At 40.1% G+C, this 106,337-nt stretch overlaps 4 protein-coding genes and 1 non-coding gene across 9 annotated transcripts; 2 read left to right on the top strand and 3 right to left on the bottom strand.

The window, feature by feature from the left end:
- Positions 1-8,573: 8,573 nt before the first annotated feature.
- On the bottom strand, positions 8,574-18,154 carry LOC105044929 (RGS1-HXK1-interacting protein 1). The gene is made up of 8 exons (XM_073257577.1): positions 17,865-18,154; positions 13,015-13,081; positions 12,762-12,839; positions 12,143-12,195; positions 9,382-9,518; positions 9,182-9,246; positions 8,955-9,017; positions 8,574-8,865 (listed from the first exon to the last, which is right to left on the bottom strand). The coding sequence occupies exons 1-8, from the start codon at positions 18,066-18,068 to the stop codon at positions 8,780-8,782; spliced, it is 753 nt and encodes a 250-aa protein (XP_073113678.1). The 5' UTR covers positions 18,069-18,154; the 3' UTR covers positions 8,574-8,779.
- Positions 18,155-20,083: 1,929 nt separating this feature from the next.
- Positions 20,084-27,226, top strand: LOC105044928 (uncharacterized). Its single transcript, XR_012141378.1, has 5 exons — positions 20,084-20,387; positions 20,911-21,104; positions 21,822-22,142; positions 22,323-22,421; positions 26,320-27,226. It is a non-coding gene; the product is annotated as an uncharacterized protein (transcript).
- Positions 27,227-37,136: 9,910 nt separating this feature from the next.
- LOC105044927 (probable complex I intermediate-associated protein 30) lies at positions 37,137-42,578 on the top strand. Its single transcript, XM_010923030.3, has 7 exons — positions 37,137-37,379; positions 38,658-38,771; positions 39,282-39,338; positions 39,942-40,033; positions 41,809-41,889; positions 42,022-42,120; positions 42,264-42,578. The coding sequence occupies exons 1-7, from the start codon at positions 37,328-37,330 to the stop codon at positions 42,450-42,452; spliced, it is 684 nt and encodes a 227-aa protein (XP_010921332.1). The 5' UTR covers positions 37,137-37,327; the 3' UTR covers positions 42,453-42,578.
- Positions 42,579-61,781: 19,203 nt separating this feature from the next.
- On the bottom strand, positions 61,782-65,440 carry LOC105044926 (pyruvate kinase, cytosolic isozyme). Its single transcript, XM_010923029.4, is given in 4 exon segments — positions 61,782-62,939; positions 63,035-63,496; positions 65,077-65,252; positions 65,255-65,440. Coding segments are annotated over 4 exon segments (1,494 nt in total). The 5' UTR covers positions 65,298-65,440; the 3' UTR covers positions 61,782-62,126.
- Positions 65,441-67,933: 2,493 nt separating this feature from the next.
- Positions 67,934-81,681, bottom strand: LOC105044925 (glucosidase 2 subunit beta). 5 transcript variants are annotated; one of them, XM_010923025.4, is made up of 17 exons: positions 81,388-81,681; positions 81,176-81,289; positions 80,881-80,976; positions 77,388-77,627; positions 76,191-76,366; positions 74,421-74,501; positions 74,226-74,318; positions 74,038-74,130; positions 71,732-72,035; positions 71,500-71,604; positions 71,325-71,426; positions 69,514-69,571; positions 69,331-69,399; positions 68,665-68,752; positions 68,526-68,587; positions 68,397-68,448; positions 67,934-68,311 (listed from the first exon to the last, which is right to left on the bottom strand). In XM_010923025.4, exons 1-17 carry the CDS (start codon positions 81,494-81,496, stop codon positions 68,249-68,251), a joined length of 1,905 nt encoding a protein of 634 aa, XP_010921327.1. In that variant the 5' UTR covers positions 81,497-81,681; the 3' UTR covers positions 67,934-68,248. The 5 variants fall into 5 exon arrangements, with proteins under 5 accessions (XP_010921327.1, XP_010921324.1, XP_073113677.1 ...); XM_010923022.4 differs by having other exon boundaries at positions 68,064-68,311; positions 74,409-74,501; XM_073257576.1 differs by having other exon boundaries at positions 68,064-68,299; positions 74,409-74,501.
- Positions 81,682-106,337: the final 24,656 nt, after the last annotated feature.

Here is a 106,337-nt window from a genome sequence, read left to right as displayed (position 1 = left end):
GAATTGGTTTACTGGATATCTCAGTCTAACATTGAGATTCTTGGCTCAAGGTTATCCATGCATTGGTTCAATTGGTTGGTTTGCTTGCATTTAATCATTTTTTCTATGTGTATGCTTGCATACGCACAAACATTCCTGGTCAAATTCTGATGGTGAACAAATATACAATTACAAAAGTGGCCTCGTATAATCGTATCCTTGTTCACTATCAGAATTTGACCAGGAACGTTTGTGCGCACCCAAGCATACCGTGTTTTTTTCTCTATGGTTCTATGCTTGCTTGGTTATGGCATGTTTCTGTATGCTTGCTAGACTATCTGCTTTGCTTCCTCAATTTTGTTTCAGACTACTGTACTGTGTACCTCAGATCTAATCACTTCAACTGTTCCCATTTTCATACCGTCCATTCTTCTTATGGCTGCTCATACTGCTTGGATGGCAATCTGAATACCATTTCACAAGCTATACAAATTCCTTTCACATATACTATAACAAGTTACAGTTATCTCCAGTTGCTGACTACATTCCTTCATGAAACTATATTCACAAATCAGGAAATCACAAGAGGTCTGGACAATGCTTTACACTTGAATTCTGCCAAGGGGATGTTTTTTGGTGTATCCATACAGGTGCAGTGCTCTATCATACTTGCCTTCATATCAACATCTACAAAGCACTGGCCCATAATATTTCCGCTTTCCCCTGCTCTTACTGTTGTTGGGGGACATATCTTTTTATGGTATTGCTACTACAACTTGGGTCATGGAAGGCTGTGCACAATGCTATTTTCATTCTTCATGGACATCTTCAAAAACTGATACTCTAATACAGGATGCTTGTTACATCATAACCTACATATTTCATTAGCTATACGATACAGGTGTTGGTTTCCATATTCTCAGATACATCAGTTTACATTTTCCCAGTTACATCCTCATTATTCCAGGATATGTCTACTTCGCTTATGGCTTCAATTGAATAGTCTTTCTTGATTCTTGCAGTGTTTCAATTGGTCCAACTGTCTTTTACTGCCAGCTTTATATCAACAGGGTTCAAACAGGATGTTGTTTGATGTGCAATGTTACTCGTACATGTTCCATATCCCAAACCACTACTGTTGCAATCTCTTCGATCTATATCTTGTGTTACTCCAAATTTCTGCTGCTATTTGATATCTGTATTCAGCTTTGAAGACTACAGGATCTACATTGGGTTACCAAGTTCTTATACACTAAAGTGCTGTTATCAACAACTACAAGCTGCTGCATCTTTACTTGTTTGGTGCTTTATGTCTCTTGTATATATGTCATTACTTTGATGTTCTTTTTTGTTCATAGTGCTTTTTTCTTTTCTGTTACTTCTACATGACCTTGCTCCTGCTTGTGTTTTGATTGCAGGAGGTTTTGGTTTCTTTTGATTCTCATATTATGTAATTAGCTACGCTCAGCTGTACTCTTCTCAGTTTTTATTAACACACAGCCACAGGCTCCACAGTTTTACCGCAAAAAAAAAAGTGGCCTCCTATAACGCTTTTCCTGTTCTGTTAATGCTCCATCTCCGGTTCTGTTGGTTATGGGTGATATTGGTTCTTTCTAACTTTTCTATACATGCTGCTGGTTGGGTTTCCTATCATCTTTTGGTTTTAGGGAATTTTTTGTCGTCTTCTTATGTATTCAGCTCATCTGTATGACGCTTTGCTGTCAGGATTCCTATGTTGAATGGGATGTGTTGATGAGAGGATACTCCACTTTGTCATGTATGTATGCCTGTGTACTGTATAACTCTGTTATAATATGTGAAAGTGTTCTGCTTCTTCACCCCCGCGCGCGCAAAAGTGGCTTCCTAATTAAGGGTTAATTACCTAAAAAATCTTATATTATTTTAAGATTTTTAATTTTAATATGATCTTTTAATTTTTTAAATTAAATATGTGTATCATATAATTTGTTGTAATGTTGGTCTGCCGTCAATCGATATTGAAGTTTGCTGTTAAGATGTTGATGTAGAATTTATGGTGTCAAACTTGATTAAATTATTCAAAATAAGTTGAAATCGGAGTAGGAAGGATAAAGATGGAAAAAGGGTTAGTTTAGGGTTTATTTTGTTCGTGATTGGTGAGAAGTCAAGGTTAGGGTTTTTGGAAGACATCCAATAGATGATGTTGGAAGATTGGATGTGGTCGAGGAAATAACTATCTCAATAAGTTCAATGGTGTCTGGAGATGAAGTCCAATGCCATCATCAAGTAAAAGTTACATTGTACATTTCGTGGAGTAAGAGGAATTCAGGAAGGAGGTTTCTGCGATGCCGATCTTGGAAGGTATTCATCTTTTAAATGATTAGTTGAAATTTGAAGTTAGTATTTGTTGATTAAGTTGTTTTTTTTTGCAGGATAATGATTGTGATTTTTTTCGATGAATTGACTTTGAAATTGTGGGAAGGAGGTGGCTTTCACATTGAGTAACTAAAAGGAGAGGTTTAAAGAGAAGCTTCGACTGGTGGAGGAGATGAAAGAAATAGTCAGGGAAAAAATGAAAATGTTGGAGGAGAAGGTTGTCAAACTGAAAATTTTGAAGGCAAAAATAGAGGATGAGCTTGAAAAAATAAAAGTTGAGTATGTAAAATTACAAAAGGAGAACAAATACTTAAGGCTCTAGATTTCAAGACAAAGAAAGGGACAAAATATATATTAGGATCTTTATATTCTTATGGATAGCAATGCTACTATTGTTCTGGCTATTGCTGGGGGTGGATTGGAAATAGTCTCGGCATTATGTCTTAGTTTGTGATTTTTTATGTAAGACAGTGATTAAAGTAAATATTTCATGTTTTGATCTTTATCTGTATTATGTTTCATGTAAGGACAATGATAAATTATATTATATTATCTCAATATATATATATATCACAGTGTCATGTTTTAAGTCATTTAAGATTATTTTAGCAATTTATATTGTCATGTGTTCCACTAACTTTAATTATTCCAAACTAGCACAGCAATATATTTTCAGTTGTGTTATGGATGGGTTGATCATATTGCAACTTTAAATATTTATGATAAACCAATTTCAGACTGTCTAGAGGTTGAAATTGAGGAACTAATTTGCAGTGTAAGAAAGGTATCCTTTGGCTCCCCTTTTGATGTTTCTGACTAAGGCATTGAATATTCTACTTGAGTATTCTGTTAAGAAAGGTGGAAATTGTTTTGAAATATATGGTAGTAGAGGAACCTTTTAATACATTGGCTGTTGAGTATTCTGCAACTAAATCACATCAATTACAGAGCATTGACAATGAAGAGAAGGCTTTGGCTGTGAATAGGGAGGTAGGATCCAAGAAAGAACAACGTTACCTCAAAAATTAGAAAACTAGCAAGAGGAGGTCTTCTTTTTTTGAACACATCAAATTGGCACATCAAAATAGCATTACTGGCACATCAAATTTGAAGAGAGGATGAGGTGCCATGTATCCATTACAAGTGGGGGATTAAAGAGGGATCAAATTTTATGTCCATTGCAAGCAAATTGGCTCAAAGTATGCACCCTACACAATAACATGATACATTAAATTTGCAAATCAAAAAATTTGCCTATACAACTTTAAATCAAGTGAAAGTAGCACAAACAATTAGTCCCTGTTCAAGATAGGACAAGACATAATGATTTTGAAACTAAACCACTGCAACAATGAAATATTAAATTTACAAACTCAAATAAATTCGTAATGAACAGAATTTCATTTCATTCATGCTTGAAAAGCCACCGTAAAAAATAGCATAACTTACATATTCTCAAAAAAAAAAGTACAATATTGTACAGATCAGCTAAAACAGCCTGTTACCAAATCAAACTATTCCAAAATAATACAACTTCATTCCTTTTCTTTCTACAAAAAGTTTAAAACAGTACAACTTCATTCTTATTCTTTCTGGCTTCGCTGAGTCTGAGTTAATGAAGAGCTTTGGCTCCCTTTAAAGCTTTCTATGATTGAAGCAACTCCAGCTATAGGTCTAGAGCCTTCGAAACCTCCAAGAGTTTCAATAGTGAGGAGCTGTAGGTTTAGAGCCTTCGAAACCTCCAAGAGTTTGAATGGTGGTACTTCCAGGCATCTTTAAAATATAAACATTTGCAATGATTAAAATTAATGTTGATATATAGACTAAGTATATAGTAATGATGAATGACATTATCCTAAGATAATTTAATCCAATCTTTGGAGATTGATAGATACCATAACCTTGCATGGCCTATATGAAAACATCATATTTTAGCATTATAGTGTATGGAATTCAAATTAAAAAAAAAAGCAACATTTATACTGGACTAAACTCAAACAATGTTATCCTTCGTCTATCAATTACAATTACAATTAGATTTTGCCCTCCTTGCCTTTGCAAGACTTTTGGCCTCCTTGTATGCATTGGTGTTTGAGAAGTGGCTCAAATAGCTTAGTCTTTTCGTGGTCTTCCTCTTCTTCGAACCTACAAGTAGCACAAAGAAGTTGGCATAATCATTCTGATTTATATAAGAATATAAGTCATCTTAGATTATATATTTTACACATGCTGGGAGCTTCGAAGGTCTAGATCCTTCAGAGTGGTCTTTTTGCTTACATGTTCTCTTGTTATGATTATATTAGCCATATGCCTTGCATTTCATTTGCAGTCCAGTTCTAGTTAGCTTGTTGCTATTATTGGTAGATTCATTCTTGTTCTTTCTATTCTTCTTAGGCCTCTTAGGCATTTTCTTGATAGGAGGGCAAGATAGTCTCAATGTTTATTATGAAAAGTTTTTACGATAAATGTTTTCTCGATTTGCATCCAGTTTGCATATATCTTCCAAGGGCACTTGTCCATCCATTTGGCCTCCATCTTTTTCTCACCACTTCTTTTTCATCTAATATTGTATCCATTAACTATAACATATCTCTGAACAGCATCTTTAAATTTTTTAGGATCCTCAAACTTCATTCTTACTTCACACTTTACATCCTTACTGTCACATCTTGGATTGTAGCAAGTATGCCTTACCATCCTCTCACTTTTAGATTCAAACTGATTATCCTTACTATTATCTGGAGTTAAAACTTCAGCATTCAAAGCTTCTTAGTCTCTATGGTAATCATAAATTTGTGCAGAATGGGAGGCTTTATTTTTCTCTGCTATTCCAAAATTTGGCTGCAGTACATCTGGTCCTTGTTCATCGGTACACTTGCATCTAGTCTAACAGCATCTGGTTGAAGTACATTTGTTCCAATGGCATCTGAACCAACATCATCAGTTCTACTTTCAATTTCACCTACAGCAAATCCAAGATCATGAAATCTAGTATTATCCTTTTGCCTCACATCATTCTTCTTATTCTTAGCTTGAACATACTCTTCATCATCTGTTATGAGCTCATCGTCATTCAAAGTCTCGTCAGATTCGCTTGACTCTATTGGCATGTACTCAGAAAATAAAATCTGGATCATAATTATCCCATGTATCAACTTTCCCTCCTACATATGTCACTTTCGGATTTGTTTGCAAAGTACCCCCATGATGCATCTGTATGTTGGACCTATCTCCCATTCTGTAATATAAAATCATACTGTTACAAATTATTAGTAAATATAATATTATGATATTTATTTAAATAATATGTTATTCATTAAAATAATCAAGAATTTCAAACAGCATATGTGACAGATGTTTGTAATGTATGTAACATTGGGCATTAACTTAATTTCTACTTGTTTGTCATCCAAATCCAGTACAAAACTATAATTCATTAATGAAATGGATAGTCAACTAAATATAATATCAAACTCACCCTTATCTTTTGTTGCAAAAAATTTTTTAGATTTTTTTTCAAACAGCTTGACGAGGGACCACAGATGGAGGGGTAAATGAGAGACCACCGAGGGAGAGACTCGATAAAGGATCATCGAGATAGAGGCTCGATGAGGGACCACTGAAGGAGAAAGAAATCAGTGCTCTATTGCTGAGATAGTTGCCTACATCATTATATCAAAGCTTCTATGGCCCTCAAACCTGCGATTTTTCAATTTCACATCCAAACTTAGCCTCTTCAACCCTTCTCCTCAAAACCTCTTTTTCCATCTCCGTCTCTCTGTCTTCTTTTTACCCTAAATTACCACGTTATTCTCCCGTGCTTAATGATGTAGATAACACATCATCCTTTTAACATAACACATCGGGTAGGAGGCTGACACCCTGCTAATATTGCAACAAATTATATAGTACATATACTTGATTGAAAAAATTAAAAAGTTATACTAAAATTAAAATTTTAAAAATATATAAGATTTTTTAGGTAATTAACCCCTTAATTAATCTGCATTCTAAATAATATTCGCCAAGGTGATCAAATACTAATAATTTGTTCAAAGAAGTATATAATAAGAATGCACCAAATCTAAGGGTTTGTTTTGTTTGCAAGAAGAGGAGGAAAGTGAGGTCAGCAAGCAAATAAAAAAGTCTTTCTTGTTTGGTTAGAATTTTCAAAGGAGGGAGATTGAAAAATGACATTCTCATAAAAATAAAATTTTCATATTTTAAATGAAAGAAAAGTTTGTGAGATATAGGTTTTTAGCTTTCCCATAGATTAGAAATTTGAGTCAATCTCTCTCTCTCTCTTTTGATATATATATATATATATTTTTTTTTTTTTTTTTTTTTTTTTTTTTTTTTTTATATTATATATATATATATCTTTTTTGTTACTTCAAAATACTTTAAAGTCATAAATAGGATAGGATAAGATTTTTTTTTTTAATGAAGGATATAATAGATATTTTATGTAATTTTCTTAGGAAAATAGGTATTTAATTAAATATAAGCCACTATGTAATATGTTATTTTCTTATGGTTAACCAAATATATGAAAATTATTTTTCTATATACTATATTTTCAAAAATTAGCTTCATAGAAAAAATATTTCACTGAAGAAAAATACTTCTTGCAAACTAAACAAGCTCTAGGTTTCTTACAGGCTCCAGCAAAGCTTTTGGAATCTACCTTCCTGCCTTTCATATTGCAGGCACTTATAACATGTGGCCCAAAACAATTTGCAACTGTTGTTGACAAAAAATCGACCATCTGAACTTTTGAATCTTTCAAGTCGGATCATATACCAATATCCCCCGTTAAAACTTGTGGTACTAAAACATTGTTCACCTGCAAATATCATGACAATATTTTGTCCAGCGTCATTCCACCAAAGATAGGAGGGGCTAGAACAAGAGGCAGACCTGAGTCCATACAAGACTTAATTCAAAACAAAAACGTGCAATAGGATTGCAATTAGTTTGTAAATTCCAAATATTTTAACCATGGTATTCCAATTATCGAATTACAGAGGTGATGAAGAAAACGACCAACCAAATTCACATAACAATTGTGTATATAGAAAAAGAAACATCTTCTGTAACAGAATTATGCCAACTCAGCCTCTATTTCAATTATGTAGATACTTCTCTGACTCCTTTTTTGGCCCAAAATTCTTAGTACTTTCCATTCCAACATATAACAAGCAAATTATGTAGTGTTAAAGAATAAATGAAACAGCCATCTAATAGCTTTATAATTCCATTGAGAACAACTATCAAGTAGCCAGATAAGATTCAGAAGCTATAATTTTGCTTCATACAGCCAGTCAAGTATCTGCAGCATGAAGAATGTTTCAACCACCAAGCCAATTGGCAGACAAAAGCTAACCATGCTGTTTCCAGTAATTATAATTTGCCAAAATTATATAATGAGTTGAGCTTGAACATAGCCTACTACAGTCAACTACCAACATTCTAGCCTACTATAGTTAACCATCAGCATTCTTCTACGCCTCAACACCATAAACCTATCCTCAACATTAAATATTAAGCCTCCGACTTGGACTGAACCAAACTTATTTCTCGATAACAAGCACCATATGATTTTAGGGGCAGCAAAACTTAAAACAGAGCCGCTAAAGCAGCTCTGAAAAAATTCAGGTTCAGTTGACATCCTGATGACCCAACAAAGTTCAGGTAACCCTAACCCAACCAGGCCAAACATGGAGCAGAGTGGTTTTACTCAAATGTAAGCCCCGAAGCATGCAACGAAGACTAATTCGTCGTTGCCAAGACACCAGTAGCAAGAAATCCTACCCCAGATCATACCTTAGATGTCCAACTGGGTTTTGCTCGCTTGCAGATGATGAAGTTGTTTAGCTCTTCTTGCCATTTACTACCAATATTAGCATTTTTTTTTTGACAAATAGAAATTGTTTTATTACATCAAATTTAATTGTTGTTATTATTAGCATTTTCAGTAAATAGAAATTATTTTATTACTTCAGATTTAATTAGTGCATTTTTCAATACAAATTTTGGTTCAACTGAGCCAAATGGAGGCTCGGTTTGGGTAAGCTGTTCTCCAACCCAATCAAATCCGGTTAGTTTTGGGTTGAGCACATCTTAACTCGAATCTAACAAAATATGAACCTTACCTGACTCAACCGAATTGCCAAGCTAATAGTTTGATGTTTCGTTTCTGTCCCAATCAGTTGCATTTTTTCAGTAAGAAGAAGAAATCTCACAAGATTTTTTTTGTTTCAATAATAAAAGAGACTAGTGTCATAGTGCTTTTCAGCAACAATATTGTGCAGATTAAACTGCACTTGTTGCAGCAAGAGATACAAGCATCCAATACTTCTGAACAAGGAATTCTTTTCTTTTTATTCCTTAGGAGGCACGATCTCAGAAAAACTCCATCAAAAGAGTATAAGGGATTATTTCATCAAACACGGATGCCAAGTTCTGATATTTTCATGATTCTTTCATTGAGTTCACGCCTCTGGTTTTTCAAATCTGATGCCATGGAAGCTACCTACACCACATATAAGTCAAAATGAATCACAGACTTCAAAGCCATGTATACGCAAGAAGAAATGGTTGATGGGAGAGGTATAGACTTGCCTCTGCTCGAAGCTGCAGAGCAGTTCTGCCAGGAAGTGCTCTAAGTCCATCCATCAAATCTAGATATTCAGTTATTTGTCAGTATCAAATGAGAATGGCAAATCAACAATTTGATAATTATGGAAACCAGAAATTTAAAGAGAGACTCAATTGATTATACATTGCAAGTGGCAATATATAGGATTAACATAATCATCTGAAAAATAAAAAAAAGGTCATATACCTGTTGCTTCAGATTCTATCTTATAAATGGATTTGGCAAGCCTTTGGATTTCCCGTCCAGCAGCCCTGCAACTTATACTAAAACAATCATCGCCTATAAAAGGAAGCCTAGTAAAAGATAATATTGGCTATAGTGTACTAAAGAAACGAAAGCTAGTTGAACATGCAAACTAAAAGTAGGGCAAGCTATATAACAAAGACCTGATTTTGGCGTGTCCACGCTGCAAGTCCTGTTCACCCCAACTTGCTTTTAGAAGCATATTTTTACTATCTTTCTTCAGTTTCTCAACAGATTGACTGAGCTCTTTTAAGCATAATTCAGCCTTAGCAGATCGGTCCTAATGAAAGTAAATAAGCAATGCAAAAGTAGTTAACGAAATGCAGCCAAGAATAAAATTAACATCCGATGCAGATCACCTTTTAGACAAATTCCATCCAATAAGTTGGAAGTAAACAAGACCTGAAAACAAGTAGTTTACGGAGAAAAAATAGAAGAAAATAAAGATACAGTAGAAAAGAGGATGAAGAAACTTGTGGAATCACCAAATAAATAAACCAATAAACTATTCATTATTTTTCCGAAACTTAGTGCGTAAGCTCTGGACCTTATGACATGTGTAAAGAGTCATGCAGAGAAAGTGTACATCAAGAAAATTTTGCATATACAATTCTGAGTCATCCAACATAAAAGAAAGTAATCTCAACATTAAGGTGGCTAAACTAATCTTCTGGACTCATACTACTTCCGGAACAACATAACCAAGACCAAACAAGTGAAATAATCATCATGATTATTTAGCGTATGTATGGTCTCTGTTCCCAGCATCTGGACTCCAATTTACATTTTCCAGGCTCATAAGAAAGCTTAACACTGAGTTCTATAGCATTGGTCTTTAGATCAGATTTTTCATGAGTTTCAATTGATGAGGCAACTTTCACCTCTTGATTGATATCTGCTTTTACATTTCAATGCTTCTGCAATGTATACATGTACTATATAAATACACATGACTTTAAAATAATTTCCTAAAGATATTCACATAACATAAATATTAAGTTGACTTTCACAAATGAAGGACTTTGTCCATATTATTTAAAATGTTTTCTTGATAATGATATACCAGAGGTCCTGAGGAGGATGTAAAGTCAATCCCTGAAATAAGAGGGCCTTGAATGGAAAATAGAATCACAAAATAGAATGTTGCTAAGCAGCAAAGACAAATGTCAGAATTATAGAATAAGAGAATTAATCTTGGTTCCCAAATGAATTTAAATAATTAAATCATGTGACTGATCTTTGTTCTTCTATTCGGAGAGACTGATTTGGTGACTCTCAATTCGTAGTGGTAAACTACACAATATTATCATCCTCTCAGAAGTCAAAATGTCAACCAACACAGGAAATGCCATTGTGCATGCCAATGCTTGTTCATAGCAATAACCTACATAACATATTCAACGATAATTTGGAGCATTGCACAATGGTCACTTGCCTCATCTGAAAATGGTCATTGACATAGTCAAGAAAAGCAATCTGAGCGTCCAAAGTGGTTATTAAAAGACAAGTATCATGCACATAATATGCTGCCACTATAACAGTAATCTTAATGATGCAGGACCATCTAGGATGGCCAACGTATGTGTGGGAGGTCCTAAAAATGAACCTGCTTTCAAAGATTTAGCTTATTGTCCATTTGTTCAGAAATAGGACAGAAAGGAGAAGTTTTGGTTATTATAATCAAATGGGGAACCAAATAAATCTGCCGCGTTTTTTACACAATGGGTGAAAGATGCTAGGAAAGACATTCTAAGGGTTTTAGGGTTTAACTCATTGGCTTAATATTGACTTCAATTGAAATTCAGGTCACGACATGTCAAATTTGAGATAAAATGAAACTAACAGCAGCACAACGGTAAGTTTCCAGAGCAATATACCAATTGTACTGTAATAGAAATAGAGAGAGATCACAGGTTGAGTGAATAATACATAAAAAGGAAGAGGATCAGATTTAAAGAGGAGGGGCAAACCTGGCCTGATCTTTTTGTTATTCCGGAGGGGGAGAAAAAACACATACATCACGTTTGGAGTTGGGATGCCTAAATAGTTCACATATAAACCTAGCCAATCACCTATCCTCCCTACTTTTGAGTCTTACACTACTACAGTTGCAGGACTCAACCAAAAACCAATATTCAATTTGAAACCTAGACAACTTAAAACCCAACAAAGAGACAAACTAGGAATCTACCAATAAGGAAAATAAGGAAGGAGACTTAGTCAGAACTAACTGTTTGTCGTTATGTAAGATGCACAATTTCAAAGAGTAAATTCCCTTAATAGACAAACAATTTATAAAATACGGCCAATTGATTAAACCTGAAATTGACTTGAAATAATGTACCACTATTGACAAAACTGCCAAATTGCTTCTAATTTAGCTTTATGGCTTAGATATGAGCCCAAGGAATGTTTTTGCAGCAATAAACACAATTGTATTCAGCATTTTGCAATTTAAAAATTCTATAGTTACAATACCATCATTTTTAGTTTATATATATTTATTGTTGAACTTTATTACTTTTTAATATATCTCCTTATTCATTTTTTTATTTCAATTAAAAGTAACTAAAATTCGCCATGATTGTAACAGAAACAATCCACAACCAAAACCTTTCATACTATCAGAGTACGACTAAGCATAGATTGTAAATCAAAATAGTCACCCTTTAGTTGAAGACTTGAAGCTAAATGGTTGACTATGGGATGATGGTAATCCAAGAGATTACATATAAAGCATTTTGACATGATAATCAACCAACATAATGAGTCACGAAATCAAAGTGTTAAATATAAGAGTGATATGACAATAAGATAACAAAACATCTGCATAGAAGAAACCAAGCATTATATGAATAACTTAGAACAAAATTTACATGAAAGAATTTCCATGATAAAGATTACCTGCTCGCTCACAAGACGCCCAAAAGTGTTACGAAGCAAAAACCTTCTAGGGCCTGCAGATACAAATTCCCTTAAAATCTATTAAATAACACATGCACACACATAAACAAGCAGACATATACATTACATATGTAGAAGTGGGGAAGAGGAAGGGAGGGAGGGAGAGGAGGGGAGGGGGGCAGGGGTGTGAAAGTTCTATCAACGGAATTTGAGCCAAAATTCTTGTCTAAATTACATTATCTGCCATCAAAGATTCAAAATTGGCAACCTAGTATTGTCAATCATGATTTACAGCATTTAGAATGCCTAGAAACGGCAAACTCAAATGTTTTGAAGATTTCTTCCCATGAAAACAATGGTCACAGAATTAATAGGAAAAATAGAATAACTAAATCTTACATGAGGCTCAGAAGTATTCAGACAGGCTAAGCAGTATTATACCCAAGACCTAGGGTAGGACTCTAATGTGTCTGCATGTATCTTCACGCAAGTATGTGTGGAAACATAGAAGGGAAAAATGTGGTAATAATGCTTGGATTAGCAAAAAAGCCTAATGGTGAAATTCATGACTCAATCGAAAGTAAACATTTTATGATTTTCGATGCAACGTAACATGTACCTTGCATGAGGACCAATCCTGCAGCAACAACAATTCCAAATGTCTCAGTTGGGTGCTCTCGTGCAATCATCAACTGATCTAAAGAACAGCAATAGTCACAAATTTATAAAAGTTTTTTATGTTAGAAGCATGCCTCATGTTGAAGCCTTTAATGACATATTCACAGAAATCGACAGTAGAATATTACTTTAACGAAGTGATTACATGAATATATAGAGATACTCTGCATTTAGCTTAACTGAAAAGATCTGACCTTTAACTTTCTGGACAAAAGCATCTTCATGAACTTTATACTGTGCCTGAACCCTTGTCATATAATCCTGCAATTGGTAAGAACAACATCAGCAAAAAAAATTTGCATGAAAAATTAAGAAAGTTTTCATCATTCCAACAACTTATTGGCAAATGGTATAAGAACATATAAGGTTCCATGATTCTAAAGAAAGTCGTTAATGAGGGAAATCAATATGCTTGGAAAATCAATTCGGTGGAAGACTGATTTAATTTATGGCGATTATCAAGATAGAAGAGGTTTCCATGCAACATGTAATCACATCTAGTAATGTTATCTCCAGGTTGGTGGTGATAAAGAAAGAATAGCCATGAGGATGAACAAAAAGTGGTAGTTATTTCTGAAATCCAAGTTTATTTCCTAAGAAAATACTTCTCATCAAGGGTTCAAATTCTCATTCTGGGACCCATCCTGGTCAGGATGCAATCAAGATAGTCCTATCCCGGTACTCAAGAAGAAATGACATCCTGGTAGAACATGAGGTCATCTATTTTTTGTTCTTTTTATTGTTTAAAAAAATTAGGAGTTGTTTGTCAAAATTTAGGGTTGAGGATAGGTTTTCTGAGACAATATTTGCTTTACGGTGCCATCAACACCAGTTAATTGAAAAAGCTTTAAAAAGTAATAATAAATTTAAATAAAGCAACGGTTATCAATCATATCATGAACAAAAATGTCATGAATTTAAATAAAATAACTAGAAAGTTGCTAAACAACTAATGAAAACAAGAAAGAAGTGGGAAAATTTTTTTTAAAAAAAATTGAAAATTACCTTCCTAGTGAATTATCAGAAGCCAGCCCAACCCAAGTGCCAGGGTGAATCTTGCACCAGAGAGATAGAGGATCCCACCCTCGTTTGAGGACCTAGTCTCTCTAGTCCATTTTGGGATGGCCATGACAAATTGGGTTTGACCGGGTCCTCAAACCTTACTTCTCATGCATTGGATTTGTTAGCAAGTTGCCATCTTCAATTTCAATATAAATTAATGATCTAGAGATGAATTGGTCACCTAGATGTGCATTTAATTTTCACTCCCACCAATCAGATTTTGTCAATTGTAATCATTTTTTCAAAGCATTATAATGCTCATTCTAATTGTTCTTGTTTATGTTATAATAGCAAGATGTCTATTACATATTTGTTATGACACATGACCAAATAATGTCTATAAAGTCTAATGCTTGGTCTTGTCAACAAACATTTTTATTTAAATTTAAGATCATAGTTAGAGAACAAGTGTTTGATTCATAGTGAAAAGATCGGGCAACATTGTCATTTTGATGTCATTGTCCATTATCTCTACTATTACAACGACAAAAGGTTTGTAACAAGATCCGCAGAGATGGTATTGGGACCCATGCCGGCCGGCCATATGAGTCGGTATGGATCAATACTAGACCGGACCAACGGGAACTGACACAAAATAAAGAACAGAACTGGGGAGAAGGAAAAGAGAGAAAGAGGAGGGGAGGAGGGAGGGAGGGAACGGGTGGCTAGAGGAGATGCTGGCAATGGCCACGGTGGATCGTGAGAGCGATCGAGGGCTTCCAAGGCCTCCACTTCTTCCGCCGAATCACAATCGAGAGAGAGAGGGAGAGAGAAAGAAAGCTGATGGAGAGGCCGTCAGAGGATCTTCGATTGGCTGCCGTGGCCGCCGAATGGCAGAATTGTAGCCCGCAACTCCGCGGGTGTGAAACAAGAGCGATCGCCCATGTTTCACAGGATTTTTTTAAAAAACCCCGACCATTCATTGTCGTTTTCAAAAAAATATAATGAACAAGGAGGGTCGCCCTTGTTCCGTAGTCGCAGCTCCACCTGTACCTTTTCCGTCGTTCGATGGCCACGGAGGCCACCTACCACCCTCTGGCGGCCTTTTCGCCAGTTGCACCTCCCTCCGGTACCCTCACTCCTCTTTCTCTATCTCTCATGATAAAATGCCCTATCGGACGATATGGAGCAACGAATGCCTCCACAGCCTTCTAGCAGTCTCAACGGGTGACCACGTCCCTCCGACGGCAACATCCCCTCTTTCCCTCCCCTCCTCTCTCTCTCTTCCTCTCTTTTCCTCTCTCTCCCTCTCCCCGGTCTGATGTTTCAGTTTGGAAGGCCGAACCATCCCGATTTGTGGTCGGTATGGCTCAAAATGCCTTGAATCGTCCGGTTCGGAACGGTTTAACAAACGTTGGTTTGTAACCATACTTGAGTTGGACTTGAGTTTGCAATCGGATTCCTTCCCATAGCTGGATTCTAAGAATATATACATTTTAACAGCTACCCATCTTTCTCTTGGGCAGCATAATTAAAGAACCACAAAAGACAATTAATTAATATATGGACCTTTATTAGGAGAATCAAGAAAACCAACAGCCAGCTCACTCTCCAAATAGTAATCAATAAAGTTTAATGACCAATGCCTTCACCAAACCTATGTACCTTCACTCTCTTTTCCTCTCAATTTTTATTTATCTTGAAGACTTCCAACGTAGAAGCGAAGCGAGAAGCTTAAATCCAATCATGTGCATAGCAAGTGCCAAATACTAGCTCACTATAATGGTAGGTAATGGTCATTTAAACTTCGTAAAGAAATATAATTCTATGATGTTCACTTAACTCGGTAAAGATATTTAATTCTATGATAAGTATTTACAAATTTTAACCAAAAAAGAATGTTCCATTACAACATTACAGAAACTTATCACAATTTTGGGCCATGGCCGTTATATACCTACACCAGCATTAACAAAACTATGAGTAGATCTACAAACACTAGCCATGCTAGAAAACCAAAGCATGTCAAATTAATGAAAACTTTTGGAAAATCCAAAACCATATGGGTAGATGTGCATCTGCCAATATAAAACAATTACATCTGAGCCAAAACATTTAAAATCATGACCAGTGATTGCATTACAAAGATGGATGCTTAATTTCTTATCAAAATCCAAACCTAGGTTTCTTCCCTGTCCATCTAAACTCTTCGAGGCCTCAAGGAACCCCAAAGATTGCTCCATGACTGCATAAGTTTCAACTATTTTAAGAAGTCATAGATTACCAACCAGCCATGCAAGTTTCATAACAACAATATCATTCTTGCCCAAATTTGCCCTATACAAGACATTACCGCCTAGTCATAGAGGGGTGGTACTAGGTTAAAAACAAGTCATAGAACATAATCAAACTTTAGCAAACTTTATCCTGATGTATATACTATATAGTTGAGAAGCAACAAGGCCAGTTATTAAAATCCCTAGTATGCAACTCGTTGGATTATTAAAAAAACACACTTCTACATGTTCTCATCAAATATTTCTAATTGGAGGTGTCAATAAGCTAATTTTGTTATGCTTGCCACAACCTAAACATGTTGCAAGCCAATTCCAAGCTTGGATTTTGGGTTCAATCCATGCCTAGGCAGAAAATTGTGCTTGGTTATTAGTTAAGACTAGTCAAACTAGGGTGTCTTTCCAGCATATTTAAATTATGGACTCGCTTGGTTCATGAGAAGAATTTTTCTTGACTAGAATGTTTATACTGAGAAGCTGATACTTGAGTATATGATGTTTGGAAAAATGGTTTTTGCATGTGGTTGGCCATGAAAAATGATGCATTGTAGAGTAGCTTATATTTGATTGAGCATTTACTTTCCTAGAAAAGTTGTCTAAAACATCTATTATACCCTTAATAAAGAACAAAAACTTACCCACTCTATCTAAAAGCTTAAGGGCACTTTTAAGGGAAAAAAAAAATTACCCCCATTCCCCTCTGATAGGAAAGTGACTTTCTCATATCTCATATGGATTTTTCTTTCCCATGAAATATGAGAATCTTATTCCCATGGGAAAGCTATTTTTTCATCTCTCCCCTTTGAAAACTCCAACCAAACATGAGGTTTTTTTTTTCCTGTTGACCACATCCCCCCTCCCTTCCTACGAATCAAACAAGTCCTATATATAAAATTATAAATTTCATGGTGCAATTTGTGTTGTACAGTACTCAAGGAGTAAACTCATTGATGTACAAGTCTTTACACTTAATCTACATATAAAAAATCAAGTTACATTGTTTTCTTTGTCAAATCAGATGATAAGTCTTGTAAACTAGGTAAGCATGAATGAAGGCTTAATTATCAAGTAGGCCAGTGCTATGAGTATAAAAGAGCCAATATTTCTTTTTAGAAAAATAACACAACCAAAATTAAGTTGAAATTCTAAAGAGTAAAGTCTAAGGCAATAGTTCTATGTTTCTTAGACATATTAGCACTTAGTTCTAATCTGACAAGAAAATATTATTCTCTCGCATCTGCCATGTGCATATCAATTTTGTTAAAGTATCGGCCTCCATTTTCCTTTTCTCCAAGAAATAAATTCACTTTACAACACCTAATTATACTTTCTCTTTTATTGTTCTTCATCGTCAAAATACAGAAGCGATGACAAGTGGCTGAGTAAACAATCAAACGGTATCAAAGCCACATCAATTACAATAGCACAGATTATAATCTCTTCTGATTTAAAGAAAGTGTCTTCTTTTCTCCACAAAACTTCTATTGCAATGTATAAAACTCCAGAACTTTTTCCCCAACCAATAGATGACACCACTTCTTTCCACATCTCTACACTACTCCATGTGCCTTAATCCTTTCTTTGCCAATCAAGAAAAACTTACAAAAAGGGTGCCCAGATATCTCAAATAATCAAAGAATGAATAAACTCAAAACCGAAATCAAACACAAGTATAGCAGACAATGAACAAATTTCAAATCAATAGTACAAAAAGAATGAATTTTGATGGTGGACTCGGGTCCACAAACCTGCAAGCTTCGAAGGGACCAAGAGGAATTCTCCTGTGGAGATGGAGCGAATCGGAGAACGGAGCCGTTGGAACCAGAGGCGAAGGGGTTCGCCTCCGACGACGACTGGGCAGTCCGTAGATCGTGGATGCCTTCTGGATTGGCCCCCGCCGACGGCGATGGCGACGGCGGCGGAGGGCGAGGAGCGGATGCGTCCGCCGTCATTGCTGGGATGTTCTTGACGGCGGCTGAAACCAGGCCCTGCGGAAGAGCGAAGCTCCTGGACTTCGGTACCAACAAATAAAAATAATAAAGGAGCGGTCCTTGTCTAATTTAGCAAGCTAAGCGGAGGGTCTCATTACTCGCAAGGCTCCTTGCCCTACCGGGCAAGTTGGGTCGGCAGTTGCGAACCTCCTGGCTAGGAAGTCTTTGTTGGGTTCGCTTTAGCATAGGTCATTAGATCCACACAGTCTTAAGCATTTAATTATGAATTTTTTATCACACTACAGAGGAGCAAAGCATGGCTTGATATTTCATTAATTTTTTAAAAAAATATTGTTCCAAATAGAGTAGAAAAAAAAAAAAAATTTATGCAACCGTACGAATTAGTTTGGGATCCAGACTTAGTTGAGTTTTTCTATATATATAAATTAGAAAATGAGGTCTTGTTTGATTCATAGAAATAGAAAAAAAGTGGAGTCAATAAGAAGTACAAAATTTTTTTTATTTTATTAAAATTTTTAGATAAAAAAATTAGAAAAAAGTATTCTTATAGAGAGTACAATTTTCATATTTTATGAGAAAAAAAAATTCACATAGGACATAACTTTTCAATTTTTTTATTTGATAAAAATTAAAATTTTTTTTAAATATTTTTTTATACTATCAAAAAAAAATTACAGTTGGAATGAACGTTCTCTCTGTCACAATATCCTGGATCATCCTTCATCATGATCTATGATAAAAAATATCATTAATTATAATAATTTTTTTAATTATAAATAGTGGTAATGTATAGAATAGGATAAATTTTTTTTTATAAAAAATATAAAAATATTTATATAATTTTTTTGAAAAAATAGATGCTCAATCAAATACAAGATAGTTTTCAATAATCAACTAAATATATTAAAATTTAAATATTTTTTTAAGCATTATTTTTTAAAAAATAATTTTACAAAAATAATATTTTATGAAAGAATTTTTTTTTTTTTTTTATGAATCGAAAGAGAATTTCAAATGTACTATGGGTATAAACCCACGTTAACTAATGACAAAAATAATAAAGTGTCGCACTGCAGAGGATGGAAGTATTTTTCCCACTCATGCTCGAGCACGCTTCAAAGCTTATTCATCGTGCAAAAGTTATTTCCTCTGGTCTTTGAGCTCAACAAGATTGCAGAAAACAATCCAACTACAATGATGATGAAAATTTTGATGTCACCAATTATTGACAAATGTTGCCACTCAATATAAGTCAACTCTCACATACCTGCTTGCCATGCAGATAGAATTGTAGGCGGCTTTTGCATTGTCCACGTAGGTCGCTTAGCCTCATATAAGAGGCTTCTTGTTTGATATGGACAAAGGAGGCTGTAGAAGAGTAGAATGCATACAGGGGGTTGAGAGGATCAACAAGACATTATTCTATCCAGCACATTCTTTCCCACAAGGGAGCTTATAATTTATAAAAATTTGGTACTTCATAATTAACTGAAAAGGCATTTGAATAGTTGCACAGTCATTCTTCACTTGACTGGTAGTTGTAGACAATATGCCATGTTGGCAGAGCATCCTTGCATGAAATCCACATCATCTAGTCAAATTACGCGCACAGCTACCAGTCCACCCCTCCATCTAAAATATTTAAGCAGAATCAGAATCAACATAAGCCAAGTCGCCGCTGCTGCACAATTTACTTGTTGAGCTTTGAGATGCGAGACACCCACACAAGACCTATGCATCTTACGAATCTTGATGCATGAGTTATTATAATATAATGCTGCTATATGAAACCATGAAATGCTAAATGGCTCCCCCTGCTCAACATGTGCCATTCTGACATGGAGGCAGCAGGGTCCCACCTTTCACACCCAAAGGGGCCCCACTGCCAACTCAGACCAACTCCCCCTCAATGGGGAACCACTAACTACTAACCACCAGTTAATCAAGAAAAAAAAAAAAAAAAGACTAACCACAATTATCTGACCTGTAATATGTCATAATCAAGGAAGGAAAGAACACCAGGAAAGGGAAGGAAAAATAGACAACAGGAGAAAGGAAATGCTGTTCCTCTCCCTCCTAAACAAGCATCTCTTGCTGTGCGCCAACAAACCTTCCTCCAATGTAGAGGAGAGCGAGTCCTTCTCCTCCTCCTCCTCCTCCCATCACTCCACCTCTCCCTCCCCATTCCGTCGGTTCTTGTGCCGATTGGGATCGCTGATAATGCCCTGTTCCCCTTCGTCACCATGCTCGCTGATTCGGTCATGGCTTCGGGATTACGATAGGATCCAGGCGGTGGCTGTCGTTCTCATCTACATCCAAGTGAGAGGATCCGGTGTTCCCTCGATCTCGGAATTTCTAGGGTTTTCTCAATCTATAGCTCCTTCCCCTCCCTTTCCAACCGTCTCGGACTTCTTTCTTCTTGCTCTTTTCGTCGCCGAATTCTACGTTCGATTGCATGTTTTCTTGTCCAGGTTCGAACCATTTTCGGACATTAGGTTTATTTCGCATGCAAGATGTGTTTCTTTTTTCTTTTCTTTTCTTTTTTTTTTTTAAAATAAAATTTTACTTCTATCAATAGAAGTATCGAATTGATTTTTGTTCCGTGTGATTCATAACGTTTTGATTTTTAATGTGTATTGATGGTTTCAGTTTTCTTTTTGTTTATTAATTCAATGCTAAAACTTAGGTTGTTCTGAAATCTTTGCCTGTATGCAGGCAATTAACTGCTAATTTAATTTCCGATCGGGCGATTATTTTCTTTTGGTGCGGTAAAGTTGAATTTGTTCAATTGCATTGAGATTTGTTGCACTTGTGTTGACTTTTTGTGTTTATAAACTTTCAGATTGGTTGTGCTTTGATTGGATCCCTCGGTGCATTGTTTAATGGTGTGTTGCTGATCAATCTCGTGGTTGCGCTCTTTGCACTTGTTGCGATCGAGAGCAGTAGCCAGAGCCTTGGCCGGGCTTATGCTGTACTTCTTTTCTGTTCGGTTATGCTTGATATTGCATGGTTCATACTCTTCTCCCATACAATTTGGTATGTTACTCAAGCCTTTATGAGTCAAGCTTGTTGGTAGATACATTGCACAATTTGGATATCTCAGAGAATCTATGATTCTTTTGGAAGATCTAGTGGGCCTATATTGGGTACAGACAAGAGAACTAGATGAGTATTTCAGTGTTATATACTGGATTTGGACCCGGGACCTCCCCTGTGGAGAGGGATCAGTGTTATAGCACTTTCTGTCACTAGTTGATTGATATGGATGTATAATATTTGTTATGTGCTTTGCTGCAATAATATACTGGATTTGGACCCGGGACCTCCCTTATGGTGGAGAGGGATCAGTGTTATAACACTTTGTGTCACTAGTTGATTGATATGGTTGTATAACATTTGTTATCTACTTTGCTGCAAATATGATTAATAGTACAAATTGTACATAATATTTAAGATTCGTTGATGTTAGTTCAGCCTGATAATGTGCAGCATGCATTTACGTGTGCCAATGCAGATTGGATGGGCTGGAAGTGACATCTAAGTGTCAGAGCAATCCATGTCCCTTAAGAACTTGATGTGAACATGTTGGTTCTGCGTTGTTGTCATCCTGTCATACATTTTACTATTTTTCATTTAAGAAGAAGAGAATTTATGATCCTATCATCTGCTCTCGTGGCATGTTATTTTCATTTTCTCTATCAACTGGTTACATGGAGAACTAATTTGTTGCTTGATGCCTATATTTCTACGCAGGGAGTATGATCCTGAGAAATATGGGCAATTCTTTGTCTTCTCAATCAGAGTTGCCTTTTTAATGCAAATTGTGGGTTTTACCATAAGGCTATTGTCCTCGTTTCTGTGGATTCAGATATACAGACTGGGAGTTTCATGTGTCAATAGTACAACCTCTCGTGAAGCAGATTTTGATGTGAGGAATAGTTTTTTTAATCCTCCAATTCAAGAAATAACCATAGAGAACTCCAATGCTGATGACTCATCGGTGGCTCTATCTATGATCCAGCTTACTACTCTTCTCTTTTTCAAGCTACTCAGGATAAGGGCTGTGTCCATGAGGTATCATTGTTTTCCACTTTCTTCCAAAGGAAAATTAAAGATGAAAGAACAATTAGAAGATGATGAGGAATGAAAAGTAAACTAACAATCAATGATGCTTGCGTTTAGCACATGCCCTGTTTCCTAAAACATGTTGCCCAATTAGAGAAGGTGAAGTTACCATATTGTATCTTTTTGCAGGGTGATAATCAAATTATTGGTCGTAACAGTGGATTGGCATCAGTTGCTGAAACTTCACAACTTCAATTAGGCCATAGCAGGTCGTACCAGGTCATTGATGTAAGTTGGTTATCTTGGAGTTTTTATTTTTTTGTGTTTCTTTCTTGATTTATTTTTTCAATCCATCTGCTCAGTAAAGCGATTCAACTTATCCGACTCTCATCTTTTGGGTTTTACTTGCCTGTCATTGTTAGAATAAGATCTGTATTAACCATAATTTTTCTGGAAGCCTATCTCCATTTCTGGTATTTGTAGCTAGTCTATGACTATTTGGATAAGATACAAAATCAAGCTTCAATAGAAGGAATTGCTCATACAAACATGTTCATTGCTAGATGGCTAATTTGATTTTTCTCCACTTGGTCATGTGTGTCTTCTGAACCAGAAGATTGCATGAGCTGATCATATTAAGCCCTGCAATGCATGGAACCAGTCTTACACATGTGCCGAGCACGTTTATGCCTTTTTTGGGTGTTTGGTTCTCTGAAATGGTCTGGGAGTTTAGGGGCTTGTTATTCTGGTTAATACAAGTTGCTGGTTCTTAAACCCTACATACCTCGCAAATATGCAACTTCCCCTAACTTTGCTGGAAAAATGATTTCTTAATAACTGCAAGCATGGCAGGAGTAATCACATATGATATTCTATGCATCTTGGAGAATCTACACTAGCACTGTGAATATTAGAGATGAAAATGCAGATTTCTTTGTGCATTTAATATCATGAAATAAGAAATTCCATTCTTTCCCATGAGGCAGTCATCTGTAAGTTTGGCATGTCCAAAGAATACTGACCATAACAGCTGGATTGTAAGACTGTATCTCTTATGTACAGTATGGTTAACTATGAGAAAATCTTCTCTATATTATTGACATTCTGGAATAGTTACAGACAACCTATTTATGTCTGTTCAAACACTCTAGAATCGGATTAAGGTCTTTTAACTGATCTGCGAGGTAAAGCCTGATTATCGCCTTGTTATAATAGACATCTTAACAAGAATCTATGGCAAGTAGAATTCATTAACACTTCTCATAGTACAATGTACTTTCTCTATGGCTTTCTCTATGATTGCTCTAGAAGGGTAAGTAGCCATTTACCAATACGTTCTCTACCAAGGCAGTGCTCTCCTTGCATTGTATATAATTATATATAATGTTTGAAGCAATGCTTAATAAGGTGACATATTAAATGATGCTTGCACGGGATGTATCTTAAAGTTATATTATATTATAACATATTCTTTATTTTCCAATTTCCTAGAAGGGACAAAAGAAACATCTTGTTTTTTCTTCAAAAATTTCTGCTTTGTAGTGGACCTCTTAGTAGGATTTGAACCCAGATGAAGTTTTGACAATCTGTCAAAGAAAATTCAATGAATTGATCTTGTAGTATTCCCAATAAGTTCTTCAATTTCTTCTAGAAGCAAAAATTTATTCATCTACTTTCATGTTCCTTGAAGCACTAGGTATATATGTATATATGTATATATGTATGATATATATGTATACATATATGTTTGCAGGAATTCTTTTAATGCGATGCCATATTGTCTGAGTTATTGTATGTAATGTATCTTAAAGTTATATTAATTAATTATAGATGGGCATTTGTGCCATGTGCAATCATATAAAATTAGGTGGATCAGATTATACCTTCTTAAATTAAGATTTCTAAATCTTAGCACCGGAATCAGGAGAGGGTAGAGGTGTGTATGTGGGATGCGGATATCCTAAAAACACTTCAAGTAAGAAAGTGCTTAGGAAGCAGGTTGAGTTCTAGTTTTTGGGAAGTGTCTGAAGTGAGTACACTACCCTTGATATAAGTTTCTTGCTACTAAGATTTTAATATAGACATGATTTTAATTGAGGTCCCCATACAATCAGTATAACAAGGAAGTTGCTTTGAGGGGGCAAAGGTGCTATTTACATAAAAGTAAAATGAAAGAGTAAATGTGGGTCCTTCTCTGTGAAATTAAAGAATCCCTGATCAATAAGGAGCAAAAAAACCCAAAGTACTTGGAAACTTATCAGTTTTAGCAAAAACCTCCAAACAAGAAAAAAGCATCATGTGGCAAATCCAAGGGTGGATAGAAGAATAGGAAAATGATGAAGACACTTTTGTTATATTTAGATTAGAGTGAGGAAAACTGATATTTTTTCTATAGTGTTGTAATCAAAGCATGTTGGTCACACATGGAAAGTCATTAAAAATTGCAAGATGACTGACGGTAAATATAGATCAGAGTGTTAGGAAGTCGCAAATGGACTAACATTGGGATGGTATGGAGGCTGAGTGATGTGAAAATTCATACATCATAGTACATTAGAGGAAAGTCAGTGTTTCCAATATTAGAAGAATTGAGACCTAGGTGCAACCACTTGACAGATTTCGAGGGTAGTTTGAAGACAAATGTGAAAGGTATGCATTGGCTAACTTTTTGATCCATGCAATCAAATATTAACAAAGGATATAGAAATGTAGTACTAATTATATATGACATGGTTTATTGGGTATGATGGCAAGTCGAAATGCTATAATTGTATACTGCCTAGATAACAACTGGTCTACCATACAACTTATTGCATTGAAAAAACAAGCTTCTGGCAAATTGTCTTTAGAAACAGACATGTTCTTCAAACTGAGGTAAGATTCTTTCTCCAATCTCCAATGGTATATTAAGTTCATCAAAGATATAACTGAATAATTTAATGAACAAAGTTGATTTATGGTTTTAGCTAAAATCTACATACTAATCTTTCAAAAAGGTTATATGATAAAGTGCAGTAGCAAGTAATCTGACTTTGATTAATTATATTAGGGATTTAAGAATTTGAGTGTTTTATTAACTGCACCTTGATCATATGTAAGACTATCAGGACAACCTTTTTACCTGTAATGAGTTTGCTTCTTTTCTCCCCTGATATAACAGCATATATAGAACAAGCAGGTCTCCATTTCCTGGGCAATAGACAGCACTCTGTATTGTCATGGTTTGTGAGATTATTGATTACCACTCAAGTTTGCACTGAAAGAGGTAAAGCCAGTGGATGGAATGGATGAGGTTTGTGGGGGTGGGGGGACATGCTTCCATTTGAGCATTCCATCATCATGGATTTACTGGTCGAGGTGTGATCACAATGGATTTTCTTCATAGTTTTTCATCAGAGATCTGCCCATGGAAGGGATCATCAATTTGAGAATATTTGATCTGAGTTTTGATTATGATTAAAATTTTCATATTGAGGGATGATCTAATGGAGGATGAACATTGATGCAGAAAAAGCTCCAGATAGAGAGCAATGGAGCCTGAAGAACTTCTCAACAGTGGTTAGATACATCAAATGGAAAGTGCGCATCTTTAGGTATACCTTTGAAAGGGCAGCAGGGCCAGGAAACCTTATTACCATAGATTTCGTTTCATTTGGTTTTCTCATCATCCTTTGACCTACTTTTTGAGTGTCCATTCCTGGTTCAACTTTATCACATTAGAATGAAATCAATTTTTGAATACTTTATGCTGTACAGTTTGAACCCCCAGAAAAGAACATAAACTGCAAACTTCTCATTTCCTGCATTCTACTTTCTGAACTATGGACTTGTTGAATCAGCTAACTTTGAATCTTCTGTTTTTCGAACTAGGGAGCAAAATTACTGGACATGCATGGATGCTACATATTAGATTAGTTTTTAGTTTGTCATTGTCTCCATTATTTCCAAATTCGTTGCAGCAACACAGCTATAACTTCAGTGTGTTTAATACCGTCTATAAATTCCAATGTTGAAGGATCCTGTTTTTATTTTTAATCTAAGGAACATACATGGAAAATTAGAAGGAAGAAATTAATCTATGCCAGGTGACAGTGGAGTATTAGGCCTCTAACTTTTAAATGCATGGTGTAGTGATATTATTGCCGCCATTTCACATGTATATCTAACTGTTCTTTCTCCTGTGCAGGTTGATAGGAGATTGAGAAAACCATTGATTCAATGAATTACTCTCTACTGAGCATATAACTCTGTTCAGCATCTGTCCCATGCGTTCTCCTTTATTTTTTTGTTTCCTCAATCTGGGTCATGCTGTATACTGAACTCAGCTTTGTATAGTTAGCCATTTTTAGCTATTTTCGGCCCAGAATATACAGGGGTTCAATAGAAAGAGAACCACAGTTTTTGCTTGCCATTATGTGCTATTGGAACGGTGAATGTCGCTTCTGAAACTGGAACGCGAGGATGGGAGGAGATCAGTTAGAAATATGGAAGCCTTGTTCTTTCGGGTATGTCCTCGTCTGGTGAGATCACTTAAACTTGGTTTTCAGCATCAACTATAGGAGGGCGAAAATGGGATGATCGTTTCTGGTTATCAATTTCTTTGCAGTTAATATCTAATGAATGGACTTTGTGAAGAAATATAAGTACGTACAGGTTCCTTTGGAGTTAAAAGTCAACTTTGAGAAGCATTAGTCATTTGCTTGACTTGTGTGTATAAAAGGCCTTGGGAAAGTGATGACAGAGAACTCCTGCAGAAGGTTTTCTTCAACCTTAATGCTATGCTAACTTCTGGTCACGCCACTCAAAGCCTTCTCATATTTCTATTTTCTGATACTCTACAAGTATCTTGCGTCAATGGCAAGTGCCTAAACATTATTGATTTCATTTGCAATAAATTATAGGTATAAACATGCAATCACAAGCTACTAAGGCTAAACCTAAGGGTTGGCTTGGGTTCCCAGATTATGGACCATCTGAAGCCTATGGGATCAGGATAAATTTTGGGGATTTTGTAACCATCTTATGAAATAATTTCTGTTATCTAGGAAAGAAAGAAAAATTATGAAGCTGAGCAGACCAGCCTTCTGTGGAGATGGGTAATGCCTCATGCGGGAATCAAAATTGTGTATATGGTACGCCAAACATGACCAATCTTACCATCGTCATCCTGACACCAAGAACATTTCCACCTTTTATTATTAGGAATCAATGTGTCATCATATCTTGTGTTTGAGAATGTTAGTGTTGTGAGTCCATTAGTGTTTTTGGATTTGAGGAAAACTGCACGTAAAACTGTTGCCTTTTTGTGACATGATGGACCCTACTTTGTGGTCATGGAACTATTTGAGTTGGTTGAGTGCCCTCCAAGAGCTACAGAGCCTGGTTTATGGGTTCAAAAACCAACAAAATGGGATTGTACGACCTGTACCATAGTATTGTTGTGTGATCGGGTGTCAGGATGAGGAAATAGTTGTATTGATACGTATTGAACATGCCTTTTGTAACCGTCATGCCCTGTGCCTACCAATGTATCGTGTCATTTATATTGATTGGTACAAATGGTTTTAAATTATTGGAAGATGTCAGTTTCTTTACGGACTATCAACATGCGTTCAACACAATTCTGGAAAAAAAAATGATAAGGGGTTTAATACCAATTTTTAAAACCTTGGCCTTGTTACTAAAAGGCTAGAAGACTTCTCCTCCAGCCAGCAAGGTATAATGAAGAAAAATTTCCCAATGTACATAATTAAGTTAACCTTGCATAAATGTAAAATCTATTTTAGGTTCCATAATATAAGTCTCATATTTACAAATAATACATGTGAACGGAAAACATGGATGGCTTTTAGTCTGTTTCAAATTTCTTTTTCATAAATCATGTAACTTAAGAAATAATTTTTTATTTCTTTCTTTTTTGGCTAGTATAATTTTTCTCTAAATAGACGTGGCAGCAACCAAATCAGATAATCTACCACCAACAAAGCTTGTTCGTACTCTTGGCAAGATATGTGATTTCAAAATATATTAGTCCTCGTTTCAACTATGGTATCTTGAATTTTTATTTTCAGCTTGTCTGTGTTGGGGTTTTGTGATAGCCCAGCCAGCCCAAACAAACCAAAAAAAAAAAATATATATATGATGAAGACTCCGCAGGGAGTCTTCTTCTCCCGACTGGCTCCTAATCGGAGTCGGAAACCTCACCGGAGAGGAGTCAAACTCCTCTCCTTTGGTTCTATTTAAAGGGGAGACCCTTCTCCCTTCTTCCTACCAAAAAATCTCGGGGCAAAACGGCGGCAATCGTCGGAAATTTCTCACGGAGACCCGTCGCTGTGCCGTCCAATTTCTCGCCGGAAAAGCTTCCCGGCGACGGAGGTAAGCCTCCTCCTCTTCCTCTCTTCTCTCCCTTTCTTCTCGTGCCGATGTGCACGCTCGCCGGCGACCGGAGTCGTCGGATTTTATTGCGGAAGAATCTTCTTTTTTGCCATTTTTCCGTCGTCGGTGGTCACCGTCGATCACCGGTTTGGCCTCTTCTTGCCGCGGATCGTCTCTCCTCTTGCCGACGGCCGTCCCACGCCGGCTCGCACCGACCGGCCACCCAACGAGGAGACCTCAAGGTCCCCTGTTTCACCCAAAACATGCCCACGGGAAGAAGAAAAGAAAAAGAAGAAGAAGAAGGAAAAGAAAAAGAAAAGAAGAAGAAGGAAAAGAAAAGAAAAAGAAAGAAAAAGAAAAAGAAAAGAAAAAGGAAAAGGAAAAAAAAAAAGAGAGAAAGAAGAAAAAAAATAAAATAATAATAATATAATAATATAATAAATAGGATTTTCTCTCCTCTCTCTTCCATGAAGAAAAAAAAAGAAAAAATAAAAAAGAAAAGAAAAGAAAAGAAAAATTATTAAATTAATTAATAAATAATGATATAAATAATAAAATATGAGAAAGAGAGTTTCTCTCTCTTTCCTCTCTCTCTTCAGCCTGAACTAGTATTTTTTCTCTCTAGAATTGGACTTTCTCTCTCTACTTTCTCTCTCTAAAATCCTCTCTCTAGATTATTTTCTCTCCTAAGATTTTTAGAATTTTGAAAAGAATGACGATGAATTTAAATGATTCTCGTAATGATTTTTGATCTGTGATCGTCGGACGATACACCGACATCCACTTTGATCAGATCAGGTATTTTTAGATTTTATTTCTCATGATCTTATTTAATTATCCACATGATAATTTTAGTATGATTTGATCTGATCGATTCAGAATTTGTTGAATCATATTGTCTGAAGAATTCAAGATGATTTTCTCTCTCTAAAATTTTCTCTCTAAAATTTTCTCTCTCTAAAATATTCTCTCTCTTGATTGATTCTCTCTTTAAAAAAAAGGTTAGTGAATGAAGAAATTTCTTTTAATAAGTCTGATTGATTTTAATGAAGAACCCTGATCCATGATTGTCAGACAGCGTACTGGCACCTACCTTAATCAGACCATGAATCTTTAGATTTGATCATCCATGATTCCGATCTAGCCATGACTTGATTTGATCATGTTGATTTCACCAATTGAGATATTGGATCAATCGTAATGTTGGATTGTGTCACTGATCAATTCGAATTGTACCTCATGAATTCTCTCTCCTCTGATTTTCTCTCTCCACTTGATTTTATGAAATAGATGAAGAAACCTCGGTCCTATCACTTTGAATCCGATTTGATCTGATAGTCAAACTTTGGATCGTTTAGGTCCTAATTAGATTTTGATTAGATGAAATTAGATGATCGGACCCAATCTAAACCGTTGAAATATGGTATTCATATTCTTTCTAATTATTGAAATTGATTCTGTATAGGATTGTGGATGTTTGATCATGGGATAAAGCGATATGATCTACGAATAGAATTTTTGGAAGAAAATTTATAGAATTTTATGGATTTATTGGAATGCGTTCAAGGTAAGTAATGTTTCACTTTTTTAGATTTATCGACAAATTATAATGTATTCTTCTGACATGATTTGTGAAACGATGCATGAATTGGATGAGTGGTATTTTGTTATGAAAATATCTTATTTGAAATGTTATGATGAAGCATGATTGAATATATTGATTTCATGATGCATTATATTGATTGATTTCGATACTACATGATTATATGTTTTATTATCGAAATTAGAATATGAAACATGATTTATGAAGAATTATGATATAAGAAACAATAAGAATTGACAACCTGACTATGTAAAGGACCCTGCCAATGGGGGCATGTACGTTGGCAATTGATTGTCCTGAGGGTTTATGTCGCCAGCGAGACCAGCGACATGTCGCCAGAGAGACCAGCGACAAACCGCCAGTGAGACCAGCGGTTCCAAAGACATGGCTGCCAGATGATTCGCAGCCTACCGCAAGCAGATACGCGGTATTATGACCCTGCCACAGGAAAAATGTGGTCATAGCTCATGGTTGACGAAAAAAATTGAAGAACAAAAGAAATTGAAATTTGGAAAGAAACTTGAATTTTGAAAAAGAAATGAATTTGGCATGAATTATGTTGCATAATTGAAATTGATTTCGAATTGATGAACTCTATATGCTTATTTTTTTATAAATGATGATTTACTTAAATACCTGATGAAATCTGTTGAAAAGTGATCATTGCTTACTGGGCTGTCTAGCTCATTACCTCTTATTTTACTATTTTTACAGATGTTGAGGAATTAAGATGATACAAGATATGAATAGAAGAGTGATCAGAAGCAGAATCTTCATACTTTTATTTTAGGTTGAAAGGCTTATTGAATTTGATGCAAAGCCTTTGAATTGTTGTTGAATTTATTGAGATATTAAAGAAAAAAAATTTAGTCGTTATATTTTAGATTTAAATTGTTGACTAATTATTCCGCTGTTGTTTTAGGATAGTATGATAAGATGCCTTGCATGCTTATGGAAAAGTTTTCTATGAGTATGCGGCGGTTGCCATGACCCTCGATTCAAAATCTCGGATCGGGGGCGTGACAATTAATATGCTATCAGAGCATAAGTGGATGAATTATGAAACATAGAATCAGATATAGAATGGGTGTTAGTGGATAGACACCAGGGACATTATAGTGTAGATCTTTGATGATTGTAGTGGGAGAAATATTTAAAAAATGTTGGTTAAACATTGAGATTATGTATAAAAAGATCGCAAGAGATTATGACATATGGAGTTTGAAATATGATGGATGATATATTGATCATGATATAATTAGTTAGATCTTGATCGAAAGTAATCACAAAAGGATTGACATAAAATTTTATTATGCATTGTGGTTATTAATTGATCATTGGTTATTCAAGTGAATCGTAAGTTCAAATTCGATATGAAAATAATACTATGATATTACTTCTAGTTGAGAAGTTGACTATTATTGGCAAGATAAAGATTTGATAATAAAATGTTGTTCCAGAATGGGCTAAGAAAGTTTTTTTTATGATGCTTGATTGGAATATTTATCGAAATTGAATTTGGTATGTGGATTATATATAAAGTGGCATATTATGATGAATACATATTTGAGAATATTGCAAAGAAACCTATGTCTTATTGATGAAATTGATTTTTGAGATTATAGGATATTCATCATACTGGAAGCTTTAATCATCATCCTTAGATCTAAATAATGGATCTTATTATGTCTCTTGGAGACTACATGATGTGTATGAAATTTTAATTTAAAGACTTCATATCTAAGTTGATCAAGAGATTTTCTGATATTATTGTTGAGGTTGTTAATGAAAAATTGATATCTTCAGATTAAGATAAAGATCTGATTTATATTTATTTCAGACTAAGGGATCCATGTGAATTTTATAATTTAGAAATTTTGATTTAGAATTGATATGGAGTTTCTTTGCTTTTGTTAACGAGGTCCTTAATTGAATCTACTATTAATGAAGATTTGATTTTTGAAGCTTGTATGATTGTTATGAAAGGATATTTAATAGATATTGAAGATCCTGATGATAGAAATTTTAGAAAAAAAAATAATGATTTGAAATCCATATATATTCTGATTATGTCCAAATTTAGTGGAGCATCGAAGGATTTTCTCGTTGATTTGACTTATAAAGATTTTTGGTTTGAAAATTATCGAATTAAGTGATATGAGAATTAAGATTTGATTCATATTGATTATAGTAAATCTATATGATGGTTTAAATATGATATTGGATCAAGGGTTAATCAAGATTATTGTACACCAGTAAAAGTATGAATGAGAATCGAAAGTTAATCTTTGACTTCAATTGAAATTTAAAATTTTAGATCTTTTCTATTGATAAGATAAAGAAATAATTTGATCAAATTTTTTTTTGGTGAACCTAAGAAATTTTGATTGTTAGATCAGAGTGCGCAGCGGAAGCATGGTAATCTGGACTACTTTGAGTAAGTCAGGAATGTTGACCCTTTGAGTTAAAGAATTATGATAGATGATATGGTTTGATACAAAAAATTTATTGATATTAGAAAGAATAATATTTTAAAATTTTAAATTATTTTAGATATCCTAATGTGATTTTTTTAAAAGTAGTGCTTCCATCTACTATGCTACAAAAATAATTAGCATCCTAATTCTAGATGAGTGGACCTTTGATTTTAGATTTAGAATATTTAGAGATAAATTTTTTCTATCCTAGAATTAAATTTTATAATTCTCTAATTACTAGGAAGAACTTGAGATTGTTTATCGAATGATGATTTTGATCTTAGATTATTATACTCAAATATTTATCTCCAGGGTATAATGAAATTTGAAGTTAGAATTCTTTTGATCATTATTATTTTTCTGACTGAATGGAAAAGATTGAGGTTATCTATTGATATTGACGATTGTTCTACAAAAGATGGATTGGAGTTATTTATAATTTAATTTGATAATGAATCGATTAATTAAGAGTTGTTAATGTTTAGATAAAGAAAATTGATATACTTACTTAGAATAGAGATATTGAAAAATATAGTTTTGATTTAGATCAAATTTTGAGTTATTAATTTTTATTATGGAATGACTTAATGATAAAATTTGCTTCAAGAATTAGAATATTTAAGAGTTTGAGGGTTTGAGTAAGAAAATTTTGATGATTAGAAATAGTGATATTGATTCAATCAACAATGGTGATATTGATCTTTATGAAATGACTTAATGATGAAGTTGTATCGAGAATTAAAATATCAAAAGTTCGAGAATGAGATTGAAATGATAAATCTTCAACCTTTGAAAGTATGAATAAGAGAAAATATTTTTTTAAATTTTGATTGATTGAGATGTCATCATATGATTCATAGAAGTATATTTTTCTATCTTATGATGGGTTAAAATTAAGGGTGGTTAATATTTTGAAATAAATAAATAAATGAATGAATGATGATGAATGAAGCTCTTATGCAAGAATAGAGACATTGACCTTTTTCTATTCACAAGAGATAGATTTGATTTTAATTTGAGTCATGAGATATTGAATATTAATTTTTACAGGAAATAAGATCATAATTTTGAAATCTTGAAACATTGAAAATCTTTGAGACGTGGATCTTGATAAATAAAAAATGAAGGTTCCGTTTCAGATAGATATTTGATGTACCAATTTTTTCTTATGAAATGATTTAAGAATGAATTTATATCAAGAATTAGAATATTTGTGGATGAGATTCAAGTAAGAAACTATGAAGACTCAGCAAGAAAAATTTTGAGGACGAAATTTCTTTTAGAGGGAAGAATGTGATAGCCCAGCCAGCCCAAACAAACCAAAAAAAAAAAAATATGATGAAGACTCCCGCAGGGAGTCTTCTTCTCCCGACTGGCTCCTAATCGGAGTCGGAAACCTCACCGGAGAGGAGTCAAACTCCTCTCCTTTGGTTCTATTTAAAGGGGAGACCCTTCTCCCTTCTTCCTACCAAAAAATCCCGGGGCAAAACGGCGGCAATCGTCGGAAATTTCTCACGGAGACCCGTCGTTGTGCCGTCCAATTTCTCGCCGGAAAAGCTTCGCCGGCGACGGAGGTAAGCCTCCTCCTCTTCCTCTCTTCTCCCCTTTCTTTCCGTGCCGATGTGCACGCTCGCCGGGACCGGAGTCGCCGGATTTTATTGCGGAAGAATCTTCTTTTTTGCCATTTTTCTCTATGAGTTTCACCATCGACCACCGGTTTGGCCTCTTCTTGCTGCGGATCGTCTCTCCTCTTGCCGACGGCCGCCCACGCCGGCTACGCCGCCGCCGGCCACCCAACGAGGGGACCTCAAGGTCCCCTGTTTCAGCCCAAAACATGCCCACGGGAAGAAGAAAAGAAAAAGAAGAAGAAGAAGAAGGAAAAGAAAAAGAAAAGAAGAAGAAGGAAAGAAAAGAAAAAGAAAAGAAAAAGAAGAAAAAGAAAAGAAAAAGGAAAAGGAAAAAAAAAAAGAGAAAGAAGAAAAAAAATAAAATAATAATAATATAATAATATAATAAATAGGATTTTCTCTCCTCTCTCTTCCATGAAGGAAAAAAAAAAAAAAAAAAGAAAAGAAAAAAAAATTATTAAATTAATTAATAAATAATGATATAAATAATAAAATATGAGAAAGAGAGTTTCTCTCTCTTCCTCTCTCTCTTCAGCCTGAACTAGTATTTTCTCTCTCTAGAATTGGACTTTCTCTCTCTAAAATCCTCTCTCTAGATTATTTTCTCTCCTAAGATTTTTAGAATTTTGAAAAGAATGACGATGAATTTAAATGATTCTCGTAATGGATTTTTGATCTGTGATCGTCGGACGATACACCGACATCCACTTTGATCAGATCAGGTATTTTTAGATTTTATTTCTCATGATCTTATTTAATTATCCACATGATAATTTTAGCATGATTTGATCTGATCGATCAGAATTTGTTGAATCATATTGTCTGAAGAATTCAAGATGAGTTTTCTCTCTCTAGAATTTTCTCTCTCTAAAATTTTCTCTCTCTAAAATATTCTCTCTCTTGATTGATTCTCTCTTTAAAAAAAAGGTTAGTGAATGAAGAAATTTTTTTAATAAGTCTGATATGATTTTAATGAAAAACCTGATCCATGATTGTCAGACACGTACTGGCATCCACCTTAATCAGACCATGAATCTTTAGATTTGATCATCCATGATTCCGATCTAGCCATGACTTGATTTGATCATGTTGATTTCACCAATTGAGATATTGGATCAATCGTAATGTTGGATTGTGTCACCTGATCAATTCGAATTGTACCTCATAAATTCTCTCTCCTCTGATTTTCTCTCTCCACTTGATTTTATGAAATCGATGAAGAAACTCGGTCCTATCACTTCGAATCCGATTTGATCTGATAGTCAAACTTTGGATCGTTTAGGTCCTAATTAGATTTTGATTAGATGAAATTAGATGATCGGACCCAATCTAAACCGTTGAAATATGGTATTCATATTCTTTCTAATTATTAAAATTGATTCTGTATAGGATTGTGGATGTTTGATCATGGGATAAAGCGATATGATCTACGAATAAAATTTTTGAAAGAAAATTTATAGAATTTTATGAATTTATTGGAATGCGTTCAAGGTAAGTAATGTTTCACTTTTTCTAGATTTATCGGCAAATTATAATGTATTCTTCTGACATGATTTGTGAAACGATGCATGAATTGGATGAGTGGTATTTTGTTATGAAAATATCTTATTTGAAATGTTATGATGAAGCATGATTGAATATATTGATTTCATGATGCATTATATTGATTGATTTCGATACTACATGATTATATGTTTTATTATCGAAATTAGAATATGAAACATGATTTATGAAGAATTATGATATAAGAAACAATAAAAATTGACAACCTAACTATGTAAAGGACCCTGCCAATGGGGGCATGTACGTTGGCAATTGATTGTCCTGAGGGTTTATGTCGCCAGCGAGACCAGCGACATGTCGCCAGAGAGACCAGCGACAAACCGCCAGTGAGACCAGCGGTTCCAAAGGACATGGCTGCCAGATGATTCGCAGCCTACCGCAAGCAGATACGCGGTATTATGACCCTGCCAAGGAAAAATGTGGTCATAGCTCATGGTTGACGAAAAAAAATTGAAGAACAAAAGAAATTGAAATTTGGAAAGAAACTTGAATTTTCGAAAAAGAAATGAATTTGGCATGAATTATGTTGCATAATTGAAATTGATTTCGAATTGATGAACTCTATATGCTTATTTTTTTATAAATGATGATTTACTTAAATGCCTGATGAAATCTGTTGAAAAGTGATCATTGCTTACTGGGCTGTCTAGCTCATTACCTCTTATTTTACTGTTTTTACAGATGTTGAGAATTAAGATGATACAAGATATGAATAGAAGAGTGATCAGAAGCAGAATCTTCATACTTTTATTTTAGGTTGAAAGACTTATTGAATTTGATGCAAAGCCTTTGAATTGTTGTTGAATTTATTGAGATATTAAAGAAAAAAAAATTTAGGTCGTTATATTTTAGATTTAAATTGTTGACTAATTATTCCGCTGTTTTTTAGGATAGTATGATAAGATGCCTTGCATGCTTATGGGAAGAATTTCCTATGAATATGCGGTGGTTGCCATGACCCTCGATTCAAAATCTCATGTCAGAGGCGCGACAGGTTTAGACCCTGGTATCGGTGGCAGTATAATGGGATACAAGTTGGGATGAGTGGGATAAAGAGTTGGCACAACAATAGCATAAAATTTGTTCCCACTCATCAGGATTGTCTCGTAATATGCTAGTTGATAAGGGTCTATGAGTGATAACACAGAATTCCCATGAGTACGTACTAATCAAAGTTGGTAGGGTCTTTTTTGAAATTATCGTCGAAATTGTTATGGGAAATTATCTACAAATATTACTTAGTTAAGAGGTTAATTGTAAACCTTTGTGGAACGGTTCTTTTCATACGTTCCTACAATAGTGTTGGAAACTTGGCATCACATTTAAACCCCTTGGATTAGATCTTTTTCGCACACCACCCCACACCCCGCAGCACAAAACACAGTCGACTCCTTCGCTATTCCACCGCCCAGAGGCGGCCGCCGTTGATCCCCACCACTCCAGCAGCCCCCGCCCCGACGCCCTGTCGCTATTATCTTCTATCTCTTTGGATATCTTGATTTCACCTTCGTCAGCGCTGGGTGGAATTCCTTCCCTGTGGTCGAAGTCATGTCCAGGTTTCGATCTCTATGGCAAGCTTCGGTGAATGCTACGAAGAGAGGTAATCTAATTAACACTAGAGGAATCCAGATTATTTTTATCTGCAAGGAAGGAATTAGCTTGAGATGTTGATATTATAGGGTTTCTCTCGATCTTTAATTTTTATGTTGGTCTTTCGATAGCGGAAACGATGTAGTATTGTGGTGTCGAGTCCTAATTTCTTGTTCTTGATCAACTGATCATGGAGAGCATGATAGAAACTCTGTGATTTGAGAAATTCAAAGTAAGGTTCGAGTGTATCGGGTCACTCTAATGTTGGGGAATTAAAGTAATCTTTATTGCATTTGCTGGTTTCATCCTTCTGCTTGTTTCAATTGATTAAAAAATCGTAAGTGGGTCCGGAATATGATGTATAAAATTAAAGAAAGGCATCTTTTTTGATTACTCGTTATGGTTATGACAGCAGATTTTGGAGATATAATGGAGTGGATATAGGAAAGTTAGGATTAAGAGGGTGGTTTAAAGTCCAAATGGGACCTTCTGCCAACTTGTTCGATGATTTATCAGGAAATCTTTACCTCTACATTTCTCCTAAGATAGACACCAGATCATGTCATGTTTTTGAGGCTTTATGTTACGTTTCTGTTGTTGTCAATATCTGCAGTCCTTTCAGTAAAGGATATAAACTGGCATATGACATGTCTATTCCACAAAGTTATCACTTTATAGATGTTGAAGATTTTGCTGGAAAAATAGTTCATTAGGAGATATCTTATTGGGTAATTTCATTACCACATGAGATGAAAATTGAGAGCTAAAACTCTTTTTCTTTCTGTAGAAAAAATGCTCAGTGAAAAATCTAACAAAAACCATTTACTTTATTGCATCATTTATATTGTGTGCGAATTCTATGTCAGGTCTAGTAAGAGAGTATTTTTGCATGCGTAGAGTCCTCGATCACAACAAATTTCTTGCCTTCACAGAATAATGCCTTTGCACTCATTTGGGTAAATTGTTCTTCATTGAAACCAGCAGCTGTATCTTGAGGGTTCTAAATCTCTTGATTGCTAGATAACCTGCCCATAACCTACTTCAGAACTGAACATTCCATGAATCATTCCCATAAAATCTGTCATGCAACAAAGCTTGTTGCATTATGTTTGGTTTCAGTTCTGACCTACCTTCTTTGCACTATTGCATGCTTCAGTTATTCCTCTCAGATCTCAATCCAAATGCAATTGAAGTACACAAGAATTTGCTGTACAAGAAGCCAAATGATTCCTTTGTGTGAAGGCCTATGCTTATACTTACTAATTTGTCTATCCACAATAATTTGCAGCCCTTGCATGGAATGTAGAAGATTTAATGCCACCAAGTGAAAAATATGTATTCAATTTCAATGCAAATGAGGAGCTGAAAAGGTGGCATTTGTACTCTGATTCAGAATATGGAGGTAATAATCCCTGCATTTCATTTCTTTCACAATTCATTGATACTATTGGATTTTTCTATGGACTTAACAAGTTGTAATTAAGTGCTAAAGTTTGATACTAGTATAATCATGTAGGCTCCTCTTCTTAAGATGACTGGGGCTTTTTTTTGGTTAGTATTCTCAACACAGGATAAAGAAGTTCCATCAGTTGTACATGGTAGCCGATATGCTTATTAATATAATGCATTCAATACTACTTAGTGAAGCTGCATATTCCTGTTGTTATTCAACTATCTCTACAATTAACCACCTTTTGTAGACTGTAAAATTGCACTGCAGCTACCTCAAATGATAATTGGCCAATGATTGTTAGTATATTCATAAGGACTTGTCATAGGGCTTATGTTATTGTTGACTTTTGCCAAGGTGCAGATTCATTGAGTATCTTGTTTCTATATGTCACCAATAAAACATTGCTTAATTTTATGTTGCCTAAACATCATCATGACTTTAACAGACTTCATTTTCCAGGTTTGTCATCAGCGTCCTTGGAAATCACTGATGCTGGTTCTGGTGCTGGATTGAGTGGTATGCTGGTGTGCTTTGTTCTGTCTCCTAATATCATACATGATGTTTTCAGCAAAATTGAGTGTTCTTTGCAAGGACAATGAGATTTAGTATTACATTCATCAGGAAACTTTGAACTATGTTTTAATGGGATATATTCTAGTGGCAGATTCTCCATTCTTTTTAAAAGTTTTTGGAATTTTCATCAAAATTTTCTATTCCAATGTGAAAAAAAGCTTTTCTGATATTTTTTCTTATCTATGAACAGTTTCTAATTTTTTGTGGCATTTCACATGATTTTGTAATCTTTCATTGTGATGTTTCCTCATAATGGACATTTGTATACATGTGTAGTTGGAAATTTTGTAGGTTACATACACACGCATGTTTGTATATGTGTATATGGCAAGCTACATACTTTTTCCCAAGATTACTTTCTCCATGGTTAGATCATCTTAATCTATGCTATTTTTGTCACATGGAGACTGTGCGTGAAAGTTTTTTCTGGTATCTAAATTATGTTTGGTGATGCTGTGTTGCATTTTCTCCATGATATTTTATTTTCCATGTAAGTCTGCAGACTTCTAGTTTGCAATCATTCTTATGTCCTGTGCTGTATGATAGGGATTTTCTCTGGCAACCTTTCTGTCGATGTAACTGAGGGTTCCACATGGAGAATGAACCGGAGTGGTTTCTGCGGAATGCGGTCAAAGAAGGTAAAAATGTATCTCCAACATCCTTAAACTTGATATATGATAATTCAAGAAAAGCTGCCTTTCTGGTATTTAATATGTTAATTCTACCTTAACATGTACATCTTTGCATTATTAGCGAGTGTCCATCTAACTGTAGCATTCTCATTAGAACTGACAACTATTAAAAAATCTGTTAAGATTATTTTTAGGTGCAGGCATTAGATAGCATATCGTTCCTTCCCCTTGAAAACATGAGTCCACACACTTTGAGTTAGTCATTTGGGATGGCTGGCTGCTTTTTCTAGTCTTTAATCCCTTCACTAATTCTGAGAAGACTGTGTGCTTCCCTTATCCTCACATCTCATGTCATCATTCTGCTCCATTGTTAGCACTAGTGGCTGTCCTTCCCCTTCTCTGATCTATCCACCTGCGATGCCTCCCCATGCCCTAAACCGTAATTTGAGCAGGTTGAGCCTGGCCCAGGTATTACCCTTTTTCCCATGCCTAACCATTTCTTTTCAAAAATTGGGCCCAACTTTGGGGTGGCTTATCTAGAGCTCAATCCATCATCCATATTCCATACCTTGAGTACTTTTTCTGACTCTTGCAAGAAAATGGTAGGAAAGTCTAAATCCAGAACAGCCATATAAGAAATGGAACTTGAACTAACAAGAAATCAATGGAGGTGTGGGTCTTAAGATGATTATACAAGGTTATGGGGCTTTGATCTGGTCATCTAGTAGGAGATACACGACTCATTAAGAAACTGTGTTTATCATCTAAAGCTCGATTGGCCTCAACTTGTAAGCTTATTCCATATGTTGTGAATTAAAATTATGGATCAGACTGCTATCCACTGAATTACAAGAACTTTCTGCGACTGGCACTAGACATCATGTCAGCCCTTTTCATATTTGTTCTGAGTACTTGGCTGTGGTAGCACTATGTGAAAGAGGGACAAAAACAAAACCTTTAAAATTATTTGGTTATATGGGAACCTGTTTTACTAGTTAAGTAATTAAAGAGAGACAAGATGAGGGTAGATAGAGATAAATCTGGCAAGGACTTGTACTAGGAACCTTATCGATCTCTAAAATGCCAATCATAAAACAAAATGTCAAATTGAATTGTGATACACTTTATTACTAAGAGTAAGGAATCAAGTCATCACTTCAAGATCTCTTTAAATTATGAATTCCAAATTTCTTAATCGCCCACATTCTCTGAGTATCAGCAAAGTCTTACTTGGTGGTTACCCCAGAAATTGATCTATCCCTCTTTCGAATGAAAGCCAACTACTATCAAAATGCAACCTTATAAAATGGATGCTTTCCAAATGTTAATCACAGCTTCTAGTCCCAAACATTACCAAAGACACATCTAGCAACACAAATGTTGATGCTGGAGGATTCCACTCCATTTGAGTGCAAAATATTCTGTCTCATAGTCTAATTTTTGACCATATGTTCAGAAGTTAGATGCTTCTCCAAAGAAAAGACCTAGTTAGTACAATTTGATCATCCACCACTATTTAAAGGATGCTGCTGGACATGGAAAATGGTGAAAGAAATGAAGCTCTATGTTCTATGCAAAACGGATTTTTGAGAGCATCCACTGAAAAAATCATCTAACATGATATAAAATGTTTACAAGAATGAAATGAGGAAAGTTATGACATTTTAAAAATTACCTCAATTCTGAACTTTCTTATGATTATAATTGGATGCATTTAAACTATCTGGGTGCTTCCTTCATCTATTTACGCTTTGCATTCCAACTGTCCTCTCTGATTGCAGTTTGATGGCTTCATTGACTTGGATGCATATGACACAATAGCCATGAGACTGAGAGGGGATGGAAGGTGCTATATATCTACAGTAAGTTACTATAAACTGAACTGGAAAAAAAAGATCTGAATATGTATTTTTATTTTTTCTGATCAGAGCTTTAATCAATTTTAGGGCAGGAAATTGTACTAAATCTTTAAGGGACAATTGTTTCCGATGCAGATATACACGGATAACTGGGTAAATTCACCTGGGCAACAGGAAGACAACTCATGGCAAGCCTTTATTTTTGTACCCAAGGACAAATGGCATATTGCAAAGGCAAGTTCACTGCCCATTTAGATCTCAGCTCTTGTTTTGACGTTGTTAGTGATGATATTTGATATTAACTAATTTATCTTTTGGTGCATCTATTCTATTTCTGGAAGTTGTGAGCTGTGTGGTTGCTTGACATGTGATTTCAGATCCCTCTACATCGATATTTACCAACATGGAGGGGAAACATTATTAGTGCGAAGTTGGAAATGAACCCATCGCGGATAGTGGGAATGTCTCTCTCTGTTAATGCTGAAGGTGGTGTACCTGGTGCTAAATCTGGACCTGGCGATTTCAGAGTGGAAATTGATTGGATTAAAGCATTGAGAACATTATAAGCTAAGGCAAGCATCATTTGTTTTAAAAAATATTTGTCATTCCATAAAGCTATGGCAAGCATCATTCCATATGGTATTTGGTCCTCGTGCCAATCGTCAATACAAACTACTGGAGGGCCTTGGAGATTTTATTTGTGCATTAAAATTGTATCATAGTTGGGTTGCAGATGAGGATACCAATACTTTGCCAAGCCTTGACCTTCTTGACTCAGAACTTGTTTGTCTTTTGAGTGACTTTTGTAATTAATTGTGATGTTATTGTAATGGCTATGCCACATGGTCATGTCACTGCCTAAATTTCAAAAACTCTCCAGACAATGGGAAGCAAATAATTAATTTTTTAATCGGTAGACCTGACATCTTAGTCTTGGAACCTATCTCAAGTTACCCTATGTAGATCTTCAACTACATGAGCTTCACATGAAAATGAGTTTAGATGTTAATCCTGATCAATACAAATAAGCTTGGATTCTGTGGGATCGCAATTGTGAGTAGATTGCAACAAATTGGCTTTAATCCTGTTAAAGATGGTTCTATAATCTGTTTTAACTTGTGATGGCAATTAACTTGGTGCCTAGTTTATTGAATGTCATTATTTCATCAGCCCATTGCCTATGCTATTTCAACTATTGTAGACCTTGGGCTGTCATGTCACAGTTTATCAACAAGAGCTACACGTATTTTAAGTAGCACATTCATGAAAATCCTGTATGCGAATTAAGAGTTACGCATATCGAGATTCAAGGTTTATGTGGAAGTTTTGAGTGGTAATGGCTCGATTAAATGAGGCTTACAACAGGTGCAGTTCGATTACCGCAACAAGGCTTCCTGATACCTAAAAACTATTGTCGACAAAATTGGTGGCAGATCATATCCTTTTTGATATACGGAGTGTCTTCACTTAACTACCAGGACATTGCATCATTCCTATCATTGTTATTTTATGTTTTTTAGACTAACCAAGGTGCATCTCATGTGAGCAACATCTAAGTTGAGGATAGCAGCATTATAAAGACAATAATGTGTATTTTTCTTTTCTTTTCTTTTCTTTCTTTGAATTAGGATTAAGACTTGGTTGAGTTGAATAGTTCTCGCATGGACCATGAATTAGTCTCAGAGTGCATGGCTATTAACGGTTTTTTAGGTCTTTGAGGCTTTTATAGAAGGCATTACGGTACGATAGGCATGTGGTGCAGGGCTCATACTGTTGGTTGTGATACACTAGTTCCTCAACAGTCAGAGCAGTCATATTAGAGGCACCTTTCTCTTATTCCTATTCAAGAACTTGGCCTTGTTGTTTGGTTCTCTTGGTTGGGAGAGTTTAAAAAGGTCTCCAACACTGGTCCCACTTTTGAGTTGGATTGCCTGGAGCCACGAAGCCCCACTAGTTAACACCGAGGGGAATCCATGCACGTACACCACAAGATGCCTTCCACTTGCCTTCATCTCTTGGCCGTGATTATCGTAGCTCTGATTGCATAATTAGTTTAGTTGCGTCACTATCATGGCGCCACCTTTCTTTTCCACCTCCGACGTCTGGGATCCTGAATTGTTGCCCAAAAGCATTCGGTCTTTCCCCTTTTAAGGGAATATTATGCAAGATTTGTAAAGTTTTTTTTATTGCTGAATGATCCATTTCTTTGTTAATTTAATTTTTCTGATTATAATGTCACGCCTCCGAATTGGGGTTTAAATATCAGAAACATGAGCAGTCGCCACATATTTATAAAGAACCGCCTCTATATTCATGCAAATATCCTGTCAATGGATCAATATAATCTGTAGTTTACACCATTCACATATAGAAGAGTAAATATTAAAGTACTCAAACTATGAATGCAAATGATTACAGATGACATTACACCATCACACATCACATCCTGGAATTCTACTTCTAACTCTTACAATTTAAAAAATTTTAGTAGATAAGTTAATTATACAACTCAAAAAAAAATACTATAATATGCATAAACTTAAGCAAAACCAGTTTTATTAACTATAAGAGTGGCCTTGTCTCTCACAAATCTCCAAAAAGCACCGGTCCAACTAACCTCTGAACTTTGGATATGAAAACAGTAAAAGAAGATTATGAGCTTCATGGCTCAGTAAGTAATATATATATATATATATATATAATTGATTTAAACCATATTGACATGCAACTTAAATGCATCATACAAAATGTGATACCAATCTGACCAGTATCAAAATTATGCAATTAATAATATTCAAGATACAGTCTTAGGTCAATTTTTCTATAATATGGAATCAATAAATTGTTAGGATTTGACGTCTCGAGATTCAACCCACATTGAGCCCACAGCGAGGTTCGCGGTGAAAAACGGAGTCCAACGAGACCAAGATCACCTGAAATGGAGCTCGGATGGAGGAGATACGAGCTTTTGAAGTCGGCACGAGATTCGAGGCGGCGGAGGACCGCCGGCGACCGGCGGTGGGCGGCAGCGGCGCGGCCGCAGGCGGCGGCGCGCGGGACGCGCGACCCAGGTCCACGTGGGATGCACGACCCATGCGGGCGGGCGGCCCAGGCGTGCGTGCGGCCCAGGCGCGCGCGGGAGTGGGCCGGCCCAGGCGGCCTGCTGGCCCTGTTCTCCGGTCCACCGTGGACCGGGCGGTCCACGGTTGGGCCTGTGGACCGCATGGGCATTTCCCATGCGTTTCACGTGGTCTACGATACTATTCCATGGACCGATCGCGATCGGACGGCCCAGGGAGTTTTCAGTGACGATCCGACGGTTCAGGAGGTTGATTTGGCTTGTTTAGGACTCTTAAACCTAATCTAATTAGGTTTAAACCCTGTTTTAACCCTTTAAAAGGCCTGTGGACGAACAGTAAAGGGTGTGGATCGATTTTTCGCGCCGTACGAAGCCCGTACGGAACCCAAGAGAAGAGAGAGGCGAGACCGCTGAGAGAGGAGCAGGAGGCTCCTGGACAGCGGTCGCCAGGCACTTCAGGGGTTCAGGAGGGTCTTCCAAGAGAGAGAGAGCTTTTGTGAGGGGAACTTCTAGTGAGAGAGAATTGGGTGTACAAGGGTTGAGGGTGAGGTCTCCTCTTGTAAAATTTTTTTTTCATAGTGAAGTTTGCATGCCCCGTGGAGGCGAGTCCTTTTGTGGCTGATCCACGTATTTTGATTGTTTTTCTTTTATTTTGTTTCTTCTTTCTTCCTGCTGCATCGTGTGGTACTAAAAAGATCTTGGGAGGTGGTGTCCTGGCCAGACATCCACCCAACAGGTGGTATCAGAGCAAGGTGGTACAAGAACGCAGATTGCAGTGGTGGTGAGCAAGACTGAAGATGGAGAGACAGGAACAATCAAGATGGAGATCAACAAGTTCGATGGTAAGAGCAATTTCCCCTTGTGGCAGGCAAGGGTGAAAGATGTGCTCATCCAACAGGGGTTGATCGATGCTCTCTTGTGCGATGAGAAGCCGACCACCATAGAGGTCCGGGATTGGAAATGGCTACAGATGCAGACGGTGAGTACCATCCGCATGTACCTGACGGATGAGATGGTGATCCATGTGCTGAGCGAGACTTCCCCGACGGTGCTGTGGTCGAAGCTCGAGGAGTTGTACATAGCGAAGTCTCTCACCAACACTCTTTTCCTCTGGAGGCAGTTTTACCAACTACGGATGACTGAGGGACAGAGCGTGCAGGAGCATCTAAGCCACTTCTAGAAGATCCTCACTGACCTCCTCAGCGTTGGCGAGAACGTTGAGGAGAAGACCAGGGTGCTGGTTTTGTTGGCGTCGCTTCCCCCTTCGTACGAGTCCTTGGTGACTGCTCTTCTAGTGAGGAAGAGCACTATCAAGATGGACGAGGTTACCGCGGCGATACTCCAGAACGAGGTTCTCAGGAGGGAGAACCCAGCTTCGAGCTCAGATGGCGGTAGCTCAGCTTTGGTGGCTTCTGGAAGAGTAGGAGGCGGTAGACGGAGCGACAGGAGATCGCAACGAGGGCGGTCCAAGTCCAGGAGGGACTTGAGCAAAACCAGGTGTTACCGGTGTGAGGAGTTGGGGCATCTAGCCAGAGATTGCCCTCAACTGAAAAATCGGACGGTGGCTGCTGTAGCGACGGCCGACAGCGATTTAGATGGAGATGTCCTGGAGATATCTGACGAGGTATCTACTTCTTCCCAGCAGTGGATATTAGATTCTACATGCCCCTATCATGTGTGTTGCAGAGAGGAGCAGTTTGACTTTTTGGAGAACAGTGAGGGCACTGTATATCTGCCGGATGGATCGAGCTGTGCGATCAGAGGCATTGGGACGGTCAGCTGGAGGACACATGACAGTGCAGTGAGGAGATTGGGAGAGGTCCGATACATATCCGATTTCAGGCGGAATCTTATCTCACTTAGCAGACTGGATTCAAGAGGCTACAGGATGGTAGCTGGTGGAGGAATCCTGAGGGTGTTACGCGGCGATAGGATTGTGCTGGAGGGGAAGAAGGGGAGTAGAGGATATTATTACCTGGCAGAGAGCCTAGTGCAAGGTGGAGCTTCGGGAGCCAGGTGGAGCCCAGAGTGAGGTGGAGCTCCAGGAGGTGGATCGGGCACGAGACAGGAGACTCGGGAGGACGAGAGGCGACGTCGCAAGGTGAGATTCCTATTGCCGCAGGATGATGCCCCGAGCAAGTCTCAGGTCAGGAGGAGCACAGCATACGACGGAGATGGGATCGAGCAGCCTGGCTCGACTCCCATGTTTGTCCATCCATGATCAGCAGGCGATTGCCCCAGGGCATGGAGGCGAGGAGATCCAGAAGCTCTCAGAGTTTGGAGGAGGTCGAATATCGAGTCAAGGTGGAAATTGTTAAGATTTGACACTTCGAGATTCAGCCCACAGTGAGGTTCGCAGCGAAAAAATGGAGTCCAACGAGACCAAGATCATCTGAAACGGAGCTCGGATGGAGGAGATATGAGCTTTTGAAGTCAGCACGAGATTCGAGGCGGTGGAGGACCGCCGACGACCGGCGACGGGCGGCAGCGGTGTGGCCGCAGGCGGCGGCGTGCGGGACGTGTGACCCAGGCCTGCACGGGATGCACGACCCACGCGGGCGGGCGGCCCAGGCGCGCCAGGCCTACGCGCGGGAGCGGGCCGGCCCAGGCGGCCTGCTGGCCCTGTTCTCCGATCCACCATGGACCGGGCGGTCCACGGCTGGGCCTGTGGACCGCGTGGGCGTTTTCCATGCGTTTCATGCGGTCCACGGCACTATTCCGTGGATCGATCGCGATCGGACGGCCCAGGGAGTTTCCGGTGACGATCCGACGGTTCAGGAGGTTGATTTGGCTTGTTTAGGACTCTTAAACCTAATCTAATTATGTTTAAACCCTGTTTTAACCCTTTAAAAGGCCTGTGGACGAACAGTAAAGGGTGTGGATCGATTTTTCGCACCGTACGAAGCCCGTACGGAACCCAAGAGAAGAGAGAGGCAAAAGCGCTGAGAGAGAAGGAGCAGGAGGCTCCTGGATAGCGGTCGCCAGGCACTTCAGGGGTTCAGGAGGGTCTTCCAAGAGAGAGAGAGCTTTTGTGAGGGGAACTTCTAATGAGAGAGAATTGGATGTACAAGGGTTGAGGGTGAGGTCTCCTCTTGTAAAATTTCTTTTTCATAGTGAAGTTTGCATGCCCCGTGGAGGCGAGCCCTTTTATGGCTGATCCACGTATTTTGATTGTTTTTCTTTTATTTTGTTTCTTCTTTCTTCCTGCTGCATCGCGTTGTACTGAAAAGATCTTGGGAGGTGGTGTTCTGGCCAGACATCCACCCAACATAAATAATATAAGTTCAGTATATACTCTATTTCATAATACTATAATTAAACATGGGTATCCAATTGTATTAGCTCGACAACCCTTACTTTGACACCATGATTCCCCCTCTCCCATGGTGAGAGATCTCAAGTCCACATTTATTCCTAGTGGCGAGGATCTCAAGTCCATATTTTTCTTCATGGTGGGGATTAGGTCCAGGTTTACCCTCACCAAGTCCAAGTTTACCCCCACGGTGGGGATCTTTAGTCTACGATTATCGCCCGTGGTGGGGATCTCAAGTTCGAACATCAATACAGTAGAGCTGAAAGTCAAATAATATACATATCAATATATATAATGTATATTTTTTTTTCTTTTCAAAATAACTTTAATACAGCTTTGATAATGCTTGATACAACTTTGATATAGCTATGATATATACATATACATATATACATACATATATATATATACACACACATACATACATACATACATACATATACATACATATATATATATATACATACATACATATATATGGAGGGGGGGGAGAGAGAGAGAGAGAAATCTCTTTTTTTTTTTCTTTTTTCTTTCTTTGTTTTTGCTATTTCTTCTTCTGAAAAATTATCTATAGATCCCTAGATGGATCTGAAATTATTTTTAAATCCCTGGACTTTTCAAGTTCAATAAAAAGTTTCTAAAATGCTAAGAGTTATTTTTGTGTAACCAAAGTACATACCTGTGTAATCTGAATATGAACGTGTATAACCAGATATTGAAACTAGATAATCTGTATAATCTGCACATAAACCTATATAACTTGAAAATAAATCTGTGTAACCTGAATATGAACCTATGTAACCAATCTGTGTGGATGGCAGGGACCTAGAAGTAACTCCTTATCATTTCAGAAATTTTTTATTGAACTTAAAAAGTTCAGAGATTTAAAAGTAATTTTGAATCAATTTAGGGACCTATAAATAATTTTTTCTTCTTTTTTCTCTCTCTCTTCTATTCTTTTTCCCAAGCCACTCATACATACACATGAAGGAAATATGCGGTAGTGTAGTACATGCAATTTTAAAATTTTATACAGCAGAAATAATAGATTAAATGATTTAATCCTAATCACATGTATAAAATTCTATCTTAGACTACCACATCATGATCTTTGATATGAAAATATGCACTTTAGATCTGAAAATAAAAATTGCATCATCTCATCGATGCTGAAATTCTAGATCTAACTGTTAGATCTACCATAGGAATCAAAACAAGTTAGAAAATGTCATCAAACAAATTTGATCTTGATCTTCTCTAGTACAACGGTTGGAGAAGGTGTTCTTCAGGTTGCTCACAGCCACACGGAGTCATCTGACTTCTATAGAAAGATCCACGCGAAGATAGACACAGATCAGGAATTTGGAGATGCTAGCCAGCAAGCAACTTTGACAGTTGATTTATTCCTCTTTCTTCAAGTATCTTGACACTCCAAAGCAAGAGAGGATCAAGAGGAGGAATAGAGGAGGAGGAGAAGAGGTGCTGGAAACAAAAAACACCAAGGGATAGATCATTGGACATCCAAGAGAGAGGACCCCTTTTTAAATACTAGGAATTAGGATTTTTCAAGGAAGGGCACCAAGAGTCAATGCCAAAACCTCCTTTTGGCATCCCAAAAAATTTTAGAAAAGTTATTAGGACATAGAGAAGGATTCTAGAGTCTCACACGCCAAAGGATTCTCTAATAAAAATAAAAAAAATTAATATAGTACCAACAATATTTATATATGAAAAATCTTTTTCCTAGTTTACCTCTTATCTCTAATTCGGATCGCATTCGAATTAGGCAAGAGATAATATTATGACTCATCAGCTATTGCCGCCCACTCTTATTGGACCTTCTATCATGATGCCAAAAATCACAGCCCAAATCCAATTAGGCATGGAGAAATTGGCATGGGTTCAGGAGTGGCGCAGGAGATAAGGATAGAATCCTAGTTTGACTTGGACTCTTTATTTCTAATTCAATTCTAATCCAAATCAAATTTGAATTGAACCCACTACTAGAAATGAACCTAATCTAATTAGAAACTCAAATATCTCATCAAATTTCTAACCCAATTATGAATTAGCCGAGTCAAAATCCTGATCGAATCAGGATCAAATTTTTTTCGTAATCGGGTTCGATCATATCAAATCCAATCAGAGTTGAACTGAATCTAATTCAATTAGATTGATCCAAAGCTCTTTGCTCAATCAAATTGAGTCAATTAGTAATCTAATTATAATTAATTTTTTAAAAATAGTAGAGTCTCAGTCCCAGTAGGACTCTCCCCCAGAGTCCTAATCCGAGTAGGACTCTTCACCAGAGTCACAATCCAATTGGACTCTTTAGCCATCAAATCTGATCAAATCTTCTAATACGTGTGACCCCATAGGTTCGAACTTAAGTCGGTAGTATAGAAACAACTTTCTATACCAATCGATGTAACCATCTAGCAATGATGACCTGACGATCGGATAGGTCGAAGTATTGCAAAGTAACCTTCTAGAACTTACTGACGTATGGTTACCGTATAATTATTCTTTGATCCAAATACTCAAGATGACCTAGGTTTAACTATCAACCCTAATTTAGTTGACCACATTGTATTTCAACTTTTCAAATCCATCTCATGGATTATCCTGATCAAGATTTTACTGAATTGAAATACACTGATGCATATCTCCTACTAATTCAGAGGGATCAATTCATCTTGACTCATACACCGACTTGATAAGTACTTGACTGCATCCAGTATTCTTTCATCACTGAGTTAGAAACTCAGATGGTTCTGTACTAAAGTACAGTAAGTTGCTTACAAGTTACCGTGGTGGTCTCAGGTTGGAAGGATACTTATACCCATATAATTCACGAGCTACTCTTGACAGTAGAGTGCTCGACATATGGTCACGTTCGATGTGAATATATTCTTACATTCCATCTACATGCCATAACAGTGTCTCCACACTCCTTAGTTAAAAGGACAACCAACTCATATAGCACACAACGACCTACACTTGATATCGCTATCATCTTAGTAATAGCATATCATTTGGTCGCAAATATTTTTAAAGATTTAATAATAAATCCTCCTTTGTCGATTAATTATAGTCCTACAGACTTCATTACAACACAGGAGTTAAAGATGGATAATTTGTAATAAAAATATCAAATAATTTTTATTAATAAAAATTCATATATAATTTACAAAATAAGCACAATCATTTAACGATTGATTTTGGGACACATTATCCAACAACCCCACTTGGACTAAAGCCAACCGATACAGTATCGAATACCATCTTCGATTATGGTCATCGAACTCCTTGATTCCAAGAGCTTTAGTAAATAGATCATCAGGTTCTCCTTTCCGTCGATCTTCTGAAGGTCGACATCACCTCGATCCATGATCTCTCGGATAAGGTAATAGCGGGCAAATATGTTTGGTGCGTTGATGTGATCTTGGCTCCTTAGCTTGAGCAATGGCTCCAGTATTGTCGCAGTATAACAAGACAGGGCCATCAATGGAGGGTGCCATTCCGAGCTCGTCGATGAATTTTTGCAACCATATAGCTTCTTTCGCAGTATCGGATGCTGCGATATACTTCACTTCGCAAACAGAATCTACCACAATGTGCTGTTTGAAATTTTTTCAGCAGATCACTCCACTATTTGGATAAAAATATAATCGATATACTTTTCTATCATCATGGTCTGACTGAAAGCTAGAGTCGATAAACCCCATCAGTTTTCAGTTAGTTTCACCATACACAAACCACTGGTCCTTAGTATTTCTCATTCTAAGACGTCATTATGCTATGGTGTCCCTGGAGAGGTCCATTGGGAGAGAATCTCATTCTCTCCTAGATATGTCTGAAATTCACTAGAGAGTATTACCTCTTCGGTCAGATTGAAAAATTTTAATACTTTTTTCAGTTTGTTTCTCTACTTCATTACAGAACCGTTTGAACATTTCAAATGATTCGGACTTGTATTTCATCAAATAGACGTACCCATACCTAGATAGGTCATCTGTGAATATAATGAAATAGCTATACCCTCCTCTGGTATATGTACTCATGGGTCCATATATATCAGTATGTATCATCCCAGCATATCACTAGCTCGTTCATCTTTTCCAGTAAAAGATGACTTGGTTATCTTTCCAAGCAAACAAGACTCGTAGGTAGTTAAGGATTCATAATCATCTTTATCAAGAATTCTTTCTTGAGCTAATTTGTTCATCCTGTTCTTGTTGATATGACCTAGCCTACAATACCAAAGGTAGGCATCCATGACATCATCTATTCTAGAGTATTTATTTGAAGTGTACATTACATTAGGCCTAGATACAACATAGATATCATTGTTCAACTGTCCACGCAAAATTATAACACCATTCAAAATGATATCATAAAAATTTTTCTTTATTGATATTTTATAATTAGAATTGGCCAAAAGACCTACAGAAATAATATTTAAAAAAAATAGGACGTAATGACACTCATCAAGACAATGTACTAAGACTGAATACAAGCTTGATGATTCCTAAAGCTAGAACTGAAACTGATCTTTTATTTCCAACATTCAAGAATTTCTCACCATCTTCAAATCTCTTAGTGACCTAAAGACCCTGCAATGAATTACAAATGTGAATAGAACTACCGGTATCAATACCCAGGTCATTGTATCAAAAAGAGAGAAGTTACAAGGTGTTATCACATAAGAACTTTGTCCAGCAACTGATTGCTTCTTCTTCTTTGGTTTGTTCGGATCAAGAGAAGTGATATACTGAGATAATTCCTCTTCAAGTGATCCTGCTTCTTGCAAAAGAACCACTTTGCCTGACTTTGATCATCCTTGAACTTAGATTTTTGGGACTGACTCCCAACACCAGGCACCTTCTTATTCTTCTTTTTTTCTTTCTTAAAGGGACAATGACTACCCGAAGAAGATCCTCCTACTAGATTCACCATTTTCTTGTAGAGCTGGTAATCTTTCTCAAAAGTCTGTAGCAACCCCAACAGATCATGGTAATTGACTACAAACTTCATCATTCTGAAATAACTGAGGAACGACAGGTAGGACTTGGATAGGAAGTTCAGGATCGATCCTTCCCAGCTGTTCGTGCAAGGAAAATCGAGTTTGCTCAGTTTTTCAATCTGATCGATCATATACAATACATGATTGGTAACAATGCATCCTCCCTCATCCAAGCATTAAAAATGGCGCAACTATTTTGTGCCGCTCAATATCGTCAGGAGTACTAAAAGAATCTCTCAACACTTGAAGTATTTTCTCTAGTTGAGCCTTTTCAAATTTTCATTGAACTCATCGTTCATAGAGGCCCGCATAATACAATGAACCGTAGTGCGGTCGTTGAGCCACTTCAAATAAGTATCTCGGACTGTACCTCGGACGTTGGGAGTAGGCTCCTCAGGTATCGGATCCGTTATCAATAAAGGATCTTCTTATGCTCCAGAACTATCTTTAATTTTCGATACCAATTATCAAAATTAGTTTGATAAGCTTCTCACTGTCTAACAGTGATTGGAGCGGCAAGTTTGAGGCCATATCTGCACATACAAAGAAAATAAAAATCTAATTAGTATATAATTTGTTGATCCTAAAGACATAAACTTTAGTTTAAAAGTTCTCTCACTATTTTATGCGAATTGATAGTCTCTACCTCCAATTCGAGAAATTACTTTAATTCTTTAACGAGTACTAGAATCCACACAGACTATATATAGGCCCGAGGATAGTTCGGTCAACCCATATGCATCTATGGATAGGTTCTCAACCATTGTTTCTCCAAATAACTTCTAATATTTAATTTAGCCCATATTTCATTTCAGTAGGTGATGGGCCTCCATTGAAAGTTTCAGTTAGGTTAAACCATTAATATGAACCTACTCATGATTCTAACTAGTGAGTGATTAAATCCAAGATGGCTCGATCAATCCAACCATCATCAGATAGTTCAATAGAGTCATCATATGATGAATGATAATTTCATCGTTCAGAATGAACACCAGACGATAGTGCCTGCAATGTCAATCATAAATAATAGACCCATTACCATTCACCTTAATAAGAGGCTATGATTTAATTATTACCATAACTAGTTCATTTTAGAGATCTAATAATTTAGAGAACTTAATCAGTTTAGAGAAGAAGAGAGAAGAAAAGATCAATCAGTAGACCACAATCCTCCCACTGACTTATCGAGTCACTGAATTGGATTAGGTCATGCTGATTGAACTAGTACCTAGATCAGTCACACTGATCAACCTTAATGCATGGGCTAACTCGAATCACTTAGTGATCTAATCAAAATTTAGTTCATCAAATTGGTCAGATAAGTGAGATCGATGGGAGGGTCTGCTAAGCTTGCCTTAGACACCATCGAAATGGTCAGATAATCCGCTCCCAATTAAAAACTATCAGTTGAAATGCCAAACTTACCTTAGACACAATTGGTTAACTAGTTTTGATTTGACCAACCTAATTATTCGGATTCAGCCACTGAGCCACAATAAAAGTCCATTTGGTCAATCAAAGATATGGACTTGACAATCTACAACTATTGTACTAGAGAAATCTTGATTAATCTAATTCAACATTTGGTTAGACTTAATCAATTTCTCTACATGGTCAATCAATTCTTTGATTCTAATCTTAGGTCTAATCCAATTAAAGAGAAGGACCTGATTTGAGCTAATTCATGCCCATATTTTATGCAATGTCATTAGATCTAAATCATAATTCTAGATCTATGGAGTTTAACACTTAATTTTAATTAAGTTTTGCATGAACATGGTTAAAATTTTGAAAATAATTTTTCATATAAATTTTTTACATCAAATCATAAAAATTTTTAGATCAAATCTAAATTTTTATGATTTTAAATTAAAATAATTTTGATTAATCAATATTAGATGTAACTAGTTTCTTCGCAACTTGCATCACAAACAACAACACCTAGGATTTCAAGATTTAGGATTTTGCAAGAAAGTAAGTTTTCTCTTTTCACTTTTTTTTCATGAACCTCATAATGGCACTCCTACACCCATGAAAAGCACCCCATTGAATGGGAGGAGAGGGTCATAAAACCCTACTTGCTCCTATGATCGATGGCCTGGTGATTACCCAATCCGAGTATTTTCTACTCAGAATATCTAATCTAAACAGATGATTATCAGATCTAAAAATAAACTAATTTAGATTAATCTAAATCATAAATCATAAATAATCAAATCAAAACCAGTTGAAGAAAATATGCGGTTGTCAGTACATGTAATTTTAAATTTTATGCAGTAAAAATAATAGATTAAATAATTTAATCCTAATCACATATATAAATTTATCTTAGACTACACATCATAATTTTTAATATGAAAATATGCACATTAGATCTGAAAATAAAAATCACATCGATTTATCGATGCTGAAATTCTAGATCTAACTATTAGATTTACTATAGGAATCAAAATAAGTTAGAGATCGTTACAAATAAATTTGATCTTGATCTCCTTTGGTCCAATGATTGGAGAAGGTGTTCTTCAGATCGCTCACAGCCACACGAAGTCGTCTAGCCTCTACAGGAAGATCCACATAGAGACAGGTGTAGATCAGGGACTTGGAGGTGCTAGCCTGCAAGCAACTTCGATAGCTGATTTGTTTCTTCTTCTTCAAGTATCTTAGACACTCCAAAGTAAGAGAAGATCAAGAGGAATAGAGAAGGAGAAGAGGCTCTGAAAATCAAAAACACCAAGGGATAGATCATTGGACGTCCAAGAGAGAGGACTCTTTTTTATAGACTAGGAATTAGGGTTTTCCAAGGAAGGGCACCAAGTGTCAATGCCAAAACCTTCATTTGGCACCCTAAAAAATTCTAAAAAAATCATTAAGATGTAGAGAAGGATTCTAGAGTCTCACATGTCAAAAATTCTCCAAGAAAAATTAAAAAAAAATTAATATGATGCCTATAATATTTCATATGCGAAATTTTTTTTCTTAGTTTACCTCTTATCTCTAATTCAGATCGCATTCGAATTAGGCAAGAGATAATATTATGACTCATCAGCTATTACTGCCCACTCTTATTGAACCCTCTATTGTGATGCCAAAAATCACAACCTAAATCCAATTAGGCATAGAAAAATTGGCATGGGTTCAGAAGTGGTGCAGGAGATAAGGATAGAGTCCTAGTTTGACTTGGACTCTTTATTTCTAATTCAATTCTAATCCAAATCAAATTTAGATTGAACCTACTAATACAAATGAACATAATACAATTAAGAACTCAAATATCTCATCAAATTTCTAACTCAATTAGAAATTAGCCAAGTCAAAATCTTGATCGAATCAGGATCAAATTTTTTTCGTAATCGGATTCGATCATATCAAACTCAATCAGAGTCAAACTGAATCTAATTCAATTAGACTTGATCCAAAGCTCTTTGCTCAATCAAATTGAGATAATTAGTAATCTAATTACTAATTAATTTTTTAAAAATAGTAGAGTCCCAGTCCCAATAGGACTCTCCTCTAGAGTCCTAGTCCGAGTAGGACTCTTCACCAGAGTCACAATCCAATTGAACTCTTCAGCCATCAGATCTGATCAAATCTTCTAATACGTGTGACCCATAGATTTGAACCTAAGTCAGTAGCATAAGAACAACTTTCTATACCAATCGATATAACATCTAGAATGATGACCTGACGATCGGATAGGTCGAAGTATTGCAAAGCAACCTTCTAGAACCTACTGATGTATGGTTACCGTATAATTTATCTCTTTGACCCAAATGCTCAAGATGACCTAGGGTTTAACTGTCAACCTTAATTTAATCGATCACATTATATTTCAACCTTTCAAATTTATCTCATGGATTACCTAGATCAAGATTTTACTGAATTGAAATACACTGATGCATATCTCCTACTAATTCAGAGGGATCAATTTCATTTTAACTCACACACTGACTTGATAAGTACTTGACTGCACTCAGTAACCTTCCGTTACTGAGTTAGAAACTCAGATGGTTCGATACTAAAGTACAGTGAGTTGCTTACAAGTCACCGTGGTGGTCTCAGGTCGGAGAGAATTTATACCCATACACTTCACGAGCTATTCTTGACAACAGAGTACCTGACATATGATCACGTTCAATGCGAATGTACTTCTACATTTTATCTACATGTCATAACAGTATCTCCACACTCCTTGGTTAAGAGGATAACCAACTCATATGGTACACAACGACCTGCACTTGATATCGCTATCGTCCTAGTAATAGCATATCATTTGATCGTGAATATTTTTAAAGATTTAACGATAAATCCTCTTTTGTCGATTAATTATAGTCCTAAGGACTTCATTACAATATAGGAGTTCAAAGATGGACAATTTATAATAAAAATATCAAATAATTTTATTAATAAAAATTCATATACAATTTACAAGATGAGTACAATCATCTAACGATTGGCTTTGGCATACATTTTCCAACAACACATACACAAAATGCACATGGTAAGAGGGAGGAAGAAATAGAGGGTCTCTCCTCTCTGCCTTTCGTTCTCTCTTTTTTCTTCTTTCCTTAATAAAAGAGACGTAGAACTAGGAGCAGGAGAAGGAGAGAAGAAGAAGGTGAAGAAGAGGAGGAGGAGAAGAAGAGCAAGGGAGGAGAAGCACGTGGAAGAGAGGGAGAGGTGTTAGAGAGGAAAGAATCCAAGGAAGAGGCTGTGAGGGAGAGACGAAGAGGGCTATAGTGAAATATGAGAGGTGCCAGGACAGTGAGAGGAGCTCGATGAGTAGGAGAGGCGAGAAAGAGGCGATGGGGATTTAGGCTTAGGAAGGATTAGGAGAACAGGAGAAATTCCCCCCACCCCGATTTCTCAATTTAAGGATTATAGGGCACTACTTAAGGGCAGGCTCGATCGAATTGGGGGTCTCACACATACATACATAATATCCCCTTCTATGGAAATGAGATTGGGACAGGGTTGGAATTTTGAAATTTATCCATATGAGGAGAAAAGAAGGAAGAGAAGGAAAGATAAAGAAAAAAATAAAAAAAAAAAGAAAATGAAAGAAAGAAGGGGGAAGAAAAGAGAGGAAAGAAAATGAAGAAAATGAAGGAAGAAAGAAAGGCAATAATAAGAAACAGAAAGAAAAATGGAAGAAAAGAAATGAAGATAAAAAAAAAAAAAAAAAAAAAGGAAAGAAAAAGAAAACAAGAAAAAAAAAAGAACAAAAGAGAAATAAAGGATATCTATCGGTTACATGATCTAAATCGACATCACAATAGGACGGGACAGTGAGACATCTCATTCTATAGGCAAACCAAAACACCGTTATCCTATGGTATTTAAAACCTATATGTGTAGATGTTGACTAACTCCAAAAAAATAGTATAGCAACTTGTACATCTATGCAAGCGCAGGAATAAGATATCAAATCTAGAGTCATACTTATAGATTTGATGGCCATATACCAGATCTACTCACAATCTAAAAACTTCAGCTATTGGTTGGAGGATCTATTCAGGCTTGTAAACTTATATGGCACCTCTTTTATTAATCGATGTGAGATGCTGATACTTGGTAACTAAATAGTACAGATGTGGTTCTTCATATTTGGGGACATGTTTATTATCTATGGCTAAGAAATAGTCAGCCTATCAGGATTATGCATCATATGAACTTAAAGTTTTGGAGTTAAAAATATATTAGTTCTGTAGCATGAGCTAGCCCCTTGAATGGTGAAAGGTATATTATGATGACGAGGACAGAGCAGAACCCAGGGATATAGCAAATGCCGAATTGTTCGTTAGTTTCCATCTAGTTCAAGTCCATCTTATCTTTCTTTCACCAACTTTTCGTGTAGAGGCATTGAACACTTGATGTAGGTGTGTAAAAATTAATCATGAATTGCATAGATTCTGTTCCAAGGAACTATTCCTGATTAATAACACCCATAATCCATAGCTTTCAAATATCAAATAACCTTTTAATGTAGCATATCATCTGATTATTTACCGTCATTTACCCCCGTTTGGTATCAAGAATGGATAGAAGGAATGATGGATAGAAAATAAAGGATAGATGGAAAAAAGATAGGTGGATTTTCCATCCATCTCCTTATATGTTTGATGAAATATAGAAGGATGGTGGAAATGATTCCCTCCTCTATTTGATATAGGAAGAATGAGAGAAAAGATGGATAATATTTGTATAATATTTTATTAAACTATCTTTTGATAAAAATATTATTATTATCAATTAATAATATTTATTTATAGTAAAAAAATAAACAATCTATAAACTTATATTCTTTATAATATATAATTATATTAAAATTATATAAATATTTAATTTATAAAATAACTAACTAATTTATAATTTAATTTAAATAGTTAATTAATATTATATATATAGTTAATTAAAAATAGTAAATATGAAAAGAGAAATAGAAGATAATCTAATTTTTAATTATAATTATGAGAATTATATATGAAAATTAAAATAATAATCGATAAAATTTAATAATATATGATTAATAATATATATATATATATATATATATATTAATGAAAAATAAAGCATCAATATATTTTTATCAAAAAAATTAATAAGAGATAATTTTGTTAATGTTCAAGTCCATCCTTCAATATTCCATCTTTCTTTTATCCTCCTAATTTGGGAGGATGTAAAATAGTGGGATAGGATTGATGGATAATCCATCTTTTTCATCCATCTTTTCTATAACTTTTTGAACTAAATGATGGATGAAGGCCATCTATCTTTTCAATTTCATTCATCCATCCTCTCATGACCTCAATCAAATATAGCATTGGTCAAATAAGCTATTACGTATCCAAAAGATAGGCTGGAGCATATAAACATCTTTATTTTATTCCTGCTGAAAATTTGCCTGCTAGATGATATACTTCTTTTGGTGGTTGTGGCATCAATTTTTCAAAACGTCCGGAGTTATCGCCTTTGCGATTGCAAAACATGATTTGATGATTTGGTTCAGACTTTTGACATGTTTAATGGCGGTTAGCAGTTGGCTGAGAGCAATGTTTAACAAGCCAAAAGCTCACTGGCTCCACATGCCATCCATTTGATCATGAGGCAACTCCAAAAAACACTCATCCAAGTACAGTTGAATCATGAAAATGCTATTTGGTATATCACCAATGATGTAATAACTATAATGATATGATCACTGAGATGATATAAACACTGGGATAATATACATACTGAGATGATATATGATCATCATATTTGATATATCACTAAATATTACTAGAAATAAAATTTTACTATGTTTGATGTATCACCAAATAGTAATAGTTATAATATATAAAATATCATAAACAGCCTTATATATTAGTACATAATAATTACTCTATAAATTGATTAAATATTCTTCATTTATAACTCCTCATGAAAATATGTAGCAGTAGTAATAATAATAATATTTATTTATTTATTATTATTATAAATATTTATTTTGATGAAATTATTAAAATAATATTACGATAATATTATATATAATCATGTTTGATTAGACTCAACAATAACCATCATATCAAGGGCCCATTAGGAATGATTTAACCCATCCAAATAAATTTAAAAAAAAAAAAAATTTAACATAATTCATGGATACCAATTAATCATATCTATCTATAAAAATAAAATCGATATCTAATAAATAAATAAAAAATATCCACATCATTTAACTAAATCTATCAATAAAAATAAAAAATACATCTAATAGATAGACATATATAAAAAAAATAAAAAAAAAATATTTTCTTATCAATTTAGTGACTAAAGATATTTTTATTCCAAAATAATTTTGGCACATCACTTAGATCCAATGATGTACCATCACTTGAAATATATGTGATATATATCAACTGCATTGTGCAATGATACTATCATCAATATGATAATACTATCATTAAATCCTTCGACACTTAATGAAATTTTACAATATCAAATAAGATGATCACATCACTAAAATTTTACAATACAAATAAGATGATCACATCACTAAATAATATAAAATATCATCCTCTATCACATAGCACCTAAAACTTGATTGGATCCAAAATTTCATAAGACTTGTAAATTGGATCAATGAAATCATATTTTCCCCCGATACAATTCACGTCAATCTACTCAACAAACAACCAAAACGCTTATAAATATAGATATAGCTCAGGCTATAATACCTTTCAACGGCTGGACCATAAATCCCATCCAAAAATAATCCGCACTTGGTGGAGCCATCGCTCCCATGGCCTATACTGGTCATGCTTAAAAAAAAAAATATTTACTACGTGAAGAAATAATTCTGCCTTGAAAGTATCGCTCACTGAAATGGCCGGTCCAGAACCAGCAGAATACAACTATAAAATCCAACAGGCGCAAGAATTAATTGAAGCTCCTTGTAATCAATATCTTGACTTGAGCTGCTCAACAATTCAACAGCAGTATACCAAAACAAAAATAAGGGGTGTTCTCAATAATTTAAATGAAAAAGATCAACAAACTCAACAACTGTCACGAAACATATAAACTTAAACCATCGAGGCAGCAAAAATTTGCGAGAACATTCTCGCAATAGCACCTCAACTAAATCAAAATTCTCAAAAAGTTCATATCACCTTTGGGGAGAAAATCTGTATCTTAGCTAAAGCAACAAAATTTGTACTGCCACATCCCTTACAGCACATCATCTGCATCTCCATAGAATAACAGCAAAATCAAAACAAAAGTAGGGACGCGTAGAACCTGCAGCAAAAGTGCCCTTGGAAAAGCTGCTTCTCAACCATCATTTACTAATTGGCTGTCAAGATCTTAATCACCGATGCAACTCCAATCCGATGCAATGCCACAACAGAATCTCCTGCCTTGCAGAGACCCATGTTCTTAGCATGCTGAATGGCAAATTCCAGAGCTTCCTCAGTGGACTCTGTATCAGAGGCCTTCGCAGTTGCAGCACTCAATACCGGAATCAATCCTCTAAAGATCAAGCTGTGCCTTGCAGGAGCTTCGTCGCTGCAGGACCAATCAAAAGAATCAGTCTTCAACTCAGGAACCACAACTGATAATATCGGCATCGCAGGCCTGTACTTGGCAACCAGCTTTGCGGTGCTTCCTCCCCTGGTCAGGACCAGGATTAGTGATGCTCTAGCAGAGTTCGCTGTTCGAACTGCGGAGGATGCAAGGCTCTCTAATGGGCTCATGGGTACTGGTGCTGCTGCCATGATGCCTTTGAAAACAGCCTCATGATCCAAGTATGATTCTGCTTCCAAGCAAATCTTGGCCATGGTCTGAACTGCCAACTCTGGGTAAGCCCCAGCAGCTGTCTCTCCGCTGAGCATCACACAGTCGGTGCCGTCCAGAACTGCATTAGCCACATCGGTAGCTTCAGCTCGGGTGGGCCGAGGAGACTTGATCATGGATTCCAACATCTGGGTCGCCGTCACAACAGGCTTACCTTTCATGTTGCACTTGAAAATCATCACCTTTTGAGCATAGAAGATCTTCTCGATTGGAATTTCCATCCCCAAATCTCCTCGTGCCACCATGAAAGCATCTGAATTTGCGAGTATATCATCAAAGTTTGCCACCCCTTCTTGATTCTCAACCTGCGAGTATTCATAATGAATTTAAAAAACTCCAGGTTGTGTATGTAATTGTATAATTTGCAAAACCGCACAAGAATTCAGACAGTTTAACAAACCTTCGACATCAGCATGATTGTCTTCGCATGCTCTCCGAGCACCTTTCTGACCTCCACAAGGTCAGAACCCTTGCGTACAAAGGATAAAGCGATCATGTCGATCTTGTTAGGGATTCCCCACTTCAGGATATCTTCCTTATCCTTCTCCGTTAGTGTCGGAAGATCCACGATGACTCCTGGAAGATTGACGTTTTTCCTTTCACCAAGAGCAGCTGAATTCTCGCAGCGGCAGCGAACCAAGCCTGCTACCTTATCACAAGAAAGCACCGTAAGTGTGATTGTCCCATCAGAACAGAGTATGACACTGCCTGGATTCAGATCCTCTGCTAACTTTTTGTAGCTCATAGATATCATATTCTCGTCGCCCTTTATGCTGTAATCTGTGGAGATCGTGATTTCCTGACCCTTTTGAAGACGAATGGGCTTTCCATCCTTCAAAAATCCAGTTCGGATCTCCGGACCCTGCAGCATATAGATTGGAATCTTATAAGCAGTGATATGCATTTTCTCAAGCAACAAGATGTCACAATTAAAAATCTGGTAGTTACAACATCAATGAACTCTCTACATCTTCACTTATGAAGTGGTTCCAAGCTAATACTTCAACCCTGTTCAACTATAGGAATTATATGCTCCTTTTTCAGACATTCATAAATCTCAGTCGCTAATTCGATAATAATATTTTTCAACTGTAATTTTTCTCTTTCAGTTCCAACTAGAGTTACATCTTCCTTCGTAAGCGAAGTTCCTCAAAATTATCGTTGCTACTGCCATCAACTTCTTCCCTCATTTTACATCTAATCCTACTACAGAAGCCAAAACCACAACAACTTCTAGCTAGATTATGTCAACCTGTAAATAGCCAACACAAAACATAGACTCAACAACTACTTAATACATATGAAATTATCTTAACACCTTCGCCTAATTTAGATCTATCAGTTGCGACGTAACCATGCTATCTACTTGCAAAAACAAGCAGCATAGTCTAAACACCCACATCTGATCAGAAAATTGAAACACAACCCTCAGTAAGCTATCTGGCCGATATCAGTAACAGTGAACCTGAGCAAGTTCTTCCCCCCTTGAGTTAAATATATGTGAACAAACGAAAATAAAAAATAAAGAAATGAACCGAATTTTTGACAATTCTGTCTAGAATCTAAAGGAAATTAAAGATAGAGCAATCAGATCATCCAGTGCAAGTTAAATGAGATGTAGTCTGGTAAGGAGATGGTGAGTAAAAGAGTATCCAATAGGTCCAATATCCTAATGAAATATAAACCTCCAAAAATCATCTCCTAAAATCAAATACAGCATGCAAATGGTTGATGATGATGAGACATCCAATGCCAATCAGACATTTGTTATGCAGGGGATCCGGCACCCCGGAAGGATCAGGTAAAACCGATATTTGCATGAAAATTAGCAGTTGAGAAATCCAAGTCTTCCACAGTTCATCAACTTAAGCACATGCAACGGAGCACCCTTAACTCCACTGTCCACCCAAAAATAAAAATGACAAAATAATGGCAGCAAGATAACAAGATATCAAAATAAATGCAAGAAATACATTAACACAAGAACAATGGTTGTTATATCTTGGCATGAAAATAAATAACCATGGCTGAAAACCAGCAACCAGAGTAGATGAGGGTTGATGATGAGAGAAAACCCGAAATATAACAATCTATAGCATTCCTAGAGTGATAAAAATTAAATTTTGGAATCATAATAAGCTTCATATCAATCAGACTATTAAATTAACCATAGATAAATCAATAAATAGTAAAATGGAAAAAACGAATAAGAATATGATTTAAAAAAACGACAAAAAATTAAACAGAAAGATCGTTAGAACAGTAATAAATAAAAATCGAAATTATAACTCGATCAGATCTATAATCAGAAAACAAAAAGACGCCAAGGAGAATTTAAAGAAGGAATAAATACACAAAAATCCAAAACATAAACAGACAAATTCGAAGATCCCGCCCCCATGTCGACATCCCGGCACAAGAGGGAAGGGACAAAGGTCTTACCTTGGTGTCGAGCATGACGGCGCAGAGGATCCCGGTGTTGTCCATCGCCGTCCGGAGGTTATCTAGGGTTTCCTGGTGGTACTCGTGGGATCCATGCGAGAAGTTGAACCGTGCCACGTTCATCCCCGCCCTCAAAAGCTTCTCGACCATCGGCACCGACCTGGACGCCGGCCCAGCGTGCACACGATCTTGGTCTTCGGCCTCCTCCTCACCTCCGCCATTCCTTCCGCCTTAGATCAACACAGAACCAGCGAAGCAGATCAAAAAGAAGAGAATTTGGAGCTAGAAAAAAAAAATCCAAGAAAAGCCGATCGATCGGAGAAGAAGAGAGAAAGCGGACGAAGGCGTCTCTCTTCCCCTCTTTTCCTAGGGGTCGATGATGAGAAATGAAGCCGCGGGCGTGTCAAAGATACATGAGGCGGCCTTCCATTTTATATTGGGGGACCGGGGTTATGGTGATCCGGCGGAACAGCGAGTGGTTTTGGGTGTCTCGCCCCCTTGGGGGTGTGAATCCATGGGTGATTCGGGTGGGGTTTTGGGGCAGTAAAAACGATGGGAGCCGTCGGTTTTGGGGGAAACGGTGGATCAGGGGAGTAATGATGCTGTACGAAGATGGCAGGAGAGTGGTGGGCCGATGGAACGCTCTGTGGACTTGGACCTGGGTGATGTTCTTGGAAGCAGTGGTTTTAGACGGTGGATGCTTTTTTTGGGGAATTTTTTCGTGCTTTGCAAGTCTTGATTATTGTTACGGTTCTGGTCTGGCGTCCGGAAGGCGCTGGAAAAAGAATTCCGCATTTTGAAATCTAGAAGGTTGCTACCATATCATTTTTTTTCTCAAAATAAATTTTTGCGTACAAATTATTATATTTTTTTCAGAAAGTTCATGCAGATGCCACCATTGCAAATTGAATCTCAGTCTCACCAGACATCAAATAAAATATAGTTAAATTTATTAATTCAATTAAACATATTTGTATTCCCACTAGTAAATTGTTTTTCCGAGAGATACAATTGCACTCGCCGTTAATCGGCAAGCTAAACCCATCCATCAAAATAATGCAATGCTCCAACGTGTGTGGAAGTCCATGAAACTAGGCTTTGGGTGTTGTGAAAGCCATGCAATGCTACGTTGATGCCAGAGATGATCTGGATGCATGATGCATGCATGATGCTGTACATCACATGTACTATAGCCATCCATGCCCCGACAATGGGACATGCACTTATGGCGATTCTGATGGCATGATGCACATCCATGGAGCTTCAGGCCTTTGCATAGACAAAATTTGGCCGAGGTCTAAAACGGGAGATCACTCTTACCCATAGAATTCTTTTCCTCCAAGGCAATCGGTCCTCAGTTTTGAAAAGCGACCCTCGGTATTAATTGTTTGAAATTTGAACGTCTTCATTTCTTGGGAATCCCAAGTAAAAAGATTCTTGTTTATTTGACCCGATGCTTCCTTTGAGGGGCCGTTCCTTCTCAGGACATTTATTCGCGGAGCGCATACCCTGTTAATTTTGCGCGGTCGAAGGCAACGTACGTGGAGGATCACCACCAACTAGGCACATGCCCTGTTTTTCAATCTTCCCGTCACCGCTGGATCTCCTTTGACTCGCTTTTCTAAAATTTTTATATTCTCATTTTCCTGTATTTATATTATTCTTCCTGAAATATGCTCCATAGGTTAAGTTAGCCGAATAACAATGAAATATTCTGTATTCTTCCGATCATGTTACTTGATTATCTTTTAAATATTTTGCCTCGATCGACAAAGTCTTGAGTGAGAAGAGGATGAAGAGAATGAAGAAAGATGGGTTCTGAAAACACGTCAAGGACATTTTTATCTTCTAGCAACCTAGCAGAAAGTTTGATTTGTACAAAATCTCGATATACTTGTAAAAAACAGTGATTAGCATACAAATATGAATAATTTTAGAGACTGATTTGCAATAAATCTTTAAAATAATGGTTAACGTAACAGATTTGGACTTTCCCCTTATGTTACATACAGTAATTGAAAGAGAGATAACAACAACTGCTGCTTCACAAATAAAGGTTACCTGGCGCTTGCATTGCATTTTGACAACATAATATTTCCAAAACCTATATTTTTCAAAAGTTTTACTTCAACGGAACAAAAAATAAACGCTGATCTGGATATAATACTATTACTTTCTCATATTTTATGTTTATTGTTGGTGATTTTTAATTAATTCCATTATAACAGTAATATCTATTGATTTGACAAAAAAAAATTCTTTATTTGATATTAATTTCCATTTTTCATCTCAAATGCTGAAATACAACAATCATTATAATAATGAATATTTGAATATTAAATAATTCCGAACTGTACGTGAATCGTGATGCGCCCAATAATGGCTATTATAATTGTTATAAGCAATAATAATTTCAATGAAGATATAAACTATTAGCTTAAGAACCCCACCATAAACTCCAACAGAAGCACGGAAAAAGAAACCAACTAAATCATAACAGCAAAAGAGAAATAACCACAACAATCACATTCCCGCGGCCGATTCACCTGAAAAGCCGTAAACATCAAAAACAAGATTACCTTGTAATCTCGATGGTAGATAAAATACATCCTCTTAGTTTAACAATTCTTTTCATTACTTGCCAACCTCGACCAGTTTTAAATTTGTATTTTCTACAGGGGTTTCTTGAGATCTTTCGAACAATTCCAGGTTCCAATGATGACCAAATCGAGCCACAGTTTTGCCTCTGATACATCAAACGACGGATGTCAGGCTACGATGAACTAGTCTACCAACATGAGTTCATATTATCAAGACAGACCAAATACTATGCCGTAATCGCTGGTAAGAACTCAGATTGATGAGCACTACATGTGCATCAGGACCATCTAAATAAATTAAAAAACGAGTTGATTTGTTACTCTTATCTATTCTCAATCAGCACTTATGATGAAGGGAAACAAAAGAATTACAACAGCTGCATGAAGTGAGCTCGAAAATTTTTAAATATCGGAGGTCGCTTCATGACATCCAATCATCGTCTGGCCTACATGGGGTTGTCTCAAATTTCTCTAGTTTCAACAGAGAAGGCTTCTCATGAACCTCCTGAGCTGAAATGAGCGTGACTAGAAACTCTTTTGCATGTTTCATTCTCTGCAAATTGTGCAGAACTTCATAGCTCATCATGAGCCGATGGTTGACCTGTGTTCATATCTTCAAGTTTCTGTTGCAGTTCCTATCACGGTTACCAGGATTTCCCTGTAAGATTCAAGTCACGAGAAAGAGGCATATCATAATAATTAAAAAGATCAAGCGAGTACCTTTATCTTCTCTTCTAGACATAGGGCTGGAGTTGATAGTATAGCTACATACCTGATATAGGCAACATTAAACATGAGAAAAAAGATTCTTATGACAAGAAAGGCTAGTGAGATTGAAGATATGCATACTCGCATCGGCTTGGTTCATCAATGTCCACAAGCTCATTTTTCAATCCACACCTAAGTCTCACCTGTATAAAACTTGAGCAATCAGAATCACTGCCATAAGAAAGCTCAGACAAGGTTGGTAAGGGAATTCAAACAATACCTTTAGACTTCTATCGGGGCCATTCCAACACCTATCTCCATTGGAAAATAACATGACTCTGTATGACTCGTCAAATTTATCCCAGTGCCTGCTCAAATAAAATGAGATAACATCCAACCACATTGACTAGGCTATGCTTTCATCTTGCTAGAATGTGGCATGAGTGCTACTGTGCCATACTGTAATATGACCCTGGAGATTCTAGCAACATTATATTTCTTAAAACATATAAAGATCCTAGAAAAGACCCATGAAGGACCCAAGATATTCAAACACAGGTTTGGTTAGGCCTAGTTATGCAGGTTAATACCCTACCCTCAGTGACATTTCTACATATTCTCTTTTGATGTGATTAAAGCATTCTAAAGTTCTTATAATCATCAAAGAAGACTTCATTTCAAAGACATAAAAGGTCCCCAATTAAGAAACCAAAAAGTGCTTGGTATAACAATCAATAGACATGACTTCTATATCATTATTTTTGATGCTTCGATGTACACAAATGAATGGTGAAATATCAGAAAACATGAAGGCCCTTGGGCTAGTATACTGCTGGTAGGTAATGTGAAACTTTCTTATTAAGTGCTGAGAGCCCATTTGTCAAGGAAGAGGAGTTATCAATGATATATAATTTTTTAATATAAACAAAGAATCTCAAGAATTTACCCCAATTGGGTGCTACTGTGCCCTTCAACCTGGGAGGCTTTCTTGAATGGACAGACCTTATAGGTGTACCTACCAACAAGAATTTCCATAAGCCACAATTATAGGATGAAAAAGAAAAAAAGAACAGCAATGCAAGTTCATCATCAGCACAACTAAAAAGAATGATGTGTATGATATACATACTTGTTCTGCTTGCTCTCAAAGCAACGATCATAGAATGAATAAAATTCTCTATCCTTGCCTGGCAAGAAAATACCAAACTTCAGAAAACTGTTGTCGCCGGTCTAACTCACGCCATGAACAAGACCATTTTCTTGCATAAGCAATCAAAGGAATATAACAGAGCAAAGTATTTTACGAACTACTTATTCTGCATTTACAAATTAATATAAACATAATAAGAACCATATGATCTATCACCTTATAGACAACCATATGATGACAACATAGAGGTTTTGTACTTGCACCATCATCAAGCATCAACAAAGTTGTGCATTCGATCTAGTGCCGTAAAAGTCAGTTTACCGCAATATTACAAGCAACTTAAAAAGCCAGCCTACCTGCTAATGGACAACTAAAAAGGTACCTCTGCTCATCCTAGCCTCCTTAGACATATACAACCTTTTAGTCAAAACTATGCTTGCAACCATATGATGTTTTTGAAGAGCAACAATGCACATGGCATTGACAAAATCTCTGCAATTTCACAAATCACAATAGTTTTGTCTCACAATTAACAAAGGGTGGTACCATATCAGGCATGCCGATACTGTAATAGGATGGTACTAGTACAGACTCCGATACCGAAACAGTGAATCTTGGTTTGGAGTATGTCGCTTCTATCCTTAATTTTTTTTTCCCTCATGTTTTCTTTTATTCTTGTAATATTCTTAAACCCAGAAGAAAACTGTACATAATTAAAAGATGGAGCTCAGTATGGAAGCACCTAATCAAAGGGAAACTGTATACATCAGCTGCATGGCTAAAGCCCATGGACTAATTTGATCACATCATGATCGATCAAAATCAGCCAGCAATTTACTCTTAGTCATCGATTATTATATGCTTTGATGAAGATTATGGAGCATAGAAGGGTGCCTGTAAGAACAAAAAATTTAAAAGGTTTCACTTCTCTGCAACTATCGACTTTACCTAGCTCACTCTCAGTTTCTTCATCACTGCATGGTATCAGGCTATGATATGATCTTGTGTATGCTGTATATATGCACTTTATGTATGTCTTGTTAGTCATTTCGGTGTTAACAGCGGACTGTTTACCACCTTACCGTTTATATCATAGATTGGACAAAAGATCTGCATTATACAGACCTTGCATATCTTGCAAGGACATGTAGTTGTGGGCTGCAATTTTACATCTTCAATATTAAACTGCTGCTCCAACCACTGCCGAGTCAAACAAAACATATCATATGAAGTGATCTTGGTGTAGAATTTCATAATGGTGGAGGATGGTGAAATGGATGAGCCTCAAAAATGGGATCTCCACACGGATCTCAAATTCTCTGAGCCAGAACCTTGGATAAAGCCACAACTCCGCATACACAACCTCTCAACAACGAAAGGCAAAAGCCCTCCTCAACATTGCCCCAAGGTTGATCATGTAGAAGAGAGCATTGAAAAGGTAGGAAACTATGACCTTACATTGCAACCATACATAATATGCATACGAGAGCACAGGCAAGATATTGAAAAGTATAGTCTGATCGGAAAAATCAGAACAAAAACCTCTAGGAAACATAAGACTGCATGATAATTATCAAAACCTAACATCCCCGCCCCCACCCCCCCCCCCCCCACCCCAAACCCAACCCACCACTTTTGGTGGTAAACAATTATGACACAAAAAAAATCTTATTATATTCACACTGACTTCACAAACATGCGAACATGAATGTACCAATAAGACATGAGCAACATAAATGTACCAATAAGACATATGCTCATGACTAAATCAACTTCTCAATACAACTTACCAAAATCATATTTCAGCTTTTCGTTCAGACGGGATATTCTTGACTGAATTTTGGACAACTCTGAGCTAAAGTCATCATATTCCTTTCGGACAGTAGCAGCTTCTGGATAAATTAAAACACAAGATTGCATGATTCTCATTGTCATTTCTATGATTTTGCAAAGAAAAAAGAATACCTGAAATGTTCACTGGACGTCTAAAAAAGTTGAAAGCTTGAAGAACATTATTCACGGTCTGTTGAATCTTGTCCAGCCATGATGAGCTACCAGAGACAGTTAAATCTAAAAGGAAATGGAAAACAATTAGCACACACATAAACACCTAGGATGATTTCTAAGCACTAAACAGGGAAGTGTCAGTGTGATGGAAAATAATGGTTGCTCTCATAGGAAAACTAGAAAGAAAAACCTGAATAGTCAGTTTTGTCATCTTCATCAGAACTGTAGGCACCAGTAGGCTCTTCATGATCCTCTCCAAATTCTGCATCTTGGTCATCTTCCAAATCATCATCCTCAAACTTATGATCCTCATCACTATCTGAAATATAGCCATCATGATTTTCTTCTCGAATATCTTCATCATGTTCAAGTCCTTCTTTTGCCATGTTAACTTCATCATTTCCTTCAGCAGCATTTTCCCGTGTCCAGCGAGAAGCTACGAGACGACCCAACTCTTCTCTTGACAATCCTTCAGTACTGTCAGAAACTTGTCCCTGCAAGTTTAGAACATAGATGGCTAATGCCAAAACACCAATCCATGAAAATTGACACGTACGCTCTAACTCGAATTCATAAATAGAATTGTTTCTTCTGATGTAAGTAGCCAGCAGATGATAAATCAATACAAATATCCAATGCAGCAACAGCACACACTTCTTTAAACCAGTTTTCATTTTGTTTCACAAGAGAGCAAATCTAGGACCATATTAAATGAATAAGTTTAACAAAGAAAATAATGTGATTATTCTAGCAAGAGAAAAATCAACTTCAAATTAATCAATCAACCCCGTGCTTTAGATCAGCTAATTGGGAATCAGAATCTGAATCTGGATCTTCCCCAGCGACTGGGATCGGCCACTCATCTTGAGTATGTCACCTTGTCTTATCTGGCCTGGCTCGCCCGACCACGACAAATCCTGCCCTCCTGTCTTTCTTTCTCATGGGACCACTGCCTGGGACGCCCCTATGCCTATGAATTCAATGATTTAAGGGCTCCAGGAGGAAACTTCGGAAAGAAACCCAGGCTACACAAATCTACGGTGAAGATTTTCAATCGGATACCAATTGCTTGGATGCGTTTGAAAGCCTCGAGATGACTCTTGCAAAAAAATTCTTTGACGTTGGGAAAGGTTTGTCTTGTGTCTCCGTAACAAATGGTCCATTTATTGATGGGCAAACAACATGGATTGAACCCACGCTACTTTTTGTTCTTCATTGATCTTGTTGTTAGATATCAGATGTCCTAATATTGGCTATACATATATTTCAAACAACAGTCTTTTGCATACATGTTCGTAAAATTTTGAAAAGAAAATGTAGGAAATTATAGATGCAACATCATGTAATTAATATAAGTTTCTTGATACCCTGAGTTTCCTAGTAAATCTGACATCTTGTCATCATTGCTCAAGGCATCATACTTCCATCAAATGTCCATGATTAATAGAACAAGATCTAGTCAAGCAGAAAACTGAAGTACAATTGAAACAAATGCAACTAATCACAGAAAATTGAACTTTTCCAAATTTAATATCCCATTTCTAAATCTGTCATCTTGTTATCATTGCTTAAGACATCATGTTTCAATCAAATATTGGCCCTTCCATCACTAATAGAACAAGCTTTGTTTGAGCACAAAACTGAAGCAATACTGAAAACAAACGCAACTAACAAGAGAAAATTGAACTTCTCAAGATAATATCACATTTCACAAATTACCTTAGAAACTCTCAATTATTTCTACAGTTTCTTTTTGGACATGTGACGACAAAAAAAAAATGCCTTGCATATGGACTGTACTTATAGATTAAATTGTGAGGATGTGTACCTAAATATTTTTCCATAATCATTTAAGGACCACATGAAGCAATAAGAAACATCATTCTGATATTTCAAACGTCATGTGATGAAACAAATACAATAAATGCTATGATTTAAGCCCTTGACTGCATGTAGAAGTTTCAATAGCACAAGCAGGCCTTAGGCATGAGAGAAAAATATGTGCCTGAACCTCTAAACTCCAGTTGAAATAAGTTTTAACTGCAAGTAGTTCAAACTACAAAAAATCTTTACACAGATATATGTTGATAAAAATATATACATCCAGCCTATTATATGATTCACCACTGTGCAAGTTTAATGAGAAGATGAACAGACATCTTTGGATTTTCCCATTATGAACATGTTGACAAGTTTGCCGCACATGTATGAAAAATAAAATTGATGATAGTCAAATTCAGAAATAATCTCTGTGAAGTTTCTGGTTCTTACCCATCAAGGCTTTTTGTCAAAATGTGAACAACCAACAGAACTAGTAAAGTTGTTTCAAAAATATTTTAGATAGTTGAACAAGTTTGACATCAACACTCATGACTGGCAAACTTGCTGCAGTTTGACTTGGGTAATATATCTAAGACATTTCAATTTTTCAGAATGAAGGTTGGAAGAACAAAATTTGATAAGATGGAAACATCAAGAATCATGATTTTGTATTACCTGTTCTGCTACATGACTGGAAAGTTCTTCTTCAGTTCCAGGATAATCAGTATTGGCTTTGGACACAGCATTATCTTGGGCTTCAACAACATGCTGATAGAAAATTACAAAAGAATATGAAAAAAATCATTTTCCATGTAAAACTACATATTCTGTTGAAAAAAATAGTTGTTATATAAAAATTCTACCTGCTTTTCCACATGACTGAAAGATGACCCATCACTTCTACCATCAGCCTCATGTCCAGATTTGGCTATAGTGTCATCATGATCATTGGCTACCTGCTTCAATAAGCATGAAAAGATATGCCAGTGAGAAACCGAAAAGTAGGACATCTTATTGTTAAAAATAATACAAAAAATTTCAAATACCTTTCCCACTACCTGATTATCAGATATCTCAGTTCCAGTAGTATAATCATTTTTGTCTTCTACTGCAGAATCATGGTGATCTTCCATTGCATCCTGTTAATAAAATCCAGAATTAGGCTTTAGCAAACAGCATGATACATACCCATGAACCCTAGAAGAATATCCATAACATAAAACCATTGAGCAACAACTGAAAGGTCTTTAGAGTTTATAACAGAGGCAAGACAATTAATTAAGCAAAGATATAGCAGCAGGAAAAAGTTGCAGCAAACTGGAGTCCCTCCACTCTGTAGATGAGTATGGGCCTTAGAGCAGACCAGCAGATTGGGCAAAGATCTAGTAGCTAGAATCTGTAGATTGAATGTTCAGGGCCAAAGCCGGGTCTGTCAAGACCAAACAGGCCTTTACATTACTACTTTTGGTGCACATATTGCCTCAACTTTTTAAACTGGTTTGTAGTATTAATTAGAACATATCTCACCACAACAGATTCCTGGGCAAAGTCAAGCAGGGGTTTTCAAAGAAGGGATTCTTAACTGGGTAGCAATTTGAATCAATAAATAAATAAAGGTCTGGTTGCAATCAGGCCCTGACATATAGAACCAAACTTAGATAAACAAACTGCTAACAACCTAAGCAGCAGCATTGAGCTAAATGACCGGCATTTAAAAAAACCATGGGACAATTTATTAATATTAACTTAAGTGTATTGTTTAAGAACAGAATAGTGGCTTCTCAAGAAGAATAAGATAGTGCAACTCCAACAATGTAAAACAGTCAATGTTACTCTCTGAATTTGATTGTCAGGTTTGATGTCTAATAATGCCTTAATATCTTCATCTCTTGCATTTTACCAGTTCCCTTTTTCATGAAAAGTTTTAAATATTCATCTCGGCCAACTAAAGTATAGAAACCTCTGGTAGGATCATCTCGAACCCACTAATACAAACAGGTAGCTAAATCCTGAACCAGCAGCTGATAAGAAAACTAAAAATTAGAAAAGGAAATACCTATCTGGGACATGATATACCAACTATTATTTTAGAGAACACACAAAACTATGACCAATAGCAAGTTTTCTACTAGTGGGATAGTGGGGCATCCAACTGTCCCAAGTGTTGGGAGATGAGTCGGAAAATGAACCGAAATGTACAAGCCATCCACCATCCCAAGTTTGGAGATGCGGGGCATCCCTTCCCACAGAAAAACAGGGATGGGCCCATCCCATGATATTCAAAACCTTGACCAATAATATATTTTGAAAGTTATATTAAAAATATTTAAAATTCTAAGTTGCAATCAAAAAGTATATTAGAGTCCCTCTGTGTAAAAGAGTAAGATCACTCATAGACTGTTGAAATGACCATCTTTCCCAGTTAAACAGACACCACTGGCTATGGTGACAAGTTGTATACAACGCATGCCATGCAGCGCTGTGGATTCACATCTTATGCATTGAGAATCTGGAAGCTAAAGTACAAATAAACAATTCTCACATGCCGCTTTAGGAAATTCAAAAGATAGATATATTAGCATAATAATAATTGGTTCCTTGCTGACTCATTGTTGCATTTTTGCGAGAGTTGCATTTGTATCTTCTAGCAGGTTTTATCACATTTAGCTGAAAAGTTTGTAAAGGATATGTTCAAGCCATACTTTAAGACCAGCGGTAAAGCATAAAACTTGCTGAACATAAATTGTAAAAAAAAAAAGAAAGACTACATAATGCACCATAAACCACACCTAAGACATTGAAAAAAGCAGTGCAATGACTACATCAACCTGATTGTGTAATTCTGACAATTTCTCAGGAGCTTGATCGGTGATATCATGTGAAGATTCCTCGGGTGCGTTCTTTGACTCATTAGCTTTCCTTTCAGCTTCTTTGAGCCTCCTTTCTTCCTCTTCTCTTTTTTTACGTTCTTCCTCCTCTGCCTTTTCAATTCGTTCTTTTTGCTCTGCACGGAAGGTCAAGAAAAAGTTCATGTAAGAAAAGGGGCCAGTTCATAGATTTTGCACTGTCCAAACCTTCTTGTTCAAATTACTAATCCTTTCAATCCATCACTTCATGATAGATCTGTAAGTATGTGAATGCCTTATTGGATATGGCTCTCTATCCAGGAGATTCTATGATCTCTTCTTAAAACTGGTTAATTCAATAGAGGGGAAAATTAAATCTTATGTCTTAAAGAATGAGAGAGTTCTAATAGCTAATAACTAACTATTTTTCCTAAAGAAGTGGGGGGGACTTTATCACGAGCCTTAAAACCAAAAACATTACCCTTTAAAATACTAAAAAAAGGAAGAGTCTCCTATTGTTCAAAATATCTATAACTCAATAAGTTAAGATCACCACCAAATGCTCCAATATGAGGTACTGATTTTCCAATTTTAGAACCAGAGGTAGATAGAGTTATATAGAATTAACATTTTCTTTGGAGGTGAATCACTAAAAAAGTTGTAGTGGCTTGAAGTTGCACTTGATCCTCTAGATCATTTAACTGATCTATACATTATTTTTATTCTAAATTGTAATGGGTGTTTTTCATATTTCTTAGTTTTCTTTCAATCTATCTTTTTGTGTGCAATTCACTTTATTAAAAAAATTCGTGCTACTATAAGCAGCATTTGCCATAAGAACATTTTAGGCCAAATCTTGAGCATGATCTCAATAATTGAAACATAGAGTATATTCAGTTTGACTTTGAAGGACTCATGGCAACCATAGCAAAAAGTGAGGGCATGTTCAGATCTGGAAGAATTTACAAGGTCATAGCAATAAATGAGGATAGCTGTGGTGGACTAAAGAAAGAATTGATTTCAAGTAAATTCTAAGATATGTAGCATTATTACTATTACTAGAACCCACTAAGATTGTCTATTTATAATACAGCAGAGGTACCAATATAACATGAAATTATTGATGAATTTTATAATCAAAATAGCTGACAATTCAAACAAATAATAACAATAGAAAACCTTTAAGCTTCTGAACAAGCTCTTTGAGTATCTTTTCTTCACTTCTAAGTTTCGACAATTCTGCTTCATCTTTAGCAAACGCTTGTTTTGCTTTCTCTACTTCCTGCTTCCGAATAGTAACTCCATTCTGAAATGTTGCTATCTTCTTCTGCAATTTCTCCCTGGCCACTTTACCAGCCTCCCAACATGTGTTTGGACAGCTAACATTGCCATTATATTCATCACTCCCATCACAACAATCTGCATGTAATGATATAAGGTGAAAAAAAGAGGGATCAAGATCTATAAAACTGCAGTCCTTAAGATTGCAGTGGAATGTACTTGTGAAGATACCACAGACTTATCAAAGGTCAAGAGTATAACTTACAAAAAAACAATTACTTGAACCAGATTAATCCAGCTTAATAAAATGTAAAACAAGCTGCCATCATATGAAATCTGTTTATTGCCCAACCCTATGTTAGAAATCTCTCTCTCTCTCTCTCTCTCTCTCTCTCTCTCACACACACATTTAAATCATCATTGTAATAACCTATGAAAGGGAAGGTACAGGTCCAGGGAAACACTTGGCAAAGTAACTTGATAGAGCATATAATGATGGCATGAAATTGCCGGTTAGAGCATTTCATGGGTCTGAACTTAATTGCGATAGCAAATGGGCTACAAAGACAAACAACTTTCATCACTTTAGTAGCTGATTCATACTAAGAAATTTTTTTTTTTTAAGCTACAAGTTGCAAGACCTACAGAGCTCATAGGCTAAAAAGGTAGCAACCCCAATATATGAGCACCAACCTTGGCTTATATAGCATAGATCTAATTATCCAACAAAGCCATGTAACTTCTAGAGGGGGTTGCTAACGAACATCTAACATGCCTCAGTGATCATATGTAAGGTTGGCAGAATTGGTACCAAGACTTGTACATGTTGCCTAGCGATATAATATGGTATGGTATCATACCATGCTAACTCACGGCATACCGACAAAGGGGAGCCAGAGAGGGAAGGGGAGAGGAAGAAGGAAAGAGAGGAAAAGAAAGAGAGGGGGAGGGAGGGAGAGAGGGCATTCGAGCTTTCTCTCCTCTAGCCGTGGCATAACAAAAGAGAGGAAAAGAGAGGGAGGGAGAAAGGAAGAGAGAGAGCAAGGGAGAGGGAAAGGAAGGGTGGAGAGAGAGGGAGAGGGAGGAAGGGGGAGAGCAAGGCCAAGAGAGGGAGACAAAGAGGCCTTTCAAGCTCCCTCTCCTCCACCCACGGTGTAATCGAGATGGAGCCCCTATTTTGTATGGAGCCCCTATTTTGAAACAAAATAGGGGCTCTAGCCTGCCCCCCCCCCCCCCCCTTCCTTTTCAGAAATAGGGGCTCCAACTTCACGTTAAAAAAATTTCAAAAAAAAAATAGCTAGAACCCCTATTTCATTTCAAAATAGGGGCTCCGCCCCTCTTATGCCATTGCTGAAGGAGAGGGGACTCGAAAGTCGAAAACCCTTATCCTCTCCCTCTTTTGGCCTCCCCCCCCCTCTCCTTCTCTCTCTCACTCCTTTCTCCCTCTCCCTCCCTCCTCTCCCTCTTTCCTTTCTTTCCTTCTCCCTCTCCCCCTCCCTCATTGGTTTCTCACTTTGCGAGGTGGAACCGTGCTAGTCTGCCCCCAATACAACTCTGTTCACCCTAAATTAGGTGGACTGCCTTCCATGATCATATAGTTGCGATCAAGCAAGACTATAGTATTTAGCCCTAACCATGATTTTTAAGAAATATTTCTCCACCTTGCAGAATTGGGATTTAAACTTTTTTCTTTTGCAAATACTGCAACTAGGGGTTAGCTTTCCCAGGACCTTCCTCACCAATTCTTCCACATTATCTTAGGCGTCTCTTCTATTTCAGCCCTTCAACCCAACTCACTCTCCTTACTAGGACCTCAGTAGTTCAAGTTCTACACTTCTTTGATGTGCTTATGTTCCATGTTATTCTTTCCATACTAAAGGTCAATTAAGAATCTTAAGTATATTCATTTTCTCTGCTTGAACCCTTCCAGATTCCAATCTATGACATTTAGGAGTTCATTATTGTCTAATTATTTTTTTTCTAATCTCAAAGATGTCTAGTGATCACAAAACACTTCAAAAGTATCTCTCTATGTTAAAAAAGTTCTCTAATTTGACTTTAGTTATCAATATACCTCCATTCTTTCATATGCCAAATTAAATGTTACTACAATAATTAAAGCATCCTTTCGTTTCAGCAAAATGATTAATGATTAAAATCATCTATTGATCTAATCTAGATCACGGACTAAAATCTATTTATATTTTAACTAAAAGTAGCATTTGCATATAATTAACGTCTAATGACATTATAGACCACTATTCTCCGAATTTCACCCCAAAAAATCAATTGCATTCAACCTAAGTCTTCTTCTCAATCAATACTACATAATCTACAAACATAATAAACTAAGGAGCCTTCTTCATCAACAATAGGTGCAAGCAACATATATGCCCTTAGGTCCAACCCTTACGCCCAGTCTAGTTGCTGGGTAGCTTATCAGAGGACAGCTGTATAATGTTTTAACCATTCACATCATCACTTAACTAGTTAATCATGAAGCTGCGGAAAGTTATTGTTTGGTTGTTGCTCAGTTAACAACACCTTTTTGCTGAGATGGAAAAAATGCTATTGGGTTGAAAAAGCATGGGTTAAGTGGTTAAGTGCCAATTTTTGGATTATATGCACAAAAAAAGGTAGTAATCAAGAAAGGTAAAAGGTGAGGGCAAATGGGTGAAATGGGGAAAATAATTAGGAGAAGGGAGCTTAATCAGACAGTTAAAGTTATTTTTCCCTCCTCTGTGAAATATCTTTAGCAAGGTTAGCTAGGTAAATTGGCGTTTGAGTAAGTCCAACCACCCAAAAAGTGGTGGTGTTTGGTTGGTTAGATAGGTAGCTTCTACCGAACCAGTAGTTATGGGCCTTGGCGTAGTTCCATCAAGCTTGAATATCACTAGTACGGCGCAATTTCTTCTAATGAGTTCCCTTTGCCCCTTCACGCATGTCATTAACATGAGAGTCAGATTAAACATTATGTTCGATTGCTTTGGAAAGAATTCAAAACAGCATGGCATTCATGCAGAAACAGAATACTTCAATGCTCAGGAGCCCATGCCTAGATGATTTTCAAAATCGGGGATGTCCATATTGTGCAATGCAGCTATAGGAATGAGAACAACTGAAGCAAAAAAGAAACTAAGATCACCCTTGAAATAGTGGACCTGAAAATCCAACCACTAACCAGTGTTAAATCCTCCTCTTCCTCTTATTGTGAATTGGTGCTTTAGCGGTTACAGTAAGATTAAAATAATGTAGCAACAAACATCACAGTTTTCTCATATTTCGTGTTATCAGTAAAGAGCAAGAAACCTCTTCTGGAGAATGGACCCTATTTTAAACTAATAGATGAATGAGCATATAAAGCAGGGGCAGCAAACAGCACGGTTCTTACCACATATACCATCATTCACTCGAGAAGAGAAGGTGGTTAGAGGAATATGACCCACATTCGGGCAATAGAATTTCCCTTGCGGACACGCTGATGTCCCTGAAAAACAACACAACATAATTTGAAAAAATAGCCAAATAAATCAAAAGGTTTCCACTTTCTATTTTCTAGCCGTCGCCCCAAAAACCCTAATAAAAAAAATTGAAGAAAAGTTAACAAAAGCCCCTACAAATCCCCCCGTAAATAGACATCTCATTAAGCTGGCAAAAAAAAATAAAATAAAATAAAAATCGCCGACCAGGTTCGTCGGTTCCATCCGGGCAGTCGCAGAACTCGTCGTTAAGCTGTTCTTTGGTGAATTTTTTCGATCCATCCTTGCATTTGATCACATCCGATTTATAATAACTCAAATCTGAAGCATCGAAGCATTAAAATAATCCGAAAATTCGAGAAAAAATAAGTAAATTCAAAAATTTTCAGAAAAAAGGAAGAGGTGATCGGGAGGATTACCTTGAGGAGCTATCCCCAACGATTCCCTCGACGGAATCGAGGCCGACGCGGAGATCCAAATCAATAACAGACACGAGATCGTTAGGGAAATTCGGAGACAAGCTCCCATCGATGGTTTTTATGGAGAGCCCTAGGCTCGTCCAAAGAGGGGTAGACGAGAGAGACAATGAGTAGTTCTTTTGTTATTAGACCGCCCGGCAACTGCAGATTTTGTAGAGCTCCCGACTCCCGAGAGACGGAGAGACAGACAGACCGGCGGGCCGAGTACCGACGGGGAGACTCGGGTTTGCTGTTCTATGTGGGCGAGTAGATCCTGGCCATCTGTTTTTATTGATCTCCGAGGGAGCTGGGATAATATTGGCCGTCCGTTTCTAGATGGAGTTCTTGATCTAGGGTCAAGAAATCTTTACCGTTTGTACGGTTGTTGATGAATCCCAGAGATCTGGCCGTGCCAGGCGCGTTTATTAATTAATTTGGGGTGAGTTGGTACGGGGAACTTACTACCTGCTCTTCTCTTTTACCAAACTTCAAGGTAGCATGCGAGCACCAAGGACAACAATTTTAGCCTAGTTATGAGATATCTAATCCGACTCAACCCTAATTGGATGGGCTTAACTTGATTTATTTAAATTTTAGGACAAAAATAGATTTTAGATCTAATACTTGAAGTAGATTCGAGGCAGATGCAAGTATTGATAAGACTTACCCCAAAACTGATTTAATATAATATAATTCTAATTCCTCTCTCCACCTTCCCTTACTCAAGGACATTCAGTCATCTGTCTCTTTTTTTTTCTTTATTCTAATTGCGATGCACCACTCGTCACTTCTTCAATTATAATCCCTCTCCTCCATCCTATCTTCTCTAATTTATTATATTTACTCTAACATGATCCCCATTGCTGTTTATTTAAGTCATTTGAATCTTGTTCCTCTTTATCCCCATCTTGAATTTCTTTTCTTGTAGAGATAGCAGTGTGAGCCTAGAGAAGAGGAGCTTAATCTACTACAATCTCTGCCCATCTTCTCCTCTTGTCTCTTTTCCTCTTTCTAAACCCTAGATCTAACCTTAATCAGAACTATAGTCCTCTCGAAAATCTCTCTCTAGCAACTCTCTCCTATCCTTCTCAATTTTGTCAACATCCTCTAGCTCCACCTAATTCAGCTTTAGCAACATCACTAAGTCAACATAAGAAAAACTTGTCCATACTACCAACATCAATATCTACTGCTCACTAGTTTCGCTCACTATTTTCAACTCCTTCACCGTCTTCCAATAAGAATACTAGTGCTAAAAGTATGTCAGCCAAGAAGAGGAGGATCCCTACCACAAACCTAGATTTTATGAAACTTGCTTTCCTTTTTTTTCCCATTTTTTTCTTTTTTAATATAACTTGATTTTCCTTTTTCTCTATTAACATGTACATAGTTATTCATAATTGTACATATATTAGAGAATAAATGCATATTTAAATTTGGAGCAGGCGTTAAAATCTCAATCAATATGGACTAAAGTTATGATGACTATTGCAGCCAATCCCTCCGTCGTCCAATCGTCGGTGTCACGCACCTGCAAGAAAAATCCTCACAGACTGGAGATGCCTCCGACGAGGACCCTCCGACGGTCAAGTCAGAGAGAAGACTAGGCAACAGTGAAAAATCAGAGATTCAGCAGGAGAGAGGGTAAGAGAGCTCAAGAGCTAAGAGGCGCTTCTCGAGACTCAGCACTTAGGATTTTGGACTTAGGACTTACCAATACTGTTGCCTTACCCCATTTTATAGTTGAATGTGGTATGGTCCCCTCATTAATGGTGCAGACAACTGAGGAGTTGTCAAATTGTCAGGGGCTGTCAAATCGTCGTGGGCTGTCAAGTCACTGGGATCAATCCATGTCCTTGGTAGGATAATGCCCCAGGGCAGCCATGCCGCATGTCCTTGATAGGACAACTGTCCATAGCGGTCGTACGGTATTTGGGTGGTCTGACCGACTATATGTCGGTATTCGACTACCGAGACGTCGGATGATGACCTAGGGACACCATCGGCTGGTCTGGTGCCTTGCGGAAGCCGGACGTCGGTTGCCACATCCGACAGTGGATCGGTTATTCGGGCTCGACTACTTAGCCGGTCGAAAAACAGTATGAGTCTGATCGACCGACATACTTTCGGTCAGATATCGTCGAAAGCCATTGCCGACAGTCATTGTCGGAGCCGTCATCGGTCCAGTCGGTAGAGTTGGGCATCGGTCGGACAGGTCCAAAGGTAGGTCGGCGTAGAGGGGTCGATCGATATATCCCAACAATTGCCCCCCCCACTCCTGAGTCGGATGGCGTATTGGCCAGCACTTCCACATGGGCGATGGCTTCGGGCGAAAGGAGTGGTTATCCATCACGTCATGCTCTGACCCTAGCGACCGTACCAACGAACGATCCAATATCAGACGTTCCATTGGGAACGTAAACTGCCATCTCCTTGGAAACATGAACCGCCGTCTCCTTGGGAACATGAACCGCCGTCGGTTAACGAATTTCGAGACATAATTTTTTCCGCCACGTGTCATCGGCCGAAACCATTCATGCGGATGGAGGCGACGTGGCTCGATCTGGGGGCAGGTGCGTCGGACCGTCGGATCGAGGAAGGGCCCAGGCGCTGCCATGTGTCGGCATCCAAGAAGCCCTCGTCCGGCGTGCTTTCATCTCGACCGTTGAAGGGCCTTATATATATGTGGCCACTTACATCCAAAACTTTACTTTTGCTGCAAATCTGCTCCCGACGCTGAGGCTCTGTCGAGTTGTCCCCCAGTCCCAGGTAGTTGTCTTCGTGCTCTCCCTTTGAAAGCTCTTCTCGAAGTTTTGCCTGTTCTTGTCTTCCTGCACTCTTCCTTCTTTGCCATTTTCTTTTTGTTCTCCTTTCTAGGGCTAGCGTCATGGCTAAGACCTCTCCTCAAGGAAGTCAGTTGGGGAACCGACCGACGATCCTCGGTCGACCCCGGAGGTGGAGGCTTCTTCACTTTCGGGACAGAACGTCGAATGGCTCAGGGAGCAGTACGGTATCTCGGAGCAGTTCGAACTCATCGCCCCTGGGGCCGAGGGTCGGGTTAACAACCCGCCTCCGAGTCAGGTGGCCTTCTATATCGAGGACCTTCGGGCAGGTCTTCGCTTCCCGAATCTGGAGTTCGTCCAGAACGTTTTGGATTATTACGGGCTTTGTCCGGCGCAACTGGCGCCGAACTCAGTTCGGTTAATAATCAGTTTTGCTCTGTTGTGTTGGCTTTTGTCGACCTTTCCTCGTATTTTTCTCTTTCGGACGTTCTTCGTCCTCTGACCTCATCCGAAAGTCTGAGGGTGGTGGTTCTTCAATCCCCGGAAGGGTCTTTCGTTCATCACCAGTCTTCCATCGTCGATCCACGGGTGGAAGAATCAATTTTTCTTTGCTTCCTCTCCGTTACCTTGGGGGTTTCCTTCTCGCTGGAGCGACCCTCAGACTCAGCCGAACGAATATAGTCGGGTGGAGGATGGAGACCGAGAGGACTTTCACTGACTGAAGGACGTGTCGGTGCCGAAGCAGAGGGAGCTCGTCACCGAGCAAGCTCTGTGCGATGCCGGCCTAAGTTCGATTTTCCATTTAGGTACATCTCGGTCTGTCGGTCGTCCTTTGCCTTTTCCATCCATCTTTGGACTTGTGCTGACCCTTTGTTAAAATTGCAGGGATGTCGTCGAGAGTGAGGCTGACCGATGCCGACATTCGGCAACATACGGCAAGGAAGAGACCGGCACCCGGGGTCGGACCTTCGCGGCCTCCCAAGAGGCCTCAAATAGCATCGCCGACCGATATTGCGATGGTGGTAGTGCAGCCCGACACTGAACATGCATCGGATTATGAGCCAGTCATCGCCCTGTCGGCACCGACGGTGCCACCCGAAGCACCGCCCGAGGAAGGGGCGGCTGAGGGGGCAGCCGAAGGAGCATCAGCTCCCCCACCCACGGAAGAGGTTCGAGCCGAAGCACGTGAGCCCGAACGACCTGCGACGGCGGGCGTCGCGGCCTCGGGAGGGACCCAGTCGAGTGCGAGCTTCCCGTCTTTCTCTAATTTTTGGGCCTAGGCGGCCGAATGAGGGAAGGCTCCGATGGCGCTGGGCGACGACACAAGGTCAGCCGGCTGCGCCACATCATCCGACGTTCAACTTTCCGAAGGAGCGTCGGCCCTGGCCAACCATGATTTGGCCAGGAGGTTGTGCCAGGTGACCATTCTCCCGACCGACCGGGAGATCACGAAGAGTCGGCTGGTGACCGACATGCTTTCTTCTTTTTACCCGACTATGATCCAGGTGAGCTCCTCTTCTTCCTCTTTCCTCTTCCTTATAGTTTTCTATCAGTTCAGTTTTCTGACAACCGACCTTCTACCTGCAGCTGATCTATAATATATCCGAGCTGGAGATCGGGTATCGGAGGTTCGGCGACTTCCGGACGGCTTGGAAGAGAAGGGCCAAGATCGTCGAAGCTGAGAAGGCAACGTTGGTTGACCAGCTGAAGCTGTCGGTCGACCGTGAGGCTAGGCTCGAGGAGGAAATCTCCCGACTCACCAACGGCCTAGCCACCTCGAAGGCTGAACTTCAGTCGGCTCGCGAGCAGATCCAACGCAAGACCCGCTCCGTTCACCGACTGCGGCGGGAGCGGAACGACTGCGTCAGGGAGCTCGAGGCCGAGCACGAACAGCTTCACGTTAGCCTGGAGAACCTGGCCAAGGCTGAGGAGACTTATCCTCTATCCAAGCTGATGCCGACATAGCGAAGATGGAGGCGGAGTTGGCCAAGGAGGCGTTGAGTCGGGCGGTGGAGGACTTTCGTGGCTCGGACGAGTACCTGGAGGAGCTCCTCGAGAGTGGCTTTGCCTCCTATTGGGTGGGGTACAAGGATGCCCGGGACGCGATTCAGAGTCTGCACCCGGAGCTTGACTTGAGCGGCATCGTCCCTCCAGGGTCGGAGTACCAAGCCGTAGAGGAGGAGGCCGATCCGCTGCCGACAGAACGAGTTACTGAGGATGAGGCGGCTCCAACCCCCGATCCCTCCCCGATCTGAGCGGGCATGCCGGTTGCTCCCGAACTCCACCCGGTGCAAGAAGTCGACTCCGACGAATAGTCGGAGTATCCACCCGTTATCTTTGTATTTTTATTTTTTGTGTAGTCTTTGATATCTGTAATCGGGCTTCGTTCCAATTTTGTAATCGGGCTTTGGTCCAATTTTGTAAGTTGTTTCAACTTAACAAAATCAAAGACTTTTCATACTTTTTTCCATGCGCGATTGAATGTGTTTGATCGTCTGAGCCATCTCCGAGTGCTTAGGTCATAGCTCGACATATCTCACTAGGACGTTCGGTAGGGTCTAGCGTAGCCGATCAAAGTAGTCAGTAGCGTGCGTCGTGCCAAGGACAGTGCAAACCCCGAACGTAGGTCAGCATCCCGACCGTCATACAGATAGCGTAGGATTCGATGGTCGAGAGCCGTACCGATTGTAGGTCAATTGTCCGCCGCCCGAACTTTGGTCAGGCATGTACGTCATGTCGAGTGTCGGTCGATTACCGGATGTAGCTCGTTGGACAAGATAACGATGATAACTCGAATATCCATTGCTCGGCCCTTGGTTGGGCATGCACGTTGGGAGTATGATAAACGGTGGCAAGCTGAATATCCTTCGATCGATCGTAACCAAGTCAGCGTGTCGTAAGTCGAATATCCATTGCCCAGACCTTGGTCCGACGGGTATGTCACGGTGAATGATAAACGGTGGCAAGCCGAATATCCTTCGATCGATCGTAATCGAGTCGGTTTGTCGTAAGTCGAATACCCGTTGCCCGGATCTTGATCGAATGGGTACGTCACGGTCGTCTTGGTGTTTTGCCCTTCTCAGTCAAAGCTAAGCGAGCAAGTTAGCCACCGCGTTGGTCGAAGTCCTTTGCCTTTAGAGGCGGAGGCCGTTGGTTCGACGATCGAGCCGTAGGCTCGGCGTAAAGTCGTAGATTCAGCGTAAAGTCGTAGATTCCCAACGAGACGTTGGGATTAAGTCGAGACGTCGAGGCCCGTATTTCTGACACGGGCCAACCTTCGAGGAGCCAAACTTTGTAGACTCTAGAGTTTTAAAATTGTATTGTATTCCGAGCAAGAAGGGCATACAAAGTTCATTGATAATACAACTTCAGGTTGTCAGCATTCCAAGTCTGGGGTATGGCCGTCCCTTTCAGGGTTTCAAGTCGGTAGGCGTCCGGCCTGCAGGTGTCTGCAATCTTGTAGGGTCCTTCCCAGTTTGGGGATAGTTTTCCTTAATCTAGGGGCTTCGAGAGTTCCGTCTTTCTCAAAACTAGGTCTCCGGATCTGAAAGATTTTGGCCTAACTTTAGCGTTATAGTATCGGGCCACTCTTTATCGGTAGGAAGCCATGCGGAGTTGAGCCTCACATCGGAGCTCGAGTAGGAGGTCCAAGTTAGCTCTCCGACCTCGGAGTTGCTCGGTTCACAGTATTACTCAACTCTAGTCGATGGTAGCCCGATCTCTAGTGGGATCATTGCCTTCGTCCCATAGGCCAGGTTGAAAGGAGATTCTCCGATCGAGGCCCGGGGTGTCGTTCGGTATGTCCATAGGACCGAATGCAACTCTTTGACCCAGAGGCCTCTGGCTTCATTCAGTCGAGTCTTCAACCCATGCAGAATGGTTCGGTTGGTTACTTTGACTTCTCCGTTGGACTGTGGATGGTCGATCGAGGTCAGCCTGTGCGTGATATGAAATCTCGCACAAAACTCTCTGAAATCATTATTGTCAAACTGTCACCTATTGTCGGTGATGACGGTGTGTGGTAGTCCGAACCTAAAGATGATGGACTTCTGGACAAAGTCTTCCATCTTACGCTCGATGATTTGCGTCAGAGGTTGGCCTCCACCCACTTGGTGAAGTAGTCGATCGCGACAACTATAAACTTCCTTTGGTCAGATGCTGGAGGGAAAGGACCGAGTATATCGATCTCCCATTGGGCGAAGGGCCATGGGGCGACAATAGAAGTCAGTTGGTTAGCGGGCCGGTGTTATAAGTTGACGTACTTCTGACACGGTTCACATCTCCGAACCAAGTCAGCCGCGTCTTTCTTCATGGTGGGCCAGTAGTAACCTTACCGCAGGACTTTGTAGGCCAAGGATTTGCCCCCCAGGTGACTCCCGCATATCCCTTCATGCACCTCCCTGAGTGCGTAGTCTGCATCCATCGGTCCTAGGCATCGTAGTAAGGGAAGAGAGAACGACCTTTTGTAGAGTCACCCGTCCATCATTACATACTAGGAGGCCATCCATCGGAGTCGCTTGGCTTCCACAAAATCTTCGGGGCTGGTTCCGTCAGTCAGGTACTGAACGATCGGGTTCATCCAGCTTAGCTCGATCGTTAATTGTAGTACCTCCTCAGCCCTGTCGATGCTCGATTGCTTGAGACTCTCCACAAGTGTCCGGCCCAAAGTGTCGTAGGCAGATGTCGCAAGCCTGGAGAGTGCGTCGGCCCGAGCATTCTTCGATTTGAAAATGTGGGAGATCTCGAAATACTTGAGGTGTGCCACGAGATCTCTCATCTTCTGAAAATATTTTGCCATGGTGGGGTCTCGTGCTTCGAATTCGCCTTTGACTTGCCTCACAATCAGCTAAGAGTCGGAGAAGACTCTGAGGCAGTCGATCCCGAGCTCCTTCACTCTCAAGCCGGCGAGAAGCGTCTCATACTCGGCTTGATTATTGGAAGCTTGGATGTTGAATCGGAGGGCATACTCGGTAACCACCCCCTCCGAGTTGGTGAGCAGGAGCCTTGCTTCACTCCCTTGGGCATTGGAAGCCCCATCTATATGTAACACCCAGGTTGACCCGGGGTCAGACTCAGAGGCCGCAGCTTCTTTGGAGTTCCCGTCTTCCGACATTTGGTCGGCTGTCGGACATTCCGCAATAAAGTCGGCCAGAACTTGGGCTTTCAAAGCAGGTTATGGTCGATACTGGATGTCAAACTCGCTCAGCCTCATCGTCCATTTCGCCAGTCATCCCGATGTGTCGGGGCGGTGGAGGATTGCCCTCAAGGGCTGATCGATGAGGACCACGATGGCGTGTGCTTGGAAATACGGATGGAGTCGTTGCAGGGATATGACCAAGGCAAATATCATCTTCTCCGCCCTCGAGTATCGAGTTTCAGCCCCGTGGAGCACTTTGCTGGTATAATATACGGGCTGGTGAGTTCGGCTCTCGTTCTCCCGGACGAGCACCGAACTAACAGCCTCCAGGGCGGTGGCCAAATAAAGGTACAGTATTTCTCTGACCTCCGGCTTTGCGAGCAGAGACGGAGAAGTCAGGTACTTCTTCAAATCTTCAAAGGCTTGCCGGCACTCATTCGGCCAAGAGAAGTCCTTTGTTTGTCTCAGGGTTTTGAAGAACGGGAGGCATCTCTCAGCCGATCGAGAGATGAATCGACTGAGCGTGATAATCTTTTCATTGAGCTGCTGCACCTTTTTTTTGATGTTCGGATGCCGCATGTCAATGATCGCCTTTATCTTCTCGGGATTGGCATCGATTTCGTATTGAGAAATGAGAAATTCGAGGAACTTCTTCGAAGCTACCCCGAAGGCACACTTAGTCAGATTTAGGTTCATCCGATGTCGTCGAAGAGTGCGAAAGGTTTCTTCCAAATCTTGGGCATGATCTGAAGCCTGTGCGCTCTTCACCAGTATGTCGTCCACGTACACCTCCATATTTCTCGTCCGATTTGATCTTTGAAGACCTTATTGACGAGGCGTTGGTAGGTGGCCCCAGCATTCTTCAGACCGAAGGCATCACTTTGTAGCAGTAGAGGCCCTTGGTGGTCATGAAGGCCGTATGCTCTTTGTCCTCGGGCGCCATCCGGATCTGGTTATACCCGACGAAGGCATCCATGAAGCTGAGCAGTCGATAATCAGACGTCGCTTCCACCAGTTGGTCGATCTTCGGCAAGAGAAAGCTATCCTTCGAACAAGCCCGATTCAAGTCGGTGTAGTCGATACAGATCCTCCACTTCCCGTTGGCTTTTTTTACCATGACGACATTTGCAAGCCAGTCGAGATACGTGATTTCTCTGATGAAGTCCGCCTCGAGTAGCTTGTCCACTTCCTCGTCGATGGCCTTCTGCCTTTCGGGGGCGAAAGCCCATTTCTTTTGTCTCACCGGCTTCACGTCAGGGGCGATGTTGAGTCGGTGAGTCATTATTTTCGGAGGTATGCCGGACATATCCACTGCCGACCAAGCGAATACGTCGGCGTTAGCTTTCAACAGCTCTATCAGCTATCGTCGCTCCGGGACGGACAACTGCGACCCGACCCAGACGACCTGTTCAGGATTCTTGGTCATCAGGATGGAAATCAGCTGTTCAGCCGGTTCACCCCGCTCCTCCTCTTTCCGTTGGTCCAGCTTGTCGACCGTCAGGGAGTCCTTTAATTCATTGCTTTGAGTGGAGATTTGGAAGCACTGTCGGGCAAGTTGTTGATCCCCGCGTATTTCTCTGGCTCTATTTTTAGTTGGGAACCGGACCAGCAAGTGGTATGTCAAGACTATCGCCCTGAGGGCGTTTAGTCCAGATCTTCCAAGTATGGCGTTGTAGGCCGAAGGTACTTGGACGGTCGTGAATGTCATGTGAACGGTGCTTTGTCTTGGTTCGGTCTCAGCTGTCACGGAAAGAGTAATTTCTCCTTCCACCATGACAGCTTCCTCGGCGAAACCCATTAGGGGCGTAGAGACTCTTCTGAGTCGGTTAGTCAATAGTTGCATTCGAAAAAAGGCCGAGTAAAATAAAATATTAGTTGAGCTTCCATTATCTATAAGAATCTTTTTTTACATCATAGTTCATTATCGTCACCGAGACAACAACAGCGTCATCATGGAGAGTTTGGATTCTTCGAGCATCCTCATCTGTGAAAATGATTACATTGTCCTGGCGCGATCTCTTCGTCGACTCCTCTTCAGCAGTCATCCTCCGATCCGATCATCTGGAGATCATGTTGATGACCCCAGTCGTAGGCTGATTATTCGCTACCTCTTCAGTCGGTTGGGTTTGTCGGTCGGAAAGGGGCCGAGCCGGTGGATTCCTTCGGTACTTTCCGAGATACCCTCATCGTATGAGGGCCTCTATTTCATCCTTGAGTTGGATGCATTGCTCGGTGGTGTGACCGTGGCCCCGATGGAACCGGTAGTATCTTCTCCGATCGAGGCCCTTTGCCTTCAGAGGCGGGGGCCGTCGCAGGTATTCCGCTCCTTTGATCTCCATCAAAATTTGTGCACGAGAAGTAGAGAGAGGAGTGTAGGAGTCATACCTACGATGCGTCGGTCTTGGACTCCAACGTCGGGGCGATCTCGGACTCCGTCGTCGGGGCAGACCCGTTTATCAGTCGAGGGCCTGCCGGATTCAGCAGTAGCCTGGCTCTTCTTCCGTTTCTCCTTTTAGCCCGCGCCTTCAGTCAGACACCGGTCGAAAGCTCCTTCATCCGCGTGCATGTATTTGTATGCGCGCTCCAGTAATTCGGCATACGTCCGGGGGAGGGTCTTGTCCAAGGAATATATGAACCGGGACCCCCTTAGCCCCTTCTTCATGGCTGAGATAGCCATGTCTTCATTGAGGTCCCGGACCTCAAGTGTGGCCGCATTGAATCGGGCCACAAAATATCGGAGCATCTCATTTTCTTCCTATTTGAGGGAGAAAAGACTGTCCGAGATTTGCGACGGCTTCCGACTGGTGCTGAAGTGAGCCACGAAAGAATGCTCGAGCTGTCCGAAGGAATGGATACTCCCTGAGCAGAGACCGGAGTACCAGGCCCTGGCAGCTTTACGGAGCGTGGCGGGGAAGCCGATGCAAAGGAGGGCATCGGTTGCCCCCTAAATTGTCATGAGAGCCTTGTAGCTCTCTAGATGTCAACTGGGTCGGTGGAGCCGTCGTAAGGCTCCATATGAGGCATCTTGAACCGACTAGGGATCAGTTCGTCGAGGACAAATCGGGAGAGAGGTTGGGTGATCCGAAAGTCGACGTCGTTCGAAGACTTCTGACCATCCACCTGGAGTTGGATAAGCCGACGGTCGATTTCTTCGAACCTACGTTCGTAGTCGTCCAACCGTCGGTGTTGCGAAACCCCGGGGGTCGAACCTCCCGACGAACTTGAGTGAGACGGATGGTGTCTGCAGCTGCTTCTCCTTCCTCGCCTGCTCCAGCTGGGAAGGAGAAGGATGCTGAGATCGGTGAGTGTCATGCCGTGGCCGCCTCGCCCCTTCTCGATGGGAGTGCTGAGACGGCTGCTCTTGAGGAGGAGATAAAAGTTGATGCGGACATCGGCAGCTGCTTCTGGATGGCATAGGATACGCCGCCGGTTGTTCCGCCAGTGGTTGCGGTAACTGAGTCGATTGTTGTTGGAGGTTTTTGACCGCGTCTGTCAGAACGGTCATTTGCCACATGATTGCTACTATCTGCACCTCCGTGGTTACCACCGGGTGCGGAGAGCTGGGCTCCGCCATGGATGGTGAAAGAGGAGCCTCTTCTCGACGGGAAGAGCACCTCGCTGACCCGGTAGTTCTCGATCACTGAGCTCTGGTTTTCGTCATTTCAAGAAGTTTTTCAAGCTCTGTGGAGCTCGCTGGCTTACCTTTGTCGAATCGTTCTCCTACCTGACGTGCCAAATTTGTTGTGGCCAATCCCCCCATCGTTCGATCGTCGGTGTCACGTACCTGCAAGAAAAGTCCTCACAGACCGAAGATGCCTCCGACGGAAATCCTCCAACGATCAAATCAGAGAGGAGACTGGGCAACAGTGGAAAATCAAGGGCTCAACGAGAGAGAGGGTAAGAGAGCTCAAGAGCTAAGAGGCGCTTCTCGAGACTCAGCACTTAGGATTTTGGACTTAGGACTTACCAATAATGTTGCCTTACCCCGTTTTATAGTGGAATGCAGTATGGTCCCCTCATTAATGGTGTAGACAACTGAGGAGTTGTCAAATCATCGAGGGCTGTCAAATTATCGTGGGCTGTCAAGTCACTGGGATCAATCCATGTTCTTGGCAGGACAATATCCCGGGGTAGCTGTGCGCATGTCCTTGACAGGACAACTGCCCATAGCGGTCTACGGCGTTTGGGTGATCTGACTGATTATATGTCGGTATTCGGCTGTCGAGACGTCGGGTGATGATCCAGAGACACCATCGGCTGGTCTGGTGCCTTGCAGAAGCCGGATGTCGGCTGCCACCCCCAACAGTGGGTCGATGATTCGGGCTCGCCGCTTGGCCGGTCAGAAAACAGTATGAGTCTGTTCGGCCGACATACTTTCGATTGGATATCATCGAAAGTCATTGCCGACAGTCATTGTCGGAGCTGTCGGTCGGTCCGATTTGTAGAGTCGGACGTCGGTCGGACAGGTTCGAGGGTAGGTCGGCGTAGAGGGGTCGGTCAGTATATCCCAACAGTGACATTATTAAACCAATTTATAGCATGTTTTATATATGAATATACCAACTTAGTTTTCACTTGAACCTGTTCGGCCATGCACGACAGTATTTAATACTTATGATCACCATTACATGTCCCATTATGATCATACATATTAAAAATAATTTCAATGTCTGATTTGGCCATGCAGAGTAGGTCGGCTAGAAGTGGGAGCCCGCAGCAGATCTAATCCGTGCATTTTGTGTTGCGGTTTGGGACGTGTTGGGGTATACCGACCGACCCCACTCACGCCGACTCATCGTCGGGCCTACATGACCGACGCCCGACTCTACCGACCGACGGCTGCTGTTACCGACCGATCGAGGATACGTCGATCGGACAGACTCTCTCCTCTCTCCTGATCGGCTGCACTATGGAGTCCGATGCTCGACTCTTGCAGCGCGCCCGACTGACTGTCGGAGGGGCTCCGAGTTTCCACCCGACGTCCCTCAACTAGCCACCGACCTATAGTCGGTTGGCTCCTTCAGATGCCGTACGACTGCTGGAAGCTATCAATCCTGACAACGGCATGCGGCACTGCCGCCTAGGGGCATTATCCCACCTAAGGCATGGGTCAACCCTAGCGATTTGACAGCTCCATGGCGATTTGACAATCTCACGGTGACCCTGACAGTCCTCGATGAGTTGACAATTCTTCAATTGTCTACACCATTAATGATGGCGCCATACCGTGCTCCACTATATATATCGGGGAAGGCAACAGTGCTAGGAGGTCTTTTCGAAATCTTTGAATCATTCCTCCTCTCTAGCTCTAGCTCTCACCCTCTCTTTTGTTGAGCTCCTTGATTCTTTCCTACTGTTGCCTAGTCTCCTCTCTGGCTTGACCGTCGGAGGGTCCCTGTCGGAGTCACCTCCGGTCAGTGTGGACTTCTTTTACAGGCGCTCGCTCCCGACGACCAGGCAACGAGGGGATTGACCGCAACAGATTGGCGCACCAGGTAGGGGGGCGGTAGTGCTTCATTGACAGCACCAGAGATTGTAAACTCCACGGGACTCGAAACATCTCCTAAGATGATAAGAACAAGAGCTCAACGGTCGAGAGTCACTGGATCGGCGAGGCGCTCTTCTCGTCGGAAAGAGGCCTCTCCTCCACCCTCCATGGCGGAACCTAGCTCTCCGCATCCCGCGATGATCACGGAGGCACAGATCGCGGTGATCGTGAGGTAGATGATCGTCCTGACAGACGCAGTCAAGAGCCTTCAACAACAACCAATCCGACTGCCGCTCTCGCCGGCCGAGCAATCGGCGGCACGTCCGATGCCCTCCAGGAGCAGCCGCCGACGCCTGCATCGGTCTCCATCGCCTCCTCGGGAGCACCTGTCACAGCGCTCCCACCAAGAGAAGGAGGGGCGGCCGCGGTGCGACACCCATCGGCCTCGACGGCCATCTTCCTCCCAGCTGGAACGAGCAAGGAAGGAGAAGCGACCGCGAACACCGTCCGTCTCTCTCTCGGACTCCTCCGGAGACTCCACCCCCGAGGTCTCTCAGCACCGACGGATCGACGACTACGAACGCAGGTTCGAGGAAATCGACCGTCGGCTTGCCCAGCTGTAGGTGGACAGACAGAAGTCCTCGAATGATGTTGACTTCCAGACCGTCCAACCTCTCTCCCGACTCATTCTCGATGAACCGATCCCAATCGGTTCAAGATGCCACACGTGGAGCCTTACGACGGCTCCACCGACCCAATTGACCACTTGAAGAGCTATAAGGCTCTCATGACGATCCAAGGGGCGACCGACGCTCTTTTTTGCATCGACTTCCCCGCTACACTCCGCAAAGCTGCCAGGGTCTGGTACTTCAGTCTTCGATCGAAAAGTATCCACTCCTTCGGACAGCTCGAGCACTCTTTCGTGACCCATTTCAGCACCAGCCGGAAGCCGTCACGAACCTCGAACAGCCTTTTTTCTCTCAAACAGAGAGAAAATGAGATGCTCCGACACTTCGTGATGCGATTCAATACGGCCACGCTTGAGGTCCGAGACCTCAACGAAGACATGGCCATTTTGGCCATGAAGCGGGGGCTGAGGGCATCCTGATTTACTTATTCCTTGGACAAAACCCTCCTCCGAACGTACGCTGAATTGCTGGAGCGTGCGTACAAGTACATGCGAGCAGATGAAGGAGCTTCTGACTGGCGCCTGACCGAGTCCAAGGGCCCGAAGGAGAAGCGAAGAAAGGGTCGGGACCCTGCCGAGCCTAGCAGGCCCCCGACCGACGGTCGGGTCTCGCCCCCACGACGGGACCAGAGGTCGCCTCGACGGTGGAGTCCAAAGCTGACACGCCCCAGGTATGACTCCTACACTCCTCTCTCTGCTCCTCGTGCGCAGATTTTGATGGAGATCGAAGGGGAAGAGTACCTGCGTCGGCCTCCGCCTCTGAAGGCAAAGGCCTCGATCGATGGAAGTACTGCCGATTCCATCGAGGCCACGACCACAATACCGAGCAATGCATCCAACTTAAGGATGAGATCGAAGCCCTCATACGTCGGGGATATCTCAGCAAATTCCGAAGGAACCCACCGACTCAACCCGTTGCCGACCGACGACCCCAGCCGACTGAAGAAGCAACGACTAATCAGCCCACGGTCGGGGTCATCAATATGATTTCCAAACGACTGGGCCCGGGGACATCTGCTGGAGGGGAGCCGACGAAGAAGCTGTGCCCGGACGACGTAATTACTTTTACAGATAAAGATGTTCGGGGCATCCAGACTCCCCATGACGATGCTGTTGTTGTCTCAGCAACAATAGCAAACTATGATGTAAAAAGAATCTTTGTAGATAATGAAAGTTCAACGAACGTTTTATTTTACTCGACCTTCTTCCGGATGCGACTATCGACCGACCGACTCAAGAGAGTCTCTACGCCCTTGATAGGCTTCGCTGGGGACGTTGTCACGATGGAAGGAGAAGTTACTTTGTCTGTGACGGTCGGAACCGAACCACGACAAAGCACAGTCGACTTGACTTTTGCAGTCGCCCAAGTGCCTTCGGCCTACAATGCCATACTCGGAAGATCCGAACTAAACGCCCTCAGGATGATAGTTTCGATGTACCATCTCTTGGTTCGATTTCTGACCAAAAATGAAGTCGGAGAGATGCGCGGGGATCAACAGCTCGCTCGCCGATGCTTCCAGATCTCCGCTCAAAGCGAGGAGTTGAGGGACTCCCTAACGATCGACAAGTTGGACCAACAGGAGGAGGAAGAACGGGGTGAACCGGCCGAACAGCTCGTTCCCATCTCAATAGCGAAAAATCTCGATCGAAAAGTATGGGTCAGGTCTCAATTACCCGACCCCGAACGACGACGGTTGGTGGAGCTGCTGAAGGCCAACGCCGACATATTCGCTTGGTCGGCAGCAGATATGTTGGGCATCCCCCTGGAGACAATAACACACTGACTCAACATCGACCCAGCGATGAGGCCGGTGAGGCAGAAGAAAAGGCCTTTTGCTCCTGAAAGACAGAAGGCCATCGACAAAGTGGTGGACAAGCTACTCGAGGCAGGCTTCATCAGAGAAACTACATACCCCGATTGGCTCGCCAACATCGTTATGGTCAAAAAGGCCAACGGGAGTTGAAGGATATGCATCGACTACACCGACCTAAACCGTGCCTGCCCGAAGGACAGCTTTCCACTCCCAAAGATCGACCAGCTAGTGGATGCGACGTCCGGTTATCGACTGCTCAGCTTCATGGACGCCTTCATCGGGTACAACCAGATTCGGATGGCGCCCGAGGATGAGGAACACACCACCTTCGTGACTGCAAAGGGCCTCTACTGCTACAGAGTAATGCCTTCGGACTGAAGAACGTGGGAGCCACCTACCAGCGACTCGTCAATAAGGTCTTTAAGGACCAAATCGGGCATAATATGGAAGTATATGTGGACGACATGCTGGTAAAGAGTGCGCAGACTGCAGATCATGTTCGAGATCTCGAAGAAGTTTTTCGCACTCTACGACAATACCGAATGAAGCTGAATCCGACTAAGTGCGCTTTTGGAGTGACTTCGAAAAAGTTTCTCGGGTTCCTCGTGTCTCAACGTGGAATCGAAGCTAACCCTGAGAAAATAAAAGCAATCATCGACATGCGGCACCCGAACACCAAGAAGGAGGTCTAGCAGCTGAATGGAAAAATCATCACTCTCAGCCGGTTCATCTCTCGGTCGGCTGAAAGATGCCTCCCATTTTTCAAGACCCTGAGGCAGGTGAAGGGCTTCTCTTGGTCGGACGAGTGCCAACGGGCCTTCGAGGATCTGAAGGAGTACTTGGCTTCTCCGCCGCTGCTTGTGAAGCCAGAGGTCAAAGAGATGCTGTATCTCTACTTAGCCACTTTCCCCGAGTTGGTTAGTTCGGTGCTCGTCCGAGAGAACGAGAGCCAAATTTATCAACCTATATACTACACCAGCAAAGTGCTCCGTGGCGCTGAAGCCCGGTACTCGGAGACAGAAAAGATGATTTTTGCCCTGACCATGTCCGCACAACGACTTCGTCCATACTTCCAAGCGCATGCCATTGTGGTCCTCACCAACCAGCCCTTGAGGGCGATATTGCATCGACCTGACAAATCGGGACGACTAGCGAAATGGACGATGAAGCTCAACGAGTTCGACATACAGTATCGACCGCGGCCTGCCTTAAAGGCCCAGGCAGGCCGCGGTCCTAGCCGACTTCATTGTAGAATGCCTGACGACCGATCGAGAATCGGAAGGCGAGAACCCTGGAGGAGCTACGATTTTCGAGCCTGACTCGGGATCCACCTGGGTACTGCACATCGACGGAGCTTCAAACGCTCAGGAGAGCGGGGCCGGGTTCCTGCTCACCAACTCGGAGGGGGTAGTCACTAAGTACGCCCTCCGATTCAACTTTAAAGCCTCCAACAATCAAGCCGAGTATGAAGCACTCCTCGCCGGCTTGAGGATGGCGAAGGAACTTGGGATCGACAGCCTCCGGGTCTTCTCTGATTCTCAGCTAATTGTGGGACAGGTCAAGGGTGAATTCGAGGCGCGAGATCCAGCCATGGCAAAATATCTCCAGAAAGTGAAAGATCTCATGGCGCACCTCGAATATTTCAAGATCTCCCATATCTCCAGGTCGGAGAATGCCCGGGCCGACGCACTTTCCAGGCTGGCGACTTCAGCTTACGACGCTTTGGGCCGGACGCTCGTGGAGAACCTCGAGCAGCTGAGCATCGACAAGGCAGAGGAGGTACTACAACTGACTTACGAACCAAGCTGGATGGATCCGATTGTTCGATACCTGACCGACGAGATTAGTCTTGAAGATCCCACGGAGGCCAGACGGCTCCGATGGTTGGCCTCCCAATACGTGATAATGGATGGCCGACTCTACAAAAGGTCGTTCTTCCTTCCCTTGCTCAGATGCTTGGGACTGACCGACGCAGACTACGCGCTCAGAGAAGTACACAAAGGGATCTGCGGAAGTCACTTGGGGGGCAAATCCTTAGCCTACAAGGTCCTGCGGCAGGGTTACTATTGGCCCACCATGAGGAAGGATGCGGCTGAGTTGGTCCGGAAGTGTGAGCCATGCCAAAGGTATGCCAACATACAACACCGACTAGCCAGCCAAATCACCCCTATTGTCGTCCCGTGGCCCTTCGCCCAGTGGGGGGTCGACATACTCGAACCTTTTCCTCTGACATCTGGCCAAAGGAAGTTCATAGTTGTTGCCATCGACTACTTCACCAAGTGGGTGGAGGCCGAGCCTCTGACGCAGATTACCGAGCGAAAGATGGAGGACTTCATCCAGAAGTCCATCATCTTCAGGTTCGGATTGCCGCATACCATTATCACCGACAACGGGAGATAGTTCGACAATCAGGACTTCAGAGACTTCTGTGCAAGGTTTCACATCACGCACCGATTGACTTCGGTCGGGCACCCACAGTCCAACGGTGAAGTCGAGGTGACCAACCGGACCATACTGCATGGGCTCAAAACCCGACTGAATGAAGCCAAAGGCCTCTGGGTCGAGGAGTTGAACTCCATCCTGTGGGCTTACCGGACGACCCCCCGTGTTCCGACCGGGGAGTCACCTTTTAGTTTGGCCTATGGGACGGAAGCGATGATACCGCTCGAGATCGGGCTACCATCAACTAGAGTCGAGCAGTATCAAGAGCCGAACAACTCTGAGTGTCGGAGAGCCGACCTAGACCTCCTCCCCGAGCTTCGGAGCGAGGCTCAACTTCGCATGGCCTCTTACCGACAGAAAGTGGCCCGATATTACAATGCCAAGGTCAAACCAAAGCTCTTCAGGCCTGGGGACCTAGTCCTAAGAAAGGCAGAAGTCTCGAAGCCTCTAGACCAAGGGAAGCTAGCTCCAAACTGGGAAGGGCCCTACATGGTAGCAGACACCTACGGACCGAGAGCTTACCGGCTGGAGACTCTGGAAGGGAACCCCATTCTCCGGACCTGGAATGCCGACAACCTAAAGTTGTATTACCAATGAACTTTGTACCCACTCACCAGGAATACCAATTCAGTTTCAAATTTAGAGTCTGGAATCTCGACTCTTCGACTGTTGGTCGGTGCTTGCCAAGAAGTACGAGCCCCGACGTCCCGGCTCGGACTTAACGTTCCATTGGGGACCGACGGCCCAATCGCCGATGATGCATTGGATGCTTAAAAGGGCCGACATATCTATGACAACGGGAGTTACACTCCTTCTACAGTCGAACTCTCGGGCCAAACGATCGGCTGACTCGCCGACTTAGCCCCGGCCAAGAAAGGCAAGACGCCGATGCGACCACTGTCGCGTTCACGACTCACCGACCGAGCTACGGCCGGTCAAAGGATATTCGGCTTACCACCGTCTATCACACAGCGTGACGTAAGTACCCGAACTAGGTCTAGGTATTGGGAATCTGACTTGTCATCGCTTCCCCAACTAAACGCGTCGGACGCCATTCGACTGAACGCATCGAAAGACATTCGACTGCCAGACCCTATGAAATGATCCGACCATCGAGTCCTGCCCGGTGGTCGGACGGCTTTCGACTCGATGAACACGTCCGACTCACAACCGGGCGACAGACGTCCGACTTAAGCCCTCGATCGTTGGATTATACGACAATCGGGAGGCTGATCCAAAGTCAGAATTCGCTCTGCCTTTGCAGCGGCGTGTATTACCGAACGTCCTAACTAATCTATCGGGCTAGCGACTTATGTATTCAAAAGTATCCCACGACACATGAAAGAAGAGAGACATACAAAGGAGAAGAGTCCAAGTTGAAAAAACTTTAACTTCGATTCCGTTGAAGTTCGGGTTAAGTTTACAAAACTAGGCCGAAGCTCGAATACAAGTATGATAAACAGAAGTAAAGAAAAATAAAAGACCGACTAGTCCTCAGAATCGACCTCTTCCATCGGGCGGAGATTGGGGACGGTCGGCAAATCTACTCGGGCTTCAGGGGTCGGGGCCGCTTGACCTTCGGTGGCCTGCTCCGCGTCTGCTTCGGCTTCCGCTCTGGTGGTGCGACCTCCCGGCGATGGGTCGACCGTCTCCTCCGCAGCTGGGGCCTCCGACTCTAGCGAAACGATGCTACCGAGGTCGAGCTTCGGGTACAAGCTCCGAACGACTTTTCGAGCATCCTCGTACCCCACTCGATACGAGAGGAAACCACTCTCCAGAAGTTCCTCCTAGTACTCTTCTGAGTCGCGGAAGTCTTCTATAGTCCGACCCATGGCTTGCTTCGCCGACTCCGCTTCCGCCCTCGCGATGTCTGTGTCGGCCTGAGCGATGGACAGACTTTCTTCGGCCTTAGCGAGATTCCCGAGGCTTACTCGGAGCTGATCGCGTTCAGCCTTGAGCTCCTTGGCGAAGCTGTCCCTCTCGTGACACAGCCGACGGATGATTCGGACTTCTTCTTGACGTCATCCCGGGTCGACTGCAGCTCAGACTCCGAAGTCGCCAAGGCGCCTGTGAGTCGATAGACCTCCTCGGTGAGACGGGAGACCTCCCCCTCAAGCCGGGCCTCCCGATCGACCGACTGCTGCAGTTGGTCGACCAGAATGATCTTGTTGGCTTCGGTGGCCGCGGCCTTGTCTTTCTAAGCCGCACGCAGATCGTCGAATCTTCGGTATCCGACCTCCAGCTCGGATATATTATAAATCAACTGCAGGAGACAAAACCGACCGTCAGAAGGCTGAACTTATGAGAAACAATAATGAAAATGAAGAAGAGGGAGACTTACCCGGATCATGGTCGGGTAGAACGAAGACAGCATATCAGAGATCCGCTGATTCTTCATGGCCTCAATGTGGCCGGGAGAGGAGCGCCTGGCACAGCCGTCTGGCCAAGTCGTGGTTGGCCAGGCCCGATGCCTCTTCGGGAAGTGGAAAGTCGGTCGACGTCCCACCACCGACTGACCTTCCTTCGTCATCGGACGCCATCGGGACCTTCCCTCGATCGGACATCCAGGCCCTGATGTCGGAGAAGGATGGCATGCTTGAACCCAACCGAGTCTCCCCCAAAGGCCGGCGGCGGCGGATGCGGGTTGCTTGGGCTCGCGTGCCTCCTCCCGGACCTCCTCTGCCGGCTGAACAGCCGGCACGTCTTCGACCGATTCCTCGGCCGCCCTTCCCTCGGGCGAGGCTGCTCCCTCGGTCGATGGTCCCTCGGACGGGACTTCGACAAGCACCGTCGGCGCCGACAGTGCGATGATGGGCTCCGCCTCTGACCCAGTCGGCTCGCTCGGTGGAGCTACTTGGGGCCTCTTGGGAGGCCGCGATGGCCCGGCCCCTTGTACCGGCCTCTTCCATATGGCGTACTGCCGGACGTCGGTCGCCGTCAGTCTCGCCCTCGGTGGCATATCTGCAGACGACGATAGATGGTCAGCACCATAAAAGAAAGAAAAGAAGAAAGGAGAAGGAAGACAGAAAACGGACCTAAGCGAGGGATCGGGCTGAGATCGGCGTCGTACAGGGCCTGCTCGGTGACGAGCTCCCTCTGCTTCAGCACCGAAATATCTTTCAGGCGGTGGAAGTCTTCCTGGTCCCCGACTTCCACCCGGCTGTTTTCATTCGGCTGGGTTCGGGGGTCCCCCCAACGGGTAGGGAACCCCCAAGGAATGGAAGAGGAGGCAAAGAAGAATTGGTTCTTCCATCCGTAGATCGACGATGGAAGATCGATGATGAAGGAAAGCCCCTTCCGAGGGTTGAAGTACCACCACCCTCGGGCTTTACGGTGGGATCGGAGGACGAAGAAGGCTCGGAAGAGGAAAATCGAGGAACAGTCGGCAAAAGCCGACACAGCAGAGCAAAACTGACTATTAGCCAAACTGAGTTCGGCGCGAGTTGCGCCGGACATAGCCCGTAATAGTCAAGTACGTTCCGGACGAACTCCGAAAACGGGAAGCGAAGACCGGCCCGGAGGTCCTCGACGTAGAAGGCCACCTGGCCCTCGGACGGACTGTTGACCCGACCGTTGGCACAGGGGCGAACAGCCGAAATTGCTTCGGGATGTAATATTGCTCCCGGAGCCGATCGACGTTCGGCCCTGAAAGTGAAGATACCTCCACCTCCGGGGTCGACCGAGGATCGTCAGTCGGATCCTCCGACCGACCTCCTCTTGGAGATGTTCTAGCCATGAACCAGAACAGAAGACAGAAAATAAGGAAAAGGAAGAAGAGAATCGTGAGAAGGCAAGGAAGAAGATGAGTAACGATGAAGGCTCCCAGAAGAAAAGAAAGACTCCTAAGAAGGAGAGAAACGGAGACGGTTACCTGAAGCAGGGGACTACGCGGGCAGAGTTTCGACAGCAAAATGAGGAGAGTAGAAATCTGGATACAGGCGACCTTGTATATATAGTGCCCCCCGACGGTCGAGATGGAGGCACGACCAACAAGGAGCTCCCAGATCGCACCACGTGGCGACATCCGGGCCATCTTTCGGCCCGACGGTTTGACGCACCTGTCCTCAGATCGAGCCACGTCACCTCCATCCGCTCGAATAGACCTGGCCCAATGGCCACCTGCCACGTGGCAAAAAGGTTGTGATGCTTCGCATCCCGGAAGAGGCGACGGGAACGACGGTTTCCATTCCCAATGAGATGGGATGTCTGACGTCGATGGGACAGGACACCTGACACCGACAGGACATCTGACACCGACGGGACACCAACGGGACATCTGACGCCAGCGAATCGCCTGGCATCCATGAGGCGCCTGACACCGAATTAGCCAGCGGTGCGGTCGTCAGAGTCAGGACTTAATGCGATGGGAATCCACTCCTTTCGCCCGACGCTGCCGCCCAAACAAAGACATTGGCCAGCGCACCATCCGACTCAGGAGTGGAGGGGGGCAACTGTTGGGGTATACCGACCGACCCCACTCACGCCGACTCATCATCGGGCCTACATGACCGGCGTCCAGCTCTGCCGACTGATGGCTGCCGTTACCGACCAACCGAGGGTACGTCGATCGGGCAGACCCTCTTCTCTCTCCTGATCGACTGCACTATGGAGTCCGATGCCCGACTCTTGCAGCGCGTCCGACTGACTGTCGGAGGGGCCCCGAGTTTCCATCCGATGTCCCTCAACTAGCCGCCGACCTATAGTCGGTTGGCTCCTTCAGATGCCGTACGACTGCCGGAAACTGTCAATCCTGACAACGGCATGCGGCACTGCCGCCTAGGGGCATTATCCCACCTAAGGCATGGGTCAACCCTAGCGATTTGACAGCCCCACGGTGATTTGACAATCTCACGGTGACCCTGACAGTCCTCGATGAGTTGACAATTCTTCAATTGTTTGCACCATTAATGACGGCACCATACCGTGCTCCACTATATATATCGGGAAGGCAACAGTGCTAGGAGGTCTTTTCGAAACTCTTGAATCCCTCCTCCTCTCCAGCTCTAGCTCTCACCCTCTCTCTTGTTGAGCTCCTTGATTCTTTCCTACTGTTGCCTAGTCTCCTCTCTGACTTGACCGTCGGAGGGTCTCCGCCGGAGTCACCTCCGGTCAGTGTGGACTTCTTTTGCAGGTGCTCGCTCCCGACGATCAGACGATGAGGAGATTAGCCGCAACAGGACGATACGTCCACTTGCATCCAAGACACGATGTTAGATGGGATACATTTGCGGGCAACATTGCTGGGCGAAATGGATTTATGTCGGATAAATACAGGACAGCTTAATCCAGCATAATTTCTTTATATTGTTCCTACTTCCATGTCCTAGCAGCTGGTATGGGTAACCACTCCTGGTTGTCCACCAAATCCACAAGCTGCATGTCCATAAGGCACCATTTTAATCATGACCAACCATGGTACGCTTGCACAACACTCCCATACCATGCCTTTGATTGCAATAGAAAAGGCGTGCAGATGCCATCAAGACTAATATAATTAAGAAGGCTGCAAAAAAAATTAAACTCGACTATGGAATAGAAGACGACTCTTTCACCCGCGGCTGGAAACAGAAATGGTCAATGATCAATGAGGTGAGTTAATTTTTCCTAGCTTAAGACTTTGCGACGGACCGAGTCTCTTAAAACTTTAGTTAGCACACGGCAAGGCCATGGTCCTTGGATCATATAAATGGAAGCCACTAGTATATATATGTATATTTTTTAATTTTTGCGGAAAAGATAGAATTGTTTCTTTTGGGAGGTAGAATTATACAAATTTAGTTTCATTTGAATACTTTGTCCCCGCAAAAAAGATTTGCGTTACTGGTTTGGTATGCCCAACATCATCATATAATTCCGATACAGAATAGATCGGAGCCATCATCCCACCTCGAGTTTGCCATGATCTCATGAAATACATGGAGCCTCGTGAACTCGGCTATGTATGCCACCACCGTTATGCTGTCGGAGCCGTACAAAAATTTTAATAATATTATAACATGTGTATCAAGTATACATTATATATCTATATCTATACACACATACATACATACATACATACCTGTATATACATACATTCATACATAACAAAGCTCTTCCTCGATATGACATACAAAATGCAAGAGCTTTGTTGAAAAGCCGAACGATGATAACCAAAGCCGCAACTTGTACGGTCTAGATGGAGGTTTTATTAAAAATTCTTGTGTAAGCATGACAATTGCATAATGTCTCAAGCAAATTTTTTGCACATCACTGCCATATAAAAAATTCAATATATAGTGCATCGTCTCATCCAATTGATCCACATAGTAATCACTTTTCAACATGTATTTAATATCTACAGATTAATTTTTTATTTAAAAATTTTGTATGACAAAAATACTCATATCTTTTGAAAAAATTATGACATTCTATGTCCATATTATGACATCCCCATCCATAATATGCACAGAATACCGTAATTTTTTTCTAAAGAACATAGATATTTTCGTTATTCAAAATTTTCAAACGAAAAAATCAATTTACAAATATTAAATGGGGTTGAAAAGTGGTTGGATAAAAA

Source organism: Elaeis guineensis, chromosome 5 (assembly GCF_000442705.2).
Source record: "Elaeis guineensis isolate ETL-2024a chromosome 5, EG11, whole genome shotgun sequence".
Classification (NCBI taxonomy): domain Eukaryota; kingdom Viridiplantae; phylum Streptophyta; class Magnoliopsida; order Arecales; family Arecaceae; genus Elaeis; species Elaeis guineensis.
Note: the sequence above shows the minus strand (reverse complement) of the source record. Positions and strands in the feature narration are given on the sequence as shown.

Bases quoted from the DNA above. Each gene is read 5' to 3' on its own strand.
- LOC105044929 (XM_073257577.1), bottom strand. From the start codon at position 18,068: ATGACGGCGGACGCATCCGCTCCTCGCCCTCCGCCGCCGTCGCCATCG. The intron at 12,196-12,761 runs GTACATGTTACG...TTGTATCTGCAG, and splicing joins AGGATTGGTCCTCATGCAAG to GCCCTAGAAGGTTTTTGCTT. The intron at 9,018-9,181 runs GTATATGACCTT...CTGAATATCTAG, and splicing joins GATAGAATCTGAAGCAACAG to ATTTGATGGATGGACTTAGA.
- LOC105044927 (XM_010923030.3), top strand. From the start codon at position 37,328: ATGTCCAGGTTTCGATCTCTATGGCAAGCTTCGGTGAATGCTACGAAG. The intron at 38,772-39,281 runs GTAATAATCCCT...TTCATTTTCCAG, and splicing joins CTCTGATTCAGAATATGGAG to GTTTGTCATCAGCGTCCTTG. The intron at 39,339-39,941 runs GTATGCTGGTGT...GCTGTATGATAG, and splicing joins TTCTGGTGCTGGATTGAGTG to GGATTTTCTCTGGCAACCTT.
- LOC105044925 (XM_010923022.4), bottom strand. From the start codon at position 81,496: ATGGGAGCTTGTCTCCGAATTTCCCTAACGATCTCGTGTCTGTTATTG. The intron at 76,367-77,387 runs GTTTTCTATTGT...CCTTCCGTGCAG, and splicing joins GCTTGTTCAGAAGCTTAAAG to AGCAAAAAGAACGAATTGAA. The intron at 72,036-74,037 runs GTAATACAAAAT...CTAAACTTGCAG, and splicing joins CCAGTCATGTAGCAGAACAG to GGACAAGTTTCTGACAGTAC.